This window comes from Suncus etruscus, chromosome 7 (genome assembly GCF_024139225.1).
Source record: "Suncus etruscus isolate mSunEtr1 chromosome 7, mSunEtr1.pri.cur, whole genome shotgun sequence".
Classification (NCBI taxonomy): domain Eukaryota; kingdom Metazoa; phylum Chordata; class Mammalia; order Eulipotyphla; family Soricidae; genus Suncus; species Suncus etruscus.
This window is the reverse complement of record NC_064854.1, coordinates 31,104,163-31,220,954: the sequence shown is the minus strand read 5'-3', so window position 1 is coordinate 31,220,954 and position 116,792 is coordinate 31,104,163. Positions and strand designations below refer to the sequence as shown.

Below are 116,792 nucleotides of genomic sequence, written 5' to 3'. Positions count from 1 at the left end.
GTAGAGGAATCAAATACAATTTGCAGTGAAATGAAACAATTACAGATCAGTAAATTCACCTGTAAAAATAGATTGACTTATTTTAATTTTTTTTTACTATATCCTGTCTTGCTCTTTCTTCAATCTTTTGTTTATACACTGTTCTACTTGACCGAGTTCTACCATATTTAGTTCTGTGTGAGTTTTTTCTTTTAATATTTTATTTAAGCACCTTGATGACATACATGATTGTAGTTAGGTTTCAGTCATATAAAGAACACTCCCATTCACCAGTGCAAAATTCCCATTACCATTGTCCCCTCCCATTCCTGCTAGTCTCCCCCACACACCTGTATTGTAGACAGGCTTTTTTACTTCTATCACTCATTGACCTGGTATCTAGTGGTTAGGATTCGTGCTTTCTATATAACTTTAGAGGTTTACTACTTCTTGTTCCAACTGCATTTTATTCTTCATTGGCTTTTCCTATTTTTTTCATTACTTTTATGGACAATAACTCCCGCTGAATAACTTGATTTTGTGCTACCAAATGTTGACATTTTGAAGATGCACATTCCAGTTTTGCAGGAAGATCATCAATCTGTATAAATAAAATAGCAAATAGTTTGATAAGCAGGAGCATAATGAGAATAGTCAAAACCACAATCCAATTTTGAAATATATTCAATTGTGCTAACATGTAAACTGACTAGAGTTGAGTCTTAGAATTTGGAGCTCTGAATTACTCAAAAAATTAAGAACAGATAGTATAAGTAAGTCCCTTGCCTTGCATGCAGCTGACCTGGGTTCAATTTCTTGTACCCCATATGAACCCCCATGCTCTACCAGGAGTGATCTCTGAGTCACAAGTCAGCTCTGAGTTCTGCTGGGTGTGAGCAAAAAACAAAACAAAACAAAAAAATCCAGAAGAAAGTTTAAACTATCAGGAGTCACAAATATATGTCATTTATTGTCATTGTCTCTACCAGACCATATGTGCATGAAAGTTTATTCTCTTATTTTTCATGACTTTCATAGTTTTCCCTCCATAAAATAAGTTAAAGTCACCAGGGAGATGTTTTAAAGGGGAAGAGTTGATGCTTTGACTGTGTAAAGCCCAGCCAGGTTCAATCCCTAGCGCTTCATGTTTCCCCAAATATGATCAGGCATGGTCCAGGACCCAGGTATCTAATCCGTAGCACAAAAAACACCAACTGAAAAATATATATGCATATGTATGGTCACTGCAGTGCTATTTGTCATAGCCAACACAAGGAAACAACACAATTGCCCAACACAGCGAGTGGATAAAGAAGAGGTGGTATATTTACCATGGGATATTACTCAATTACAAAAAACGTTGAAATCTAGCTATTTTTCCCATAGAGATACAGAGGGTGTCATAGTAAAAGAAAAACATCAGAGGGAGAAAGATATAACCTCAGTCATATTGCTCTGTGAGTCAGAGCAATAGTACAGTGGACAGGGTTCTTATCTTCAACATTACTGACCCAGTTTCGATCCCCAGGAATTCATATGGATCCCCAAGCCCTGCTAGGAGTAAATCCTGAGAACCACCCAGTGTGTTCTCAAAACAAAAATTGAATAAATAAATTAAATCAGGAAAAAGAAACAATATAAGGGACAATCTCCAATGAAAACAAACTCTTAGACATTGAGCACAGATCTCTAAAGGGGTGGAGGAGCCAGAGATAGTACATCAGGTTAGGCACTTGCCTTGCATGCAGCTAACCTGAGTGCGTTCTCTGGCATCCATATCACTCCCCAGGCCTCATCAGGAATAATTCCTGAGTGTAGAGCCAATAGTAATTCCTGGAAATTTTCAGGTATGGTCCCAAATATCAAACAAAAACCAACGTGATAGGGAGTGGAAGAGCAGAGTTTTATGGACTGGGATGGAGAGATATTGGTGATGAACATTATATCTCTAAAACATATAAGAGCTTATATTCTTTAATTATTACCTCAACAAATGAATAATTTACATGTTTTAAGTCACTGAGTTTGAGGTGGTTTATTATGCAGTAATAAAGAACTGTATGGAACACATACTGACATTAAAAATGGGATTCTGAGCCAGAGAGATACCACAGTGGTATGGCATTTGTCTTGCACACAACCAATTCAGGACAGATGTTGATTTGAATCCTGGAATCCCATATGGTCCCTCATGCCTGCCAGGAGCAATTTCTGAGTGCAGGCCAGGAGTAACCCATGAGTGATGCAGGGTGTGATCTAAAAACCAAAAAAAAAAAAATGTGGGGACTCCCAACACATTGGGCTAGAGGGATAGTAGAGCATATAGTGTACTTGCCTTGCATGTGGCCAATCTGATATTAAAAATGGGCTCCCAGGCTGAAGAGATAGCACAGCAGTTGGGCATTTGCCTTGTACACAGCCGATTCAGGACTGATGGTAATTTGAATCCCGGCATCCCCTATGATCCCCGTGCCTGCCAAAAGCAATTTCTGAGTGCAGAGCCAGGAGTAACCTGTGAGTGCCACCAGGTGAGACTTAAAAAAAAAGAAAACAAACAAACAAAAAAAATTGGGGACTCCCAACACACTGGGCTAGAGAGTTAGTACAGCAGGTAGGGCACGTGCCTGGCATGTGGCCAATCTGGACCAAGTTCGATCACTGGCATCCCACTTGGTCACCTGAGCATTGCCAGGAGTGATTCCTGAGCTCAGAGCCAGGAATAAACCCTGAGTACTTCTGTGTGTGACCACCTCTGCCCACCAAATGACTCCTGGCACAAGATATCCCTGATCACTGCGCTGCCATAGAGCATCACAGGGAGCACCTTCAGAGGTACCAAGCAATGTTGACCATGGGTCCTAGAAAAAAGAGAGATACCAGGACCAGGGAGATAGCACAAAGCTGGAGTAAATGATCTGCAGGCAAATAGCCTTGAGCTCAATACCCAACCACATGATCCTGGAGGACAACCAGAGCGACCATTAGGGAAGAGTCCCTAAAAATCCAAAATAAAGTGTAGAGTGGGAAGATATCCACTTATGTACAATATAAAATAGGTAATAAATAATCTCTAATAAACAGTAAGCTCCTTGGCATAGGACTCAAGATAATTTGTGAGACTTGGCATTAAAGGCAACAAAAAAAAACAGGAAGTGGAGTAAATAAGAGTAAACAAGCCATGAATAGAATGAAAAAATAACTGAGTGAACAAAATGAAATATTTGTAAATCATACTAGACTCTAAGTTCAATATATGTGCATATATCAGATATATATGTATATATATATGACAAATAGTTAAGAGGCCAAATGTAAAATGTGTAAAGAATTCATACACCTCAATAGCAAAAACAAACAGAATCTAATCTCATCACAGAAGATCAAAAGAAAAAATTTTTTTCGAAGAAGACACACAGAAATTTGGAACCAGAGTTCCATGTCATGAATAGTCAAGGAATTGCTCATTAAAACCACAATCAGCTATCCAAAAAAATAAATCAGTAACAAGAATTGGTAAGGATTTAGAGAAAAAAAGATTCTGGGCAGGGTGGGGATGAATGAAAACTAGGAACACCAATGGAACTTAAGTGGTAGAGCTCATACGCTGGGTTCCATCCCAGCACCTCATGGCTTGCCCACCAGCCCATCCAGTACAACTGTTGTGGCTCTAGTGATCCCCAAGGAGCCAATAACAAAAACTGTAAGATGAGGACTCAAAAAGTCTCTATAAAGGAATACCCAGGACCTGATCTTTCTAGAGAGTGAAATCAATGGATGAGACTATGAATTGAAGTTAAATTAATATAATATAATGAAGTAAATAGCAGACTAAGCCAGAGAACCTGTGACTAAAGTTTTGACAGAAATTGGAATAAAGTGGAAGGCACTAGGGAGATCAAATATTTTCATGAGAAAAGGAAAAGAAATAGGATAAAGCTTAGTAAACTTGCTTCTTCTCAGGTCTCAGCAAGGCATTCATTGGCCATATGTTGCGTCAAGAAGTAAAAATTTGGGACCTGAGAAATAGCACAGCGTTGGGGTATTTGCCTTTCAAGCAGCAGACCCAGAACTGGGGTTGGTTTGAATCCCAGCATCCCATATAGTCCCCCATGCCTGCCAGGAGCTATTTCTGAGCACAGAGTCAGGTGTAACCCCTGAGGGCCGTCGGGTTAGGCCCCAAAAACCAAAATAAAAGGAATAAAAATTGGGGGTCAGAGCTATAGTACATCCGTAGGGTGTTTTCCTTGAATGTGGCTGACCCAGGAGTTTTATTCCTGGTGTCCCATATAGTCCCTTAATCCAGGAGCAATTTCTGAGTACATAGCCAGGAGTAACCCGAGCACACACTGGGTGTGGCCCAAGCCCCCACCCCAAGAGTAAAATAAAGTGAAAAATTATTACTGAGACTGTGAAGAAGAGTAATAGAGAAATGATAATGCATTTTCTCTTGGATATATTGACTGAGCTGACCATGGAACAGTTGGGCTTTAGAAATCAGAGGAATTCTGGAATTCGGAGGGAAAATCCAAATGACCTGATGGATCGACATGTTGAAGTCATGACTAAGTTTCAAATCTATACAGTAAATGAAATGGTGTAACAGATGAATAATTCCTGAGGTCATAGTTCCATTTGAGAATCAGATGAAAACTAGCTTTTCATTCATTAATCCAAATGCCCAGGGACATTTTGATTTGCAGTTCCAGATAATTTACATAGCTAGAGTATTAGTCCACTAAAGTATAGTAAGTATGGTAAAGAAAGACAATTGGGAATACTTTTAAAGTCCAGACGAAAAAGAGACAAATTGGAAAACATAATTGGGTGATAGAAATTCTGCATGTGGGAGAAAATATGGTTATGAAGTGTCTTACTTTTCTTTGGCACATAAGCAGAAAGGTCGATTCTTTTTTTTTCTTCCAAGTGAATTTGTGAAAAGGGAATTTTTATACAATATTGCGACCTCCTCTTGGATGAGTTTAAGTGAAGTGTATGACTCAATTGCTTAGGCTGAAAAACAAAATAGGCTTGTTTTATTTTTATGACTGTATTCTCCCTTACATATATCTTGGTTGTTTGTCCTTATGTATCTTTGCTTACCCATGTTTTTTTTTACTCTGGAGAAGTGTTCTTTGTTGAACATTGACTTTCTCTCTTTCACTTCATGCTTTTCTCAGTAAGTATCATTCAATAAAATATTTCTGGCCTCACTAAAAATAAATAAAATAAAATGAAAGAGAACACAGAGTATTGTTCTCACATGTGCACAAAACTCGAATGGGAAAGTAACAGATAACAATTTTGGAGAGGTATAAGAATAGAGAGACACAAAATAAAGTGAAAAATTATTACTGAGAGTGTGATTGTGTTGGTATAGACTTAGCTTTCTAATATGAAGATTAAATTTCAGCTCATAAGGAGCTTGTCATGAAGCTGATTTTTTAAATTTCTTTCTCATCATCTGAAAGACATAATTGATATTTCAAATTTCTTAAATGATTTCAATGATTTGGACTAAAGTGTTTTACCCAGAGGTTAGCTTCAGTGGTATGGAACATTTGATCATTATTTTTGGTCCCCTGGTCTTCTGAAAAGGGGAAATGAGGCATTTGCTTCCTTTCCAGTGCTGAGGAGACATTTGACTTTGTTCTCAGAATTCTACCGTCTGAAAGGAATTACCTCAGAAATACAATTAAGGACATTCCACCACAATGACATCTGATGATTATGCAAAGCAATTGATAAAATGTAAGATTACTAACAAAGCATTCTCAAAATATTTCATTTGTATTGGACTATAGATAGACATATATTAATGTATAAGAATCCAAAAAGTAGGAGGTAGGGAGCTAGCCCTGCACAAGGCCAACCTGGGTTCTGTCCCAGGCATCCCATATGGTCACTGGCGCCCATCAAGAGTAATCTCTAAATGCAGAGCAAGGAGTAAGTATTAAGCACAGTGAGGTATGGTTCAAAACACAAAAATAAAAAAAAACAATCATGCTTGAGGTAAACTGATTTCCAAACAAGGGTGCCACATAATTAAATAGACTAGCCTTTTTAATAAAAGGTACTAGAGTGATTTTCCACGTGTAAAAGAATAAATTATATATATATATATATATATATATATATATATATATATATATATATATATATATATTATTTTTTTTTTGGTTTTTGGGCCACACCCGTTTGACGCTCAGGGGTTACTCCTGGCTATGCCCTCAGAAATCGCCCCTGGCTTGGGGGGACCATATGGGACGCCGGGGGATTGAACCGCGGTCCGTCCTACGCTAGCGCTTGCAAGGCAGACACCTTACCTCTAGCGCCACCTTCCCGGCCCCAAGAATAAATTATATTTTGATTCATAAAATCAATGATGTTTGGTACTAAAATGTAATTAGCTACAAATAATAATAGTTTTAATTCAAATCATTTTAACTAAATAAAATTAAAAATACAGTTAAAAATAATGATTAGGGGATGGAGCAATAGCACAGTGGTAGGGCGTTTGCCTAGCACATGGCCAATGCTGGACAGATCTGGACTTGAACCCCGGTTTCCCATATGGTCCCCAAAGCCTGTCAGGAGCAATTTCTGAGTGCAGAGCCAGGAGAAATTTTGAATGCCACCAGGTGTGCCCCCCCCCCAAAAAAAAAACAAAGGAAAAATATCAGGTGTCAAACGATAATATAGATGGTAGTGTTCTTGCCTTGTATGCAGGTGACTCAGGCATGATTTCCTAGTATCCATATGGTTCCCCATTCTCTTAGGAATCACTAAGCTTTGAGCACAACTGGGTGTGGTCCCAAAATGTAAATAAAAAGAAAAGACAAATAATAAAAATATGGTATTTGTTTCAATGCATTACTACTATTAGTACTATGAAGAAAAATAAAAATTATTTTTAAGTATGACTGGAATTTAGAGAATGACTTACCGAACTTGTACTTAGCAGATTTTTTTGAAGCTGTTCAATTTTTTTTATTGGTTTTTGGGCCACACCCGGCGATGCTCAGGGGTTACTCCTGGCTGTCTGCTCAGAAATAGCTCCTGGCAGGCACGGGGGACCATATGGGACACCGGGATTCGAACCAACCACCTTTGGTCCTGGATCGGCTGCTTGCAAGGCAAATGTCGCTGTGCTATCTCTCCAGGCCTGAAGCTGTTCAATTTTTATGATTGTTATTATACTGTAACATTTAACTTTCCATTTTCGATTTCATACCTAAAGAATGTTTTTTAAAAAATTATTGTACACAGATTCTAAAAAAATAATTTCCAACAAACTCTAAAGGCATAATTAAGTAAGTTATTTTATTTTATTTTGGTTTTATAGACGAAACTCAGTGGCACTAAGAGGTTACTCTGAGTAACCTGCACTCAAGCTCTGAGCTCTGAGGCTCTGCATTCAGAAATCACTCCTGGCAGGCTTGAGGGACCATATAGGATGCCAGGGGTTGAATCCAGGTCCATTCCAGGTTGGCCACGTGCCAGGCCAATGCTCTACCACTGTGATATCAACTCCAGATACTATAAATTCTTAATATTTAAAAAGTAGTTAGTTTTAGCCAGAAAGAACGAACAGTGGGGCGGGCACCCCAAGAAGTGATCCCTGAAGGTAGAATTAGGAGTAAGCAATAAGCAATGCTCAGGATAGCCCGAAGCCTAGAGTAAATAAATCAATAAATAATAAATTAATTGTGCCACTTTTCTTTTTTTTTTTTTTTTTTTTTTTGGTTTTTGAGTCACTAACAGTTTGTCCTCAGAGGTTACTCCTGGCTCTTCGTTCTGAAATCGCTCCTGCCAGGCCCCGGGGAAACATATGGGATGCCGATATTTAAACAACCATCAGTCCTAAATGGACTGCTGGCAAGGAAAACATGCTACCACTGTGCTATCTCTGGCCCTCAATTTTCAAAACGTTATGGGTCATTTGCAAAATTTAGAAGTAATATACAGAAACTATCAACTTTAGTAGTTCAGAGCATCCATTTTTAACAAGTTAAGCAGTGCTATGTCAACTATCTCATAATCGACAAAATTCTCATACTACATTGTTTGTCTACTTCATAAATACTCGTTATTGTATATGCTGCTCAAAGCTGTACTTTTGCATGTGGTTATGAGTCTTCTCAACACATCGTACAGCCTCTCTATGTTGATCTTGGATTTTTTGCAAATAACATAAAAAGAAAAAAGACTTTTACTAATATAATCTAGGTCTAATCTACCATTACCTGTTTTTGGAACTCAAACTTTTTCTCATTTGCATTTTGTTTTTGATTACTCTCATGCCATCACAGTCTAGCTTATCTGAGACAGACACAGACCTGCCACCCACAAAGCCTGGACTACTTCTGTAGTAGTTTGTTTTTCTTGTAGTTTGTTTTTGAGTCACAACCAGCAGTGCTTATGGATTACTCCTGGCTCTGCACTCATCAATTACTCCTGGCAGTGCTCAGGAATCCATATGGGATGTGGATCGAGCCTTGGCCAGCCATGAGCAAGGCAAGTGCTTTACCCACTGCACTAGTGCTAATGCCCAAGCCTAGATTTTCATTTTACCTGGAACTTTACATTAGCTGACCCCTCTTCAGCTCTAACACGAAACATTATTCATGTTATTGAATGATACTCTAGCAAATAAGTATACAGATTGATGTTGGTCAATACAGGGAAAGAAAAGAAATTACCTCATGGTAATTTTATACATTTGTATTCCTGCATAACACATAAATTCTCATTTTAACAATTTACTATGTGAGTAACTATCTCCTTGTGTGGATTTAATACTTATCCATGTGCATAGCTACTCTGGGGATTATGAAAGTTAACATGCTGACTTTGCTAACAACTAGATAGATCATGGTTGGTCACAAGGCATGTCTAGACAACGGAAGATATTTGGGGGGCAGCAGCTGGAGAGATAGTACAGTTAGGTGCTTGCCTGACACGCAGTCAAACCGGGTCTGGTTCCTCAAGCCCTGGCAGGCATGATCTCTGACTGCAGAGCCAGGAGTAAGCCCTGAGTATATCCAAGTATGGAACCCCAAAATTAACAAAAATAAAATAAAAATATCTATGGGTCTCAACCTCCCCAGTGATCTTGATTATTTTAATTTTCTATCTCAATTTCTTCAATTGAAAAATGGCAATAATAATAGAACCTGGGAAGTAAGACTGAGACAACAAATATAAAGTAGTTGGAAGAGAGTTTGATAAATAATATGTGCTCAGTTTTTGCATTTGGTATTATTGTGACTAATTTCATATGATAATGATAAATTTTTATATTTTAGGTAGATGATACGTCATTGAGAACAGTCTTCTAAAAATGTTGCACTGAAACCAGTTTTTTCCATCATATTGAAAGTACTACCATGTGAGGAGCATTAGTCTACAATATATCTAACCACCTAATAACACAGTTTTGTTACAATTTTATAAATCAATGTGTTAGCAAATTATGCTGATCCTATTTAATTCTATATATATGTATATATATATACACACTAAAATATACTCACTATTTCTCATGAGAAATTAAAGACACAGGAGGCCTCCTTCTGCCTCCCAAATATGTGACTAGACAACAGGTTTGCCTCACTCTCCATTACCCCCTCCTGATGAATCTGCAAACTTGACAACCTACCAACTCTCAAAAAGACGTGGGCATATGGTGAAACTAGTGGTCATAAAGTTCATACGTGAACATTTTCCCTGTTTTCATTCCTATTGTTATTGTTGTGGAAATCACACCTGACAACTAGGGGCAGAGAGCCACCAGAGTGAGGGTTAAAGCCCAGGGACTCAAAAATGTAAGAAAGACATGTGTTATATACACTTGAGCTACAACTGTCTTTTCCCCCCATATCTGAAGTTTGAATTCACTTCAGAGCTCTTCTCTTACTGAATCTTTAGTTCAAATTCTGGCCCCCAAAAAACTATCTCAGAACTTTTATCAACAAACCAAAGAAACTTTATTTGTAAAATCAAAAGTTAGCTTATTTTTATAGAGAATGTTAATGCCAACTGTGGAAATAAAATTTGGTATATATATGCATAAAGTTAGGTAAAAGCCTGTTTAAAATATAGTAATTAAGGCCTAACAATAACTTAATGCTTAATTCATTGTAATGCTTATGATGCTTAACTTGTAATGCTTAATCCATAATGTTGTATAAGCAACATTTGTGTTGCCCTTGGAGAAGAATGCTGTTACTACGCTGACTACACTGGAGTAGCCTGAGACAACTTGGCACAGCTCAGGGAGGGGTTACAGAGGCACGGGGTGCAAGAGAAGAGAGGAGCCAACAGAATGTTCCTGGAAAAATATTCATGACAAAAGACAATCAAACCAATTAATCAAACCTTTGGCCAAATGAGCACCTTGAGTCAGCAACGCTAGAAGAATGTGATAATGAAGCTACACAAAAATCCCCTTGGAAAACCCCGGAACCCTGAGACGTACTTGGAGAAGGTTGGACATTGCCTCCCCCCCTACCCTATAGCCCAAACCCTAGCAACTCTAGAAAAAAACTCAAAAATTCTCTTGGAAACCCCTCCAGAACCCTGAGCTGTATTTGGAAGAAGAAAGCTAAATTGAATTCTTGATTGGACATTGCCTTCCCCCTATCCTATTGCCCCAACCCTATAAAAACCATCTTGCTTTGCTGTTCAGGGCTCCAGTCCTCTGTCTTTTAACATGATTCACAGCCCTGACTAGTCAGCACAAATAAATCTTCCCTTCTTAATTGCATTCTTGAAGTTGTCGTGGTCTCTAATTGAGTGGCAAACCAACACAGACCCTTTCACCACCAACAACTGAAAGCTGGAAATCTTTAAAACACATGGATGCCCTGGCATCCCATATGATTCCCCAAGCCAGGAGTGATTTTGAGTGCATAGCAGGAGTAACCCCTGAGCATCACTGGGTGTGGCCCAAAAACAATAAATAAATAAATAAATAAATAAATAAATATATAAAACATACGGACCTAGAAATCCAGAGAGGTTTACACAGCCTTATGTCTCCACCCCCCAGGCTCTGTTGTAAACCCATTACTGCTTCTTCACTGAGTGCTTTCGCCATGTTTGAGGCAGCATTCAGGTGCCAGCCACCAGCCAGGATCACATAACCATTGACTGAGGATTCCCCAGGACCAAAGGAACCAGTCACAGGCATTTTCAATTGCTTGAACTTGGAGAGGAGCTCAGCAAAGTCCCAGAGCCAACAGGTGCCATTGGGGGGGGGTGGCTCAGTAGAAGAGGAGGAAACATTCCAGTGAACTTTAGGTTAAGTAACCTGACCTCCAACCTTCCTCCAAGACATCTGCTCTTTTCTTACTAACCTGATGGGCTGGAGCATAGTACAGCTGGTAGCATCCTTGCCCTGCACATAATCAACCTGGTTTTAATATCTGGCACCAAATATAGTCCTCTGAACCCTGCCAAGTGTGATTCCTGAGTGCAGAACCAGGAGTAAGCCCTGAACACAATCAGGTGTGGCCTCAAAACAAAAAATAGCATTCTTACTAACATGAAAATGAAGACCAAGTGGGTGAAGAGAGAGAGACTATCTAGGTAGTAGGGCACTTGCCCTGCACACTGCTAACCCAAGTTCAATCTCCATCACCACATATGGAAGCCAGCCCCATTAGGAGTGGTCCCTGAGTGCTGAGTCCCACTACTGGGGAAATAGAACAAAAAGAAATATCTGTGTAAATGAGTATGCGGGCAACAGGAAGAAAACAAAATCATACGGTGCTTAAATAGAGCAGTTAAAAATTGTTAAGAAACCATGGGATAAAGTTCTATATAAATGAGATTTGTCCAAATCACTGAGGTTTAAAATGAAAATTATGAGCAAATCTGGAGCCAGAGTGATAGTATAGTGGTTAAGGAGCTTGCCTCGCCTGCTTCTGACCTAGGTTCCATCCTTGGCATCCTAGATGATTCCGAGCATCTCCAGATATGAATCCTAAGTGCAAAGGCAGGAAGGAGTAACTCCTGGATGTGATAATATATATGTGATAAAAATATATATGTTTATATATATATAGCAATGATTTATAAAGATGATTAAATGAATTATAAATAGCAAAAAGATTATAACAAATACAGTGTTGCTAAAAACACATCTGTCCCAAATTATGATTTATAGAAAGCTAAGTGTCTTCGAAAAGTTGAGTGGTCTTAAGATTATATAAATTGAGGCACAAATAAAAATAAAATTATATAGAAAATTATAAAAGAACTTTACCATGTTCTTTTGTTACTGATATTGTTTTGAAGGCATACACAAGAGACCATTCCATTCCTCTTTGGCTCTCTGGAAAGTGAATTTCAGTTCTCTTTTGGAGGGCGGGCTTTGATCATGGACCTGCATAATGGTAGCCAGTCTAGAATGGTACTTTTTCCAGCCTGTCTTTGTTCTGCTTTGCTTGTTAAGCTGAGACTTGAAGCATTGTGTTCTAAATTGTCAGGGCATTAATCTGTCCATTAGACTGGAATACTCTTTTGGTAACTGTTTCCTCCTACTGCTTTATTGTTCTTTGATGATCCTCATTTCTTTCCTTTATAATTTTAATATCTTCTAAATATTTCATTTCCTTTTCCTGATTCTGATTTTTTAATTATGCTGACTTCCAATTTTAGCCTGGCAATTTTACCTTATAACATGTGGTGTTTATCTTTTTTCTTGTCATGACTATCAGAAACCTAAATAAAACACAGAACTTTTATACATGGTGCTTAAATAAAGTGATAAATAAATATAAAAAGTTCTTGAAAAATAAATAAATAGTTTTTGTGGAAAAAATACCCACAGAACATTTAGCCATCATATAAAATAAAATTAAATACCAGACTTACTTAGAAAGAGAAAAATTAGCTGTTCATTTATACAATGAAAAGCTTGACTAGCAGCTTTCCAACTAGAAAAAATGTAAGTAGATCCAAACATCAAGGTGTATACCAGCATAAATCTGAGGTTCAAAAAATTAGATAAAAATGAGCCAGAGAGATAGTAGTACACTGAATGGAGTGGTTGCCTTGCACATGGCAGACAAGGTTTTCAATCCTCAGCATCTCATATGCCCCCCAGAGCAATATGCCAGGAGTGATTTCTGAGTGAAGCCAAGAGTCACTTCTGAGCATTATTAGGTGTGCCCCCCTCAATAAAACCATGAAATTAAGTAAAGATGATAAATTCATAAAAGGACACAAAAATGAGAATTTTTATTATCTCAGAGGTCAAAAGTGCTGACAAACTCTAACAAATTCATGAATTTGAATTAAATTCAAACTTCAGACTTAATTCCCCCAAAATCGATTTTCACTAAAATTCACAGATATTCTACTATCCAGTTATAAACACCCACTATACATAAATGGATAAAACTATACACTATTAACAAAGAAATATCTACATGCATTATGCACTTATTCAGTTTTTATGATATCAGAATAGACTAGCTAAAATGTAATCAAGTTGCAAGAGTTTCCCCAATTCTTCCATCTACCACAAGCCAAGTTCCTTCTCTAGTATAAGTAATAAATACAAAAGAAATCTTTTATTTCAAAAAGCTAATGGAAAATAAAGTCAAATTTATAAAGCTCCCTTACAAAGTCTTAAGATTATGGGCTGGAGCAAGAGTATAGCAAGTGGAGTACTGATTTGCACATGGTTGACCCAGGTTCAATCCCTGGCATCTCATATGGTCCCTAGAACCTTCCAGGAGTGATGCCTGAGCATAAAAAGCCAGGAGTAAACCTCGAGTACTGCCAGGTGTGGCCCCCCCAAACAAACAAAAACTTTACAATTATTTTCTATAAAAAGACTAAGAAGACTATAGTGAACATAATCACTTCAGGGCTCAGCACAGGGTAAGCAGTCTTCCTCCAATAAGGGTGGAGAGGAGCACAGCTGCATGAACCCCGACACAACACATAGTAAAAACCACACTACAAGTTTGGCCATGGAGAAAAAACGCAGGACACCACCATGCACAGAGAAAGAAGATGGCAGTTCTGATAACCTGATAAGTACCAACCACCTAGAGTTAGCCCTTCAGATAAGTTTATAGTAGAAATATGGAGGCCATTCAGAGAACTCAAAGAAAGCTTAGATCGAGCTGAACAGACAACAAAGATAGAAATTAGAAAACTGCAAACTGAAATAATAGGACTGAAAAATTCTCAGTAGATGAAATAAAAACCTCAATGGAAAGCCTCTCCAACAGAATAACAGAACTGAGGATAGAATCAGTGAGCTGGAAGATGAGATGCAGAACAATTCCATACATCAGAAGAGATTGGAAAAGACCCTTAAACCAAATGATCAGACAATGGAAAAAAATCCTCTAAGAATGTGAACAGCTAAAAATAGAAGTCTTTGATAAACTCAACAGAAACAACATAAGAATCCTTGGCATTCCAAAGACCCAAGGGAAAAAAAATCCCCAGGAAGAATCAACAGTCAAGGACATACACAGACTCAATCAAAGATGTAAGCACACATCAGGATGGAAGAAGGGGCCTACATACGTAGCTTAATGACACAGCTTATAAAATTAGAAAACAGTTAACAAAATGAGTTCAAAATAAGTAGGCAGAAGGAAATGACAAATATTAGAGCAGAAATTAATGAAGTGGAAACCCTCAAGAAAAATATGAAAGATCAACAAAAGCAAAGGTTGGTTCTTTGAAAAACTAAACAAGATAAACCATTAGCAAAATACAAAGAAAGGGAGAAACATAATAAACTGGATTAGAAATAAAAAGGAGAATATCACTACAGATAATACAGAGATCCAGAGGTAATCAGAGATTACTTTGAGAAACCCTATGCCATGCAACATGAGATCCTGGAAGAAATGGGGAAAAAATGAAAGAAAAGAAAAATAAAATGCATTATTGTAATAATGCCCTGGTCAATAGACTAGCATTAGACAATAGATATGAGGGATAGAAGGACTGGTTCATAATATAAAGTTCACTACAAAGAGTTGTGAATGAAGTTAGAGGAATGACTACACTAACAAATACCATGACAATGTTGATGAGTGAGAGAAGTAGAATACAAGCAGGGGTGGGGGTAGGGAAATAAGGGGGCATTGGTGGTGGGAATTTGCACTGGTGAAGGGGGATGTTCTTTCTATGACTGAGCCCCAACTACAAATATGTGTGTAATCATGGTGCTTAAATAAATATATATAAAAAGATTATCTTCTGCAGCAATAACATTTTTAATGGGAAAATACAGTAAACTGCTTTACTAGAAATAAAATATCAAGAAGTTATTTAAGTATATATTGTGGCATATAATTGTCTTCAAAAGGCCTTTATAATGATACCTGGAAAGAATTGTTACTTTTTCTGAAGATCAGGAGAATAACATGCAAAATGAGATCTACAAACACTGCTTTACTTTTCTCCTTACCATGAAAGTGATTATTAAACATCAAGTTCTAAGAAAATGAATAACACATACTTGTGGGGACACACCCAGTGATGCTCAGGGCCTACCCCTGAGACTGCTCAGAGATCACTCCTGGCAGGGCTTAGGGGACCTTATAAGAACCCAGAACAAGTGCCCTACCCATTTATATTAATTTACTATAGCTTCAGCTCCTAATATATTTCAATATGTTTATAAAGTAAAATCAGTCAGTATAATAGTACAGTGAATAAGCCTTGCATGCAGCCAAAACTGAGTTTGATCTTTAGCATCCTACATCATCCCCCAGGGAACCCAAGAAGAGTGATCTCTAAGAAACAATTTTTCTTAGATTACCTTTATCAATTTAGTGCTCAAAATTCCTTTTTCAAAGTAAACATCTCTACAACAAAGGAAGACTCTATTTTTTCCAATAGATGCTTTAAAAGTGCTCTTATTTTGCTACCAAATAATATTTTTAATTTTGGGGAGTACTGCACCTTTTTCTTGTCATAAGATGCTTTTATCACAGACCTAAAAAAACAGTTGTTCAAGGAAAACATTAAATAATATACAATCTGAAACTATATATAATTTCTACATTTGGAATTTTCTCAAAGGAAGAAAAGAAAATAATAGAAACATCAAAGAACAAAGAAAAACTACTAATAATAACAAATTAATAAATTTAGATGAAGTCGACAAAGAAAAAGAAGAAAGTAGCAAAAAGAAAAAAAAATCATTCTACTTGCATTCCTTGAAAAGAAGAAAGACACCAGGTTTTTGTTATCATTTTACAGTAAAAACAAGCTTTCGCTAGCACTAAAATAGATCTGGAAAGTATTACTTAAGTCATTTTATGAAGGAATTTTTTTATCCATAAGCTTTAGAGAAATCACCATGCAAAAGCACATACATAACTTAAGAGCTGTACTTTTCATAGCAACTCTGATCAGTAGGTAATACTTTAAGTATGCCTGAGCTCCTACTAAGCAAAAACTAGACACAACTAGCTTTTTAATAATTATGTTATTTTAATAAGTACATTAGTTATGTCATATGACAGCAATGAAACTACTAATAGTCCATTTATAACTATAAGTACTTTCTGAGTCTTATTATTTTAGTTGGGTTTTGAGACACACCCAACAAAGCTCAGGGGTTATTTCTGGCTCTAAGCTTAGAGATCACTGCTGGTGGGGCTTGGGGAACCATAAAGGATACCTGAGTCAGCCACATGCAAGCAAGCACCCTACCTACTGTATGGCCTCTCTGGCCACTGAGTATTCTTTAAAAAAAAAAAAGACTTAATGAGGGCTGGAAAGAGAGCTTAACAAGCTAGGCACAAACTTTGCATGTGGGGGGCCCAGGTTACATCTTCATCACCAAATAGTCTCCTGAGAAACACTAGAAGTCAACCCCCCAAGCAACAATGGATATGGTTCCAAAACAAAGACAAAATAGGGGCATCATACCTAGCAACATTATAAACCTACTTACAAAAAAAACCTGCTTTAGCAGATGACAGAGAGAACTAGTATAACTAGATTAAGGTTAAGGTGTTTGCCTAGGGTGCAGCCAACTCTAGCATGATTCCCAGCACCGCCTATAATCCACAGAGCACTACCACTGGGAGCAACTCCAGAACACAGGACCAGGAGTCACCCCTGAGTACTGCCCCAAATCCATACCTGCCCTTGTTTTGCCTTTCTAAATTAATTTAACATTAGACATGCATTTAATTATTAATCTATCGTTCAGTGTCAGTAATATCACTGCCACAGGAAACATGGCCTTTAAACTTTAGAATTTTAGAATCCCAGTCCAGGGATTTTTGTTGGGGCTCAGGGAACCATTTGGGATGCCAGAAATTTAACTTGAATCAGCGTGTGCAAAGCAAACGTCCTACCTGCTCTATTGCCTTGGTCACTAGAAATATTTTTAAATGGAGATAAACATATGTTTTTAAAATTAGTAGTAACAAACATTCTCATTGATGTATCTGTGCCTGTACTTGGTAGATATGCTGTCAGCACTGGGATTAGGAGAAGAGGAAAATACAGAATGACATTGGGATTCCAAGGTATTGTCTTCTATTATTATTTCTAATTATGAGCCCTGAATAATGTTGAAACACGAGAGAAATCTCAACATATCCATAAAGTAAAATCAGAGTCAGTACAAAAGTACAATGGGTAAGGCTTGCATGCAGCCAAACCTGAGTTTGATCTTCAGCATCCCACATCGTCCCTGGGATCCTAAGAAGAGTGAAATCTGAGTGCAGAGCCAGGAATAGGTCCTGAGTACTGAAGACCGTGGTCCCAAAACAAAAAAAATAAAACATAAAATTACTAGGTTGCAGTGATAGCATGGTGTTTGTCTTGCACAAGGCCAATTTGGGTTTGATCTTCATCATCCCATATAGTTCCCAAGCCTGCCAACAGCAATTTCTGAGTGTAGAGCCAGGATTAATCCCTTAATGCCTCAGTGTGGCTCAAAAACAAACAAGCAAACCATAACAGGGAAATTAATGCTACAAACTAGGGTACACATTCTTGGTAATAGCAGTTTTGAGATTATAGAAAATTAATCATTTCCTATAAAAACTGAACTATTGAAGCTTCTCTTCAGATGAAGTATAAATATCACTACAGGAACATGGCATACAAGTGGATTGGTTATTATTATTATTACAAAATATTATTACAGAGAGATAGTACAGAGGTTAAGGAGTAGCCAAGCCAGTTTTGATGCTGACAGAGTCCCCTGAGCCTAGCCACGTGTGATCCTTGAGGACAGAGCCAGAAGTAAGCCGAAACATATTGGGCATGGTCCAAAGTTCAAAAAGATATAATTATTATTTCATCGAATGGTCCATAATTAATGCCATTCTCCCCCCCCAAAAAAACAGAAAAGTCTCAAAACTCTCTATACTTTCCATGACACATACACCCAGCCAGACTCACCTTCAGGTTTGAAGGAAGTAGCTTTATGGATAAACAATAGCTCAGAAACTTTACAAATTCAAAACCAGCCCTAAAAATGCTGAAAGTTCTACTTTTAGGAAAGAAACACCAATAGATAAACCAAACTTCTATACAAAGATGACACTAAATCCCATAACAATTATCTCTCTCAACGTCAATGGTCTAAATGCACCTGTTAAGAGACACAGTGAAAAATGGATCAAAAATCTGAATCCAACATTTTGCTGCCTACAAGAACCACATCTGAATAATCAAAATAAACATAGTCTCAAAATAAAAGGCTGGAGAAAAATTATCCAAGCAAACAACACTCTTAAAAAAGCTGGAGTGGCCATATTAGTATCAGAGGAATCAAACTTTAGACTCAGAAAAGTTAATAAGGGACAAAGATGGTCATTTTGTACTAATCAAAGAATATATACAACAAGAATAAATCACACTCCTAAACATTTGCATCCAATGATGAACCTGCAAAATATTTAATACAACTCTTGACAAAGAAAATATTAATACCAGCACAATAATAGTGGGAGTCTCAACACTGCTCTGACACCTCTTGATAGATCAACCAGTTTGAAACCCAACAAGAATGTATTAGCTCTGAAAAGAGAAATGGAAGAAAGTGGACTAGTAGATATATATAGGACACTCCATTCCCAGAAAACTGAATACACATTCTTCTCCAATGCACATGGGTCATTCTCCAGAATAGACCACATGCTGGCCCATAAAACATATCTCCATAAAATCAAGAGGATAGAAATTATACAAACTACCTTCACAGAAAACAAGGCACTGAAATTAGATGTGAACTATAAAAAAAATGGAAGAAAAACTTTAACACCTAGAAACTAAACACTTCACTACTGAACAACCAGTGGGTCAGAGATAAAATAAAAAGGAAATCAAAACATTCTTTGAGAGAAATGACAATGAAGACACAAATTGTCAGAATTTATGGGACACAACAAAAGCAGTATTTAGAGGAAAATTTATAGCCTTGCAAGCACACATCAGAAAGGAAGAAGGGCCCTATATGAAAAGCTTAATGACACAGTTTTTAGAACTAGAAAATTACCAACAATAGAAACCAAAAATAGGTAGGCAAAAGAAAATAACAAAGCTTAGAGCAGAAATCAATAAAATGAAAATGCAAAAACAACTTGAAAGATCAACAAAAGCTAAAGTTGGTTCTTTGAAAAAATAAACAAGATTGATAAACATTAGCAAAACTCACAAAGAAACGGAGAGAGAAATCTAATACACTGAATTAGAAATGAAAATGGGGAGATCACCACAGATACAGAAATTCAAAGGGTAATTCGAGACTACTTTGAGAAACTCTATGCCATGAAACATGAAAACCTGGAGGAAATGGATAAATTTTTCGACTCTTACAATCTTCCATGGTTAAACCAGGATGATCTTACATATCTAATCAGACACATCACTACTGAGAAAGTTAAAAAAGTTATTAAAAGTCTTCCCAAAAACAAAAATCCAGGTCCAGATGGATTTACTAGCAAATTCTTTCAAATCTTTCAAGAGGAACTTCTACCAATCCTCTACAAGCTCTTTCATAAAATTGAAGAATTAGGAACGCTCCCAAAGAGTTTTTACGAAGCTAGCACCACCTTGATACCAAAAACCAGACAGAGATGCTGCAAAAAAAGAAAAAAGAAAAGAAAACTACAGACCAATATCTCTGATGGACACATATGCAAAGATCCTCAATAAAGTTCTGGCAAACAGGATTCAATGCCACATCAAGAGGATCATTCACCATGACCAAGTAGGTTTCATCCCAGGAATGCAATGATGGTTTAACATCCATAAATCAATCAACATAATACACCATATCAACAAAAAGAAAAATAAAAACCATATGATCATATCAATAAATGCAGAGAAAGCATTTGATAAGGTCCAACATCCATTTTTGTTATAAAAAACTCTCATCAAGATGGAAATAGAAGAAACTTTTCTCAATATAGTAGAGGCAATCTACCACAAGCCAATAGCAAATATTATTGTCAATGGAGATCAACTAAAAGCCTTATCTCTAAAATCTGGTACAAGACAAGACTGCCCTCTCTCATCACTCCTATTTAAAATAATGCTGAAAGTTCTTACCATAGCAATTAGGCAAGAAAAAGTTATCAGATAGGAAAGGAAGAAGTCAAGCTCTCACTGTTTGCAGATGACATGATACTATATTTGAAAACCCTAAAGACTACCAAAAAACTTCTAGAAACAATAGACTCATATAGCAAAGTAGCAGAATACAAAATTAACACACAAAAATCAATGACCTTCTTATACACCAATAATAATAGTGAAGAAATTGATATCAAAAAACAATCCCATTTACATTAGTGATACAAACTCAAATATCTTGGAGTCAACCAAAGATGTGAAGGACTTATACAAAGAAAAATACAAAACCTTGCTTTAAAAAATAAAAGAGGACAAGCAGATATTGAGGCATATACCCTGCTCATAGATTGGGAGGATTAACATTATTAAAATGGCAATACTCACCAAGGCATTGTACAGATTTAATGCAATCCCTCTAAGAATACCCATAACATTCTTCAAAGACATGGAACAAACACTCCTGAAATTTGCCTGGAACAATAAACACCCAAAAAAAGCTAGGGCAACTCTTGGGAAGAAAAATGTGGAAGGCATCACTTTTCCCAACTTTAAATTGTATTACAAAACAATAGTCATTAAAACAGCATGGTACTGGAATAAATACAGACCCTCAGATCAGTGGAATAGATTATTCAGCGAATGCTCCCCAGATATACAATCAATTAATCTTTGATAAAGGGACAAGAAATGCAAAATGGAACAAGGAAAGCCTCTTCAACAAGTGGTGTTGGCACAACTGGACAGCCACTTGCAAAAAAAAAATGTACTCAGACCTCCAGCTAACACCATGCACCAAGGTAAAATCCAAATGGATTTAAGACCTTGATATCAGACCTGAAACCATAAGGTATATAGAACAACACATAGGTAAAACACTTTAGGACATCGAAACCAAACACATCCTCAAGGAAGAAACATCACTCTCTAAACAAGTTGAAGCAGTGATGCACAAATGGGACTATATTAAGCTGAGAAGCTTCTGTACCTCAAAGGAAATAATGCCTTGGATACAAAGCCACCCACAGAATGGGAGAAGCTATTCACCCAATACCCATCAGATAAGGGGCTAATATCTAAGATATACAAGGTACTAACATACCAAGAAAAAAACATCTAACCCCATCCAAAAATGGGGAGAAGAAATGAACGTACAATATCTCAAAGAAGAAATACAAATGGCCAAAAGACACATGAAAAAATGCTCCAAGTCACTTATCATCAGGGAGATGCAAATCAAAACAACAATGAGGTACCATGTCACAACACAGAGACTGACACACATCACAAAGAACAAAAACAAACAGTGCTGGCAGGAATGTGGAAAGAAAGGAACTCTACCTCACTGCTGGGGGAATGTTGTCTAGTCCAGCCCTAAAAAAATATAATATGGAGATTCCTCAAAAAACTGGAAATTGAGCTCCCATTTGATCTGGCTATACCACTCCTAGGAATATACCCTAGAAACACAAAAAAATCCAATACAAAAATCTCTTCCTCACATCTATATTCATCACAGCCCTTTTGACAATAGCCAGATTCTGGAAACAGCCAAGATGTTCTTCAACAGATGAATGGCTAAATAAGCTTTACATATACACAATGGAATATTATGCAGCTGTCAGAAGAAATGAAGTCATGAAATTTTCCCATACTTGGAAGTACATGGACTCTATTATGCTGAGTGAAATTAGAGGGACAGAGAGAGAGAGAATAGTTTTATCTATGGGTTTTAAGAAAAATTAAAGACATTGAAATAATTCCCAGAGATGAGGGCCAGAAGGACCAGCTCAAGATATGAAGCTCACCACAACAAGTGGTGACTGCAGTTAGAGAACTTACTATGCTGAGAATTAACATAACAGTTTCAGTGAGAAAGCCTGTCTTGAATACAGGTGGGAGGTGGGGGAGGGAAGAGATGGGGCCCTTGCTGATGGGAAGGTTGCATGGGTAAAGGGGAGGTGTTCTTGTTATGACTGAAACCCAAATCATGGAAGGACTCAGCAGACCATATGAAGAGTATTGGATCAAACCCAAGTGGATTACTTACAAGGCAAGCACCTCATTCACTGTACTAGTGCTCTGCTCCAACAGTGTAAGCTTTAACTAGTTAAAATGATTTTAAAATGAAATTAGGGAATCAGGAATCGGGCTCACTAAGAAAATGTCTGACTTGTTTGTGTGAAACCCTAGTCTCGATACCTAGGATCCACAAAATTAAACAAAAATGAAAACAAAACGAAAGAAATCTTTTTGGGGTAAATCATACCCCATTGGTGCTCAAGACTTTTTCCTGGTTCTGTGCTCAGGTATCACTTATGGCAGAGCTCAGGGAAATATATGGAATGCCAGAGATTTAATCAGGATTAATTGCAAGCAAAGCAAACACCCTATCCGATCTGTTATCGCTTTGTCTCCTCAAAAAATCACGATCAAAAATAAACCACACCTGACAGTGCTAGAGGCTACTCATGGCTCTGCACCAGAAATTCCTCCTGGAAGGCTCTAGGAACCATATGCAATGCCAGGGATCAAATCCGAGTTCATCCCAGGTCAGCAAGGCAAACTCACTATCAGTAAGGCTAACACTCCAGCCTCCGTGATGAACTTTTAAAAAACTTACACTAAACATAATTTTACTTATGCTATGTTACATTACAAGGGACATAAAATAATATAAAACCAAAAATTTAATTTTAAAAAGGATTTCACCGGGGTCAGAGAGATAGCATGGAGGTAATACATGCCTTGCATGTAAAGGTTGATGGTTCAAATCTCGGCATCCCATATGGTCCCCCGAGCCTGTCAGGAAAGATCTCTGAGTGTAGAGCCAGGAGTAACCCCTGAGCAATGCTGGGTGTGACCCAAAAACAAACAAAAAATTTTTTTCACCTACCTGCAAGTGGGTATTTTCAAGTTTATCAAGTCTTTATTTATTTTCCTCTGGTGCCATAACTAGTGCAGGTAGCAAACATATATATATATATATATATATATATATATATATATATATATATATATATATATATATATATATATATATATATATATATATATATATATACCACTTAGAATGCTGACATAAGAGCAACAGCACAATTAAAACAAATAATGACATTGTATTGGGCTTTATTTATGCTCCATCTGTAAGAACTATTCAGAACTATTCCTAAATGGGGTCAGAGACAGCTCAATATGTTAAAGCACTTAGCCATTACACTCTGCCCTGCACCTGTAAGGATGAAGATTCTCCCCCTAAGGCCATGAAGACAAGCCCAAACCCTAGTAAAGTGTACTTTTCCATTCCTAGCTGTACTTTTCTACTCCTAGCTCCCTGAACCCCTGGGCCCTGAATAAGGTTATTGCCTATGCCAAGGACTGCATAAGTACTGTGCAACTGTTAGTATTAAGTCAACAATATCAAGCAGTACCTGAGGAAGATTCCTCAGTATAAACCAAAAATGGGGCGAGTGTGAAGTCTAAGAAGGATAAGCTTGTGGGGGAAAGAGAGTATGACAAACTACTTTTGTTATATGCTTTTGCTATGCATGTTAAAAGCAGAACCTGTCCTTGCTGTTTTAAAGATTAACTCCCCATAAACCCTCCTCGAATTGCAATCCCTGTTGAGTGTATACAAGATGCCTTTAATACAGGAGGTGTTGACCACCACAAGACCTTCAACAAGATGAGTGGCCCAACATTATGACCCAACACATTGGTAAACTTGTGTACCAGATGCTATAAATTCTCCTACTCCCCTTTCTGAACTATAAAAGTTCCCCTTTTTCCTTGATCGGGGCTCTTTTGGACTTTGTCCAGAAGCCCTAGCTAGCTAGAATTAATAAACTTGCTTTGCTGTTTGCATTCGTATTGAATTTGGAATCTTTGAAGTGGTGAGCTTCCATGGACCCTAATTATACGGGGCGCATCTGGGATGTCAATAAGCCACTCAGTAAAGACCCCAAAGTTCTTAGGATGCAGGTTTATCTGGAAAAGGAACCTGGCCAAGTCCTAGGGAGGATTTGTTAGCCTAGGATGAACCATAGTTCGATCCCCTAGCAACCCATACGGTCCCCCAAAGCCAGGAGCAATTTCTGAGCGCATAGCCAGGAATAACCCCCGAGTGTCAATGATTGTGGCTGAAAACCAAAAAAAAAATTATATGAATTTTATGACAGTCTAACAAAGTGAATTTAAATAGTGGACACAGCTATTGTAGTAGTTTGTCAAAATTATGACTGTCTTCATCTTGGTCTATATAGAATGATGAAAATCAGAAGTAAAAAGGGCTGTAAATTAATACTTTTGTAGTATCAATAAGAACCCGGTTATTTGGGTGTTGCTGAAACAGCTGGAACTTGGGGAGTTTAAATGCATTCAACTCAGGAATTCTAGTATTTTGGGATGCCACGGACTGAATACGGTAGTATATCTGCTTAAAGGTAAAGAAAATGCCAAGAATAGTATATAGTGTACATTTTTTAAAAATAGTATAGATTTTACATCATATATATAGGTGACATTAAAGATCATTTTATGTCATAATGTTATATGGGAAATAATTTTAATGTTATGGAAACAGGCCAAAATACTAATTTATAATTTATAGCTTAAATCAGATAATTTTCTTTTAAAATCTCCAAATATTCTCGTGATGTTTTCCAAAGTAGATCCTGAGTTAGATTCAATGCTTCAATAGATCCTGGAGGAGATCTATAGGATCTTGATTCTAATTGAGCAGCAGCTAAAAAGAGAAATAATTATATATTTTACCTAAAATATTTTGTAGCTAACTTAGTTTAAAAAAAGAGTGGATAAAGGCATACATAGCACAGCAGGTAGGGTGTTTGCCTTGCATGCAACTGACTTGGATGCAATCTCCCACATCCCTTTCTATATGATCCTCTGAGATCCACCACCAGGTCTCTTGAGTATCCCCTGAGCACCACTGGGCGTAGCCTCAAAACAAACAAAAAGAAGCAAACAAATAAATTGTACTTTGATCAATGTTAAGAAAAAGGTCTATATCTTACGGTAGTACAAAATACAGTCTTATACTAGAAATAATTGGCCCCTGACAAACACTGGAATTATCAGATTAGGGTGGCACTTAACAGTTATCCACAATAAAATTTTAAAAACAGGTAGACAATTCCATACTGTGTCTATCTATCGAGACAGATATTAAACAGTAATGGACTATAAGGAAAGTACATCTTACACATAATCAACCCAGGTTTGATCCCCAGCACCCTATATGGTCCCCTAAGTACTGCCATGAGTAAGTGCTAGGCACACCCAGGTATAGTCTCAAATATCCTACCCCCCAAAAATGTACATATACACAAAACAGAAACCAAAGGATCACATGAAAGAAAATTACCAAATTTATGTCAGTTTTACGGCTTTAGGGAGGAGATGGTATGTAAGCTGATCCCCTAATGTCAAGAAAAGAATACACCAGAGAACAGGAAAGCATAGGCAAAGAGCTGGAGGTAGAGAGATTCACTGTGGCATTACCAATAGTCAATTCTGGTGAGATGCTGGAGCAAAGGGGCAGAGTAGAGAAAGTTATGAGACAAGGTTATGTATTTTGAAAAGAATCAAAATGATTTGGGGTATGTGTATTTTTATGCCACACTAAGCTGTGCTTAGGGCTTATTCTTGGGTCGTGGTTCTTGGTCAATCCAAATGGGCTCAGAGGATCATAAGGCATGCCAAAGACTGAGCCCTGGAAAGCGGGGTGCAAGGCAAGTGCTTTTCCCACTGTACTATTGCTAGTGTCCCTGATTTGGATCTTTTTTAGTACATACTAAAGATTCTAAAATTTTTAGTAAGGGCAAAATTAAACCAAAGACAAAGTTAAGGACAGGAAGTTAAGTGCACTTCTGAAGTGATAGTTATAAACTATTAGAATTTAAGTACTACTACTAGATGAGTCTAGTTTGGTTTTTTATTTAAGTAGTTTTTTAAGATTCACTTGGCCTTATCAGAAAGATAAGCTGATAAGTACGCAATGGAAGGGCAGTCCAGTGATAGAATAAAGAAATAGATAGAAACAAAAAGATACACAGGCATTTTGACATTTTTTTAAGTTATGGAACATGTGCAGGAAAAAGAATATTCTATATTATGAATATTTTTGCTTTTACATATTTTCTTACTAACTATTTAAGTAGCTCTCTAGCGTCCAACTAATACAAGAGATGCCATTTACAATTTACTTTATTTTAGAAATCAATATCTAGAACAACATACCTTCTTCCAGTTCTCTATTGATATTTTTTTCCAAGTCTTGCTGCATCTGAAATAAACCACATGTTTATTATGGTTATAATGATGAAGATGATTTAAAATGTGGTCTTTGGTCTGAAATAATAGCAGTAAAACACATAGGGAGTTTGCCTGGTACATTGTTGAGCTGGGTTCAATCCCCAGCATCCCATGTGGTTCCCTGAGCATTGCAAGGTGTGATCCCTGAGCTGATCCGTGAATGCAGAGCCAGGAGTAAGCCTTGATCTTTCAAGGTGTGGCCCCAGAAACAAAACACAAACAAGTAATAATTAAGGAGCAGTAAAATAAACAGTAACCCTTTGACAACTGAGATTTCCTAGCAAGGTAAAGTGGGAGGAAGGAGACAGAGGGAAGAACTGAAGGACTATGGAGAAAAAATGAGAATACTATGGTGGTAGATAGCACTGTTTCTCCAAAATTGAAACATCAACACCATGACAAGTCATTGCTCCTCAATTTTCTTTAATAATCGAATTTTCTCTTTTAGGGTTGGGACACCAGATGTCTCTGGAGCAGTCCCTGGACGTGCATAAACCACTTCCAGTGACACTTCATTCCAGGGGTGAGGGTCTGGTGCCCTGGCCTGGTGATATTGTGCTGTTCATGCCAGCAGTACCTGGGGATCATGTGGCACTGGGCATCAAACTCAGAGTCTAATCATCTCACCAGGTGCTCCAGGTTTCTGATTCTTTTTATTTTTTATCAGTTTGGTCTTTGGTTTCTGGTTTGGGACCACACTCAACAATGCTCAAGGCTTACTCCTAGATCTGCAGTCAGAAATAACTCCTCAGGCTCTGGGAACCATATGAGATGCCAGGATAGAACAGAGCTTGGCCAGGATAGAACCCGGCTTGGCCATGTTCAAGGAAGACACCCTCTCCATGTGCTATCTCTCTTTGTATTCTTTGTTTTAGAAATATATATATATATATATATATATATATATATATATAGAACAATATACCTTTTAATTCTTGGATCCATCCTTTGTATTCTTGGATCACACTGGCCTTTTGTTCCAGCCCTTGGAGCTCTCTCAGCAACCCAGAATTGTTTTTGATTTTTGGTGGGGCCACCCCCAGTTGACTCTGAGCTCAGGGATCACTGCTGATGGTGCTGAGGAAACTACATGCAGTGTTGAGGATGGAAATGGCCTGCAGAATGCAAAGCATGTACCTTCATCTCTTTACTATCTCTCTGATCTCTTTTCTTTAATTTTTGCTTAGTGTATATAAGTTAATTTAACATTGAGAATTCCAGCTAATTGAAAATAAATTTTCTTTAAAAGAAATACAGTGTTTAAATGAAGTAATGAATTAATATAAAAGTTTTCTATCTGAAAATTGAGGCCGAAGGCTAAGACAATGAGAACTAACGTGGAACAAGAAAGTCTCCATGCTGCCATCTCGAGGCCGTGGGTGGGCAGAAGGAAACAGGATGTTTTCTCTTGGAGCCAGATTTCTGGGCAGCCTTGCACTGTTTGTGAGATTTCCCCTATAAGGAGGCTCCAGAACTGGCCTAGCAGTCAGGGTACTCAGCACAGATCTGCTTTGCTGTTCCTCCACCAGGAGTTTAGTGCTGATGATCTTGGCAAGCCTCTCATTATCTCTGTGAAGACTGCAAAAAGCAAACACTCAGGCTTCCTTGTTCCTTAAATGATTCCTAAAGTGACCTCTAATTTTTAAGTGGCCAAAGTAGAATTGCCCTTTTAGAAGTATTTTCATGCTGTCAGTGTATTGAAAGATGTCTATAACACACACTGTGTGGGTCATGAAGGTACATGTTTCTATGAGGATTTCTAATCTATAAGTAATGCAAAGTATGGAATTATTAACTAAGTAGATATTAACATGGAATACTTGCAGCCTTCTGTAATGAACCCATTTATAGAATCCCTGACAATACTATTTGACAACATGCTCAGAAAATCAGTTATATTTTCTTAAAAGATTCCTCAAGGACTAAATTTTTTAGATATTTGCTTTTACACACACACACACACAATCCACTGAATATTTCACCATGATCATTTAGGGAAATAACCTATGGGAGAGAATGCAATAGGAGTGGTATCAGATTTGGCAATCAAATAAATACACAATGTGCAGAATCCTTGAGGGGTTGTGTTAGAAAAACTGTATGGTCAAACTGGACTGTTATTATTATATCTCTAAATTAAAGTTTTGTACAAAGAATTCTATAAATAAGGAACTTAGAATCTCATGTTAGAGTGCACTTAGAAAACTGGACCTTTAGAAATGATAGGAAATCAAAGTTTTCCAAATGGAGTTTAAAATTATATGCATAATAGTCGTTCTGTGTGTTCTATACATTTAGAAACATCACTTTGTCTCTGAGCACCTTCAGTATTATTGATGCTTCATGGCATTGTGTTGGTGTGAATCATTACAGGCAAGAAACTTTCTTCTCTGAGTGGAGATAACTCCTCATGGAGACAGGAATTCTTAACAGTGAGCTAAGGCAATAAAATATTGGGGAAGGTGATGCCTTCCATAATCTTTTTCTTAAGGCTTGTTCTATCTATTCATGGGTGTTTATTGTTCCAAATGAATTTCAGGAGTGTTTGGTCCATTTCTTTGAAGAATGTCAAGGTTAAAAGAATCTGCACCACCTGTGGGAGGCATTTCTGTTTGATCCAGTGTAGAAAAGTCAACAACCCTCACAGCCTGTCTCTCTAGACAACTGGATGGTAGGGCCCTATATTGTTCTCTCCACCCCAACAGCCATTTAAATTGCAGGATTGAAGAAGACACAGGGACCACCTTGTTCTCTGTGGTGGAGAGTCACAGAGCAAAGGAGAAGGAACCCCCTGCAGATTTGCTGACTCACTGAACTCCCAAGACCAGGACAGAATGCAGATCATCTGGATGCTTGCTCCTGCTGACTGTGGGGACAGCAAGACAACCAGCAAGAATGAACACCCAATTTCCTTGTGTACTATACTTAGATTCTTACCCAAACTTGATGGAGGGTTTGTGGGTCAAATTGTCATCACAGGGATCCCTCCCCTAAACTTTAATTTATGTGATTCGATTGGGGTTTTGGCTATGCTCCACACAATCTCCTGTTACAGAGGTGTAAGTGTTAAAAGAAGTGGGTACCAACTGACATAGCTCTCAAGGACTACAGGATGATATTTTTTCTTTTCTAGCATCCCATTAACCTCCATTAACTTGCCTTAATGAGATACTTGCCTCTTCCCAAAACATACTATTCATACCAGGAAAATTCAATTGCTCATAATTCCTGTGAAGGTATTTTCCTGCATCCACGCCTTGCACTGCCATTTCTTCTGACCATAAGACCTTATGCTTCTTCACCTAAAAAACTAATACTCGGTCTGCGAATTTATATTAATCCTATCAACTTTGGGACCACACTTGATCCTACTCAAGGCTTGCTCCTGTCTCCAGTGCTCAGGGATCACCCTTGATGATGCGAGGGGATTCATATGCAATACCAAGGATTGAACCCGGGTTAGCCACTGGCAAGGCCTCCTCTACTGTCCTATCTTTCTAGCCCAACTTTTCAATGATGTCATGAATTCAATACATTGATGCTGGCCCTGTAACTAGGGTAAGTTAAGACATATTTAAGTGTTGTCACTGGTGATATGTACAGAAGATATCATGCTAAAGTAACTATATAATTAACAGCAAAAAATAGCAGGAGTAGGAGAACACAGCAGGTAGGGAATTTGCCTTGCACAAGGCTATTCTGGGTTCGATCCCTGACATCCCACAGACTTCCAAGCTCTGCCAGGATTAACCACTGAGCACACTGAGTTTAACCTAAATACCATCTCCACAAAATAATGACAAGAATAGGGCTCTTATTTGGCTTCTGGCACATCCTAACATTGAAAATAGCAAATATCTAAAAGAAGAATATTAACTAGCTCCTGAAATACAGGGCTTCTGTCTTAAGATGTTTCCAGACTCCAACATTATGAATAACAGTATCTCAAACACACTTGCTACTCAATGTTTAGATAAGTCCATGGATTAGAGTTCCTGTAGAGAGCCTTCTTAAACTTCTTCCTCAGGCTGGGTGAGCTGAAGGGCCTGGGGATGGGCAGCGACAGTATTGGGGAGACCTCCAGTCCTCTCCGCGGCTGCCCTTCAGCCCAACCCAGGCCTCGAAGCAGTTGCACACCTCTTGGTCTCCCGCCACCTCTTTGGCCAGTGACTTTGCCTCTTCCAATTCAGACCCCAACAGCCCTAACTGTCCGGGCCCTCGAAGTGCAATCCTGCCTGGCCCAAGGCCCAGCGCCCACTGATCGCCTGCAGATGGAACGGTTCAAAGGCACCAAGTACTCCATCCTTGTCCTACAAAGAAATGCTCTCCCGGGAGAAAAATGGTTTCTCGACCTAAATGCCCACAATCGTTTGGCAAGATTTTTTGGCTGCAACGCCAAGGCCCGTGTCTTGCTCTATTTGCAGTTTGAGAACCAAGAAGTAAATTGGGGAACCTCCGCACAGAATTTTAAAAAAGTTGTTCGTAAATGAAAAAAATAGCACCTTTGGGACTGTTAACTGTTACAGGAAAGATTTTTCTGTAAATTAATTTTGGATATGAAATAGATCACCCTAAAATGCCATACATTCCTATACTTATCCACTATGTTGGATTGGTGGTGAAGGGAAGAATTAATAAGGGAAAAGTTCAGGCCAAAGTGCTCATATTTAGACGATACTGCAAAACATCACCATTGTATGTGAGCAGCTTGAAATTAATAGTGTGAATATTGTGGATAAGTTCTTAAAATATCTAGTCTTTCTAGATATTTAGGTAATGTTGAGTGTAGCTAAAACTAGTATAATCTTTGTATAGAACTTGAAGTTGGTGGGAAATATCCTTAGAAATGAAATTGGTAAACCATCTCTTCCAACAGTTTCTTCTTTATTCATTGCCTGAGGGAGGTAGCAGAAGAATTGGGGGAAGTTGTTTTCTGGATGTAGGAGAAATTTTCAGCTTACTTGCTGTCCGAAACTTTATTTGCATTTCATCTCTATCTTTTCTGTAATATTGTATATAAACTGGGCAAATGTGTTCAGATTTTATTAATACTTGTCTCCAGTTATTAATGAGGTTTCCAATACATGACAAAAGTAGAGTCAGAAAACTAACACATTTTGTACATTGTGTTAAAATTCATCCAGAGCTGTCTTCAGAGAAGGACTGTTGGATATGAAATTGCATTTACCCTTACCAGAGGTTAGTGATTGAGAGGAAGAATTGGAGAAAATGAAGGTTTTTAGACCACAAGGAGACACGTTAGGATATGACCATTGTTACATGTGTGTAGTTTTTTCAACACTACTATGTATATAATGGACAAACTAAATCCTTATTTGAAATATCTAATCTTTCTAGGTGTTTTGAAATGCACAACATATTTAAAAGTAGAGGTAGTAAGATGAACACATTTTTAGATACCTTTTTGTAAAAATACATTAGAGAGAGTCTTGGAAATGGAATAACCAGAATATTAAAAATGCTTCTGAACAGTAAACATTTGTGCTCGTTCTCAGGAGGAGGGAAAAATTACAGTTTTAGAGTAATATGTTTTTTGTTAAGCAAGATTAGCTATTGTCTGCATTTTGCTTTATCTGTGTTTGTAGGTGGAGTCCTTGCCTTGTATGCAGCCAACTCAACTTTGATCCATGGCACTCCCTATAGTCCCCCCACGTCTGCCATTAGTGACCAGTCCCTGAGCACTGCTGGGTGTGGCCGCATCCCCCAACTTTTTTACTTAAAAAACTATTCTAGGTTAGGTAGTCCCTATGTAGAAGGTATTCAGATCACAGTGGACAAATCCTTGTTGGAAACATCTAGTCTTACAGATGTTTGAAATAAATTTACATTTATGTTTTTAGAACAAAATATATGGAGTCTTCATTTTCTTAATATAGACCATGGCTTTCGTATGTCTGTTTTATTCTTTCTTCTGCTCATTTCACAAATATTTTGCGTTCAATATGATTAGTAATATTTTTGAAGCCAACTGGGCCAGAGGTTCAATTCAAGAGCCAGGGACTGGAGCAGTGGTGCAAGGGGTGCAAGCTAGCCTAGGACAGACTGCGGTTCAATTCCCTGGCATCTCATATGGTCCCCTAAGCCAGGAGCAATTAAGTTCTGGGCATAGCTAGGAGTAAACCCCTGACAGTCACCAGGTATGGCCCCCCAAAGAACATAACTAAAGAAGAAAACCAAGATCCATATGATATGGAGGGTACAGAGGAGGAGGGGCGGGATGGAGGGAGAGAATAAAGAAAGAGTGCACAGGCCTGATTTTTGAGCATTTATCCAGGAGCATTGCTTGTGTGCCCTCCCCCCCAAATTACATTGTGGTACAATGGAATATACTATGTAGCCATTACGAAAAATAAAGTCTTAAAGTTTGTTTATACATGCATGCACATGTAGATTATTATACTGAGTAAAATAAGGCAAAGGGAGATGGAAAGACAGAATAAACTCACTCATTAGGGGGATATAAAAAGTAAAATGCAGTATGGTAATAATATCTAGAGACAATAGAGATGAAAATCAGGAGAACCAATCCATGGTAGGAAGCCTACCACAAAGAGTGGACAGGTCAGTTACGGTAGTAAATATGAATGGTCTACAGTAACAGTGAACATTGGATCTGATTACTCTGGACAAGAACTGAGTGCTGAAAGGGAATGAAGTGATATGTATGGCACCCCTTCATTAACAATAGTGCAAACCACAAGTTCAAAAAAGAGACAGAGAGAGAAGCAAAAAGCCTATCCCAGAAACAGGCAGGGGAGACTGGATGGGAATTGGGGACATTAGTGGCAGAACACTGTATAACTGTAAATCAATCAGAAACAACTCTATCTTTAAAAAAAAAAACTATGTTATAAACAAACTTGAAATAACAGAGTATAAATTAAATATATATATGTACATATAATTAAAAAAGCAAAGAAAAAATGCCAAACCCATCACTGTTTACTAATGGTAGCAGAAAAACGCCAATGTTTTTTTTTGATAAGTAAAACACTGCTACTGGGAAAGTAAAAATATTATTTCCAAAAATGTATATGACCAGATAACTGTATTCCAACTCACACAACAAATATATTTCAGACTAACTCTTAGGGGTAAGTATATCCTCAAAGGCAATAAAACTAGTCCAGGACAACCTCTTATGAAAATGGTAAAACAAACTATGGCAAACTAGGCAAGCAAGGATTAGCGCTTTGCCAGACACACTTTTAAATGCAAATTCAAATATTTTTTTCTAATATATTTTGTTTGTTTGGCCGCATTTGGCGGCAGCTAGGTGGTTACTAAGGGGTTACTCCACATGGGTTGCTGGATCGAACCAAGGGTCCATCCCTGGTCAGCCACATGCAAGGCAAATGCCCTGTCTCTAGGTGCTATTGCTCCAGCCCCTCTAATAATATTTTTTCTAATAATAATTTTTCTAAGTTGCAACAGTTGGTAAGGTAGTACAAAATATCTATGGAAACGACAAAATCTAGAAAGAGAAATAGAACATCAGGACATCGAAACGATGTTATTTTTAAGGCATTGTTCTAATTCGAACACATATGAACTTCAGTTTCATGATCTTGAGAAGGACCTAAGTGAAACCCCAAGGTCCACACCAGTGAAGGTAAGGAAAACTTGCCCAGAGGAAACTGGGATATCATGAAATATGTCCCCAGGTATTAGCCAAAGCAGCCTTTTCCCTCATCTCCCTCAGGGCAGTAGGAAAAAAAGTGAGCTTTGTTATGAAGGCAAACAGCAAAAGGAAAAAGCAAGAGAAAAAAATTGCAATGTGTCTTCATTCTGATTGATAAGGGAAGACAGATTTTATGACAGAAGACTTTGATTTGGCTTAAGGCACAGGCAGAAGTAGCGATTAGGATCAAAAGGAAGTCACTTCCCTACAGACGTGGAGTGATAGTACAAGAGCTGGATAGGCTGGAGTGATAGTACAAGAGCCAAGGCCTCACCATGCAAAGGGCCACTTTGACCAACCCTAGTCCAATCCCCAGCACTGCATTTGGTCCCCCAAGTGCTACCAGAAAGGCTCAGAAGCAGTACCAGGTGTGGCCCAGAAACCAACAAGAGCAAAAAGAAGCCACCTTCATGTTAAGCCTTGAGAACTGCCACTAAGCTTTTGCAAAAGCAATGAGCACCATAGATTAATGGGTGCATATGAATATTTATGTAATTTATAGAGATAATTTATTTCTCCGGTTTTCACATAAGGAAGTTCAAAGCAATGCCAACCTTACAGCAATATGTACACAACTCAGGATGTGTCCCAAGCTTAATTCCTTTTTTATTCTGATTTTTGGCCATTCCCAGGACTAGAGTTCATGTCTTTCATGTGTGATATCCTATGCGTGGTTCCAACTTTACTTTTAAATTTTTGGAACCTGCGCAAGTACCAACTGCAGTATCGGCCCCCTCCCATAAAGAAAGAAATATTACAGGCAAGTGGAAAAACTTGAAAGGAATTTGAAGGTGAAATGTTAGTTATTTTAGCATAAACTTTCTGATATGTAGAATGTCCTCACTTATAGAAAATAAACACAAAAGAATCAGGGATGATGACATAATGTCGGGAATTTCTCTTAATTGTGACTTGCCAGCAGCTCAATGTGAGGGCCCAAGGATGTGATGTGACTTGGCCCTGAAGAGTCAGGGACCCCCAGGGCTACCTCAGATATGCTAGGGTGTTCCAGCACTACAACCAGAAATGCTCCCCAAAAGTTGTGATTCCACAAATCAAACCTGGGTCAGATGAAAACTACAGCACTAAAAATTCTTGTACTTTTCTCTAATTCTAAGACTGTTTCCAAACAATGATCAAAAAAAGGAAAGGTGAGGAAGAAAAATCTCTAAATCTGTGTTTAAAATTAAATATTCGATACAATGAACTTCATGGCACTCTAACAACGTGAATTTAAATATTGTCCACAGCCATTGTAGTAGCTTGTCAAAATGATGACTGTCTTCATATTAGGACTGCTAGAATGATGAAAACCAGAAGTAAAAAAGGCTATAAATTAATACTACTGTAGTATCAATATTTGGGTGTTATTTGGGTATTGCTGAAACAGCTGGAACTTGGGAAGTTTAAATGCATTCAACTCGGGAGTTCTGAGTTTATGTGGTGCCAGGGACTGAATCCAGTATTATAGCTACTTAAAGGTGAAGAACAGTCAAAATAGTATGCATTTTATATTACATATAGATGACATTAAAAATCTTCATAGGGGGGAGTGAGGGAAAAAATCTTCATAGGTCATAATGTTATATGGAAGTCATTTTATTGTTATGGAAAAAGGCCACAAAATAAAACATTATAATTTTAGATAAGATATTGCTTTTTCAGAATCTCGACATATTCTCTTGACGTTTTCAAAAGTAGATCCTGGGTTAGATTCGATGCTTCAATAGATCTTGGAAGAGATCTATAGGATCCAGATTCTAATTCAGCAGCAGCTGGAAAGAGAAAGAGTTATATTCTTTACCTACAATATTTTTTAGCTAACTAATGTCAAAAAAAAAAAGAGAGAGTGCCTAAAGGCATAGCACAGCAGGTAGGGTGTTTGCCTTGCACACAACTGACCCAGATTTAAACTCCCCTATCCCATCCCATATGGTCCCCTGAGCACTACCAAAAGTAGCCCTGAGCACTACTGGGTGTAGCCTCAAAACAAGCAAAAACAAGCAAACAAACAAAAAATACTCTACTTTGATCAGTGTTAAGAAAAAGGTCTATATCTTAATATAATACAAAATATAGTTTTACTGCTAGAAATAATTGGCCCCTAGTTACACACTGCATTCATTGCTGTCGTGTCTAAGTATCAGAACTTCTGATTTCTCATTCTTCTCTGACAAACACTGGAATTATCAGATTAAGGTGGCATTCAACAAACATCCATAATAAAATGATAAAAACAGGTAGATTACTCCATAGCATGTCTTTCTATCTAGACAGATATTAAACACTAATGGACTGGAAGGAAAGTAGAGCAAGAAAGGCACTTATCTTGCACATAATCAACCCAGATTTGATTCTCAGCACCCTATATGGTTCCCTAAGTCCTGCCAGGAGTAAGTGCTGAGCACACCCAGATGTAGTTCAAATAGCTTACACCCCCCCACAAATGTATATTCTCACAAAACAGGGACAAAAGGATCACATGAGAGAAAGTTTGCAGATTTATGTGAGTATTATGGCTTTAGAGAGAAGATGGCATATAAACTGATTCCCTAAAGTCAAGGAAAAAAGATACCAGAGAACAGGAAAATAGAGGCAAAGAGCTGGAGGTAGAAAGATCCACTGTGGTATTATCAATAGCCAAGTCTGGCAAGATCTGGAGCAAAGGGACAGAGTAGAGAAAGTTAAGAGAGACAAGGCCATACAATTTGGAAAGAATCAAACTGATTTTGGGGGTGTGTATATTTTCTGCCACACTAGGCTATGCTTAGGGCTTATCTTGGTTCTGTGTTCCTGGGTCACTCCCACATGGGCTCAGGATCATAAGGAATGCAGGAGATTGAGCCTGGGTAAGCTGTGTGCAAGGCAAGTGCCTCTCCCACTTTACTCATGCCCCTGATTTGTATCTTTTTGGTAAATACTAATGATTCTAGAATTTTTTTTTGTGAGGGCAAAAATAAACCAGAGACAAAGTTAAGGACAGGAAGTTTAAATGTCACCTCTGAAGTGACATCTATAAAAACTCTAATAGCCGGCCTGAGCCATAGCACAACAGTAGGACTCTTGCCTTGCAAGCGGCTGACCCAGGACAGACCTGGGTTGGATCCCTTGTATCACATATAGTCTCCCATTCCAGGAGCAATTTCTTGAGTAACACTTGAGCATCACACTGGAAATCGAGCTCCCATACGATCCAGCTATACCACTCCTAGGAATATACCCTAGGAACACAAAAATACAATACAAAAACCCCTTCCTTACACCTATATTCACTGCAGCACTATTTACCATAGCAAGACACTGGAAACAACCAAGATGCCCTTCAACAGCGAATGGCTAAAGAAACTGTGGTACATATACACAATGGAATATTATGCAGCTGTCAGGAGAGATGAAGTCATGAAATTTTCCTATATATGGATGTACACGGAATCTATTATGCTGAGTGAAATAAGTCAGAGAGAGAGAGAAAAACGCAGAATGGTCTCACTCATCTATGGGTTTTAAGAAAAATGAAAGACATTCTTGCAATAATAACCTTCAGACACAATAGAGAAAAGAGCTGGAAGTTCCAGTTCACCTCAGGAAGCTCACCACAAAGAGTGATGACTTTAGTTAGAGAAATAACTACATTTTGAACTGTCTTAATAATGAGAATGTATGAGGGAAATGGAAAGCCTGTTTAGAGTACAGGAGGGGTCGGGTGGGAAGGAGGGAGATTTGGGACAGTGTTGATGGGAATGTTGCACTGGTGATGGGTGGTGTTCTTTACATGACTGACACCCAAACGCAATCATGTATGTAATCAAGGTGTTTAAATAAAATATAAAGAAAAGAATATGAATTTACTATTAGACTACAAACACATCAAATCTCACTCACAGGATTCATTCTCAAGCTTAATATTTAAATTATACTATATAATTCATGAAATTTATAAAAGAAATACTTGAGCATCACTGGTGAGCCCTGAAAACCAAAAATATAAAAAAAATAAAATAAAATATAAAATAAAAACTCTTATAGCTTAAGTACTTCTGGATGAGTCTAGTTTGTTTTTTTAAGTGTTTTTAAAGGATTCACTTGTTCTTATCACAAAGAGGAGGAGCTGATAAGTATGCAATAAGAATGGAAGCACAGTTATAGCAGAATTAATTAGATAGCCATTAACAAAAATATACACAGACATTTTGAGATTTCAAGTTATGGACATGAAAACTAAGTGGAGGAATAAGAATATTCTTTATTATTCATATTTTTGCTTTTACAATGTTTCCTTACTAGCTATTTCAATAGCTATCTAGTGTTCAGCTAATACAAAAGAGGTCATTTACAAATTATTTTATTTTAGAAATTAATATCTAATTTAACTTAGTCTACTTTATTTTAGAAATCGATATCTAGAACAACATACCTTCTTTTACTTCTCTTTTGATACTTTTATCCAATTGTTGCTGCATCTGAAATAAACCACATGTTTATAATGGTTAATGAGATTATTTAAAATGTAGTCTTTGGTCTGGAACAATAGCTGGAACAACAGGAAGAGAGTTTGCCTTGTACACGGTTGAGCTGGGTTCAATCCCTTCATCCCAGGTGGTTCCCTAAGCATCACCAGGGAGTGATCCTGAGCTGATCCCCATGCAGAGCCAGGAGTAAGCCTTGAGCACTCTGGCTATGGCCCCCACAAATAAAACACGAACAAGGTAATAAATAAGGAGCCATAAAATGGACAGTGACCCTTTGACAACTGAGGTTTCCTAACAAGGAAAAGGAGGAGGAAGGAGGCAGAGGGAAGAGCTGACGGAATATGGAGAAGAAACGGGGAATGGGAACACTTTGGTGGCAGATAACACTGTTCCCCCCAAACTTTAACATCAACACTATGACAAGTCATTGTTACCTCGTTTTTTTTTTTATTTATTTTAAATCGGATGTTCTCTTTTAGGGTGGGATACCAGGTATCTCTGGAGCAGTCCCTGGGTATGGAGAAACTACTCCCAGTAACATTTCATCCTAGGGGTGAGGGTCTGGTACCCTGACCTGGCGTTATTGTGTGCCCAATACCTGGGGATCATAGGCACTGGGCATCAAACTCAGAGTCTTAACATACATGTCATGCACTCCAGCTTTCTGATTCTTTTTTTATCAGTTTGGTTTTTGATATTTGTTCGGGGGCAAACCCAACAATGTTCAGGTTTTACTCCTGGTTCTAAACTCAGAAATAATTCTGGCAGGACTTGGGGACCATATAAGATGCCAAGATCAAACCCGGCTTAGTCGTGTTCAAGGCAGACACCCTCTGCACTGTGCCATCTCTCTTTGGTCCATCCTTTGTATTCTTGGATCACACTGGCCTTGTGTTCCAACCCTTGGAGCAATCTCCAACCCAGAATTGTTTTTGTACTCTTGGAGCGGCCACACCCTACCCCTTGCTCTGAGCTCAGGGATCACTCCTCATGGTGCTCAAACAACTACATGCACAGCTGAGAATGGAAATGGCCCTGCAGAATGCAACACAAGTACCTTCATCTGTTTACTATTTCCCTGATCTCTTCTGTTAATTTTTGCTTAGTGAATAGTGTTAGTTTAACATTGAATTCCAGTTCATTAAAAATAAGTTTTCTTTCCAACAAAAAGTGTTGAAATGAAGCAATAAATTAAAATAAAAGTTTCCTATCTGAAAATGGAGGCCAAGTCTAAGACAAGGAGAACTAACCTGGAATAAGAAGGTCTCCGTGCTGCAATCTGGAGGTCGAGGCTTGGCAGAAGGAAACAGGATGCTTTCTCTTGGAGCCAGATTTCTGGGCAGCCTTGCACTAGGAGTGAGATTTCCCATAGAAGGAGGCTCCAGAACTGGCCTGCCAGTCAGGGTACTCATCACAGATCTGCTTTGCTCTTTCTCCACCAGGAGTTTAGTGCTGATGATCTGGGCAAGCCTCTCATTATCTCTGTAAAGACTGCAAAAAGCAAATACTCAGGCTTCCTTGTTCCTTAAATGATTCCTAAGTGACCTCTAATTTTTAAGTGGCCAAAGGAAGTAGAATTGCCCTTTTGAAAGTGTTTTCATGCTGCCAGTGTATTGGAAGACTTCTATCACAAACACATACACACCTGTGTCAGTCCTGAAGCTACATATGGTATTGTGAAACTACATATGTCATTAGGATTTCTAATTGACAAGTAACGCAGAGTAGGGAAAGTGACTAAGTCAATGTTAACATGTAATACTTGCAGCCTTCCATGATGAAACCATGTGTAGAGTCCCTGACAATACTATTTGACTTGTTCAGAAAATCAGTTTATATTTTTTAAAAAAAGTTCTTCAAGGACCTTTTTTAGATATTTGCTTTTATACACACATATGCAATCTATTGAATATTTCATCATAACCACTTAGGGAAATAACCTCTGGGAGAGAATGAAATAGGAGATGTATCAGAGCTGGCAATCAAATACATACAATTGTGCACAAGGTTTGAGGGTTGTATTAGAAAAAAGTGTATGGTCAAACTGGCTTGTTTTAGTATGTCTCTAAATTAGAAATTGAACTATAAGCAAATTTTAAGGGAGAAATCTTGTAAAGCAAGCCAACAGCAATAAAAAAATAAAATAAAATAAACAGCAATAAAAGCAGAAAGAAAAAAAATAATGTTTTTGTTTAGGGGCTACACCCAGCACAACTCAGAGGTGACTCCTGGCTCTGAGCTCAAGAACAACTCCTGGTGGGCTCAGGGAACTCTATGGGATACCAGTATAGAACATAGGTAGACTAGACATGCAAGGCATAAACCCTAGCCCTCTAGAGATCGCTCTGTCCCAGACTGACATTTTTTTTCCAGAATAATATTCTAAAGTAAATTCATTTACAGTATAATTTTTCCAAACTGAATAATAGCCTACTTTCATTCTTTAAAATTATGAAATTGAACCTGTAAAAATTAAGTTAAACTAAAAAGATAAAAATTAAATTAATATGGGGCCGGAGAGATAGCACAACGGTAGGGTGTTTGCCTTAGACACAGAAGGATGGTGGTGCAAATCCCATATGGTATTCTGAGCCTGCTGGGAGCGATTTCTGAGTGTGCAGCCAGAAGTGGCCCCTGAGCGCTGCTGGGTGTGACCCAAAAACAAAAACAAAACAAAAAATTAAATTAATATGATAGGTTTTCACTTACTTTTTTAGCTTATTTTGCAAGGATTTTCTAACTGTCATTTCTTCTAGGAAGAGTTGCTTATATTTTTCCAATTCTCTTTTATTACACTCTTCCTGAGAATATCTCACTTCGATGAGTTCACGTTCCACATGTCTCATTTGTCTCTTGTATTTTTCCAATTCTGTTCTATTTGAGTCTTCCTGAGTTTTCATTTTAGAAAGTTCAGATTCCAGCTCTTTAATTCTGAGTTCCATTTGACTTTTCAAAGAAGTATTAGTATTCTCTCTTAACTGTTCTTGAGATGCTGCTTGTACCTAAAGTAAAATAAAGGAATACATTAATGATTAGTTTTGAATCAATGACTCAGAGTAATTTTAAAGGTACAAAAGCCTAAAGTTGTTAGTTTTTATCAAAGCCATCTGAATGATACAAATAAAGCTGGATTAGCCTAGTGTTAGTACTCTTATAACCTAATAATTCAAATAGGATTAGCTAAAAAGTGATTTAAATAGAAAACTCTTAATCAAGTACAGTACTTGATTATCAAGTATGAGATTTAAATCCAAGGTTTCTCTTTTCCTCCTAAGAGCCTGTTTTATAGTAACTAAACTCAAAGATGAAATGATTCCTTGTGAGAACCATGTTAAAATTTCAAGTCAGTGGTTGGTAATAATAATGAAAACTGAAGAACTTCAGAAACAGATGCAACCTTCCTTCCAGAAATCCACACAGAAAAAAAAAACTGATGGAAGGGTAGAGGAATCACATGTGAAGTATACAGCAAAGTGCAATTTGCAGTGAAATGAATTAAAACAATTACAGATCAAAAAATTAACCTGTAAAAACAGATTGACTTCTTTGAATTTTTCTACTATATCCTGTCTTGCTCTTTCTTCGGTCTCTTGTTTAAACTGTTCTACTTGACTGTGTTCTACCATATTTAGTTCTATATGACTTTTGAGGTTGACTACTTCTTGTTCCAACTGCTTTTTATTCTTCTTTACCTTTTCATTATTCTTTTGCATTACTTTCATAAACAATAAGTGCTGCTGAAGAACTTGATTTTCTGCATCCAGATGTTGACATTTGGAAGATGCACGTTCCAGTTTTCCAGTGAGATCATCGATCTGCATAAATAAAATAGCAAATAGTTTGATTAGCAGGAACAGAATGAGAAGAGTCAAAACTAAATTCCAATTTTGAAATATATTCAGTTATTCTAACATGAACTGATTAGAATAAGTCTTAGAATTTGGAGCTCTGTATTACTCAGAAAATTGAGAACAGAGAGAGAGTGTAAGTAAGCCTTGCATGCAGCTGACCTGGATTCAATTTCTTGTACCCCATATGGACCCCCATGCTCTGCCAGAAGTAATCTCTGACTCACAAGTCAGCTCTGAGCTTTGCTGGGTGTGATCCAAAAACAAAGGAAGTCCAGAAGAAAGTTTAAACTATAGGAGTCACAAAAACATGTCATTTACTGTCATTATCTCTACTACACCACATGTGCACGAAAGTTTATTCTCTTATTTTTCATGACTTTCATATTTTTCTCTCCAGAAGGTAAGTAAAAGTCACCAGGCAAATGTTTTCAAGGGAAAGAGTTGATGTTTTGACTGTGTAAGACCCAGCCAGGTTCAAGCCCTAGCGCTCCATGTTCCCCCAAGCATGGCCAGGCATAGTTCAGATCCCAGGTCTCTAACCCCAAGCACAAAAAAGTCACTAACTGAAAAAGATATATGCATATGTGTGATCACTGCAGTGCTATTTCTCATAGTCAACATAAGAAAACAAGTGCTCAACAGAGCGAGTGGTTAAAGAATGAGTGGTATGTTTACAATGGAATGCTACTCAACTCTAAAGAAGAAAAAATCTAGCTGTTTCCCCCATAGGGAACCAGTGGGTGCCATCTAGCAAAAGAAAAAAGTCAGAAGGGAGAAAGATATGACCTCAATCATATTGCTCTGTGAGCCAGAGCAATAATACAGTGGGTAGGGCTCTTATCTTCAACATTACTGACCGAGTTTTGATCCCCCAAATATGTTTCCCAATCCATGCCACGAGTAAATCCTGAGCATAACTGGGTGTGTCCCAAACCAAAAATTAAATAAATAGATAAATAAAACACTGCAAGGGACAATGTCCAATTAAAACAAACCTTTAGACACTGAGCATAGATCTCCAAAGGGGATCTTCAGAGAGATAGTACAGCATGTAAGGCACTTGCCTTGCATGCAGCTAACCTGGGAGCGTTCTCTGGCGTCCTATATGGCTCCCCAGGCCTTACCAGGAATAATTCGTGAGTACAGCACCAAGAGAAATTCCTGCGAATTCTCAGGTGTGCCCCCCAAAATCAAACACAAACCAATTTGATAGATAGGGAATGGGAGAGCAGACTTTTATGGACTGGGATGGAGAGATATTGACACTTTGGTGATGAACATTATATCCCTAAAACATTGAAATGTTTACATTCTTTAATTATTACCTCAACAAATTAATCATTTTAAATGTTTTAAGTCACTGACTTTGAGGTGGTTTATTAAACAGTAATAAAGAACTGGTATAGACAATGATATTAAAAATGGGCTCCCAGGCTGAAGAGAAGCACAGCAGTTGGGCATTTGCCTTGTACACAGCTGATTCAGGACTGATGATGGTTTGAATCCCGGCATCCCCTGTGATCCCCCTTGCCTGTCAAGAGCAATTTCTGAGTTCAGAGCCAGGAGTAACTCGTGAGTGCCACTGGGTGAGACCCAAAACCCTCCCCCAAAAATTGGGGGCTCCCAACACACTGGGCTAGAGAGATAGTACAGCAGGTAGGGCACTTGCCCTGCACGTGGCCAGTCTGGACCACGTTCGATCCCTGGCATCCTATTTGGCCACCTGAGCATCTCCAGGAGTGATCCCTGATCTCAGAGCCAGGAATAACCCCTGAGTACTTCTGGGTGTGACCACCTGTGCCCGCCAAATGACTTCTGGCACAAGATATTCCTGAGCACTGCACTGCCATAGAGCATCACAGGGAGCACCTTCAGAGCTACTAAGTAATGTTAACCATGAGTCCTAGAAAAAAGAGGGATGCCAGGTCCAGAGAGATAGCACGAAGCTGGAGTAAATAATTAGCAAACAAATAAACTTGGGTTCAATCCCCAACCACATGATCCTGGAGGACAGCCAGCAACCATTAGGGAATAGTTCCTAAAAATACAAAAAAAAAAAAAAAAAAGCATGGACTGGGGAGATATCCATTCATATCTCTAATAAACAGTAAACTACTTGGCATAGGTCTCAAGCTGATTTTTGAGAGGTGGCATTAAAGGCAACAAATCCAGGAAGAGGAATAACATCAAATCAAAACTTGCCACAGGGGCCAGGGAGATAGCACAGATATAGGGCCTTGTATGGGGCCTACAGGACCAGCAGTGGTTCGATTCCCAGCATCCCATATGGTCCCCTGAACCTGCCAGGGGCAATTTCTGAGCCAGAGCCAAAGTAACCCCTGAACATCATTGGGTGTGATCCAAAAACAAACAAAAGCAAAAAATCAAAAGCTGACACAGAGTAAACAAGCCATGAATACAATGGAAAATTAACTGAGTGAACAAGAGGAACAATTTGTAAATCATACTAAATTCTAAAGTTCAATATATGTACATATATCAGATATATATGTGACAAACAGTTAAGAGGCCAAATGTAGAATGTGTAAAGAATTCATACAATTCAATTGCAAAAACAAACTGAATCCAATCTGATCACAGAAGAGCTAAAGAGAATTTTTTTTCCAAAGAAGACACACAGAAATATGGAACCAGAGTTCTAGGTCACGAACAGTCAAGGAATTGCTCATTAAAACCACAATCAGCTATCCGAAAAACAAATCAGAAACAAGAAGTGGTAAGGATTTAGAGAAAAAGAGATCCTTGGCAAGATTGTGGATGAACGAAAACTAGGGACACAAATGGAAATCAAATGGTAGAGCACATACCCTGGGGTCCATCCCAGCACCTCATGGCTTGCCCACCCGCCCATTCAGCACAACTGTTGTGGCTCTAGTGATCCCCAAGGAGCCAATAACAAAAACTGTAAGATGAGGACTCAAAATGTCTCTAGAAAAGAATACCGAGGACCTGATCTTTCTAGAGAGTGAAATCAATGGATGAGTCTATGAATTAAAGTTAAGTTAACACAAATAGTGAAGTAAATAGAAGACTGAGCTTACAGCCCCTGTGACCTAAGTTTTGACAGAAATAGGAATGGGGTAGAAGGCACTTGTAAGATGAAATGTTTTTAATGAAAAAGGAAAAGAAATGAGACAAAGTGGCCGGGCGGTGGTGCTAGAGGTAAGGTGCCTGCCTTGCCTGCACTAGCTTTGGATGGACTGCGGTTCGATCCCCTGGTGTCCCATATGGTCCCCCAAGCCAGGACCAACTTCTAAGCGTATAGCCAGGAGTAACCCCTGAGCGTCATCGGGTGTGGCCCAAAAATACATTTTTAGGAAAAAAAAAGAAAACAAATAAACTTGGAGTGGAGCAACAGCACAGAATGTAGGGCATTTGCCTTGCACACAACTGACCCAGGTTCAATCCCTGGCATCCCATTTGGTTCAGAGGCTGCCAGGACTGATTTCTGAGTGCAGAGCCAGAAGTAACCCCTGACACCATAAGGTGTGGCAACATCACACACATACACACACAGAACTTCAGAAAATTAACTAATTTTTAACTTTCTTAAGTATAATGATTAGAAAAGTCATAGAACTGTATAGTCAAATAATGAACTTACAAAGTATGTGCATAAGATAGTATATTATGATAAATGAACATAACCATAAAAAGCTGTCAATGAAAAGCCTATGAAACTTGATACTAATAGGCAGTTGAATATTCACTTATGACATGACAATTTCATACACACAGGACTTCTCCTTCGACTTACCTTCCTCTTTAAATGCTTTTCATCCTCTAAGTTAGTGTGGTAAGGGGATACAACTTCCAGCGAAGCCTCTGACATAGATTGCTTCTTTAGACTATCAGCCAGTTCTTGCTGAAGTTGTCTCACAAACACCTAATAACACAGTTTCGTTACAATTTTAGAAATCACTGTGTCAGCAAATTTTGCTGATCCTATTTAATGCTAGCATATATATGCTGAAAAATACTAACTCAACTGTTTCTCATGAGATATTTGACACTGGTGGCCTCCTCCTGCCTCCCAAATATGTGACTAGACAACTCTCCATTACTCCCTGATGAATCTACAAATTTGACAACCTACCTACTCTCAAAAAGACGTGGGCATATGGTGAAACTAGTGGTCATAAAGTCATGGTCATAAAGTCCATGTGTGAACATTTTCCCTGTTTTCAATCCTCTTGTTATTGTTGTTGAGGTCACACCTGACAACTGGGGGCAGAGAGCCACCATAGTGCTGGATTCAAGCCAAAGGACTCAAAAATATAAGAAAGCACTTGAGTCAGACCATCATCTTTTCCTCCCATGTCTGCAGTTTGAATCCACTTCAGAGCTCCTATTTTACTGAATTGTTGGTTAAAATTCTCTCAGAAAACTAAAAACTATCTCAGATCTTTCTTTTTCAAAGCAAACCAAAAAAAAACTGTATTTGTAAAATCAGAAGTTAGTATATATATATATATATATATATATATATATATATATATATGACATAACAGAATGTTATGTTGACAACAACTGAAAACTGAAAATCTTTAAAACATATGAACCCAGATGTTCATAGAGGTTCCCACAGTCCCATGTCTCCACACCACAGGCTCTGTTGTAAACCCATCACTGCCTGTTCACTGGGTGCTTTCGCCAAGCTTGGGACAGCATTCAGGCGCCAGCTACCAACCAGGATCACATAAACATTGGCTGAGGATTCCCCAGGACTAAAGGAACCAGTCTCAACAAAACTCGCACAGGCATTTTCAGCTGCTTGAACTTGAAGAGGAGCTCAGCAATGCTGAGCAATGTCCCAGAGCCAACAGGTGACACAGGTGGGCTCCCAATAGAGGAGGAGAAAGCATTCCAGTGAAGTTTAGGTATTGTGTCATGACCTCCAACCTCCCTTCCAGATCTCTGCTCTTTTCTTACTAACATGATGGGCTGGAGCATAGTACAGCAGGTAGCATCCTTGCCCTGCACACTGCACACAGTCGACCTGCTTTTAATATCTGGCACCAAACATGGTCCTCTGAACCCTGCCAAGAGTGATCCCTGAGTGTAGAGTCAGGAGTAAGCCATGAGCAGTCAAAAACAAAAGAAAACTAAAATAATAGAATTTTTCCTGACATAAAAATGGATCTCAGTAACATGAAAATGAAAATCTCTTCACCAAGTGGGTGAAGATATAGTCTAGGAAGTAGGGCACTTGCCCTGCACACCGCTAACCCAGGTTCAATCTCCAACACCACATCTGGTCCCCCAGCCCCATTAGGAGTGGTCCTTAAGTGCTCAGTTCTACAACTGGGGAAACAAAACAAAAAGAAAAATCTGTGTAAATGAGTAAGCAAGCACACAGAAAGGAAACAAAACCACATGGTGCTTAAAATAATCAATTTTAAAAAAAATTTATGAAGCCCTAGGATAAAGTTCTATCCAAATGAGAATTTTCCAAATCATGGAGGTTTAAAATGAAAATTATGAGCAAATCTGGAGCCAGAGTGATAGGACAGTGGTTAAGGAGCTGGCCTTGCCTGCCGCAGACCTATTTCAATCTCTGGTATCCCAGATGATCCCCTGAGCATCTCCAGGTGTGAGTGCTAAGTGCAAAGTCAGGAGTAAACCCTGAGCAACACTGGGTGTGATCAATAAAACAAACCAAAGAATAAAAGTGCATATATATGAGCATAATTTATAATGATGTTTAAAGTGAATTCTATCAAATACAGTTTTGCTAAAATACATTTGTCCCTAATGATGATTTACAGAAAGGTAGGTTTCTTCAAAAAGTTGGTGGTCTTAAAATTATATAATTTGAGGCACAAATAAAATTATACAGCATATCATACAATATCTGTACCAAATTATTTTGTTACTGATAATACAGTAAATATATTTACAGTCTGTAGAATTTGGGGGGGGCAGAGTGGTATCACCAGGTAGTGCTGATTCCTGGCTTATTCACGGCTCTGTGTTCAGGGACCACTCCTGAAGCTATTCAGGGAATGCTAGATGGTAACAGGAATCAATCCCTGGTCAGCTATGTGCAAGGCAAGCACCCTACACTCTACTATATTTCTGGATATATATATATATATATATATATATATATATATATATCTGTATATATATTCTGTTTATTTTTTTGTTTCTGGGCCTCACTCATTGGTGCTCAGGGGTTACTTTAGGCTCTCTGCTGAGAAATCACTCTAGGCAGGTTTGCAAACCTATGGGATGCCAGGATGAACCCAGTCAGCCAAGTGCCAGGTAAACACCCTATCCACTTTGAAACCTGATACATCATCACCCATGCAAACAGAACATCTGACCTAGGAAGACACCAAGTTTAAAAAGGTCCTGTCTGAGGAGGACCTCGGAAATAAAGGGGATGGAGCATAAAAATTGAGACATAACTTCAGCTGACACTTTAAAGAATACTCTGATTTAACATTTCTGTAGATTCAAATATTTTTATATAGTCTTACAGAGTAATTACTCACCCTTGTTGCTAGCCTACATGCATTTATATCAAAGGTTAACATTTCAGGCCCCAGTTCAGAATGCATAAACTATAATAAAATCAAAACATTTCTGAACTGGTGTTACAAGCGAGAAATTTCTAATAACAAGAAAAAAAAATCAAAGGTGAAACCGCTCTGTGTCAGAATATGCTCTGAACAATTGATCCCTGTACTATTTGGGGGTAAAATTAGCTTTTCTGAATAGCTTTGTCTGAAAGTTACGACTTGTCAAGAAATTTGAGTATAAATATTGTACCTTTTACTTTGAATTAATGGAACAGAGCTTGAACCCAACTTGACTCCTTGGCCTCTGTCTCTCTTCTCTGAATCTGAGAACCCAAGATTCTTTAGTATCAGGACTCATCAGTCTGTGACAGGTACCCTTTGTACTCCAGCCTTATTTAACATATATTTTGATTGGGGTGACATCTAGTAATGGTTACGGTTACTCTTAACTCTGCACTCAGAAATAACTAACTGCTGGCAGTGCTTGGGGGACCCTATGGTATGTTGAGGATCGAACCAGGATTGGCCATGTACAAAGCACGCACCTTACCCACTTTGCTATCACTCCAACCCAAGTCTATAGATCTTTAATATTCAACATATTCAACATTAAGCCACAATGGAATAATTACTTTGAATTTTCTTTGGGAAGTTTGAATAAGATTTCTTCCTAGATACTTACTTCTCTTTCTGCTTTTTCACTTTCATACTGGCATATTGTTTCCGTTAAATGGTTGCTGTCATTGATCAACTCCTTATTTATTCTTTCCAGCAGAAGACGATGTTTCTCCCTTTCAGCTTGAAGCCTTTGGACATTGTCCTGGAACTGGCCGTACATCTTCATCATTGTCTTTTCGTTGCTGTCCACTATGTTATGGGCATCATCTAGTTGCTGGCGAGGCAACATGTTTTCACTCTGCAAGTGAGACAGTCGCTCCTCTAAGGACTCCTGTTTGCCCATGTATTTATTCACTTTCCCTTGTTCATTATGACACATGTGTTCAATTTCCTTCTTCTGACCTTGGGTTTGGCTTAGGTCTCTTTGAATACATTCCAAAGCCAATGTCTTTTCTCTAAAGGAATCCCTTGTCTGATGGAGCTCAATTTCTAGGTTATTGAGTTTAGCTTCCATTTTAGAGAGCTGTTGAGAAAGAACCTCATTAGTGTCTTTTAGGTTAGCCACATCCAAGTTCATTTTATCCTGCAAGCGAGACCATTCATCTCTGGCCCTCTGGAAGCTGAGTTCCAGTTCTCTTTTGGAGATCTGGCTTTGATCATGGACCTGCGTAGCAGTAGCCAGTCGAGAACGGTAAGTCTCCAGTTCTGTTTCCAGTGTGTCCTTCTTCTGCTTTGCTTGCTCCAGCTGAGACTTAAGCATTGTATTCTCGGCTGCCAGGACATTAATCTGTCCAGTAGACTGGAACACTGTTTCAGTGAATGTTTCCTCGTTCCGTTTTATAGTCCTTTGAAGATCCTCATTCCTTTCTTTGAGAATTTTAATGTCTTCTAAATATGTCTTTTCCTTTTCCTGGTTCTGATTTTTCATTGTGTTGACTTCCAATTTTAGCCTGACAATTTCATCCTGTAACATGTGGTCTTTTTCCTTGTCATGACTATCAGAAACCTAAATAAAACAAAGAACTTTTATACATGGTGCCTATATAAAGCAATAAATAAATAAATAAATAAATAAATAAATATATAAATAAAAATGAAAACTCTGTTGAAAAATAAAAAAAGCATTTGTGGAAAAAAATTCACTGAACTCTTAGCCAGCATACAAAACAAAATGACATACCATGACTTACTTGGAAAGAGAAAATTAACTATGCATTTTATTTTATTTTATTTTATTATACATTGTTTTAGAGTCACACCTGGCAGGGCTCAGGGGTTACTCCTGCTTCTAGACTCAGAAATCGCTCCTGGCAGGCTCAGGGGACCATATGGGATGCCGGGATTCGAACCACCATCCTTCTGCACACAAGGCAAAATGCCTTAACTCTATGCTATCTCTCTGGCCCCCTAACTATGCATTTTATACAATGAAAAGCTTGACTAGAAGCAGAGATAAAACACCAAATGTGGTGGTTGCCTTGCTCATGGCAGACAAGTATTTGATCCCCAGCATCCCATTTGGAACCCAGAGAAATGCCAGGAGTGATTCATGAATACAGAGCCAGGAACCACCCCTGTGCATTACCACGTATGCCCCCCCACCCCTCAAAATACTTAGAAACCAAAAATTTACCTAGAGAGAATAAATTCATGAAAGCACATAAAAAAGAGTTTCTATTATCTCAGAACTCAAAAGTGCTGACAAATTCTAACAAATTCATGAATTTTTTAAACTTTATTTATTGATTGATTCATTGATTGATTAGTTGGTTTCTGGACCAAACTCACTGGAACTCAGAGGTTACTTCTGGCTCTGCACTCAGAAATTCGTCTCTGGCAGGCTGGGGGACCATATGGGATGCCAGGAATCAAACTGGGTCCCTTCCAGGTCAGCCTCATGCAAGGCAAATGCCCCATGGCTGTGCTATCTCTCCAGCCCCCAAATCATGAATTTGAATGAAAGACTCTTCAGATTGAAATCCCCCAAAATCGATTTTCACTAAATTCCACAGATATTCTAATCCAGTTCTAAAAACCCACTTACATAAATGGACAAGTCTATACACTCTATGAATGAAGGAATATCACATGCATCATGCCCCTATTCAGTTTTAATCATTCCAGAAGACTAGATAAATTTAAGGAAGCTGCAGGAGTTTCCCGAATTCCTTCATCTACCACTAACAAAGTTCCTTTTCTAGTGTAACTATATAAATGCAAAAGAAATCTTTCATTTCAAAAAACTAATGGAAAATAAAGTTAAATTTATAGAGCTCTCTCACAAAACCTTCAAATTATGGGCTGGAATAGGAGCACAGAGGGTAGAGCATTTGTTTTGCACATGGCTGACCCAGGTTCAATCCCCGGCATCTCATATGGTCCCTTCCAGGAGTGATTCCTGAGTGTAAAGCCAGGAGAAAGCCCTGAACACTGCCAGGTGTGGCCCAACCTTGCACACCCCAAGAAGAGTCAAATGTTATCTTCTTTCATCCAGTTCTAATATATTTTCATAGACACTAGTGAGAGTTGATTTAAAATTTTATACTCAGGGATTTCTCCTGGAGGACTCGGTAAATCATATAGGGGTACTAGGGATCAACCCTGGGTTGGCCATATGCATGCAAATACCTTGACATGCTGTTCTGTCTCTCCCATCCCTAAAGTCATTGTTTATATACAAAGAACAAGCACGAAGGCCCCATCCTGGTACGTGGGATTAGATTGATAAGCAACTTATCAACTTATTGATAATCAATTTATGATCCAATATGCTCCCCAAATCTAGGGACTCCAAAGGTATTCACATAGAGATCACAAGACAGAATGGAGCTTTTGTCTTGGCATTGATCACTGGCAATTTGCATATGTGAATTTGGAATCACTACCAATTGCCCCTATCACAGAAATCCAACATAGAGACTTCCCTGCTTCACTACTCCTAATTTACACTGCTTCATCATATGATTTAGTGTTTGATGTTACCTCCTCAATTATGTATGGAACTATAAAATTGGAAAAAGTAGTAATACTTAGAAAAAGTTTTATTTCAATTTCGAGGATAATATTGAACTGAAAATCACTGTATATTCTAATAATATGCTGCCCTGGGTTTTGTTTCGTTTTGGGCCCATATCTGGCTATGATCAGAGTCTACTCCTAGCTCTGTGCTCAGGGATCATTCCTGGCAGGGCTAAGCAGACCATATGGGGAGCGTGGGATCAAACCCAGGTGAAATAGCAACCCTGTGAAATAGTAGGTCCTCTCCAATGGTGTAAGTTTTAACTCGTTAAAGTGGTTTTAAAATCAAATATTAAGGAGTCAAGGATAGGGCTCAGTGGGAAAGTGTCTCCCGCTCTATTATCACTTCGTCTTCTCAAAAAAGTAAATATTAAACCATGATCACACTCTGATAGGCTAACACTAAACATAATTTCAATGCTATGCTGTTTTACTAAAGATATTGAACAATATAAAATCAGAAATGTAAGTTTAAAAAAGATTTCACTTACCTGCAAGAGGTTATATTCATGTTCATCATGTCCTTCTGGATCCTCCTCTGTTGCCATGTCTAAGTCTAGTTCAGGTGGCAAATCTACATAAATATAAAAATGAACCACTTAGAATGCTGAGATAAAAGGAATAGCCTTCATTAAAGCAGAGAATGACATTTTATTGAGCTTAATTTATGCTTCTTCTTTAAGAACTATTCAGAACTGTTCCTAAATGAGGCCATAGTCAGCTCAATGTGATAAGGCACTTAGCCATTACACTCTTACCTGCACCAAAACAAAAAGTAAAGTATATACATATAAAGTCCCACTATATTCTCTACTTCATAATAGCTCCAATTTAACTAGAGTGAGATTCAATATATGATGATATAATTAAAATTCAAACACAACTGATATGCTAGCAAGTGAAGTTTTACTCTAGCTCTGAAATCAGTAGTCATTTTAAAAGACTACAAAAATCATACTATCATAACAACCAATATGTCTAACAACTATCTGTCTATCTTTCTATCTATCTTTCTGTCTGTCTATCTACTACCTATCTATCTATCTATCCTTCTATCTATCTATCTATCTATCTATCAATCATCTGCCTACCTACCTACCTACCTACCTACCTCTGAGACTCCCTAAGAAGCAGTTACCATACTGGCAATTTTAGGGCAACAAAATGTGAATTTAAAAGTATCTGGTGCCAGAGAAATACTACAGGAGATAGCAAACACTTTTTTATACGTGGCTAGCTCCACTTTGATAGCCAATTCTCAATATCCCCAATTCATAATTCCCCTGAGTACCACCACCAGAAGTGTTCCCTGAGCACAGAGCTAGGAATGAGCCTTGAACATCACCACTGGTTGAGGCCTCAAACTCACAATCCACTCCCCCAATCATCTAGTAGAAATATCTGAGTGAAAAATTTACATCTTGGGGCTGGAGTAACAGCACATTGAGTAGAACCTTTGAGTTGCTCAGTCACTTTGACTGACAGGGCTCAATCCCACAGTTTGTTATAAAGTCTCCCAATTCCACCTGGAATGATTCCTGAGCACAGAGCCAGGAATTACCTTTGTGCATCGCTGGGTGTGGCCCCAAACTAACAAAGAAAAAGTTTACATTTTTAAAAAATCTCTTAAGCTTGTCAAAATCTTGTATTCAAACATAGATATTGACAAACACATCTTTATTACTTAAGTCTAATACTTCTAATAACACTGAAAAAAAAAGACACATAAAAACAATATTATGGGGCTGAAGCAGTGGCACTAGAGGTAAGGTGTCTGCCTTGCAAGCCAGGAACGATGTCTGAGAGCACAGCCAGGAATGATCCCTGAACATCAAATGGGCGTGCCCCCCAAAAATAATAAATATTTAAATATTTTAGTGAACCTTTGCAGTGTTAATTTTTTTCTCTAAAATGTACCTGGTTGAGCTGTTTGAACATCCTTTATTCCAACTGCTTTATTAGGAATGGAGTCTTTCACTTCAATAGAAGGCTGAGTAAAATTAAAAGAAGATTAACAAATATTGTACAGCTTATAAAATCTAAAATTAATAATTCTAAACAAACTGAAAGGTATTACCTTCAAGTGGTAGTAGTTTTCAAGAGATTCTAGAAAAGGAAATAGATAATCAATTATATATAAATATGAAAGTCAACCACATAGTCAGGCAGAATTAATATTAAGCAGAATCCTCATGCTTAGTAAATGACTGCACTGGAGGTTAGTGGTTTTTAATGGGTTGTTTGAGTTAGGACATCAACAAAGAAAGAAATATGAGTCTATGATAATACTGAAGAAAAAAGAGAAAAACAGGTCTCACTAAACATGCAGTTAAAGTTTCAAAAAGGTATTTTGCAAGTGATTATAAGTGAAGTACAGAAGTATGTGTCTATCAGTGTGGGCATGCTGATGGGAGAAAAGGGATGACTGATTGGAACAAAGAATGACTCTGCAAGGTAAATGTGAAAGTTGATGGTTGAACGCAACAGCATCATTTTTAATAAGAATAATGTGAAGTATGAAACTAAAAGTATTTATCGTGTTCTTCAATTTGCTCTAGAATTCACCAAGTACATAATGGTGATGACAGTTGAACAGGCAATTCATTTCTCTTCAGAGAGAGTATTAGGAACTGCTCAGCTTGGATATATACTTGTAAAATAATAATGGATAAAAGCATTTCCATATGTTTTTCCATACCTAGGTGGGCAACTGGAAAGTCTCTATTTCTGGTATCATCTATTTTAGCCTTCTTAAAGTTGCTCGATCCACTCATGAAAGATGGAATATAAAAAACATCTAAGAGACAATGTAAAAAAAAGTTTTCAATAACTGAAACTAGGATAGCAAGAAGGAAAAAAAGTTAGATTGCTAAAGAATTATTAAGTATCAAAATCTTCGCTTTTCTGTTTCTTTTTTTTTTTTTTTTTTTGGTTTTTGGGCCACACCCGGCAGTGCTCAGGGGTCACTCCTAGCTGTCTGCTCAGAAATAGCTCCTGGCAGGCACAGGAAACCATACGGGATGCCGGGATTTAAACCAACCACCTTTGGTCCTGGATCGGCTGCTTGCAAAGCAAACACCACTGTGCTATCTCTCCGGACCCAAAAATCTTCATTTTTCAATAGCAGCATACTTACTGAAAATACAATCCTTGAGTGAGGGTATTATCTAATTCCCTTGGGGGCCAGAATTCATTTTATCTAGTTTATCATGCCAGATTTTTAATCTAAAGGTATTTTTAAACACCTTGCAATACAGAGTTTTAAGAAGAAGTTGCTGATAGTTGATGTTCTAAAACCTATTTTGACCAGTTGACATTTCCCACCACCAACCCCAAATTACCTCCCATCTTCCACCCCAGCCTGTGTTTATGGCAGTCTCTCTTGTTCTTCTTAGATTTTTATGAAAGAATTATCTTATTAAACATCAACCATTATGGGAAAAAGAAGCCAATATTTCTATACTTAATCTCCTCTGAACAATGAATTAGCAATACAACACTTGTATTTTATGCCTGCCTCCCAGCTGAGGAGGAAAATGACTACAGTTTATTCCAATTTTAATACTCCCTCCCAATGCCACTCAGGGATCACTCCTGGTGGTGCTCAAGAACCAACAGAGTGCTGAAGATTGAACCTGGGTTGGATGTGTGCAAGATAAATGCCTTACTGCTTAAGGCCAACCCTTCTTCTTCCCCTTTTATGTAGTTCTTTTTCTTTGTTTTGAGTCACACAACAGCACTCAGGGCTTACTGCTGCCTCTGAGCTCAGGAATCACTCCTGATGGCAATGATGGAGGAATGTTTGAAGTTCTGGGATCAAACTCATGTGGGTCACATACAAGGCAAGAATCTGACGTGTGTAACATCTCTCCAGATCCCCTTGGTGCTCTTTATCTATATTGTCCCAGCCTATTTCACTTTTTACTCTGTACTTAATTATGCAGAGTATCTTGTGTCTATCATTTCTAATTTGAGAATACTCTGGCTATAAATATGGCCAAAATCAAAATAGAATAATAATTTTCTGCAAGGTAAGGTGTTTGCTTGCATACAGCCAACACTGGTTCCAACCTGGTACTGCATATGTTCCTCTGAGCACCACCAGGGGGTCACTCCTGAACACAGAGCCATGAACTGCTCTAGAGTGTGACACTCACCACTGCTCTGGCCAAAAAATCCAAATAAAAGATATTTCTCTGGGCCAGAGAGACAGGGCGTTTGCCTTGCATGCAGACAATCTGAGGTAGAAGGTGGTTCAAATGCTGGCATCCCATATAGTACCCCGTGCTTGCTGGGAGTGATTTTTGAGTGAGGAGCCAAGAGTGATCCCTGAACCTGCGTATGTGTCCCCCCAAAATATTGTTTCTCTGGATTTTGTTATGTCTTGAACTATCCAACAGATCTCCCTCCAAACTGTCTAGAAGGAGCTGAAATCCAGGCCTGAGTCCGGGTTTGATTCTCAGGATTCCCGAGCAGAAAAATAGAAAACAGTGAGTCGGCATTTACCTGGCACCAAATAACCCTGGTTCAAACCTCAGCATCTTGTATGGTCCCCTCAGCACCACCCAGAATAATCACTAAGCACAGAGCTGGATATTTTGCACAGTATAATATTATCTTCTGAAGCAACAACGTTTCATATGCCATTAAAGTGTATATAATCATGGGGCAATACAATAGATAAGGCTCTTCCTTTGCACTGGACTGATCCAGGCAGGGGCTGACCACTTTGGTGCCTCAAAGGATCCCCAAAACTCTGCTAGGAGTGATCCCTGAGGACCGCTAAAGTATTATCCCACCCAAGTATATACATGTATATTTGTATATAATAGCTGATGACCACGAGCTTATGCTGTCTTTAATAAGAAAATATAGTTCTGCATGATTAGCAATCCCTAACACCTTCCCCACCAAAGGAAAAGAAGCAGGTGTGAAAATTGCACTTTGCTTCTCTGACAAAGTTTGGAATAGAAAGCTCAAATTTCACTTGGCCCACATTTCCTATACCTCTCCCAAAGGCATCATGTCCTTTTATCCCCATCTACTATATCAACACCTGTTATACTTTCCATCTCTTGCACCTTGTACACTCTTTTTTTTTAACACCCCATCCCTCTTCTTCCCAGAATGTTAGTGGGTCTTAGAGTCTCCCCAAAAAAGCAGTGCAAGGTCATTTCAAATTAATCTGTTGCTAATATCTGGAAAGAAATACTAATTAATTTCCTTTTTATCATATAATCATTTGCTTTGTTTAGGAGCATACAATAATTGCTGTGTTTTAAATCAACACTGTCAAATGACTTTTCCATTGAAATACAGCCCTTACCTTCTACTTGTCCATTTAATGTACTTTTTTCTCCTGGATTTGCAGTTGCCAATAAGTGATCAACATACTTCTGTGGTAGACTCTCAGAAATACTCTGTTAAAATTATTACCAGTAATAAGCTGCATGAAGATTTCCTAATCCCTTTCAAAGGTAATATCTGAATTTCCAACTCTAAATGTAATAAACTTAAAGTAAGGGACACTGGGGCTGGAGCCATAGCAAAATGGTAGGGTATCTGCCTTATACTTAGCCTACCCCAACAGACCTGGGTTTGATCCCTGGCATCCCATATCGTTCTAAGAACCTGCCAGGAGTGATTTCTGAGCACAGAACAAGGAGTAATCCCTGAGCACTGCCAGGTGTGGTCCAAAAACAAAACAAAAAAAATCTTTTAAGACAGACATACTGGTACTAAAAAACAAGGAATTTAACTAAAAACCTCATATATGCTCTCTCGATAGCCATTATATTTTTCTTTAACTTTGGATCACACACAGCAATGCTCGGGGGTTACATCCCGGCTCTCCATACAGAATTTTCACCTGGAGCCCTAAGGAATTATATGGGGTGCCAGAGATGGAACCCAGTTCAGTCTGGAACAAGGCAAGCACCTTACACGCTGTACTATCATTCTGGACTTTTATCAAGTGGTCTTCAATTGGCCTTTGCCTTTGTAAATTTGTAAATTTGTAAAGTATAGGCAGAAGAAGAATTCTCACAGACACCTGGAACCTTCTGTTACACACAGATATTTTCTTTCTTTCTTTCTTTTTTTTTTTTTTTTTTGGTTTTGGTTTTTGCACCCAGCAGTGCTCAACAGTTACTCCTGACTCTATGCTCAGAATTCACTCCTGGCAGGCTCAGGGAACTATATGGGATGCCAAGAAATCAAATCAGGGTCTATCTGGCGTTGGCCGTCTGCAGTGCAAAATGCTTTACCTCTGAGGAATCGCTCCGCGCCCTTACGCAGATCTTTTCTAATCACCTAAATTTTACTCCAATCCCTATCCTTGTTCAAATACAAACTTCTATTTTCCCCATTTCTTCTGTATGAACCATTTATAGTGACAGAATGGATCATTTTCTGGTTTTTCTGCTCCTACGACTTGTATGCAACTTGTACATTCAGTTTCTTCTTTTCTGGATAAGCTGCTAGTCAGTAACAAATTCACATGCAGTACAAAACATTTGAACTCTCATCAAGCAGAACGCAATTACCTAATCACATTATTCTAGAGATACAGAATATTTATACCTACTTGAGAAGTATAGGAGATCCCTAATGGTCTCTGAAACATACCCAAAATAAAAACTCCACATGACCATTCTAACTCTCCCCTTCTTGATGCTTGCTGCCATCTTATTGTTACACTTTCCTGGGGAAGTGTCCAGGGGTTATTTGTAGCTCAGTACTCAGGAATCATTCCTAACAGTGCTTGAGGGACCCTAAGGGATGTTGGTCTTGTACAGGGTTGGTCGTGTACAGGGCAAGTGTCTTATCCCCTTTGCTATCTCTCAAGTGACATTTTATCTTTTTAAAAAATGTTCTTACTATTATTAGGCAATAATGATACTGTGACCAATTTGCTTTCTATTTCTTTAGCATCCTTTACAATTTACAAAGTATTTTTAGATCCGTTACCATATTTGCTCATGACCCATACTTGAGAGGCAGTATTAGTACCATTTCTATTAACAAGGTCACTAATACTCAAATAGGTTAAATACATTTTTCCAAGATTCTATAGCTAGTTACTAGCAAAGCTTGGACATTAATGTATCTTCTGACATCAAATATGGTATGAGTTTACAGTATTATGCAGCAGCTGCCCTATATCTAAGAGACCAAGATCGTTCTTACTCTGTCCAGAGTTGTTAGTTTATCATTGCTTCGTACTTGCAGTATTCAAAGACTGGCTATTGTAAAGCTACTCAATGCACCCATTTTTGGTTTCCTTTATTTTCCTGTGAGGATCACAGGAAATCACAGATTCTACTTGCAAATCACATATTCTACTATCACCTACAATCTCGGTTCCAGTGATATTAAAAATTCTATTTTCAATATCCAAAATGATTTCTAATTATTAAAGAACCACTAAGGCACAGTATTATTATATTACATATTTATTATTTCCTCAAACTTTGACTCCTGATTCCCTGATTGCAGATCTACTTGATAATCTAATGATAGTTTCAAGAGCCAGGCATAAACTTTTGAAGTGCATGTTGAAAAAAACTTAATATTTAATCTCTTTCTCATCTACTCCCTAATAAAGAGTTTTATCACATTCCTTTATAGAGCAGAATCATGAATTCTAAAATAATATTTTTGTTTTCAGGAAAGTCTTACATAAAAAATCAAACTGATTATGACCACATTCTGATACATTGCACTACTTTCCTTAAGTAATCATGAGTAGAAGTATACTATACGGACTCATGGCATGAAGTGCAAAATTCTTTACTAAGGGTTCAAAATACAAGAAACAATTGTATGAGCAAATGAATGATGAAAATGGAATCCAAAGCATTTATCTCATATTTCAGCATTATTTGGGGCTCATAATAAAAAATAATAATAAAACACAATACCTCAGAGTCCGTAGGTGAGTCTATATCTTCCTCTTCTAATCCCAGTGCTGACAGCATTTCTACCAAATGTAGGCATAGACAAATCAATGAGAACAATTGCTACTGCTGGTCTTTTGTTTGTTTGTTTTTTTGTTTGTTTTGGGTTTTGGGTCACACCCGGGAGCTCTTTGCGGTTACTCCTGGCTCTATGCTCAGAAATCACTCCTGGCAAGATCGGGGGACCATGTGGGATGCTGGGATTTGAACCACTGTCCTTCTACATGCAAGGCGAACACCTTACCTCCATGCTATCTCTCCGACCTCTACTGTTTTGTTTTTTTTCATTTTTCGATTTATTCTTTTAAATTTTCAAACAGAACCACATAATTTAAATCATAAATTGAGGGAGGAAAAAATTGATGGTACCAGAATCAAACAGTCACTAAGTAGAAATAAAATATAAACAGACTTAAACACCAAACTCAAGTAACCAACAAGAGAATCGATACCCAATCTTCAATAAGCTATACACAGAGGACAGCAGTTATACTAGCAGTTTGGGGGGGGGGCAACGAAGGAGGATGCTGGGAAAAGGGTAGGAGCGAGGACAACACTGGTGGTGGGAATGCCTCTGGTTCAATATTACTATGTACCTTAAATATTACTGTGAAAGACTTGTAATTCACGTTGGCCACAATAAAAATTATTATTACAAAAGGTATGTTTATCTCCATTCAAAAATATTTCTAAGGACCACAGCAATAGCAGAGCACACGCTGATCAAGTTAAATTCCCGTCCTCCCAAATGGTTCCCTGAGCCCCACCACGAATGACCAGAGAATGCTCAAGCTGAAGCCTTGTGCACCACTGAGTGTGCCCCAGACCCTCCAACTTTTCTATAAATTATAATCAGTAACAGATAAGAATTTCAGGGAACTGGAGGCTGGCAAAATAGTACAGAAGTTAAGGAGCTTAGTCCTTCTATGTGGCCAACATGGTTGAATCCCCAGCAGGGCACGTGGAACTGCTCAAGCACCACCAAAAGCATTCCCTGCGCACAGAGCCAAGAGCTGGGTGTGGTCCAACAACAAGAACAAAGAGAAAAAGTGGAGTTTCAGGGACCAGGGAGATGGTGCAGGGTCTGGAGTACATGCCGTCTACTTGGAGTTCAGAGTTCCTCAGACATCTGCCAGGGAGCAGCCCCCAGCACTGTGATTCCCAAGCGAAAAACAAATGTATGGTGTGGACCTGTACATTGCAGTACCTTTCAAACTGTTTATTTCTTTTGGTGCCACAATTACCAGGTCTCAGGGCTGCTCCTGGCTCTGTGCTCAGGAATTATTCCTGCTAGTTTAGGGAACTAGAATGGATGCCAAGGACTCAAACATGGGTCAGACACATGCAAGGGAAGTCCTGCATACTGTATGATCTTCTTGGCCCATTTCAAATTTTTTCTATAACCATTTAAGTAGAAGAAAAAAAAACTTCACACTAAATTACCACTTCTTTTTTTGAGAGCTTCATCAACACAGGGTAAATTGGTATTTTTTGTATGGTCTTGTGAGACACTTTCAATATCATTTTTGTCCTTTTCATCAGCTGGCTTTATAGGTCTTTCCTATAAAAACAAAAACCCAATTTCAGGAAAAACAAATGTCCATTTTTCAATGTATTTTAACATTTTTCTCAAGGTTATGAAATATATGGCCTTAATATACCCTCATAAATATATGTGAATATTCAGTTCTGAAATATTCTAGCAAATATACATATTTTAAATATCACAAAAATATTCCAGAGAGAAACATTAGTTGAAGACTTAAAATGAAAAAGGTGTTTACTTAGATTCATTGCAGCACTATTTACAATAGCCTGACTCTAGAATCTATGAAGATGGCCTTGAACAGATGAATGGCTAAAGAAAACAATGGTACATATACACAATGGAATATTATGCAGCCATCAAGAGAGATGAAGTCATGATATTTTCCTATACATGGAATCTATTATGTTGAGTGAAATAAGTGAGAGGGAGAAAGATGGACACAGAATAGTCTCACTCACTTATGGGTTTTAAGTAAAATTTAAGACATTATAGCCCAGAAATAACAAAGTTAAGGGCTGGAAGGGCCGGAAGGACCGGCTCACAATTTGAAGCTCACCACAAAGAGTTGTGAATTCTGTTAGGGAAATAACTACACTAAGAACAAGCATGACAATGCTAAAAAATGAGAGAAGTGGAATGCCTGTCATGATACAGGTAGGGGCGGGGGAGGAGGGGAGCAGTGGTGGTGGGAATGTTGCACTGGTGAAGGGGGAGTATTCTGTTTAAGACTGAAACCCAAATACAAACATGCTACAAATCATGGTGCTTCAATAAGATTTAAAAAAAGAAAAGAAAAAAAGCTGTTTAAAAAGTAGAAGCCTTCTTTAAAATTTAATTCTAATTTTTGGGTATCTTAATTTTTTTCTGAATCACTTTTATTGAGGCATCAGTGTATAATAAAACCAGAAATGACTGGGATTTTTTGATTGTTTGTATTTTAGTGCCCAAGCGTGCAAGGAGTTATTTCTGAGCGCAGAGCCAGAAATAACCCGTGAGCACTGCCGGGAGTGACACCAAAAAATAAAAAACAAAAAAACACACACACAAAAATTGAACCTTACTTTCCTCTTTTACTACACTATACAGGGGGTGGATTTTGGGAAATGACCCAAGTGTTAATTGATGTACCAAACTGTTACTTCTTTTATCCCTAAAAATTATAGTCAATATTGTCTTATCAGTAGGTTTTCCTTACCAAATCACCTAAAGCAAGTATTCATCCCTACTTTAAAATTTTTAAAACAATTATAATAAAAATAAAATAACCTTAGTTAACTATTACGTTTTAGGTCTGAAGTGAGAGTACAGTAGGGAGGCATTTGCCTTGAACTGAGAGCCTGAGTACAGAGCCAGGAGTAAGCCCGGTGCACAATCAGGTATATTTCTTGTAGACAAAATGAAGAGTTTAGTTTTCCTAGTATCATAATTATATGAATTGGAATAGCAAACAACATAAACTAAACAAAATAATTCCTTCAATTTCAGGCAGTACAGTAAGAAAAAGAAGATAAGAATAAACCTGTAAAACAATGGTCCATGTATGAAAGCCACATACAGATAGCAAACAGAAACAAAATTTAAAGCAGGTTACTTAACTTCCAAAGGAAATACTTTACCTTGGCTTCAAAATCAAAGTCATCATCAGATATATGCCTTGAATCATCAATGGCAGGTTTACTGGAAAATCTTTAGAGATAAAACATACAACAAAAAAGAATGACTTCATTTTCTATTAGAAACTTTATAAAGAGTGATAGTACAGCAAAAAACGTGCTTGCCTTGAATGCAGGTTTGACCCCCAGTACCGCATATGGTCCAAGCCCAAGAGGAGTGATCCCTGAGTGTAGAGCCAGGAGTAAGCCCAAAGAATTGCCAGTGTGGCACAGAAACCAAAACAAATAAAACGGAAAAAAATCAAGTGTTAGGGTTGGAGAGATTCCTAGATCTCCGATGTAGAGTTCCACAGCAGTCTCCAGCCTTTAAGTCTTCAGCTTATGAAGGCACAGATTCCTGAACAACAACAGACTTCAATGACAAAAAGCATTTGTCTCCCTGCTACTGAAAAACAATCTAATGGAACTTACTTAAGTTGTTCAAACATAGGGACATTAACCAACTACTTACCTGAATGACTGCTTGGGGGGATCCTAGACCTCCTACATGCAAAACAAGTGCTCCAGTCTGTTAAACTATCTCTGCAGTGCAGCATGGTGAGTTGGACTAACAAAGTCTTTACAAAAATAATCTGTACTAGGGCCGGAGATATACCGTGGAGGTAGGGCACTTGCCTTGCATGCAGAAGGATGGTGGTTCAAATCCCGGCATCCCATATGGTCTCCCGAGCCTGCAGGAGCGATTTTTGAGCATAGAAACCAGGAGTAATCCCTGAGCACTGCGGGTATGATCCAATCCCCCCCACAAAAAATATCTGTACTTACTAAAAAGCAGTTCATCTCAAGGAGCTTAAATTACCAACACACCAGGAGCCAGAGCAATAGTACCTGTTGTTTGCTTTGCATGCAGGTGACCTGGGTTCCATAGTACAACTAGGAGTGACCCCTTGCAGAGCCAGAAGTAAGCCTTCCTTTGTGTGGGCTTTTCCCCATAAAAAAGAAATGTCAGTTCACATACCTAAAACGTGCCTGATTGGGCCATACCTATGTTAAATGAATAGTTTTGCAGCCATAACTAACAGACCTTCCCTAAAACTTAATTGTGAAAACAAAGTATTAGTTGAAAACGCAACTGTCAAGTGAATTAGGCGAATTCTAGGATATATGCTTGGACGTGGCTTCATAGGAAAACTCTAAAAGTTTTAACTCAATTTGAGTTTCTGAGACCCGAGTTGGATCTGCTCTTCTTTTCAGAGATGTGGATCCCTCTATATCTGTCAATGCTTACGGGTACAGGAATGCATTTGGGATCCAGGTCAGTTGATGATTAACTCAACAGTTAACTACTTGCTAACTATGGAATCATGGGCGAGTGATTTAATCCCTCTGAATCTCAATTGCCAACATACTAAAAATAAACCATATAATACCACCAAGATAATTTCACAAAGCACTGAAAGAACTATAAGGAAACACAAATGTTATGCACCCAAGAATGTCTAGTCCACAATAAATTATTTAAAAAATAATCTTTCTTCTCTGTGTTCCTTAAAATTCAATTTTGATGTTCATTTTGGTTTGGAATTCACCTGCCTGTGCTAGTGGCTGACTCAAGGCTCTGTGCTCAATGATCAGTCCTGGTCTGGGGATCATAGGACCTTGCATGATGTGGGACCAGGGAACAAACAGGAGTCAGGAGCCAGCATGAAGAGAGTCTCACTCATAGGACATTGTATTTTTCTTTTTTTTAATAGTTGGTTATTGTCACTTTTTTATTGTTGTTATTATTTATTTATGTATGTATGTATGTATTTATTTTGGTTTCTGTGTCACACCCGGCAGCGCTCAAGTGCTACTCCTGGCTCTATGCTCAGAAATCACCCCTGGCAGGTTCAGGGGAACATATGGGATGCCAGGATTCGAACCACAGTCCTTCTGCACGCAAGGCAAATGCCTTACCACTGTGTGAGCTGGAGAATTCAGTGCTTAGGCCTGGCAGTGCTATAAGGGGACAAACAGCACTGCAGATGGAACTTGGGGGCTCTTAAAAACAAGGCTCTTCAGTCCTCTGAGCTATCTCCCAAGCCCCTGTGCATGAAATTAAAAGGAAAAAATTAACTGACATATAACACTCATGAACTGGGAGTACGTGAGTAAATTAAAGTTAGCCTGTAAGATAGTGTCCTGAACTCATTTAGTACATGACAGAGACAAGAGAAATACAGCAGGAAACACAATGCCTTGCGTGCAGCCAACATGAAGTTGATCCCAGCATTGAATACGGTCCCCCAAACACCACCAGGAGTAATTCCAGAGTGCAGAGCCAGGAGTAAACCCTGAATACATCCATGTATGGCTCAAAAACAAACAACAAAACAATAATGAATTAAAATATAAGTGACAGGGCCAAAGTGATAGTACAGCAGGCCAGATTGTTCTTATATGTGCCTATACTTGCATGTGGCTGACTGGAGTTTGATCCCCAGCATCTCATATACACCATGATTCCTGAGTAGAGAGCCAGAAGTAAGGGTGAGCACCACTAATAGTGTTCTAAAAACAAACAACAAAAGTCTTTTTCAAAATAAATAAAAAAAGTGGCCGGAGAGATAGCCTGGACTACGAAGTTTACCTTCAAGCAGAAATGGTGGTTTGAATCCCATATAGTCCTCCGAGCCTGCCAGGAGTGATTTCTGAGCATATAGGCAGGAGCATCCCCTGAGCTCTGCCAGGTATGACCCAAAAACCAAAAAAATAATAAACAAATAATAAACAAATAAACAAATAAATAAAAATGGGGTCACCGCTGCCACCATTGCAAGGACCAGCAGCCTGAATATTGCTGTAGCTTTTGAAACCAACCCCAGCCCAGAAGCCCTGGCTGAAGCTGATGACAGAGGTGAGCTGGAAATTTCCAAATAGGGTGGACCCAGAATAGTCTACGAAGCAAAGCAGAGCATCTTCTAACCGATGAACTCCACCATAACCACACAATAATCATGACAATGGGGAAACAATGCAGGAAACACCAGGTATAGAGAATGAAATTGGCAGCTCTGATCACCCGAAAAGTGCCAACTAATAATTTAGCCTGTCAGAGAAGGACGTTAGCAAAAAAAATATGCAGAATCCTCATAAAAATCAAAGAAAGATCGAGTTGAACAGAACACAAAGAAAAATCAAGACATGAAGAGAGAAATCAAAAAAACTCCAAACTGAAATAACAGGATCACTTTCAGATATCTGAAAAAATAATCACCCCAAACATATAAGGAGTAACACCTTAGCATTACCGGGTGTGGCCAAAAAAAAAAAACAACAAAAAAAAAAGAGATTTAGAAGAGACCCGTCACAAGAAACCTTCAAGGCCAGAAGACAGTGGTGGAATATAGAGACCAATGAAATGAATGCTTCACCTAGAATACTGCAACCAGCCAGTAAAATACTGCAACCAGCCAGTTAAATACTTTCAGGTTTAAAGGAAGTATACATAGCTTCAGAGATAAAAAAAAAAAGCTCAGAAACTTTACAGCATTAAAAGAAAAAGTGAAAGACAAGACAGACGAATAGATACAACAAACTTCTACACAGAGATGACACTAAATCCCATGACAATAATCTCTCTCAACATCAATGGACTAAATGCACTAGTTAAGAGACACAAGTCTGGAAAAATGGATCAAAAAGCTGAATCCAATATTCCACTGCATACAAGAAACACATGTGAATTGTTAGAACATAGACCAAATTCAAAGGTTGGAGGAAAATAATCCAGCAAACAACTCCCTTAAAAATGCTGACACAAAATTATGACTCAAAATAGTTACAAATATCAAAGATGGACATTTCATACTAATAAAGGGATATGTACACAGGAAGAAATCACACTCTGATATAAATATGCACCCAATGAGTGACCAGCAAACTATTTAATATAATTGTTGACAAATTGAAAAGAAGACATCAATAGCAACACAATAATAGTGGGAGACCACAGCACTGCCTTGGAATGCCCTGATAGGTCAACCAGGCTGAAACCCAACAAGAATATGTTAGCTCTGAAAAGAGAACTGGCATAAAGTGGACTAGTACATATATATGTGTATATATATACATGTATGGATATATATGTGTGTGTATATATACATATATATAGGACACTCCATCTTCAAAAAACTGATTACACATTCTTCAATGCACATGGTTATTCTCCAGGATAGACCACATGCAAGCCATAAAACATATCTCCATAAAATCAAGAGTATAGATATTGTACATAATATCTTCTCAGATCACAGGGCACTGAAGTGAACTACAAAGTGACACAGAAGAAAATGCCTAACTCATAAAAATTAAACAGCACACTACTCAACAATGAGTGGATCAAAGATGAAATCAAAGAGGAGATCAAAACATTCCTGGCAACAATGACAATAAGGACAGAGATTATCAGAATTTATGGGACACAGCAAAAGTGGTACTAAGAGGATATTTTATACCTTTACAAGCACACATCAGGAAGGAAGAAGGGGCCTACCTGAAAACCTTAAAAATACAGCTTATAAAATGAGAAAATGATCAAAAGAAGGAACCAAATATAGGTGGCAGAAGTAAATAAAAAAAGCTTAGAGCATAAATCAATGAAGTGGAAATCATAAAAACAATTCTGGGGGCCGGCAAGGTGGCACTTGAGGTAAGGTGTCTGCCTTGCAAGTGCTAGCCAAGCAAGGGCAGCAGTTCGATCCCCCAGCATCCCATATGGTCCGCCAAAGCCAAGGGCAATTTCTGAGTGCTTAGCCAGGAGTAACTCATGAGCATCATACAGGTGTGGCCCACAAAACCAAAGGAAAATATATATATATATATATATATATATATATATATATATATATATATATATATAAATTCTGATCATTTCGGTAGTGGATGGTAGTAATGGTCATGGTAGTGAAGTGTATATGTGCATGGTCAGGGTTTGCTCCTGAATCACACCTGATAGGACTCTATAGATAATATAGGATATCAGGAATTAAAACTGGTCAGCCAAACACAAGGAAAGGGCCCCACCTGCTATATAATCTCTCAACCCCCTTCCTGTATTTTTGGTTTCATCTCCAGAGCCTGGAATCCAACCCAGGACTCACACACATGGAGGGCAGTCCTTACTGCTTGAGCTGCAGGCCCAGTCTCTATTTAAGCTTCATGCTGTGTGTAAGTGTAACTACTGACAACGAGTTTAAATAAACAGTACTGTACCTTTGCATTTTTCTTAATGCATACCTATTTGATTCATTTATTAAAAAATCTGCCATTTCCTGTTTGTCTTCCTTGACAGCCAGTAAAACTGGCGTGAGGTCATCCTGCAAAACAACGAAACCAACAGGTCATTTAGAAAGTCACAGAACTATAACCTGAATTGTAAAACTTACAAGAGAACCTTGAAAATTAAGCACAGAATACAAAAGTTAATAAAAAAAAAGTAGCCCCTTCAAGAATTTAATATATGGAGACAGAGAGATAGCACAGCAGTAGGGCATTTGCCTTGCATGCAGCCAACCCAGGATGAATACTGGTTCAAATCCCAACATCCAATATGGTCCCCTGAGCTGCTATGAGTAGTTTCTGAGCTCAGAGCCAAGAGTAAGCCCTGAGCACCGTCAGGTGCGACCCAAAAACCCAATAATCATCATCATCCTCATCCTCATCCTCATCATCTCATATACGCTGTTCCTTTTCTAAAAAAAAATCAGTGTACTCCTAATGCAGAAATTCTGACAAGATTATCTAACCTCAAAAATAAAAATAAAATTGAAAAACTGGAAACCACTCTTTATATATGTGTAAACACAAACATATATTTTCCAACTGCTAAATTTCCAATATCTCTCCTTTCCCCTTTCCCTTTGAAGTTTTCACCAATATAAGGGAAATCTATTTCTCAATAAAATATTTAAAAAATAGACACCTGTCAACAGCAGCAAAATTACAGTTGTAAGAAGCCATGAGGACAGAAAGGACTGAAGGAATGTTTCACATGCCAGAGCCCTGCGCCAGGCCTGACACCTAAACCTGAGAAACCTTTGGAGACCAGAAAGAAGGTCGAAGAGAGGAGGGAGGAATGAAGGGAGGAAGATAAAAAGAAAGGAAGAGGAAAGGAGGAATCCATTATACTGGAAAACATTTTGTTTTATTTGAGTTATCAGATAAATGTCTACTTCCAAAGAAACTTTGCTTTCTTGTGTTGTTTTGCATTTAATGACAAAAAAGTCAAGGGATGGAGAAAGTATCTGAGGAACCAGGGAGACAGCTTAAAGGGCTGCAGCTCATGCCTTGCACAGATAGGGCCCCAATTTCAATAACCAGCACCCCATGGTGCTAAACACTGGCAGGTTAGGCATGACAGCCCCCAGCACTTGGGCCTCAAAAGTTTTGTGTTGCTGGGCCCAAACACTGAAGCAGGTGGCTGGTCAAAGTTAGCCATATTCCACTTAAAGTGTTCCCTGGTCTCAGGGCCATGCTGGGGAAATTCCCCAAAAATCAAGTAAAATCAAAAACGATCTTTTCAAACTATTTCATTCCAGGAATGTTTGAGCTTCCAAATATAAAAACATAAATGTCAACCAGGGAAGGTCTGCCAGGTTTAGGTGCGGAAAGTGCTTTATATAAACCTTTTCATGGAAGGAAAAACAGATGCACCAGCCTCACCATCAGATGCCTGCACTGCGAATCTCTGGCTCCCAAAGGACTCTACCAGACTGAGGAGAATCACGTGGCGTGGGATAGGCCATAGTTGGTCGGAGCTGGCAAGACTGTGAACAGCAGCAGTATCTGGCCACCTTCATCAGATACCAAGACAAGATTCGAGCCCTGCTCTGGTTTTCAGAACCTGGGGTTGTGTCCTAGCGTCCTCAGGCTGCTACTTCTCCTGCAACCTGCTCTCAAACCAGCATCTCTATTGCAGGCAGTCACCATCGTTCTACCACCCATGCCCAGTAGCACCATTGCCCACACCACTCAAGGTCATCTGACACCCGGGAGGCCTTTCATTGTTTCCCAAGCACTTAGGGAATGTGGCATGAGAAAGATTACAGCAGGGAGGCCTCTCCCATTGCATGCAGTTGACCTAGGTTTGATTTCAACCACCCCATAGAATTCCCTGAGCCAAATACTATGGACTACCAAATTGTTACCCAAACACCAATTTTAAAAAAATACCCAGCGGCTGGAGCAATAGCATAGCTTTAGGGCATTTGCCTTGCACAAGGCCAACCCAGAACAGTTCTGGGTTCCATTCCTGCCATCTCATAGGATCCCCGAGTCTGCCAGGAGCAATTTCTGAGCGCAAAGCCAGAACTAACCCCTAAGCTTTGCCGGGTGTAACCCAAAAAATAAAAAAACTGCCCAGTACTGAGGGGAAATTTTTCCTTAGGGTACAGAGAGCTGACTGAGGGGACACAGCATTGCTCTTTCCTCCCTGTCTTCCAGTGTCACAGGGTTCTAGAGAGGGGAGTGTGTCTGCACACACATGCAATATAATTTTCCTTTTCTTTTTTTTTTTTTTTTGGCCCACAGCTGTCCATTTTCAGGGCTTACTCTTTGCTCTGTGCTCAAGGATCAATCCTGGCAATGCTTGGTGGCCCACATGTGGTGTTGGGGTTCAGATACATGCAACACAATCACTTCACCTGATGGAATGTCTCTCCAACACTGAGTATGTACTGATTTTTAGGAATTAATTCTAGAGGAACGTGAGGTGCGGGTGATGAAACCAGGTTCGGCCATGTGCATTATTCCTGAACTATTACTTTTTTTTTTGGTTTTTGGGTCATGCCAGGATTTTAACCAGGATCCTCTTGCATGCAAGGCAAACACGTTACCTCCATGCTATCTCTCCAGCCCCCAAACCTATTGCTTCCCATCCCCACCAACCCCTGGAGTAATCTCATCTTAATACTTATATACAGCATACATGTACTTCAAATGGTTCATAAATAAAGGGAGCTGATGCCTACCTCGTTGCTTATTTTAATGTCTGCATCATGTGCCAGCAGCTTGGCAGCTATGGCCCTGTTCTGACTGGAGACAGCATAGTGGAGAGCAGTATTACCACCGAAGTCCTGCAGATTCGGGTCCGCACCATGTTCCAACAGAATGGTTGCACATTCTTCTTTCTGGCATTGTACTGCCTGTCCGTGACAGACCAAAGAATAGAATGTCAATTCTAGGAATTGCAAAGAATCATTCCCCAGTTTTAAGCAGTTCATCTTACTTCAATGAGCTACTCATTTGACTCAAAGCAATTGAACTAAATCTGCTCCAGGTCACCCGATTTGAAGCCTGCATACCTTCATCAACGCTGTCCTGTTTTCGCTGTCATAGAGGTTTAGCTGGCACTTTCTCTCCACTAGGAGAGTGACTACCTCTTGATGGCCACCAGCACAAGCTAAGTGCAGAGCTGTCCTGTGAAAGTGAGAGAGCATTTTTAGGAATTCTAGGGCACAACCTGGAAACAGACTATAACCCATGGAAAAGCCAATCTTGAGAGCAAGCTTTTCCTCTCTCTTTTGAAGGAGTATTACTTTTCTTCCAGAAAAGTATACTTATTATTTCTTATTATAACAAATCAGAGAGCAGCTTAGTCGCATGCAATCAACATTATCTTTGAATTCAGCTCAATTTCTTTTTGTTTGTTTCTGCGTCACAAACAGGAGCACAGTAACTGTTCCTGGCTTTGTGCTCAGGAGATCGATGGCAGTGCTCATGGAATCATATGTGTTACTGAGGATCCAAATCCCTTGTATGACTTCTCCAGCCCAATTTGGTTTACTTTTTGCTTGGTTTAGTTGTTTGGTTTGGGCCACTCCGGGCAACATTCAGGGATTACCCCTGGTGATGCTTGGGGATCATAAGGATGCCGGGATCAAAGCCTGGTGGGCAATATGCAAGGCCAACAGCCTACTCGCTGTGCTATTACTTTCTCCCTTTGCTTTAATTATTTTTTGTTGTTGTTGAGGGGGAGGTTTGGGTCACACCCTGAGGAACTTAGGGGTTACTCCTGACTCTGCAATCAGAAATTTCTCCTGCAGGCAAGGGGGACCACATGGGATGCCAGAATTCTAACCATCGTCCATCCTGAATCAGCTGTGTGCAAGGAAAACGCCGTACTGCTGTGCTGTCACTTTAATTTTTTTTTAGGAATTTAAATGTATACAAAGACACAGCTGAGCCAGCTCCCCATCCAGAATTCTTGCTATTCGTATGTATGTCAAAGTCAAAATAAGAAGAACATGGGCCCGGAGCGATAGCACAGCGGTGTTTGCCTTGCAAGCAGCCAATCCAGGACCAAAGGTGGTTGGTTCAAATCCCAGTGTCCCATATGGTCCCCCGTGCCTGCCAGGAGCTATTTCTGAGGAGACAGCCAGGAGTAACCCCTGAGCACCGCCTGATGTGGCCCAAAAACGGAAAGTAAATCAATCAATCAATCAATCAATAAATAAATAAATAAATAAGAACACAAAAATAGGTACTTGTTATCCTCATAGTGCTTTTCTTACATTGTATATTTCATTCTTTTTTTTTTTTTTTTTTTTTGGTTTTTGGGCCACACCCGTTTGACGCTCAGGGGTTACTCCTGGCTATGTGCTCAGAAATCGCCCCTGGCTTGGGGGAACCATATGGGACGCCGGGGGATCGAACCGCTGTCCGTTCCTTGGCTAGCGCTTGTAAGGCAGGCACCTTACCTCCAGCGCCACCGCCCGGCCCCGTATATTTCATTCTTATGCTATCATTCATCTGTAAATTTTTATGTGAAATAGTTTTTAAAGTCTAGCTTGCTTTCTCCAAATAGTTAGTAGGGCTTTCGCCATCACCTATCAGTAATTCATTTTCTTTTTTCCTTTACCACTATGACACACTACAAATCAAGTTCTATGGTGCTTCTAAATTGCAGGGGCATTTTTCTATTCTCAATTATTTATTGGCATTGACCGTTCCTCTGTGGACATTTTTATATGTATAAAATGTGCACATGAAGCATCAGAGTGCAGGTGGAAAGGCGGCTTGCAGGCCGCAGAAGACTGGCTCAGTCGGTAGCACTGCAAATGGTCCACCAGCCAGCACCGCCAGGAGTGATCCCTGGAGCACAGTCGTCAAAACTGAACCCAGGCAAAGAACAGTTGCACAAGCATTCAGGTTGGGGAGCAAGGAAGAAGATGTGGGATGCATGCTGGCAACAGAGGTGGAGGAAGGGCAGCATGGGTGATGGCAATGCCCCTCATTCCTTGTCACTATGTGCCTTAAATACCACTTGGAAAGTTTGTAAGTCACTTGGAGCACAATAAAAAATGTTTAAAAAATACTGAACCCTAAAGTCAAGTGACTGACTCCTACTCAGTGCTGTGCCTACTAAGTGTCCTTTCTAGGCTTAGGCTTAGATTCCTTTGCAAGGGGGGTGACAGGCAACGAGTGCTCCAGGGCAGCTCCTGGTTGGGCTTTGGTGCTCTCTGGGTGCTCGACGGTGCCCAGGACAGGCTGGCCGCCCAGTCGGGGGCTGCGAGGCGTCTCTGCGGGGAGACCCAGCCCGCTACCTGTGCCTCTTGTCCCTGTCGTCGGGGCTGCTCTTCCCCAGCAAGAGCAGATGCTGCACTTCGGCCACGTTGCCCGCGCTGGCCGCCCGGTGGATCCTGCCCAGGTCTCTGGCCCGCAGGCGGTACCCCGGCTCCGGCCCGCTGTCCCCCCGCGGGCTGGCGTCCCAGCAGCCGCAGCAGCTCCTCTTCATCATGAGACGCCTCTTCCGTGCCGCTTCGGAGTCTGCCAAGCCCCGGAGAGAGAACAGTCTCACACGACTTCCCCAGGCAGCCAGGCGCTGCTTTGGATTGTCTCCGCTCCAATGACAAGAGCCGAGCCAAGCCGAGCCAAGCCACGCTGCGAAGCCTCACGCCCAAGCGCCACTCTCCAATGCCTTGCGCCTGCGCACACAAGCGCAACAGTTTAAACCCCCCAAAAAACGGATCAAGGCTCACGCGCGGCGCTCTTTGGTCTCGGGCTTCGGTTCGAATGCCAGGCATCCCACGTCCTCCCACCTCGAGCTGCCAGGAGGGACCTCGCAGCGGAGAGCTAGGAGGAACTCCTGAGCGCCCCGGGTGTGACCCAAAATTATTAGTAGTTGATTATTCTATATGCTATATACATTTAATTCATATTAATTTTATATTTATATTAAATATATATAAAATAAATGTAATCATATATAAGGTTATATATTAGATTATATTAAAATCAATCATTTATATTATTTTATGGTTATATATTGTATAATTAAATTCTTTTAATGGTCAATTATTAATTATATTAATATATTAATTCTATTATGATTATAAGTATACTATTGTATGGTTAATATATTAATCATAATAATGATGATGATGATGATAAAGTCATTGAAAGGGTGCCTTCTCGGTGTTTCTAGACTCAGAAGACAGTTCTCCTTACTCCCTAGCCTGGGACTGCAGAATGCTGAAAGCTTCGTTCCTCAGAAAATTCGTTCTCCAACATCCCCTATGATCCACCGGGCCTCCCAGGAGGGACTCCTGAGTGCTGACCCAGTAGTTATCTCTGTAGCACCACCCGGTGTGCTCCCACCCCCAAAAAAGGTTCCACTGAATTGTTCCATAGAATTCAGAATCTGTGCTTCTTCAACCCCTGAGTGGCTGTTTTGAGTTCCATATAAAAGGTATTTTAAAATTCATTATAGGTGCCAAGTTCCCCTCCCTTCCTTAGTTTCCTCTTTTTTCATACTGAAAAGTTAGTGAAAAGCAAGGAAAGTATTCTTATCAAAAGGTAAAATGGGATCAGAGATATTCTGAGGTTAAGATGCTTGCCTCAAAGGCTGCAGACCTGGGTTTCATACCAGTACTACTTTGATCCCAGTCCCACTGAGGAAACTCAGGAGTGATTCCTGACATGCAAAAGCCCTGAATAGAGCCTAGTGCTGCCAAAATACAAACGCTGACCTGCTTTCCTCCTCAAATCCTTAATCAAATCTTTCGGTCTGTTTTTGCTTCCTCTTGTTGTTTTCTTTCTCTTCCCGATTCCAGTATAATCATCACTGACTTTGTATAAAGTTCTCATCTCCTGATTATAAAGCCTTTTATTCCATATTCAAGAGCCTACAAATTAAAAATCTAAATTTAGCATTTTCTCATGCTTCCATCTTTTCCTATCTGTAACTTTTGCATTTTCACCTGTATTGCATTTCTTATAAAGGCAAATAGAGGGGACTGGAGCCCTAGATCAAAGACATTGAGAAAGCCAAAGCAAGACCAAATACAAATGAATTTTTGGGGTGTATGTGAATTTTTTGAATTAGGATCCTCAAATATTTGCCTAACTGGGGATCGGAGTGATAGTTCAGTATAGGTTTTTTTGCCTTGCAATCTCTGGCATCCCATATAGTCCCCCAAGCCCTTCAGGAGTGATTCCTTAGTGCAAAGCAGGAGACAATATTCTAACCGAACCCCAACCCTCCAAAAAAGATGGTTTTTTGATCATTGTTTTGTTTGTTTGTTTGTTTGTTTTTGCCTCATACAATATCCTAAATAACTGGGGACTCTTGGATTTCAAAGTAGTTTGAAACTGATTTAATGGGAGAGTGCATGGACTTTGTGATCAGTTCCCATGATCTTGTTGCTTTAAGCATATCTTCATCCTTTACAGTAAATTAGGATTTTTTAGTATAGCATTTTCCTAAGCCATTCAAGAGAAATGATCAAACCTTCAGGAAAGTTTAAGAACTCTGAAATCCGTGCAAATAGCCAAGGAAATTAGGGATTGTTGCTGGCAACTAAAGTTAAATCACTTTAATGAGAGGCCTGAGACATATAGCACATTGGTATGGCATATTTCTTGCATGTGTCCAACATGGGAGGGACATGGTTTGATTCCCGGCATCCCATATGGTCCCCAGCCTGCCGGGGCAATTTCTGAGTGTAGAGCCAGGAGTGACGCCTGAGCAACACCTGGTGTGCCCCAAAAACCAATCAATCAATCAATCAGTAGAGTTTAAAATAATTTAAGGGCTGGAAGATAGCACAGTGGTAGGTTGTTTGCCTTGCAAGCGACGGATGGTTCAAATCCCAGCATCCCATACGGTCTGCGTGCCTGGCAGGAGCGATTTCTGAGGACAGAGCCAGGAGGAACCCCTGAGGGCCACCGAGTGTGAGCCAAAAATCCAAAAATAAAAAAAAAATTTTGGAGGGCAATGAAAATGTTTTAAAATATTTACATTAGGGGTCTGATCGATAGTGCAACTGTAGGGCATTTGCTTTGCATGTAGTAGACCCATGATGGACCCAGGTTCCATTCTGAACATCCAATATGGTCCTCTAAGCCTGCCAGAGCAATTTCTGAGTACAGGGCCAGTTATAAACCAAGTGCCACCAGATGAGGCCCAAAAGCCAAAAAATAAAAATGAAAATACTTTTTTTGCACAATATGAACATTAAAATATTACATCAAATTAAAAATAGATGGGGCCAGAGAGGTAGCATGAAGGTAGGGCGATTGCCTTGCATGCAAAAGGACAGTGGTTCGAATCGCAGCATACTATATGGTGCCCTGAGCCTGCCAGGAGCTATTTCTGAGCACAGAGCCAGGAGTAACCCCTGAGCGCTGCTGCTATTTCTGAGCACAGATCCCGGAGTAACCCCTAGGCGCATGGAGAGGGAGAGAAAAGAGAAAGAGTTAAGAGAAGCAATAAAAATCGGAATGAGGGCCCAGAGAAATAGCACAGCAGTGTTTGCCTTGCAAGCAGCCGATCAAGGACCTAAGGGGGTAGGTTCGAATCCCAGTGTCCCATATGGTGCCCCATGCCTGCCAGGAGCTTTTTCTGAGCAGACAGCCAGGAGTAACCCCTGAGCACCGCTGGGTGTGGCCCAAAATCCAAAAAAAAAAAAATCAGGATGAGATGATTCAAAAATCTAGATTGCAGCTTTCCAGGCAGAAGCCCCAGGTTCATTCCCGGCAGCTATGTTACCCTGAGCAGTTGAGCTTGACCCCTTAGTAATACCAGGTGTGACCCAACAACAACAAAATAGACAAAGAGAATTAACTGATAAACCTGCACCCAGGATTTATATGTGAAAGCTCCTTGAATTATTATATCAATGTCTCTTCTTCATGTTCTATTGAAAGCGTTCCTCTATCAACTTCTTCAATGAAGACCATATATGGTTCAAAGGTATTAGAAAATTGTAGGTAATTTTAATAAAATCACTTCAAGAATATAAGATGGTTGTAAAAGCAATACAGTGTGTTCTAAAATAATTTTTTCTACTGAGTGAAAGAAATATATCCATAAATCCTGTAACGTGTTGATCTTCACAAAGCTAAAAAAAAGTGTGAACAGATATTCCATTTCTAACACAAGATAAATGCAAAAGTTCACTTTGAAGGGAACTGAGCTTTTGTTTAATTTTGCTTTCCATAATACCAGAATTATTCAGTTATTTGAAATTTGAGGTTACTCAATTAAAAAAATAATGCTGCTCTGAAATGAATTTTTCTAGTTAGAGTAACAGTAAGGTTTTAAAGAGACCATACACCATGAAAATGCAGCTGCATTTTTTAAAGGCTATAATTAAAGTTTGATCATTTCTGTGTATTTGCAATTTTCTACTTAGATCTTTAAAAAAGTTTTCTATATGGTTAATATGTAACATAATTCAAATTTATTATAATGAAGTTCCACCAAGAAAAGTTGAAATGGTTTACTAACGACGAAACATTCAGGGTCATTTATAACACCATCTGGAAGCAATCCTCTACCAGGGAAGACCCTACCCTGCTCTGACATTGATCTGCTCAAAAGAGATTTCACTCAGCACTAAGAAGACTTGACAACAATGACCTGCTTACAGGACAGTGCTCTCTGCATTGCCCTTTTATTGTGAGGTGAAACTAGAGGATGCTCTTAGTGGTCCTCAAACTTATTAAACAGGGGGCCGGTTCACTGTTCCTCAGACTGTTGAAGGACCAGACTATAGTGAAAAAAACTATGAACAAATTCCTATACACACTGCATTTTTTTTTTTTGGTTTTTGGTTTTTGGGCCTGGGCCACACCTGGCGTTGCTCAGGGGTTACTCCTGGCTGTCTGCTCAGAAATAGCTCCTGGAAGGCACGGGGGACCATATGGGACACCGGGATTCGAACCAATCACCTTTGGTCCTGGATCGGCTGCTTGCAAGGGAAACGGCACTATGCTACCTCTCCGGGCCCGCATATAATTTATTTTGAAGTGAAGAAATAAACCGGAAACAAATACAATATGTGGGGTGTAGTTTGAAGACCCTGCATGAGTCTACACCATCCTGACTTCAATTTAGGATATGCAGATTCCAGGATCTTTACTACAAAAACATGATGCCATCAACAGACTGTGTGAAAAATAAGTGTACTGGCACTACAGACAATGACTTGGATTGGACAAACTAGTTTGCCTGGAGACTAGAGTTGGTCTTCTGCTAGGAAACTTCAGGGGTAGGGTCTCCTTGTATTTAGGCCAAACCTTTCCCTTTCCATTTCCCTTATATTTTGGTGGGCCTATTCAAACAAAAACTGCAACTCTAACACCGTTTTTACGGTGCTCCTTTGACTCTATTCCTTAAAAAAAACACTTAAACTTTTGACATTACCTTAAACTAATATGCATATACAAGGTAATGTAAGAAAACACTATGCCTTCAAAATTTAAAGAGTTACAAAAGTTTTATGGCTTAGATTGCTTTGTGTGCTGCTAAGAAATGTTATAATGTACTACAATCGGGGGACTTGTGCAAAAAATTAATTGTTCATGGGTTCTATTTTACTTTTCTTTATGTTCTTTGGCTGAAAGTTCAAAATTAAAGTATCAGCAAGGGTTTTCTTCTAAGAATTCTGTTTATGGGTGATTGTCCTTCCACTGTAACTTTACCTTGTCCTCTTTCTTTGCATCTTTGTTCTCACAATTAAAAATAAAAAATTCATAGTAATAATAATAATTGGGGGAGTTAGGAAACTGTCATTGAAGTACTTTCCTAGAAAAACCATGGAAGCTATTTCAAGTCCAGAAATCAACACTTCACATAGCATTAAAATTCTTTATAAAGTCAGTGTAATAGAGACGCTTAAGAACATTAACTACATAGAAAGGGCAAAAGTTAAACAAGCTCAACAAATCTAAGCATATAGCTAAAATGTGCTTAACATTTTTTTTTTTGGTGTTTGGACCATACCCGGCGGTGCTCAGGTGTTACTCCTGGCTGTCTGCTCAGAAATAGCTCCTGGCAGGCACGGGGGACCATATGGGACACCAGGATTCGAACAAACCACCTTTGGTCCTGGATCGGCTGCTTGCAAGGCAAACACCGCTGTGCTATCTCTCCGGGAGAATGTGCTTAACATTTAAACAATTCTTGCGGGGGAAGAGCCACACTCAGCAGAAATCATAGCACATTTGGCATATCATCATGAGATACATGAAGAAGGATGTAACATTTGCTATTTATTACCTTTTCACTCATTCCAAATTTTGTAACCATTCCCTTTGCTATTTTACTTGCATAATCAAAATCACTAGAAGCACCTAAAATATAAAAAGAGAACTCAATTTTATCAAATATCTTTGAATTAAGAACCACAACTGGAACTAGATCCATTTTAAAACTCCAACCTGTGGTAATATGATCGCTTCCAAATAGAAGCTCTTCTGCTACTCTTCCTTCCATACTGATGTCCATCTGTGCCAGCAACTGAGCTCTTGTCTCATTCCACCTGTCATTCTCAGGTAACAGAGATACCTGGACAAATGGAAATTAGTGCATTTCATTTATTAAAATAAATATAACTGAAATTCCATTTTAAAACATTTTTACATTAGAATTATTGTTTTATTTCCTTTATAAATCATGATTCAGAAGTTCTTGACATTCAAAAAAAAACAGTTGTCAGGTGACTGATGAGATTACAAACTATCTTTTTAGAAATTTAGAGAACAAAACCGAACATTTCATTATGACTATAAAAAAATCAGTTACTGGTGGGCCAAAGAGATAGAACAGCAGTAGGCCATTTGCTTTGCACATTGCAGATCCAGAATGGATAGTTCGAATCCCAGCAACCCATATAGTTGGCTGAACTTGCCAGGATCAATTTCTGAGCTCAGAGCCCCTGAACATCGCTGGGTGTGAACCAACCCATCCCAAATTCAGGTATTGGGGCATGAGAGATAATATAGCAGGTAGGAAGCATTTGCCTTGCAGGCGGATCAACCCATACACTGTGACATCGCATACAGTTCTCCCAAGCAATGTTGGGAGTAATTCTTGAATGCAGAGCCAGGAGTAACACAAGTACCTCATAAAAAACAAACAGAAAAAGAAGACTGAGGTACACAAGACTGAAATCACAACATGAGCATATACCACACTGATTTTGAAGTTTACAGTGAAAGTATATATCTGTACTTCAATATAAGGTTTTCCCTTTATCCTACCATACCCATCTCCCTAATCTTTTCTATTAACCTCTAACTGGTCTTACATATCAGAATTCACTTAGGATTCAAGACACAATAGAGATGGGGATCAGGAGGACCAGTCCATGCTAGGAAGCTTGCCACAAGTAGTGGAGCAGTGCAGGAAGGGTAGAGAAGGACCACTGCAAAAATGGTTATTGGAACTGATCATGCTGGAATTGAACAGAGATAAAATGATAGGCATAGTACTCATTCATTAACAATAATTCAAATCCCAGTGTCTAAAATGGAAAAGAGAGATGGAGAGGGAGAAAGGGAGGAAGAGGAGAGGGAGAGCTAGCGGGAGAAGGCATGAAGGAAACTGGGACACTGGTGATGGGAAATGTTCACTGTTCATTTTAAGACTAAAACACAATTAAGAACAACTATTTTGTGTTTAAAGAGAAAAAAAATAACAGAATTCACATATGCTAAAGTCATGTGTTTATTTACTCCATATACTACATATAAAATCATACCATGCTTGTCTGTCTCTGTATGGGTAATTTCTCTAAATATATTATGCATCGGTTCATTTATGATGCTGTAAATTGCAGAATTTCAACTATACGTTATTATTAGTCCATAAAGTATGCATTCTCTGTCAGTGTCTGAAAACTTCGGTCACTTCCCAGTTCCTGATGAATAGAATCAATGCTATAATCAACCTAGAAGTGCTTTTATTTCTTCAAATTAGTGTTTTTGTGTTTTTTTGGTAAAAATGAACAGAAGACAGATTGTAAGAAACTTTTTTTTACATTTCTGGCATGGGAATTTTAATAATATTGATTTCCTGCACTGCTGAATATATATAGTAAGGTATATATATATATATATATATATATATATATATATATATATATAGAGAGAGAGAGAGAGAGAGAGAGAGAGAGAGAGAGAGAGAGAGAGAGAGAGAGAGAGAGTGAAAGAGAGGTTGGTTTTGTGTGTGTGTGTGTACCTGAGTTGGCTTTGTGCAAGCAAAAACCTTTACCTGATGCTCTATTTCTCCCATCCATATATATATTGTTTATATCCAAAGAACAAAGGCCTCATCATAGAATGTGGGATTAGATTGATAGTCAACCAAGTATTTGTGATCCAATATACTCCCCAAATCTAGGGACTACAAAGATATTCACATAGTGATCACAAGATAAAATGGAGCTTTTGTCTTGCAAAAAAAGCTTTGGTGAATGGCAATTCACACCTGAAAAATTAGAATCACTAATAACTACACTATCATAGAAATTCAACATAGTGGCCTCACTGCTTCATCATATGAGTCAGTGTTTGATGCTACCACAGTTATGTACGGAACTCTTAAATTGGAAGAAGTAATTATATTTAGAAAAAATATTTCAATTTTAAGGATAGTATTTAACTGAAAATGACTATATATTCTAACAATATGCTGAAAATATGAATTTTGTTTTGCTATGGATATCTTCAGGGTCTACTCCTGGCTCTGTGCTCAGGGTCACTCCTGGAAGGACTCAGCAGACCATATGGAGAGTACTGGATCAAAGCCAAGTGGGTTTCTTACAAGGCAAGCACCCCAGTCACTGTACTAGTGCTATGCTCCAACAGTGTAAGTTTTAACTAGTTAGAATGGTTTTAAAATGAAATTAGGGAATCAGGAATCGGGCTCACTAAGAAAGTGTCTGACTTCTTTGTGTGAAACCCTAGTCTCCATACCTAGGATCCACAAAATAAAACAAAAATGAAAACAAAATGAAAGAAATCTTTTTGGGGTGAATCATGCCCCATTGGTGCTCAAGATTTTTCCTGGTTCTGTGCTCAGGTATCACTTATGGCAGATCTCAGGGAAATATATGGAATGCCAGATATTTAATCAGGATTAACTGCAAGCATAGCAAACACCCTATCCTATCTATTATCGCTTTGTCTCCTCAAAATATCATGATAAAAAAACCCCACACCTGGCAGTGCTAGAGGTTACTCATGGCTCTGCACCAGAAATCCCTCCTGGCAGGCTCTGGGAACCATATGCAATGCCAGGGATGAAATACGAGTTCATCCCAGGTCAGCAAGGCCAACATCCTATCAGCAAGGCTAATACTCAGGCTTCCGTGATGAACTTTTAAAAACCTTACCCTAAACGTAATTTTACTTTTGCTATATTACATTAGTAGGGACATAAAATAATATAAAACCAAAAATGTAAGTTTAAAAAAAGATTTCACCAGGGTATGAAAGATAGCATGGAGGTAATGCATGCCTTGCATGCAGAAGGTTGATGGTTCAAATCTCGGCATCACATATGGTCCCCTGAGCCTGCCAGGAAAGATCTCTGAGTGTAGAGCCAGGAGTCACCCCTGAGCGCTGCTGGGTGTGACCCAAAAACAAACAAATTTTTTTTCACCTACCTGCAAGTGGGTATTTTCATATTCATCAAGTCTTTATTGATTTTCCTCTGGTGCCATAACTAGTGCAGGTAGCAAACATATATATGTATACCACTTAGAATGCTGACATAAAAGCAACAGCACAATTAAAACAGAGAATGACATCGTATTGGGTTTTATTTATGCTCCTTCTGTAAGAACTATTCAGCTGTATTCCTAAATGGGGTCAGAGACAGCTCAATACTTTAAAGCACTTAGCCATTACACTCTGCCCTGCACCTGTAAGGATGAAGATTCTTGCCCAAAGTCCATGAAGACAAGCCCAAACCCTAGTAAAGTGTACTTTTCCATTCCTAGCTGTACTTTTCTACTCCTAGCTCCATTAACCCCTGGGCCCTGAATAAGGTTATTGCCTGTGTCGAGGACTGCATAAGTACTGTGCAACTGTTTGTATTAAGTCAACAATATCAAGCAGTACCTGAGGAAGATCCCTCAGTATAAATCAAAAATCGGGGGAGTGTGAAGCCTAAGAAGGATAAGCTTGGGGGGGAAAAGAGTATGACAAACTACTTTTGTTATATGCTTTTGCTATGCATGTTAAAAGCAGAACCTGTCCTTGCTGTTTTAAAGATTAATGCCCCATAAACCCTCCCGGGATTGCAATCCCTGTTGAGTGTATACAAGATGCCTTTAATGAGAGGAGGTGTTGACCACCATAAGACCTTCAACAAGATGAGTGGCCCAACATTATGACCCAACACATTGGAAAGCTTGTGTACCAGATGCTATAAATTCTCCTACTCCTGCTTTGCTGTTTGCATTCCTGCTGAATTTGGAATCTTTGCGGTGGTAAGCTTCCATGGACCCTACTATATGGGGTGCATCTGGGATGTCAATAAGCCCCTCAGTAAAAACCCCGAAATTCTAAGGATGCAGGTTTATCTTGAAAAGGAGCCTGGCCAGGTCCTAGGGAGAATTTGTTTCCTAGGATGAACCATATTTCAATCCCCTGGCACCTCATACAGTCCCCCAATGCCAGGAGCAATATCTGAGCGCATAGTTAGGAAACCCCTGAGCATCATTGGATGTGGCAAAAAACCAAAACTAAATTTTTATGAATTTTATGATACTCTAACTAAGTGAATTTAAATAGTGGCCACAGCCATTTTAGTATTTTGTCAAAATTATGACTGTCTTCATCTTGGTCTATATAGAATGATGAAAACCAGAAGTAAAAAAGGCTGTAAATTAATACTATTGTAGTATCAATAAGAACCCGGTTATTTGGTGTTGCTGAAACAGCTTGAACTTTGGAAGCTTAAATGCATTCAACTCAGTAGTTGTGATGTCAGGGACTGAATACGGTAGTGTATCTGCTTAAAGGTAAAGAAAATGCCAAGAATAGTTAAAATAGTATACATTTTTTTAAAATAGTATACATTTTACATCATATATAATAGGTGACATTAAAGATACTTATAGGTCAAATGTTACATGGGAAATAATTTTAATGTTATGTAAACAGGCCAAAAATACAAATTTATAATTTATAGTTTAAATCAGATAATTTTCCTTCAAAATCTCCACATATTCTCGTGATGTTTTCCAAAGTAGATCCTGAGTTTGATTCGAGGCTTCAATAGATCCTGGAGGAGATCTATAGGATCCTGATTCTAATGGAGCAGCAGCTAAAAAGAGAAAGAATTATATTCTTTACCTAAAATATTTTGTAGCCAACTTAGTTTGAAATAAAAGAGTGGCTAAAGGCACACATAGCACAGCAGGTAGGGTGTTTGCCTTGCATGCAACGGACTTGGATTCAATCTCCCACATCCCTTTCTATATGATCCCCTGAGACCCACCAGGTCTCTTGAGTATCCCCTGTGCATCACTGGGTGTAGCCTCAAAACAATCATAAAGAGCAAACAAATAAATTGTACTTTGATCAATGTTAAGAAAAAGGTCTATATCTTACTATCGTAGAAAATACAGTCTTATACTAGAAATAATTGGCCCCTGACAAACACTGGAATTATCAGATTAAGGTGGCACTCAACAATTATCCACAATAAAATTTTAAAAACAGGTAGACAATTCCATACTGTGTCTATCTATCGAGACAGATATTAAACAGTAATGGACTCGAAGGAAAGTACATCTTACACATAATCAACCCAGGTTTGATCCCCAGCACCCTAGATGGTCCCCTAAGTACTGCCAGGAGTAAGTGCTGGGCACACCCAGGTATACTCTCAAATACCCTACCCCCCAAAAATGTATATCTACACAAAACAGAAACCAAAGGATCACATGAAAGAAAATTACCAAATTTATGTCAGTTTTACTGCTTTAGGGAGGAGATGGTATGTAAGCTGATCCCCTAACGTCAAGAAAAGAATACACCAGAGAACAGGAAAGCATAGGCAAAGAGCTGGAGGTAGAGAGATTCACTGTGGCATTACCAATAGTCAATTCTGGTGAGATGCTGGAGCAAAGGGGCAGAGTAGAGAAAGTTATGAGACAAGGTTATGTATTTTGGAAAGAATCAAACTGATTTGGGGTATGTGTATTTTTATGCCACACTAAGCTGTGCTTAGGGCTTATTCTTGGGCCGTGGTTCTTGGTCACTCCAAATGGGCTCAGAGGATCATAAGGCATGGCAAAGACTGAGCCCGGGAAAGCTGGGAGCAAGGCAAGTGCTTTTCCCACTGTACTATTGCTAGTGTCCCTGATTTGGATCTTTTTTAGTACATACTAAAGATTCTAAAATTTTTAGTGAGGGCAAAATTAAACCAAAGACAATGTTAAGGACAGGAATTTAAGTGTCACTTCTAAAGTGATAGCTATAAACTATTAGAATTTAAGTACTACTACTAGATGAGTCTAGTTTGGTTTTTTGTTTAAGTAGTTTTTTAAGATTCACTTGGCCTTATCAGAAAGATAAGCTGATAAGTATGCAATGGAAGGGCAGTCCAGTGATAGAAGTAAAGAAATAGCTAGAAACAAAAAGATACACAGGCATTTTGAGATTTTTTTAAGATATGGAACTTGTGCAGGAATAAGAATATTCTATATTATGAATATTTTTGCTTTTACATATTTTCTTACTAACTATTTAAATAGCTCTCTAGCATCCAACTAATACAAGAGATGCCATTTACAATTTACTTTATTTTAGAAATCAATATCTAGAACAACATACCTTCTTCCAGTACTCTATTGATATTTTTTTCCAAGTCTTGCTGCATCTGAAATAAACCACATGTTTATCATGGTTATAATGATGAAGATGATTTAAAATGTGGTCTTTGGTCTGAAATAATAGCAGTAAAACACATAGGGAGTTTGCCTCGTACATGGTTGATCTGGGTTCAATCCCCAGCATCCCATGTGGTTCCCTGAGCATTGCAAGGAGTAATCCCTGAGCTGATCCGTGAATGAGAGCCAGGAGTAAGCCTTGATCTTTCTAGGTATGGCCACAGAAACAAAACACAAACAAGTAATAATTAAGGAGCAGTAAAATAAACAGTAACCCTTTGACAACTGAGGTTTCCTAGCAAGGTAATGTGGGAGGAAGGAGACAGAGAGAAGAACTGAAGGACTATGGAGAAAAAATGAGAATACTATGGTGGTAGATAACATTGTTTCTCCAAAACTGAAACATCAACACCACGACAAGTCATTGCTCCTCAATTTTCTTTTTTAATCGGATTTTCTCTTTTAGGGTTGGGACACCAGATGTCTCTGGAGCAGTCCCTGGATGTGCATAAACCACTCCCAGTGACACTTCATTCAAGGGGTGAGGGTCTGGTACCCTGGCCTGGTGATATTGTGCTGTTTATGCTAGCAGTACCTGGGGGTCATGTGGCACTGGGCATCAAACTCAGAGTCTAATCATACACACCAGGTGCTCCAGGTTTCTGATTCTTTTTATTTTTTATCAGTTTGGTCTTTGGTTTCTGGTTTGGGACCACACTCAACAATGCTCAAGGCTTACTCCTAGATCTGCAGTCAGAAATAACTCCTCAGGCTCTGGGAACCATATGAGATGCCAGGATAGAACACAGCTTGGCCAGGATAGAACCCGGCTTGGCCATGTTCAAGGAAGACACCCTCTCCATGTGCTATCTCTCTTTGTATTCTTTGTTTTACAAATATATATCTAGAACAATATACCTTTGAAATCTTGGATCCATCCTTTGTATTCTTGGATCACACTTGCCTTTTGTTCCAGCCCTTGGACTCTCTCTGGAACCCAGAATTGTTTTTGTTTTTCGGTGGGGCCACAACCAGTTGACTCTGAGCTCATTGATCACTGCTGATGGTGCTCAAGAAACTACATGCAATGTTGATGATGGAAATGGCCCGCAGAAAGCAAAGCATTTACCTTCATCTCTTTACTATCTCTCTGATCTCTTTTCTTTAATTTTTGCTTAGTGTATATAAGTTAATTTAACATTGAGAATTCCAGCTAATTGAAAATAAATTTTCTTTAAAGTAAAAACAGTGTTTAAATGAAGTAATGAATTAATATAAAAGTTTTCTATCTGAAAATTGAGGCCGAAGGCTAAGACAATGAGAACTAACCTGGAACAAGAGAGTCTCCATGCTGCCATCTCGAGGCCGTGGGTGGGCAGAAGGAAACAGGATGTTTTCTCTTGGAGCCAGATTTCTGGGCAGCTTTGCACTGTTAGTGAGATTTCCCATATAAGGAGGCTCCAGAACTGGCCTAGCAGTCAGGCTACTCAGCACAGTTCCGCTTTGCTGTTTCTCCACCAGTTTAGTGCTGATGATCTCGGCAAGCCTCTCATTATCTCTGTGAAGACTGCAAAAAGCAAACACTCAGGCTTCCTTGTTCCTTAAATGATTCCTAAAGTGACCTCTAATTTTTAATTGGCCAAAGTTGAAAGCCCTTTTAGAAGTGTTTTCATGCTGTCAGTGTATTGAAAGATGTGTATAACACACACTGTGTGGGTCCTGAAGGTACATGTTCCTATGAGGATTTCTAATCTACAAGTAATGCTAAGTATGGAAGTTATTAACTAAGTATGTTAACATGTAATACTTGCAGCCTTCTGTATTGAACCCATTTATAGAATCCCTGACAATACTATTTGACAACATGCTCAGAAAATCAGTTAATTTTCTTAAAAGATTCCTCAAGGGGCCCGGAGAAATAGCACAGCGGCGTTTGCCTTGCAAGCAGCCAATCCAGGACCAAAGGTGGTTGGTTCTAATCCCGGTGTCCCATATGGTATCCTGTGCCTGCCAGGATCTATTTCTGAGCAGACAGCCAGGAGTAAACCCTGAGCAATGCCGAGTGAGGCCCAAAAACCAAAAAAAAAAAAAAAAGATTCCTCAAGGACTAAATTTTTAGACATTTGCTTTTACACACACACACACACACACACACACACACACAAAATCCACTGAATATTTCACCATGCTCATTTAAGGAAATAACCTATGGGAGAGAATGCAATAGGAGTGGTATCAGATCTGGCAGTCAAATAAATACACAATATGCATAAGCCTTTAGGGGTTGTGATAGAAAAACTGTAGGGTCAAACTGGACTGTTATTAGTATGTCTCTAAATTAAAGTTTTGTACAAAGAATTCTATAAATTAGAAACTTAGAATCTCATGTTACAGTGCATTTAGAAAACTGGACCTTTAGAAATGATAGGAAATCAAAGTTTTCCAACTGGGGTTTAAAATTATATGCATAATAGTCGTTCTGTGTGTTCTATACATTTAGAAACATTGCTTTGTCTCTGAGCACCTTCAGTATTATTGATGCTTTATGGCATTGTGTTGGTTTGAATCATTACAGGCAAGAAGCTTTCTTCTCTGGGTGGAGATGACTCCTCATGAAGACAGGATTTCTTTTTTTTTTTTTTTTTTTTTGTTTTGGTGGCCACACCCATTTGACGCTCAGGGGTTACTCCTGGCTATGCGCTCAGAAATCACCCCTGGCTTGGGGGACCATATGGGACACCGGGGGATCGAACCACGGTCCATCCGCTTGCAAGGCAGACACCTAACCTGTAGCGCCACCTTCCCGGCCCCAAGACAGGATTTCTTAACAGTGAGCTAGGGCAATAAAAAATTGGGGAAGGTGATGCCTTCCATAATCTTTTTCTTAAGGCTTGCTCTATCTATGCGTGGGTGTTTATTGTTCCAAATGAATTTCAGGAGGGTTTGGTCCATTTCTTTGAAGAATGTCAAGGGTAAAAGAATGTGCACCACCTGTGGGAGGCATTTCTTTTTGATCCAGTGTAGAAAAGTCAACAACCCTCAAAGCCTGTCTCTCTAGACAACTGGATGGTAGGGCCCTAGATTGTTCTCTCCACCCCAGCAGCCATTTAAGTTGCAGGATTGAAGAAGACAAAGGAACCACCTTGTTCTCTGTGGTAGAGAGTCACAGAGCAAATGAGAAGGAATCCCCTGCAGATTTGCTGACTCACTCAACTCCCAAGACCAGGACAGAATGCAGATCATTTGGATGCTTGCTCCTGCTGACTGTGGGGACAGCAAGACAACTAGCAAGAATGAACACCCAATTTGCTTGTGTACTATACTTAGACTCTTACCCAAACTGGATGGAGGGTTTGTGGGTCAAACTGTCATCACAGGGATCACCCCCTAAACTTTAATTTATGTGATTCGATTGGGGTTTTGACTATGCTCCACACAATCTCCTGTTACAGAGGTGTAAGTGTTAGGAAAAAAAGTGGGTACCAACTGACATAGCTCTCAAGGACTACAGGATGATGTTTTTTCTTTTCTAGCATCCCATTAACCTCCATTAACTTGCCTTAATGAGATACTTGCCTCTTCCCAAAACATACTATTCATACCAGGAAAATTCAATTGCTCATAATTCCTGTGAAGGTATTTTCCTTCATCCACGCCTTGCACTGTCATTTCTTCTGACCATAAGAACTTATGCTTCTTCACCTAAAAAACTAATACTCGCTCTGCGAATTTATATTAATTCTATCAACTTTGGGGCCACACTTGATCCTACTAAAGGCTTGCTCCTGACTCCAGTGCTCAGGGATCACCATTGATGATGCGAGGGGATTTATATGCAATACCAAGGATTGAACCCGGGTTAGCCACGGGCAAGGCCTCATCTACCATCCTATCTTTCTATCCCAACTTTTCAATGATGTCATGAATTCAATACATTGATGCTGGCCCTGTAGCTAGTGTAAGTTAAGACATATTTAAGTGTTGTCACTGGTGATATGTACAGAAGATATCATGCTCAAGTAACTATATAATTAACAGCAAAAAATAGCAGGAGCAGGAGAACACAGCAGGTAGGGAATTTGCCTTGCACAAGGCTATTCTGGGTTCGATCCCTGACATCCCACAGAATTCCAATCTCTGCCAGGATTAACCACTGAGCACACTGAGTTTAACCTAAATACCATCTCCACAAAATAATGACAAGAATAGGGCTCTTATTTGGCTTCTGGCACATCCTAACATTGAAAATAGCAAATATCTAAAAGAAGAATATTAACTAGCTCCTGAAATACAGGGCTTCTGTCTTAAGATGTTTCCAGACTCCAACATTATGAATAACAGTATCTCAAACACACTTGCTACTCAATGTTTAGACAAGTCCATGGATTAGAGTTCCTGCAGAGAGCCTTCTTAAAATTCTTCCTTAGGCTGGGTGAGCTGAAGGGCCTGGGGATGGGCAGCGACAGTATTGGGGAGACCTCCAGTCCTCTCCGCGGCTGCCCTTCAGCCCAACCCAGGCCTCGAAGCAGTTGCACACCTCTTGGTCTCCCGCCACCTCTTTGGCCAGTGACTTTGCCTCTTCCAATTCAGACCCCAACAGCCCTAACTGTCCGGGCCCTCGAAGTGCAATCCTGCCTGGCCCAAGGCCCAGCGCCCACTGATCGCCTGCAGATGGAACGGTTCAAAGGCACCAAGTACTCCATCCTTGTCCTACAAAGAAATGCTCTCCCGGGAGAAAAATGGTTTCTCGACCTAAATGCCCACAATCGTTTGGCAAGATTTTTTGGCTGCAACGCCAAGGCCCGTGTCTTGCTCTATTTGCAGTTTGAGAACCAAGAAGTAAATTGGGGAACCTCCGCACAGAATTTTAAAAAAGTTGTTCGTAAATGAAAAAAATAGCACCTTTGGGACTGTTAACTGTTACAGGAAAGATTTTTCTGTAAATTAATTTTGGATATGAAATAGATCACCCTAAAATGCCATACATTCCTATACTTATCCACTATGTTGGATTGGTGGTGAAGGGAAGAATTAATAAGGGAAAAGTTCAGGCCAAAGTGCTCATATTTAGACGATACTGCAAAACATCACCATTGTATGTGAGCAGCTTGAAATTAATAGTGTGAATATTGTGGATAAGTTCTTAAAATATCTAGTCTTTCTAGATATTTAGGTAATGTTGAGTGTAGCTAAAACTAGTATCATGTTTGTATAGAACTTGAAGTTGGTGGGAAATATCCTTAGAAATGAAATTGGTAAACCATCTCTTCCAACAGTTTCTTCTTTATTCATTGCCTGAGGGAGGTAGCAGAAGAATTGGGGGAAGTTGTTTTCTGGATGTAGGAGAAATTTTCAGCTTACTTGCTGTCCGAAACTTTATTTGCATTTCATCTCTATCTTTTCTGTAATATTGTATATAAACTGGGCAAATGTGTTCAGATTTTATTAATACTTGTCTCCAGTAATTAATGAGGTTTCCAATACATGACAAAAGTAGAGTCAGAAAACTAACACATTTTGTACACTTTGTGTTAAAATTCATCCAGAGCTGTCTTCAGAGAAGGACTGTTGGATATGAAATTGCATTTACCCTTACCAGAGGTTAGTGATTGAGAGGAAGAATTGGAGAAAATGAAGGTTTTTAGACCACAAGGAGACACGTTAGGATATGACCATTGTTACATGTGTGTAGTTTATTCAACACTACTATGTATATAATGGACAAACTAAATCCTTATTTGAAATATCTAATCTTTCTAGGTGTTTTGAAATGCAAAACATATTTAAAAGTAGAGGTAGTAAGACGAACACATTTTTAGATACCTTTTTGTAAAAATACATTAGAGAGAGTCTTGGAAATGGAATAACCAGAATATTAAAAATGCTTCTGTACAGTAAACATTTGTGCTCGTTCTCAGGGGGAGGGAAAAATTACAGTTTTAGAGTAATATGTTTTTTGTTAAGCAAGATTAGCTATTGTCTGCATTTTGCTTTATCTGTGTTTGTAGGTGGAGTGCTTGCCTTGTATGCAGCCAACTCAGCTTTGACCCATGGCACTCCCTATAGTCCCCCCACGCCTGCCATTAGTGACCAGTCCCTGAGCACTGCTGGGTGTGGCTGCATCCCCCAACTTTTTTACTTAAAAAACTATTCTAGGTTAGGTAGTCCCTATGTAGAAGGTATTCAGATCACAGTGCACAAATCCTTGTTGGAAACATCTAGTCTTACAGATGTTTGAAATAAATTTACATTTATGTTTTTAGAACAAAATATATGGAGTCTTCATTTTCTTAATATAGACCATGGCTTTCGTATGTCTGTTTTATTCTTTCTTCTGCTCATTTCACAAATATTTTGCGTTCAATATGATTAGTAATATTTTTGAAGCCAACTGGGCCAGAGGTTCAATTCAAGAGCCAGGGACTGGAGCAGTGGTGCAAGGGGTGCAAGCTAGCCTAGGACAGACTGCGGTTCAATTCCCTGGCATCTCATATGGTCCCCTAAGCCAGGAGCAATTAAGTTCTGGCCATAGCTAGGAGTAAACCCCTGACAGTCACCAGGTATGGCCCCCCAAAGAACATAACTAAAGAAGAAAACCAAGATCCAGATGATATGGAGGGTACAGAGGAGGAGGGGAGGGATGGAGGGAGAGAATAAAGAAAGAGTGCACAGGCCTGATTTTTGAGCATTTATCCAGGAGCATTGCTTGTGTGCCCTCCCCCCCAAATTACATTGTGGTACAATGGAATATACTATGTAGCCATTACGAAAAATAAAGTCTTAAAGTTTGTTTATACATGCATGAACATGTAGATTATTATACTGAGTAAAATAAGGCAAAGGGAGATGGAAAGACAGAATAAACTCACTCATTAGGGGGATATAAAAAATAAAATGCAGTATGGTAATAATATCTAGAGACAATAGAGATGAAAATCAGGAGAACCAATCCATGGTAGGAAGCCTACCACAAAGAGTGGACAGGTCAGTTACGGTAGTAAATATGAATGGTCTACAGTAACAGTGAACATTGGATCTGATTACTCTGGACAAGAACTGAGTGCTGAAAGGGAATGAAGTGATATGTATGGCACCCCTTCATTAACAATAGTGCAAACCACAAGTTCAAAAAAGAGACAGAGAGAGAAGCAAAAAGCCTATCCCAGAAACAGGCAGGGGAGACTGGATGGGAATTGGGGACATTAGTGGCAGAACACTGTATAACTGTAAATCAATCAGAAACAACTCTATCTTTAAAAAAAAACTATGTTATAAACAAACTTGAAACAACAGAGTATAAATTAAATATATATATATATATATGTACACATAATTAAAAAAGCAAAGAAAAATGCCAAACCCATCACTGTTTACTAATGGTAGCAGAAAAACGCCAATGTTTTTTTTATAAGTAAAACACTGCTACTGGTAAAGTAAAAATATTATTTCCAAAAATGTATATGCCCAGATAACTATATTCCAACTCACACAACAAATATATTTCAGACTAACTCTTAGGGGTAAGTATATCCTCAAAGGCAATAAAACTAGTCCAGGACACCCTCTTATGAAAATGGTAAAACAAACTATGGCAAACTAGGCAAGCAAGGATTAGCGCTTTGCCAGACATAGTTTTAAATCCAAATTCAAATATTTTTTCTAATATATTTTGTTTGTTTGGCCACACTTGGCAGCAGCTAGGTGGTTACTAAGGGGTTACTCTAGATGGGTTGCTGTATCGAACCAAGGGTCCGTCCCAGGTCAGCCACATGCAAGGCATATGCCCTGTCTCTTGGTGCTATTGCTCCAGCCCCTCTAATAATATTTTTCTAATAATAATATTTCTAAGTTTAAAGAGTAGGTAAGGTAGTACAAAATATCTATGAAAAAGACAAAATCTAGAAAGAGAAATAGAACATCAGGACATCAAAACGATGTTATTTTTAAGGCATTGTTTAATTTGAACACATATGAACTTCAGTTTCATGATCTTGAGAAGGACCTAAGTGAAGACCCAAAGTCCACACCAGTGAAGGTGAGGAAAACTTGCCCAGAGGAAACTGGGATATCATGAAATATGTCCCCAGGTATTAGCCAAAGCAGCCTTTTCCCTTACATCCCTCAGGGCAGTAGGAAAAAAATGTGAGCTTTGTTATGAAGGCAAACAGCAAAAGGAAAAAGCAAGAGAAAAAATTGGCAACGTGTCTTCATTCTGATTGATAAGGGAAGACAGATTTTAAGACAGAGGACTTTGATTTGGTTTAAGGCACAGACAGAAGTCGAGAATATGATCAAAAGGAAGGCACTTCCCTACAGAAGTGGAGTGATAGTACAAGAGCTGGATAGGATGGAGTGATAGTACAAGAGCCAAGGCCTCACCATGCAAAGGGCCACTTTGACCAACCCTAGTTCAATACCCAGCACTGCACATGGTCCCCCAAGTGCTACCAGAAAGGCTCAAAAGCAGTACCAGGTGTGGCCCAGAAACCAACAAGAGCAAAAAGAAGCCACCTTCATGTTAAGCCTTGAGAAGTGCCACTATGCTTTTGCAAAAGCAATGAGCACCATAGATTAATGGGTGCGTATGAATATTTATGTATATGTATAGAGATAATTTATTTCTCCAGTTTTCACATAAGGAAGTTCAAAGCAATGCCAACCTCACAGCAATATGTACACAACTCAGGATGTGTCCCAAGCTTAATTCCTTTTTTTTTTCTGATTTTTGGCCATTCCCAGGACTAGAGTTCATGTCTTTCATGTATGATATCCTATGCGTGGTTCCAACTTTACTTTTAATTTTTTAGAACCTGTGCAAGTACCAACTGCAGTATCTGCCCCCTCCCATAAAGAAATATTACAGGCAAGTGGAAAAACTTGAAAAGAATTTGAAGATTAAATGTTAGTTATTTTAGCATAAACTTTCTGATATGTAGAATGTACTCACTTATAGAAAATAAACACAAAATAATCAGGGATGATGGCATAATGTTGGGAATTTCTCTTAATTGTGACTTGCCAGCAGCTCAATGTGAGGGCCCAAGGATGTGATGTGAAGTGGCCCTGAAGAGTCAGGACTCCCAGGGCTACCTCAGATATGCTAGGGTGTTCCAGCACTACAACCAGAAATGCTCCCCAAAAGTTGTGATTCCACAAATCAAACCTGGGTCAGATGAAAACTACAGCACTAAAAATTCTTGTACTTGTCTCTAATTCTAAGACTGTTTCCAAACAATGATCAAAAAAAGGAAAGGCGAGGAAGAAAAATCTATAAATCTGTGTTTAAAATTAAATATTCGATACAATGAACTTCATGGCACTCTAACAATGTGAATTTAAATATTGTCCACAGCCATTGTAGTAGCTTGTCAAAATGATGACTGTCTTCATATTAGGACTACATAGAATGATGAAAACCAGAAGTCAAAAAGGCTATAAATTAATACTACTGTAGTATCAATATTTGGGTGTTATTTGGGTACTGCCGAAACAGCTGGAACTTGGGAAGTTTAAATGCATTCAACTCGGGAGTTCTGAGTTTTTGTGGTGCCAGGTACTGAATCCAGTATTATAGCTACTTAAAGGTGAAGAACAGTTAAAATAGTATGGATTTTATATTACATATAGATGACATTAAAAATCTTCATAGGGAGGAGAGAGGGAAAAAATCTTCATAGGTCATAATGTTATATGGAAGTCATTTTATTGTTATGGAAAAAGGCCACAAAATAAAACATTATAATTTTAGATAAGATATTGCTTTTTCAGAATCTCGACATATTCTCTTGACGTTTTCAAAAGTAGATCCTGAGTTAGATTCGATGCTTCAATAGATCTTGGAAGAGATCTATAGGATCCAGATTCTAATTCAGCAGCAGCTGGAAAGAGAAAGAGTTATATTCTTTACCTACAATATTTGATAGCTAACTTAGGTCAAAAAAAAGAGAGAGAAAGAGAGAGTGCCTAAAGGCATAGCACAGCAGGTAGGGTGTTTGCCTTGCACACAACTGACCCAGATTTAAACTCCCCTATCCCATCCCATATGGTCCCCTGAGCACTACCAAAAGTAGCCCTGAGCACTACTGGGTGTAGCCTCAAAACAAGCAAAAACAAGCAAACAAACAAAAATACTCTACTTTGATCAGTGTTAAGAAAAAGGTCTATATCTTAATATAATACAAAATATACTTTTACTGCTAGAAATAATTGGCCCCTAGTTACACACTGCATTCATTGCTGTCGTGTCTAAGTATCAGAACTTCTGATTTCTCATTCTTCTCTGACAAACACTGGAATTATCAGATTAAGGTGGCATTCAACAAACATCCATAATAAAATGATAAAAACAGGTAGATAACTCCATAGCATGTCTTTCTATCTAGACAGATATTAAACACTAATGGACTTGAAGGAAAGTAGAGCAAGAAAGGCACTTATCTTGCACATAATCAACCCAGATTTGATTCTCAGCACCCTATATGGTTCCCTAAGTCCTGCCAGGAGTAAGTGCTGAGCACACCCAGATGCAGTTCAAATAGCTTACACCCCCCACAAATGCATATTCTCACAAAACAGGGACAAAAGGATCACATGAGAGAAAGTTTGCAGATTTATGTGAGTATTATGGCTTTAGAGAGAAGATGGCATATAAACTGATTCCCTAAAGTCAAGGAAAAAAGATACCAGAGAACAGGAAAATAGAGGCAAAGAGCTGGAGGTAGAGAAATCCACTGTGGTATTATCAATAGCCAAGTCTCGCAAGATCTGGAGCAAAGGGACAGAGTAGAGAAAGTTAAAAGAGACAAGGCCATACAATTTGGAAAGAATCAAACTGATTTTGGGGGTGTGTCTATTTTCTGCCACACTAGGCTATGCTTAGGGCTTATCTTGGTTCTGTGTTCCTGGGTCACTCCCACATGGGCTCAGGATCATAAGGAATGCAGGAGATTGAGCCTGGGTAAGCTGGGTGCAAGGCAAGTGCCTCTCCCACTTTACTCATGCCCCTGATTTGTATATTTTTGGTAAATACTAATGATTCTAGAATTTTTTTGTGAGGGCAAAAATAAACCAGAGACAAAGTTAAGGACAGGAAGTTTAAATGTCACCTCTGAAGTGACAGCTATAAAAACTCTAATAGCCGGCCTGAGCCATAGCACAACAGTACGACTCTTGCCTTGCAAGCGGCTGACCCAGGACAGACCTGGGTTGGATCCCTTGTACCACATATAGTCTCCCATTACAGGAGCAATTTCTTGAGTAACACTTGAGCATCACACTGGAAATTGAGCTCCCATACGATCCAGGTATACCACTCCTAGGAATATACCCTAGGAACACAAAAATACAATACAAAAACCCCTTCCTTACACCTATATTCACTGCAGCACTATTTACCATAGCAAGACACTGGAAACAACCAAGATGCCCTTCAACAGACGAATGCCTAAAGAAACTGTGGTACATATACACAATGGAACATTATGCAGCTGTCAGGAGAGATGAAGTCATGAAATTTTCCTATATATGGATGTACACGGAATCTATTATGCTGAGTGAAATAAGTCAGAGAGAGAGAAAAACGCAGAATGGTCTCACTCATCTATGGGTTTTAAGAAAAATGAGAGACATTCTTGCAATAATAATCTTCAGACACAATAGAGAAAAGAGCTGGAAGTTCCGCTCACCTCAGGAAGCTCACCACAAAGAGTGATGACTTTACTTAGAGAAATAACTACATTTTGAACTGTCCTAATAATGAGAATGTATGAGGGAAATGGAAAGCCTGTTTAGAGTACAGGCGGGGGTCGGGTGGGGAGGAGGAAATTTGGGACATTGGTGATGGGAAAGTTGCACTGGTGATGGGTGGTGTTCTTTACATGACTGACACCCAAAAACAATCATGTATGTAATCAAGGTATTTAAATAAAATATAAAAAAAAGAATATGAATTTAATATTAGACTACAAACCCCACAAATGTCACTCACTGGATTCATTTTCAAGTATAATATTTAAATTGTACTACATAATTCATGAAATTTATAAAAAAAATACTTGAGCATCACTGGGTGAGGCCGGAAAACCAAAAATATAAAAAAATAAAATAAAATAAAATATAAAATAGAAACGCTCATAGCTTAAGTACTACTGGATGGGATAAGTCTAGTTTGTTTTTTTAAGTGTTTTTTTAGGATTCACTTGTTCTTATCACAAAGAGGAGGAGCTGATAAGTATGCAATAAGAATGGCAGCATAGTGATAGCAGAATTAAAAAGATAGCCATTAACAAAAATATACACAGACATTTTGAGATTTCAAGTTATGGACAAGAAAACTAAGTGGAGGAATAAGAATATTCTTTATTATTCATATTTTTGCTTTTCCAATGTTTCCTTACTAGCTATTTCAATAGCTATCTAGTGTTCAGCTAATACAAAAGAGGTCATTTACAAATTATTTTATTTTAGAAATTAATATCTAATTTAACTTAGTCTACTTTATTTTAGAAATCGATATCTAGAACAACATACCTTCTTCTATTTCTCTTTTGATGCTTTTATCCAATTGTTGCTGCATCTGAAATAAACCACATGTTTATAATGGTTAATGAGATTATTTAAAATATAGTCTTTGGTCTGGAACAATAGCTGGAACAACAGGAAGAGAGTTTGCCTTGTACACGGTTGAGCTGGGTTCAATCCCTGCATCCCAGGTGGTTCCCTAAGCATCACCAGGGAGTGATCCTGAGCTGACCCCCATGCAGAGACAGGAGTAAGCCTTGAGCACTCTGGCTATGGCCCCCACAAATAAAACACGAACAAGGTAATAAATAAGGAGCCATAAAATGGACAGTGACCCTTTGACAACTGAGGTTTTCTAACAAGGAAAAGGAGGAGGAAAGAGGCAGAGGGAAGAGCTGACGGAATATGGAGAAGAAACGGGGAATGGGAACACTTTGGTGGCAGATAACACTGTTCCCCGCAAGCTTTAACATCAACACTATGACAAGTCATTGTTACCTCGTTTTTTTTTTATTTATTTTAAATCGGATGTTCTCTTTTAGGGTGGAATACCAGGTATCTCTGGAGCAGTCCCTGGGTATGGAGAAACTACTCCCAGTAACATTTCATCCTAGGGGTGAGGGTCTGGTACCCTGACCTGCCGTTATTGTGTGCCCAATACCTGGGGATCATAGGCACTGGGCATCAAACTCAGAGTCTTAACATACATGTCATGCACTCCAGCTTTCTGATTCTTTTTTTTATCAGTTTGGTTTTTGATTTTTGTTCGGGGGCACACCCAACAATGTTCAGGTTTTACTCCTGGTTCTACACTCAGAAATAACTCTGGCAGGACTTGGGGACCATAGGAGATGCCAAGATCAAACCCGGCTTAGTCGTGTTCAAGGCAGACACACTCTGCACTGTGCCATCTCTCTTTGGTCCATCCTTTGTATTCTTGGATCACACTGGCCTTGTGTTCCAACCCTTGGAGCGATCTCCAACCCAGAATGATTTTTGTACTCTTGGAGCGGCCACACCCTACCCCTTGCTCTGAGCTCAGGGATCACTCCTGATGGTGCTCAAGCAACTACATGCACCGCTGAGAATGGAAATGGCCCTGCAGAATGCAACACAAGTACCTTCATCTGTTTACTATTTCCCTGATCTCTTCTGTTAATTTTTGCCTAGTTAATAGTGTTAGTTTAACATTGAATTCCCGTTCATTAAAAATAAGTCTTCTTTCCAACAAAAAGTGTTGAAATGAAGCAATAAATTAAAATAAAAGTTTCCTATCTGAAAATGGAGGCCAAGTCTAAGACAAGGAGAATTAACCTGGAGTAAGAAGGTCTCCGTGCTGCAATCTGGAGGTCGAGGCTTGGCAGAAGGAAACAGGATGCTTTCTCTTGGAGCCAGATTTCTGGGCAGCCTTGCACTGTTTGTGAGATTTCCCATAGAAGGAGGCTCCAGAACTGGCCTGCCAGTCAGGGTACTCATCACAGATCTGCTTTGCTCTTTCTCCACCAGGAGGTTAGTGCTGATGATCTGGGCAAGCCTCTCATTACTTCTGTAAAGACTGCAAAAAGCAAATACTCAGGCTTCCTTGTTCCTTAAATGATTCCTAAGTGACCTCTAATTTTTAAGTGGCCAAAGGAAGTAGAATTGCCCTTTTGAAAGTGTTTTCATGCTGCCAGTGTATTGGAAGACTCCTATCACACACACATTACACACCTGTGTCAGTCCTGAAGCTACATATGGTATTGTGAAACTACATATGTCATTAGGATTTCTAATTGACAAGTAAAGCAGAGTAGGAAAAGTGACTAAGTCAATGTTAACATGTAATACTTGCAGCCTTCCATGATGAAACCATGTGTAGAGTCCCTGACAATACTATTTGACTTGTTCAGAAAATCAGTTTCTATTTTTTTAAAAAAGTTCTTCAAGGACCTTTTTTAGATATTTGCTTTTATACACACATATGCAATCTATTGAATATTTCATCATAACCACTTAGGGAAATAACCTCTGGGAGAGAATGGAATAGGAGATGTATCAGAGCTGGCAATCAAATACATACAATTGTGCACAAGGTTTGAGGGTTGTATTAGAAAAAAGTGTATGGTCAAACTGGCTTGTTTTAGTATGTCTCTAAATTAGAAATTGAACTATAAGCAAATTTTAAGGGAGAAATCTTGTAAAGCAAGCCAACAGCAATAAAAAAATAAAATAAACAGCAATAAAAGCAGAAAGAAAAAAAATAATGTTTTTGTTTAGGGGCTACACCCAGCACAAATCAGAGGTGACTCCTGGCTCTGAGCTCAAGAACAACTCATGGTGGGTTCAACTCTATGGGATACCAGTATAGAATAAAGGTAGACTAGACATGCAAGGCATAAACCCTAGCCCTCTGGAGATCGCTCTGTCCCAGACTGACATTTTTTTTCCAGAATAATATTCTAAAGTAAATTCATTTACAGTATAATTTTTCCAAACTGAATAATAGCCTACTTTCATTCTTTAAAATTAGGAAATTGAACCTGTAAAAATTAAGTTAAACTAAAAAGATAAAAATTAAATTAATATGGGGCCGGAGAGATAGCACAATGGTAGGGTGTTTGCCTTAGACACAGAAGGATGGTGGTGCAAATCCCATAGGTATTCTGAGCCTGCTGGGAGCGATTTCTGAGTGTGCAGCCAGAAGTGGCCCCTGTGCTGCTGGGTGTGACCCCAAAACAAAAACAAAACAAAAAATTAAATTAATATGATAGGTTTTCACTTACTTTTTTAGCTTATTTTGCAAGGATTTTCTAACTGTCATTTCTTCTAGGAAGAGTTGCTTATATTTTTCCAATTCTCTTTTATTACACTCTTCCTGAGAATATCTCACTTCGATGAGTTCACGTTCCATATGTCTCATTTGTCTCTTGTATTTTTCCAATTCTGTTCTATTTGAGTCTTCCTGAGATTTCATTTTAGAAAGTTCAGATTCCAGCTCTTTAATTCTGAGTTCCATTTGACTTTTCAAAGAAGTATTAGTATTCTCTCTTAACTGTTCTTGAGATGCTGCTTGTACCTAAAGTAAAATAAAGGAATACATTAATGATTAGTTTTGAATCAATGACTCAGAGTAATTTTAAAGGTACAAAAGCCTAAAGTTGTTAGTTTTTATCAAAGCCATCTGAATGATACAAATAAAGCTGGATTAGCCTAGTGTTAGTACTCTTATAACCTAATAATTCAAATAGGATTAGCTAAAAAGTGATTTAAATAGAAAACTCTTAATCAAGTACAGTACTTGATTATCAAGTATGAGATTTAAATCCAAAGTTTCTCTTTTCCTCCTAAGAGCCTGTTTTATAGTAACTAAACTCAAAGATGAAATGATTCCTTGTGAGAACCATGTTAAAATTTCAAGTTAGTAAAGTCATAGAGCATAAAAACCGGCTAACCTTTGCAAAAGCTGGCTCCCTGTGTGTGACACCAGGCGGGGAAAATCCGCGAAAGTACACCGGCCCAGTGGGGCTCAGCTGTGAAAGACTGTGAGTGTGACCTGTCTATGTCTGTCTACTGTCCTCTTGCGTGAAACTCTTGCGAGTGGGGCAAAAAGAGCCTCCAGAAACCTCGCTCGCCCAGACGCCATTTTCAGGGAGGGACTTCAGAGCATAAAAACCGGCTAACCTTTGCAAAAGCTGGCTCCCTGTGTGTGACACCAGGCGGGGAAAATCCGCGAAAGTACACCGGCCCAGTGGGGCTCAGCTGTGAAAGACTGTGAGTGTGACCTGTCTATGTCTGTCTACTGTCCTCTTGCGTGAAACTCTTGCAAGTGGGGCAAAAAGAGCCTCCAGAAACCTCGCTCGCCCAGACGCCATTTTCAGGGAGGGACTTCAGAGCATAAAAACCGGCTAACCTTTGCAAAAGCTGGCTCCCTGTGTGTGACACCAGGCGGGGAAAATCCGCGAAAGTACACCGGCCCAGTGGGGCTCAGCTGTGAAAGACTGTGAGTGTGACCTGTCTATGTCTGTCTACTGTCCTCTTGCGTGAAACTCTTGCGAGTGGGGCAAAAAGAGGCTCAGAGGAGCACGGCCGCTCCGCTTCGCTACTCGGCCGTGCACTCTTTCTAAGGAAAGAACACCATTGCAACAAGAAGGAAAAATCACACTAAGAACGGCGCTATATCACAGAAGCAAACATTTCTCTCTGGACTGTCTTCTCTGTTGCATGCTCGGGCCTAAGATTTGACCCAGTGTGAGGCTTCATCCACGGAGGACTCCCTTCCCTTAGAGGCAAGTCAGCCCATCCAGAAAGGGAGGAGCCAGAGGAGTGTGCTGCCTACATCATATAGACAATGAATACCACCACAACACGTAGAAAAACCCACAATACAAGTGTGACAATGGGAAAACAACGCAGGCCAGCATCAGACATAGAGAATGAAGATGACAATTCTGAGGACCAGATAATGACTGAACAACTAATCAACCTCTCAGATAAGGACTTTAGACTAGCAATATGGAAGGTGCTCAACAGACTCCAAGAAACCATGGATCGAGTTGAACAGAACACTAATAAGAACCAAGAAAATATGAAGGCAGAAATGACAAAACTCCAAACTGAAATAACATGTCAACTAACAGGACTGAAAAAGTCAGTAAACGAAGTGAATGACAAAATGGATAAGCTCTGGGACAGGGTATCAGAAGCTGAGAATAGACTTGGTGCTGTGGAAGATGAGATACATAACAATTCCATACAGCAGGAGAGATTGGACAAAAAACTTAAAGCAAATGAGCAGACAATGGAAAAATTAGTCAAAGAATGGGAACAGACGAAAATAGAAGTCTATGATAAGATCAAAAGAAACAACTTAAGAATCATTGGAGTCCCAAAGACCCAGGAAGAAAATTTCCAGGAAGAATCAATGGTCAAGAACATCATTAAAGAGAAACTTCCAGAGCTAAAGAATATATGTGATCAAATCCTGCATGCCCGAAGAGTACCAACCAAAAGAGACCCCAGAAAAACCACCCCAAGACACATCCAAGTCACAATGACAAATCCCACAGATAGAGACAGAATTCTGAAAACAGCAAGATCAAAAGGGGAAATCATGTTCAAGCAAGCTTCCCTGAGATTTACAGCAGACCTGTCACCAGAAACGCTCAATGCCAGAAAGCAGTGGTGGGATATTGTGACAAGACTGAATGAAATGAATGCTTCACCCAGAATACTATACCCAGCAAAACTCACTTTCCGGTTTGATGGAAGAATACATGGTTTCACAGACAAAAAACAGCTCAGAAACTTCACAGACACAAAACCAGTCTTAAGAGAAAAACTGAAAGACCTAATCTAAGACAAGACTACCCAAAAGACACACCAAATTTTGAAATAAAGATGGCGTTAAATCCCAGGACAATTCTTTCTCTCAACGTCAATGGACTAAATGCACCAGTTAAGAGACACAGAGTGGCTAAATGGATCAAAAAACTCAATCCAACCTTCTGCTGCCTACAAGAAACGCACCTGAATAGTCAGAACAAACATAGACTCAAAATAAAAGGCTGGAGAAAAGTTATCCAAGCAAACAACACCCATAAAAAAGCTGGAGTGGCCATACTAATATCAGATAATGCAAACTTTATACTCAGGAAGGTTGTAAGGGACAAAGACGGACATTTTATATTAATCAAGGGGTACGTAGAGCAGGAAGAATTCACTCTCCTAAACATATATGCATCGAATGAGGGGCCAGCAAAATATTTAATACAACTGTTGACAAATCTGAAAAATAATATCAACAACAACACAATAATTGTGGGGGACCTTAACACGGCTTTGTCAACACTGGACAGGTCCACCAGACTGAAACCCAACAAGAATATACTAGACCTGAGGAGAGAAATGGAAGAAAGAGGCCTAGTGGATATATATAGGACACTCCATCCCCAGAAACCTGGATACACATTCTTCTCCAATGTACATGGGACATTCTCCAGGATAGACTACATGCTGGCACATAAAACATACCTCCATAAGATCAAGAGGATAGAAATTTTGCAGACTACCTTCGCTGACCACAAGGCTCTGAAATTATTTGTGAACTCCAAAGGGACTCAGAAGAAACACTTTAACACCTGGAAGTTAAACAGCCTCATGCTCAATAACCAGTGGGTCCGAGATGAAATCAAGGAGGAAATAAAAAGGTTCCTGGAAACAAATGACAATAAAAACACAAACTATCAGAACTTATGGGACACAGCAAAAGCAGTACTGAGAGGAAAATTTATAGCTTTGCAAGCACACATCAGGAAGGAAGAAGGAGCTTACCTGAGTAGCTTAATGACACAGCTAATAGAACTAGAAAATGCTCAACAAAAGGACCCAAGAATAGGAAGACAGAAGGAAATAACAAAGCTGAGAGCAGAAATCAACGAAGTGGAAACTCAAAAAACAATCCGAAAGATCAACGAAAGCAGAAGTTGGTTCTTTGAAAAAATAAACAAGATTGATAGACCACTGGCAAACCTAACAAAGAAAGAGAGAGAGAGAAACTTGATAACTCGTATCAGGAATGAAAAAGGAGAGATCACTACTGATATGACAGAGATTCAAAGGGTAATCAGAAACTACTTTGAAAAACTCTACGCCACTAAAAATGAGAACCTGGAAGAAATGGATAAATTCTTGGACTCTTATAATCTTCCACGGTTGAAGGAAGAGGATGTAGCATATCTAAACACCCCCATCACCATTGATGAAATTAAAACAGTAATCAAATGTCTGCCGAAAAACAAAAGCCCAGGTCCAGATGGATTCACTAATGAATTCTATCAAACTTTCCAAGAGGAACTACTGCCAATCTTGGCAAGACTCTTTCATGAAATTGAACAAACAGAAACACTTCCAAATAGCTTTTATGAAGCCAACATCACCTTGATACCTAAACCAGACAGAGACGCTACCAAAAAAGAAAATTACAGACCAATATCACTGATGAATGCAGATGCAAAGATCCTCAACAAAATCCTGGCAAATAGGATTCAATGCCTCGTTAAGAAGATCATCCACTACGATCAAGTAGGTTTCATCCCAGGAATGCAAGGCTGGTTTAACATCCGTAAATCTATCAACATAATACACAACATCAATAACAAGAAAAATAAAAACCACATGATCATATCAATAGATGCAGAGAAAGCATTTGATAAGGTCCAACACCCATTCTTGATCAAAACTCTCAGCAAGATGGGAATGGAGGGAACCTTTCTCAATATAGTGAAGGCCATCTACCACAAGCCAGTGGCAAATATTATCCTCAATGGAGAAAAACTGAAAGCCTTCCCTCTAAATTCTGGCACAAGACAAGGCTGTCCTCTCTCACCACTCCTATTCAACATAGCACTGGAAGTACTTGCTATAGCGATTAGGCAAGAAAAGGATATCAAGGGAATCCAGATAGGAAAGGAAGAAGTCAAGCTCTCACTGTTTGCAGATGACATGATACTCTACTTAGAAAACCCTAAAGACTCTATCAAAAAGCTTCTAGAAACAATAGACTCATATAGAAAGGTGGCAGGCTACAAAATTAACACACAAAAATCAATGGCCTTTCTATATACCAATAGTAATAAGGATGAAATGGACATTAAGAAAACAACCCCATTCACAATAGTACCACACAAACTCAAATATCTTGGAATCAACTTGACTAAATATCTGAAGGACCTATACAAAGAAAACTATAAAACTCTGCTCCAAGAAATGAGAGAGGATACACGGAAATGGAAACACATACCCTGCTCATGGATTGGCAGGATTAACATCATCAAAATGGCAATACTCCCCAAGGCATTATACAGATTTAATGCCATCCCTCTAAAGATACCCATGACATTCTTCAAAGAAGTGGATCAGACACTTCTGAAATTCATTTGGAACAATAAACACCCTCGAATAGCTAAAGCAATCATTGGGAAAAAGAATATGGGAGGAATTACTTTTCCCAATTTTAAACTGTACTACAAAGCAACAGTTATCAAAACAGCATGGTATTGGAATAAGGATAGGTCCTCAGATCAGTGGAATAGGCTTGAATACTCAGAAAATGTTCCCCAGAGATACAACCATCTAATTTTTGATAAAGGAGCAGGAAATCCTAAATGGAGCAGGGAAAGCCTCTTCAACAAGTGGTGTTGGCACAATTGGATAGCCACTTGCAAAAAATTAAACTTAGACCCCCAGCTAACATCATGTACAAAGGTAAAATCCAAATGGATTAGAGACCTCGATATCAGCCCCAAAACCATAAGATATATAGAACAGCACATAGGCAAAACACTCCAGGACATTACAGGCATCTTCAAGGAGGAAACTGCACTCTCCAAGCAAGTGAAAGCAGAGATTAACAGATGGGAATATATTAAGCTGAGAAGCTTCTGCACCTCAAAGGAAATAGTGCCCAGGATACAAGAGCCACCCACTGAGTGGGAGAAACTATTCACCCAATACACATCAGATAAGGGGCTAATCTCCAAAATATACAAGGCACTGACAGAACTTTACAAGAAAAAAACATCTAACCCCATCAAAAAATGGGGAGAAGAAATGAACAGACACTTTGACAAAGAAGAAATACAAATGGCCAAAAGACACATGAAAAAATGTTCAACATCACTAATCATCAGGGAGATGCAAATCAAAACAACGATGAGATACCACCTCACACCCCAGAGAATGGCACACATCACAAAGAATGAGAATAAACAGTGTTGGCGGGGATGTGGAGAGAAAGGAACTCTTATCCACTGCTGGTGGGAATGCTGTCTAGTTCAACCTTTATGGAAAGTGATATGGAGATTCCTCCAAAAACTGGAAATCGAGCTCCCATACGATCCAGCTATACCACTCCTAGGAATATACCCTAGGAACACAAAAATACAATACAAAAACCCCTTCCTTACACCTATATTCATTGCAGCTCTATTTACCATAGCAAGACTCTGGAAACAACCAAGATGCCCTTCAACAGACGAATGGCTAAAGAAACTGTGGTACATATACACAATGGAATATTATGCAGCTGTCAGGAGAGATGAAATCATGAAATTTTCCTATACATGGATGTACATGGAATCTATTATGCTGAGTGAAATAAGTCAGAGAGTGAGAGAAAAACGCAGAATGGTCTCACTCATCTATGGGTTTTAAGAAAAATGAAAGACACCCTTGTAATAATAATTTTCAGACACAAAAGAGAAAAGAGCTGGAAGTTCCAGCTCACCTCAGGAAGCTCGCCACAAAGAGTGATGAGTTTAGTTAGAGAAATAACTACATTTTGAACTGTCCTAATATTGAGAATGTATAAGGGAAATGTTGAGCCTGTTTAGGGTACAGGCGGGGGTTGGGTGGGGAGGAGGGAGATTTGGGACTTGGGTGATGGGAATGTTGCACTGGTGATGGGTGGTGTTCCTTTTATGACTGAAACCCAAACACAATCATGTATGTAATCAAGGTGTTTAAATAAAAAAAAATTTAAAAAAAAATTTAAAGTCATAATGTTGAGGAAGTACTAATTTAAGTTGCAATATGAAGTAATTTATATTAAAGATAAAAAAAATTTCAAGTTAGTGGTTGGTAATAATAATGAAAACTGAAGAACTTCAGAAACAGATGCAACCTTCCTTCCAGAAATCCACACAGAAAAAAAAAATGGAAGGGTAGAGGAATCACCCTACAGCAAAGTGCAATTTGCAGTGAAATGAATTAAAACAATGACAGATCAATAAATTAACCTGTAAAAACAGATTGACTTCTTTTAATTTTTCTACTATATCCTGTCTTGCTCTTTCTTCGGTCTCTTGTTTAAACTGTTCTACTTGACTGCATTCTACCATATTTAGTTCTATATGACTTTTGAGGTTGACTACTTCTTGTTCCAACTGCTTTTTATTCTTCTTTACCTTTTCATTATTCTTTTGCATTACTTTCATAAACAATAACTCCTGCTGAAGAACTTGATTTTGTGCATCCAGATGTTGACATTTGGAAGATGCACGGTCCAGTTTTGTAGTGAGATCATCGATCTGCATAAATAAAATAGCAAACAGTTTGATTAGCAGGAACAGAATGAGAATAGTCAAACCTACAATCCAATTTTGAAATATATTCAGTTATTCTAACATGAACTGATTAGAATAAGTCTTAGAATTTGGAGCTCTGTATTACTCAGAAAATTGAGAACAGAGAGAGAGTGTAAGTAAGCCTTGCATGCAGCTGAACTGGACTCAATTTCTTGTACCCCATATGGAACCCCATGCTCTGCCAGAAGTAATCTCTGACTCACAAGTCAGCTCTGAGCTTTGCTGGGTGTGATCAAAAACAAAGGAAGTCCAGAAGAAAGTTTAAACTACGGGAGTCACAAAAATATGTCATTTACTGTCATTATCTCTACTACACCACATGTGCACGAAAGTTTATTCTCTTATTTTTTATGACTTTCATATTTTTCTCTCCAGAAGGTAAGTAAAAGTCACCAGGCAAATGTTTTCAAGGGAAAGAGTTGATGTTTTGACTGTGTAAGACCCAGCCAGGTTCAAGCCCTAGGCTTCATGTTCCCCCAAGCATGGCCAGGCATAGTTCAGATCCCAGGTCTCTAACCCCAAGCACAAAAAAGTCACTAACTGAAAAAGATATATGCATATGTGTGATCACTGCAGTGCTATTTCTCATAGTCAACATAAGAAAACAAGTGCTCAACAGAGCGAGTGGATAAAGATAGAGTGGTATGTTTACAATGGAATGCTACTCAACTATAAGGAAGAAAAAAATCTAGCTGTTTTCCCCATAGGGAACCAGAGGGTGCCATCTAGCAAAAGAAAAAAGTCAGAAGGGAGAAAGATATGACCTCAATCATATTGCTCTGTGAGCCAGAGCAATAATACAGTGGGTAGGGCCCTTATCTTCAACATTACTGACCCAGTTTTGATCCCCCAAATATGTTTCCCAATCGATGCCCCGAGTAAATCCTGAGCACCACTGGGTGTGTCCCAAACCAAAAATTAAATAAATAGATAAATAAAGCACTGCAAGGGACAATGTCCAATTAAAACAAACCTTTAGACACTGAGCATAGATCTCCAAAGGGGATCTTCAGAGAGATAGTACATCATGTAAGGCACTTGCCTTGCATGCAGCTAACCTGGGTGCGTTCTCTGGCATCCTACATGCCTCCCCAAGCCTTACCAGAAATAATTCCTGAGTACAGCAGCAAGAGTAATTCCTGCGAATTCTCAGGTGTGCCCCCAAAAATCAAACACAAACCAATTTGATAGATAGGGAATGGGAGAGCAGAGTTTTAAGGACTGGGATGGAGAGATATTGCCACTTTGGTGATGAACATTATATCCCTAAAACATTTAAATGTTTACATTCTTTAATTATTACCTCAACAAATTAATCATTTTAAATGTTTTAAGTCACTGACTTTGAGGTGGTTTATTAAACAGTAATAAAGAACTGGTATAGACACTGATATTAAAAATGGGCTCCCAGGCTGAAGAGAAGCACAGCAGTTGGGCATTTGCCTTGTACACAGCTGATACAGGACTGATGATGGTTTGAATCCCGGCATCCCCTGTGATCCCCTGTGCCTGTCAAGAGCAATTTCTGAGTTCAGAGCCAGGAGTAACTCGTGAGTGCCACTGGGTGAGACCCAAAACCTCCCCCCAAAATTGGGGGATCCCAACACACTGGGCTAGAGAGATAGTACAGCAGGTAGGGCACTTGCCCTGCACGTGGCCAGTCTGGACCACGTTTGATCCCTGGCATCCCATTTGGCCACCTGAGCATCTCCAGGAGTGATCCCTGATCTCAGAGCCTGGAATAACACCTGAGTACTTCTGGGTGTGACCACCTTGCCCACCAAATGACTTCTGGCACAAGATATTCCTGAGCACTGCACTGCCATAGAGCATCACAGGGAGCACCTTCAGAGCTACCAAGTAATGTTAACCATGAGTCCTAGAAAAAAGAGGGATGCCAGGTCCAGAGAGATAGCACGAAGCTGGAGTAAATAATCAGCAAACAAATAAACTTGGGTTCAATCCCCAACCACATGATCCTGGAGGACAGCCAGCAAACATTAGGGAATAGTTCCTAAAAATACAAAAAAAAAAAAAAAAAAGCACAGAGTGCGGATATATCCATTCATATCTCTAATAAACAGTAAACTACTTGGCATAGCTCTCAAGCTGATTTTTGAGAGGTGGCATTAAAGGCAACAAATCCAGCAAGAGGAATAACATCAAATCAAAACTTGCCACAGGGGCCCGGGAGATAGCACAGATATAGGGCCTTGTATGGGGCCTACAGGACCAGCAGTGGTTCGATTCCCATCATCCCAAATGGTCCCCTGAACCTGCCCGGGGCAATTTCTGAGCCAGAGCCAAAGTAACCCCTGAACATCATTGGGTGTGATCCAAAAACAAACAAAAGCAAAAAATCAAAAGCTGACACAGAATAAACAAGCAATGAATACAATGGAAAATTAACTGAGTGAACAAGAGGAACAATTTGTAAATCATACTAAATTCTAAAGTTCAATAAATGTACATATATCAGATATATATGTGACAAACAGTTAAGAGGCCAAATGTAGAATGTGTAAAGAATTCGTACAATTCAATTGCAAAAACAAACTGAATCCAATCTGATCACAGAAGAGCCAAAGAGAATTTTTTTTCCAAAGAAGACACACAGAAATATGGAACCAGAGTTCTAGGTCACGAACAGTCAAGGATTGCTCATTAAAACCACAATCAGCTATCCGAAAAACAAATCAGAAACAAGAAGTGGTAAGGATTTAGAGAAAAAGAGATCCTTGGCAAGATTGTGGATGAACGAAAACTAGGGACACAAATGGAAATCAAATGGTAGAGCACATACCCTGGGTTCCATCCCAGCACCTCATGGCTTGCCCACCCGCCCATTCAGCACAACTGTTGTGGCTCTAGTGATCCCCAAGGAGCCAATAACAAAAACTGTAAGATGAGGACTCAAAATGTCTCTAGAAAAGAATACCGAGGACCTGATCTTTCTAGAGAGTGAAATCAATGGATGAGTCTATGAATTAAAGTTAAGTTAACACAAATAGTGAAGTAAATAGAAGACTGAGCTTACAGCCCCTGTGACCTAAGTTTTGACAGAAATAGGAATGGGGTAGAAGGCACTTGTAAGATGAAATGTTTTTAATGAAAAAGGAAAAGAAATGAGACAAAGTGGCCGGGCGGTGGCGCTAGAGGTAAGGTGCCTGCCTTGCCTGCACTAGCTTTGGATGGACTGCGGTTCGATCCCCTGGTGTCCCATATGGTCCCCCAAGCCAGGACCAACTTCTCAGCGTATAGCCAGGAGTAACCCCTGAGCGTCATCGGGTGTGGCCCAAAAATACATTTTTAGGGAAAAAAAAGAAAACAAATAAACGTGGAGTGGAGCAACAGCACAGCAGGTAGGGCATTTGTCTTGCACACAACTGACCCAGGTTCAATCCCTGGCATCCCATTTGGTTCAGAGGCTGCCAGGACTGATTTCTGAGTGCAGAGCCAGAAGTAACCCCTGACACCATAAGGTGTGACAAAATCAAACACACACACACACACACACAACTTCAGAAAATTAACTAATTCTTAACTTTCTTAAGTATAATGATTAGAAAAGTCATAGAACTATATAGTCAAATAATGAACTTACAAAGTATGTGCATAAGATAGTATATTATGATAAATGAACACAACCATAAAAAGCTGTCAATGAAAAGCCTATGAAACTTGATACTAATAGGCAGTTGAATATTCACTTATGACATGACAATTTCATACACACAGGACTTCTCCTTCAACTTACCTTCCTCTTTAAATCCTTTTCATCCTCTAAGTTAGTGTGGTAAGGGGATACATCTTCCAGCGAAGCCTCTGACATAGATTGCTTCTTTAGACTATCAGCCAGTTCTTGCTGAAGTTGTCTCACAAACACCTAATAACACAGTGTCGTTACAATTTTATAAATCACTGTGTCAGCAAATTTTGCTGATCCTATTTAATGCTAGCATATATATGATGAAAAATACTAACTCAACTGTTTCTCATGAGATATTTGACACTGGTGGCCTCCTCCTGCTTCCCAAATATGTGACTAGACAACTCTCCATTACTCCCTGATGAATCTACAAATTTGACAACCTACCTACTCTCAAAAAGACGTGGGCATATGGTGAAACTAGTGGTCATAAAGTCATGGTCATAAAGTCCATGTGTGAACATTTTCCCTGTTTTCAATCCTCTTGTTATTGTTGTTGAGGTCACACCTGACAACTGGGGGCAGAGAGCCACCATAGTGCTGGATTCAATCCAAAGGACTCAAAAATATAAGAAAGCACTTGAGTCAGACCATCATCTTTTCCCCCCATGTCTGCAGTTTGAATTCACTTCAGAGCTCCCATTTTACTGAATTGTTGGTTAAAATTCTCTCAGAAAACTAAAAACTATCTCAGATCTTTCTTTTTCAAAGCAAACCAAAAAAAACTGTATTTGTAAAATCAGAAGTTAGGATATATATATATATATATATATATATATATATATGACATAACAGAATGTTATGTTGACAACAACTGAAAACTGAAAATCTTTAAAACATATGAACCCAGATGTTCATAGAGGTTCCCACAGTCCCATGTCTCCACACCACAGGCTCTGTTGTAAACCCATCACTGCCTGTTCACTGGGTGCTTTCGCCAAGCTTGGGACAGCATTCAGGCGCCAGCTACCAACCAGGATCACATAAACATTGGCTGAGGATTCCCCAGGACTAAAGGAACCAGTCTCAACAAATCTCGCACAGGCATTTTCAGCTGCTTGAACTTGAAGAGGAGCTCAGCAATGCTGAGCAATGTCCCAGAGCCAACAGGTGACACAGGTGGGCTCCCAATAGAGGAGGAGAAAGCATTCCAGTGAAGTTTACGTATTGTGTCATGACCTCCAACCTCCCTTCCAGATCTCTGCTCTTTTCTTACTAACATGATGGGCTGGAGCATAGTACAGCAGGTAGCATCCTTGCCCTGCACACTGCACACAGTCGACCTGCTTTTAATATGCTGGTCCTCTGAACCCTGCCAAGAGTGATCCCTGAGTGTAGAGCCAGGAATAAGCCCTGAGCAGTCAAAAACAAAAGAAAACAAAAATAATAGAATTTTTCCTGACATAAAAATGGATCTCAGTAACATGAAAATGAAAATCTCTTCACCAAGTGAGTGAAGATATAGTCTAGGAAGTAGGGCACTTGCCCTGCACACCGCTAACCCAGGTTCAATCTCCAACACCACATCTGGTCCCCCAGCCCCATTAGGAGTGGTCCTTAAGTGCTCAGTTCTACAACTGGGGAAACAAAACAAAAAGAAAAATCTGTGTAAATGAGTAAGCAAGCACACAGAAAGGAAACAAAACCACATGGTGCTTAAATAAAGCAATTTAAAAAAAAGTGAAGAAGCCCTAGGATAAAGTTCTATCCAAATGAGAATTTTCCAAATCATGGAGGTTTAAAATGAAAATTATGAGCAAATCTGGAGCCAGAGTGATAGGACAGTGGTTAAGGAGCTGGCCTTGCCTGCCGCAGACCTATTTCAATCTCTGGTATCCCAGATGATCCCCTGAGCATCTCCAGGTGTGAGTGCTAAGTGCAAAGTCAGGAGTAAACCCTGAGCAACACTGGGTGTGATCAATAAAACAAACCAAAGAATAAAAGTGCATATATATGAGCAATAATGTATAATGATGTTTAAAGTGAATCAGACATATGAGCAGAAAGATTCTATCAAATACAGTTTTGCTAAAATACATTTGTCCCTAATGATGATTTACAGAAAGGTAGGTTTCTGCAAAAACTTGGTGGTCTTAAAATTATATAATTTGAGGCACAAATAAAATTATACAGCATATCATACAATATCTGTACCAAATTATTTTGTTACTGATAATACAGTAAATATATTTACAGTCTGTACAATTTGGGGGGGCAGAGTGGTATCACCAGGTAGTGCTGATTCCTGGCTTATTCACGGCTCTGTGTTCAGGGACCACTCCTGAAGCTCTTCAGGGAATGCTAGATGGTAACAGGAATCAATCCCTGGTCAGCTATGTGCAAGGCAAGCACCCTACACTCTACTATATTTCTGGACCAAGATATATATATATATATTCTGTTTATTTGTTTGTTTCTGGGCCGCACTCATTGGTGCTCAGGGGTTACTTTAGGCTCTCTGCTGAGAAATCACTCTAGGCAGGTTTGCAAACCTATGGGATGCCAGGATGAACCCAGTCAGCCAAGTGCCAGGTAAACACCCTATCCACTTTGAAACCTGATACATCATCACCCATGCAAACAGAACATCTGACCTAGGAAGACACCAAGTTTAAAAAGGTCCTGTCTGAGGAGGACCTCGGAAATAAAGGGGATGGAGCATAAAAATTGAGACATAACTTCAGCTGACACTTTAAAAAATACTCTGATTTAACATTTCTGTAGATTCAAATATTTTTATTTAGTTTTACAGAGTAATTACTCACCCTTGTTGCTAGCCTACATGCATTTATATCAAAGGTTAACATTTCAGGCCCCAGTTCAGAATGCATAAACTATAATAAAATCAAAACATTTCTGAACTGATGTTACAAGCGAGAAATTTCTAATAACAAAAAAAAAGTCAAAGTTGAAACCGCTCTGTGTCAGAATATGCTCTGAACAATTGATCCCTGTACTATTTGGGGGTAAAATTAGCTTTTCTGAATAGCTTTGTCTGAAAATTATGACTTGTCAAGAAATTTGAGTATAAATATTGTACCTTTT

The 116,792-nt window shown here is 39.0% G+C and overlaps 2 protein-coding genes across 2 annotated transcripts in view; both read right to left on the bottom strand.

The window, feature by feature from the left end:
* Positions 1 to 36,241: 36,241 nt before the first annotated feature.
* LOC126014226 (ankyrin repeat domain-containing protein 26-like) lies at positions 36,242 to 91,286 on the bottom strand. The gene is made up of 27 exons (XM_049777545.1): positions 91,208 to 91,286; positions 90,608 to 90,662; positions 88,728 to 88,965; positions 80,932 to 81,058; positions 80,771 to 80,844; positions 75,065 to 75,191; positions 74,811 to 75,033; positions 72,570 to 72,684; positions 72,237 to 72,410; positions 69,481 to 69,584; positions 64,228 to 64,297; positions 62,506 to 62,623; positions 61,027 to 61,085; positions 58,431 to 58,524; positions 55,803 to 55,901; positions 55,182 to 55,210; positions 55,022 to 55,094; positions 53,596 to 53,678; positions 50,151 to 51,092; positions 46,652 to 46,827; positions 45,785 to 45,899; positions 42,594 to 42,884; positions 41,962 to 42,071; positions 41,779 to 41,877; positions 40,320 to 40,551; positions 39,015 to 39,060; positions 36,242 to 36,375 (listed from the first exon to the last, which is right to left on the bottom strand). The coding sequence occupies exons 1-27, from the start codon at positions 91,284 to 91,286 to the stop codon at positions 36,242 to 36,244; spliced, it is 4,086 nt and encodes a 1,361-aa protein (XP_049633502.1).
* Positions 91,287 to 97,142: 5,856 nt separating this feature from the next.
* Positions 97,143 to 116,792, bottom strand: part of LOC126014225 (ankyrin repeat domain-containing protein 26-like) — a 42,918-nt gene continuing 23,268 nt past the window's right edge. The window contains exons 15-21 of the mRNA XM_049777544.1: positions 113,796 to 113,924; positions 109,691 to 109,981; positions 102,853 to 102,972; positions 102,680 to 102,765; positions 101,232 to 101,463; positions 99,927 to 99,972; positions 97,143 to 97,276 (exon numbers count right to left, since the gene is read on the bottom strand). Coding sequence (XP_049633501.1) covers positions 97,143 to 97,276; positions 99,927 to 99,972; positions 101,232 to 101,463; positions 102,680 to 102,765; positions 102,853 to 102,972; positions 109,691 to 109,981; positions 113,796 to 113,924 — 1,038 coding nt within the window. The remainder of the gene's footprint in view (positions 97,277 to 99,926; positions 99,973 to 101,231; positions 101,464 to 102,679; positions 102,766 to 102,852; positions 102,973 to 109,690; positions 109,982 to 113,795; positions 113,925 to 116,792) is intronic.

What these genes read in the sequence shown, in the direction of transcription:
- LOC126014226 (XM_049777545.1), bottom strand. Translation starts at nt 91,286, where the DNA reads ATGGTAGATGAGGCCTTGCCCGTGGCTAACCCGGGTTCAATCCTTGGT. An exon ending in ATCCCCTCGCATCATCAATG is followed by an intron (nt 90,663 to 91,207) that starts GTGATCCCTGAG and finishes CTGTCCCCACAG; the next exon opens with TCAGCAGGAGCAAGCATCCA. An exon ending in TTGCAAAATAAGCTAAAAAA is followed by an intron (nt 40,552 to 41,778) that starts GTAAGTGAAAAC and finishes CAGTCTTTACAG; the next exon opens with AGATAATGAGAGGCTTGCCC.